The 142,394-nt window shown below is 41.8% G+C and overlaps 8 protein-coding genes across 9 annotated transcripts; 4 read left to right on the top strand and 4 right to left on the bottom strand.

Annotated features, from left to right (window-relative positions):
- Positions 1-5,986: 5,986 nt before the first annotated feature.
- Positions 5,987-23,745, top strand: adra1aa (adrenoceptor alpha 1Aa). Its single transcript, XM_080467919.1, has 3 exons — positions 5,987-6,178; positions 10,242-11,740; positions 22,344-23,745. The coding sequence occupies exons 2-3, from the start codon at positions 10,843-10,845 to the stop codon at positions 22,895-22,897; spliced, it is 1,452 nt and encodes a 483-aa protein (XP_080324045.1). The 5' UTR covers positions 5,987-6,178; positions 10,242-10,842; the 3' UTR covers positions 22,898-23,745.
- Positions 23,746-26,062: 2,317 nt separating this feature from the next.
- On the bottom strand, positions 26,063-39,853 carry dpysl2a (dihydropyrimidinase like 2a). Its single transcript, XM_080466466.1, has 14 exons — positions 39,497-39,853; positions 33,879-33,967; positions 33,279-33,463; positions 32,943-33,107; positions 32,665-32,726; positions 32,041-32,121; positions 31,889-31,957; positions 31,683-31,803; positions 31,437-31,593; positions 30,238-30,379; positions 29,952-30,122; positions 29,137-29,316; positions 27,932-28,124; positions 26,063-27,860 (listed from the first exon to the last, which is right to left on the bottom strand). The coding sequence occupies exons 1-14, from the start codon at positions 39,536-39,538 to the stop codon at positions 27,769-27,771; spliced, it is 1,749 nt and encodes a 582-aa protein (XP_080322592.1). The 5' UTR covers positions 39,539-39,853; the 3' UTR covers positions 26,063-27,768.
- Positions 39,854-42,560: 2,707 nt separating this feature from the next.
- Positions 42,561-48,660, bottom strand: bnip3la (BCL2 interacting protein 3 like a). The gene is made up of 6 exons (XM_080466743.1): positions 48,548-48,660; positions 47,194-47,464; positions 47,029-47,110; positions 46,846-46,946; positions 46,601-46,750; positions 42,561-45,064 (listed from the first exon to the last, which is right to left on the bottom strand). Exons 1-6 carry the CDS (start codon positions 48,597-48,599, stop codon positions 45,016-45,018), a joined length of 705 nt encoding a protein of 234 aa, XP_080322869.1. The 5' UTR covers positions 48,600-48,660; the 3' UTR covers positions 42,561-45,015.
- A 3,717-nt stretch (positions 48,661-52,377) lies between these two features.
- ppp2r2aa (protein phosphatase 2, regulatory subunit B, alpha a) lies at positions 52,378-63,570 on the bottom strand. The gene is made up of 10 exons (XM_080466672.1): positions 63,257-63,570; positions 62,593-62,670; positions 61,418-61,515; positions 59,339-59,504; positions 59,128-59,240; positions 57,621-57,798; positions 56,673-56,837; positions 55,165-55,334; positions 54,920-55,011; positions 52,378-54,617 (listed from the first exon to the last, which is right to left on the bottom strand). Exons 1-10 carry the CDS (start codon positions 63,261-63,263, stop codon positions 54,338-54,340), a joined length of 1,347 nt encoding a protein of 448 aa, XP_080322798.1. The 5' UTR covers positions 63,264-63,570; the 3' UTR covers positions 52,378-54,337.
- A 4,144-nt stretch (positions 63,571-67,714) lies between these two features.
- vps33a (VPS33A core subunit of CORVET and HOPS complexes) lies at positions 67,715-74,071 on the bottom strand. Its single transcript, XM_080468367.1, has 13 exons — positions 73,913-74,071; positions 73,508-73,573; positions 72,443-72,570; positions 72,136-72,322; positions 71,889-72,005; positions 71,635-71,809; positions 70,920-71,113; positions 70,133-70,259; positions 69,870-69,937; positions 69,632-69,769; positions 69,395-69,532; positions 69,050-69,218; positions 67,715-68,413 (listed from the first exon to the last, which is right to left on the bottom strand). The coding sequence occupies exons 1-13, from the start codon at positions 74,012-74,014 to the stop codon at positions 68,220-68,222; spliced, it is 1,803 nt and encodes a 600-aa protein (XP_080324493.1). The 5' UTR covers positions 74,015-74,071; the 3' UTR covers positions 67,715-68,219.
- A 1,185-nt stretch (positions 74,072-75,256) lies between these two features.
- Positions 75,257-95,593, top strand: LOC308112670 (rabphilin-3A-like). Its single transcript, XM_080468366.1, has 17 exons — positions 75,257-75,604; positions 86,299-86,388; positions 87,413-87,538; positions 87,687-87,816; positions 87,983-88,066; positions 88,154-88,316; positions 89,734-89,916; positions 90,030-90,212; positions 91,667-91,746; positions 91,890-91,964; positions 92,212-92,321; positions 92,431-92,557; positions 92,636-92,692; positions 92,809-92,963; positions 93,043-93,124; positions 93,201-93,297; positions 93,395-95,593. Exons 2-17 carry the CDS (start codon positions 86,315-86,317, stop codon positions 93,523-93,525), a joined length of 1,857 nt encoding a protein of 618 aa, XP_080324492.1. The 5' UTR covers positions 75,257-75,604; positions 86,299-86,314; the 3' UTR covers positions 93,526-95,593.
- A 360-nt stretch (positions 95,594-95,953) lies between these two features.
- On the top strand, positions 95,954-102,715 carry LOC308112667 (uncharacterized protein). Of its 2 annotated transcripts, XM_080468362.1 has the most exons (7): positions 95,954-96,564; positions 97,578-97,710; positions 98,427-98,561; positions 99,098-99,951; positions 100,601-100,730; positions 102,031-102,150; positions 102,301-102,708. In XM_080468362.1, exons 1-7 carry the CDS (start codon positions 96,087-96,089, stop codon positions 102,479-102,481), a joined length of 2,031 nt encoding a protein of 676 aa, XP_080324488.1. In that variant the 5' UTR covers positions 95,954-96,086; the 3' UTR covers positions 102,482-102,708. The 2 variants fall into 2 exon arrangements, with proteins under 2 accessions (XP_080324488.1, XP_080324489.1); XM_080468363.1 differs by lacking the exons at positions 100,601-100,730; positions 102,031-102,150 and having other exon boundaries at positions 95,996-96,564; positions 102,301-102,715.
- A 1,807-nt stretch (positions 102,716-104,522) lies between these two features.
- hectd4 (HECT domain E3 ubiquitin protein ligase 4) lies at positions 104,523-141,668 on the top strand. The gene is made up of 76 exons (XM_080468365.1): positions 104,523-104,876; positions 108,697-109,250; positions 111,452-111,541; positions 111,632-111,759; positions 112,385-112,493; positions 112,833-112,971; positions 113,223-113,393; positions 113,486-113,678; positions 113,795-113,956; positions 114,267-114,380; positions 114,481-114,621; positions 114,720-114,955; positions 115,050-115,192; positions 115,290-115,360; positions 115,474-115,579; positions 115,693-115,813; positions 115,919-116,047; positions 116,369-116,493; positions 116,888-117,041; positions 117,136-117,239; positions 117,405-117,603; positions 117,721-117,840; positions 117,934-118,038; positions 118,169-118,332; positions 118,490-118,735; positions 119,051-119,243; positions 119,455-119,559; positions 119,670-119,758; positions 119,836-120,008; positions 120,350-120,488; positions 120,590-120,734; positions 120,853-121,019; positions 121,135-121,281; positions 121,368-121,552; positions 121,731-121,884; positions 121,982-122,262; positions 122,402-122,588; positions 122,693-122,774; positions 122,883-123,085; positions 123,234-123,369; positions 123,573-123,755; positions 123,906-124,070; positions 124,176-124,345; positions 124,533-124,648; positions 124,745-124,848; positions 125,238-125,399; positions 125,535-125,683; positions 125,805-125,884; positions 126,151-126,314; positions 126,422-126,659; positions 126,748-126,884; positions 126,978-127,104; positions 127,655-127,792; positions 128,010-128,146; positions 128,545-128,705; positions 128,794-128,975; positions 129,056-129,261; positions 129,354-129,484; positions 129,604-129,809; positions 129,910-130,089; positions 130,473-131,860; positions 131,956-132,163; positions 132,245-132,468; positions 132,568-132,713; positions 133,400-133,503; positions 134,881-135,004; positions 136,016-136,206; positions 136,347-136,493; positions 136,590-136,709; positions 136,803-136,958; positions 137,060-137,163; positions 137,319-137,540; positions 137,619-137,785; positions 137,944-138,139; positions 138,331-138,553; positions 139,437-141,668. Exons 1-76 carry the CDS (start codon positions 104,730-104,732, stop codon positions 139,571-139,573), a joined length of 13,350 nt encoding a protein of 4,449 aa, XP_080324491.1. The 5' UTR covers positions 104,523-104,729; the 3' UTR covers positions 139,574-141,668.
- Positions 141,669-142,394: the final 726 nt, after the last annotated feature.

The following is a 142,394-nucleotide window of genomic DNA, read 5'->3' as shown; positions in this document are numbered from 1 at the left end:
TTCTATAGAGCTGCACGATCTACATTCAAGTATAAATGTCCACAAGTTCAAAATCGTGCCGCACTATTTTTACAAACAGTAATGACAAAGTGAATGCATCTTTGTATTAGATGTGCTTGTGGCATCAATAATATACTTTGATGTGTGATGTGTTGTCAGTGAATGAGTCGCCAGTGATCGTTGGCCCAGTAAGTGACCTTGACTGCGAGTTGTTTTTGTTACAGTTGCTCTCAGGAGGGATATTAGCCCTAAAACCATTCATCTCTGTCTCTGATTTATGCTGTATTTCACCGCACGCACCATGAATTATCATGCATCACAGCACAATGTATATGTGCTCTCTCCTTCTTTAGTTGGTATGCTTACTCACAGATAGCCAAGCATCTGCAAGAAGTAATCTCTATCAATCTAACCTTATGCGCACAACGTGATTGCATCTTTGTTTCAGGGGAATTAAGCAAATGCATTTCCTTTTTTTTATAGGCCACTTTAAAATGCATTGGGACTCCCAATTGGGGTGCACAAAAAGCAAAGTCATATTAAGTGGGCTTCCACTCCAGGGATAATTGATTGTGCAGACATTTTACAGGTTTGTGGTGCCATATTCACTGTACTTGTTAATGACAGTAACAGAGGTAAACTTTGCCCCCTTCCTTATTAACCATGTCAGTTTCCTGAATCAAATCTCGCTGCACTTGCATGTTAGCGCCAGTCATTAGCCGACACTAAGGCTGCGTCAGTGTTGCATCCGCCTTTGTACACCAAACAACTTTCCTCTTATCTGTTCTGTCTTCTCACTCGAACGTTCTATACCTACAATCAAGGTCACTGCACAAGCCTTCTTCCTGAGTCTGACTTTAGAGATGTGGCATTCAATTTCTCTACTCCACGGCCTTGATACGATCCACCCACTGGATAATTCTGAGATTATTGAACTTTTATAAATTCAAAATGAATGATCTTGGCTGAGATGACTGATGAAATAATCTCTGAGTAAGTGACCCCCCCCCAACCTTTTCTTTGTTTTCAGACATGACTTCATCTATCGTCAGGAAGTCTTTCTCTCTGATTTATGCGTGGGCTTCTGTAGTCTCAGTGACATTGTCCTCTAAAACACTCACACTGCACACTCCACAATACAATTGACAATAGTTTAAGTTTAGATGACATCTGGAGTTGTGATTAATTAATCAGATGATAGGCAACACTGTCACCAGTCGGGGGGAGTGGGGGGGGGGGGGGGGGGGGGGGGGGGCAGAGTGTGTTGTCATGTTAGATAATCCCTGCCACTGAACCAAGATGCCTGCATCAGAACAGCTGAGCACTGAGCCCTCGAGGTGTGTATGTGTATGTGCGTGTGTGTGTGTGTGTGTGTGTGTGTGTGTGTGTGTGTGTGTGTGTGTGTGTGTGTGTGTGTGTGTGTGTGTGTGTGTGTGTGTGCGCGCGCACGTGCACGTGTGTGCTCCCTTTGTACATTTGCATGTTAAAAAGACAGCCGCAGTCACCCCTCCATAACCCTGAAGTGTGACACTAAACAGTGAGGGAGCAGCATTTAGACCATAATGAGTGTCCTGCTCATTGCGAGGCTCTGTCTGCTGAGATAATTAGGTCTGTCTTCATTACAGCAATTGCAGATTGAACCACAACTGGAGTCCAATAAAAGCCCCGGCCATTACGCCACTTGAACATCATGCAATCTCCCTGTGGCTCAGCCTTTTTTCTTTAAAATCCAGCCAATTTCAGAAATGATCAACGGTGGCATGTGGCTGGTGCACAGGTGCTGCACAGCAACAAGCTTTCAGAATGCATAATAAACTTGCACCATCTAATATAATTGCTTTATTTTTAGACCCGCTGCGCCACATGCATGCATGGAGGGCAGAAAGGACTGAGCTGAGTTGTAGTTTTGTGCCGTGATTTTCTGTGTGTGTGTGTTGTTCGCTCGGATATAGGATGAACGGGAATACTTTAATGTGATCAGGTACGCCTCAGTGGATGGCACTGTCAGTGGGTCCAGACTGAACAACATTAAATTGATTACTAAAATTATTTACATGACTCTGCAGCCTAGTTCTTTCTCCATGGCCTCAGGGAGGTCAGGCTCTTGCCCTCTCATTAGGAACATTGACGGTTTTCAGGTAATTACAATTTTGTTTTTCAACTTTGTGAGCAATTATCTTGATGCACTTTAATCCTCATGTACACTCATGTGTGCGATTCCAGATAATAAAGAACATAATTGTACCTTCAGGTGTATAACGCTTTCTCACTGCAGCTGCTAATGGGTACATATCTGAACAAAAATCAAGCTACAAAGCTCACATTTTATCTTGTAGTCTATGTATTTTGGCTCTTGTTTACATGTTTAATATCACTGTCACAGGACTACTTCATACTGGTGAACAGAATTCACTTTTTCACCTTTCTGATCTAAAAACCACCTTTGAGCACAAGAGTTTCCACATCGGTACCTCAAACTTTAATTTGTTTTTTTGGTTTTTTTAAAGATTATGACCGTGTCAGCAGGTGCTCCAACAGCAAATCATTATAACTTGAGCTGTGGTCAAACCATAGCTCCTTGATGTCTCCATCCATTCATCTTCTATCCCACTCTATCCAACTTAGGCTCACAGGGAAGACTGCAGGAGAAACTCAGTGTGACAGGAGAAGACCTCTCTCACACACACACAAGAAGAACATGCACACGCTCCAAGCGCAGGCTTAAACCGCGGATATTAAATTGTACCTCAGATTTAAAAATGTAAATCTGAGAGTAAAAGAGGTCTCAAAGAAACACACACACACACACACACACACACACACACACACACACACACACACACATGTATATATATATATATATATATTATAACAAGTTCCTTTCACCCAATACTTAATCTTTGGTTAATGTCCTCTGAGAACAGGAGAGACTCTGCATATATTTACTTTTTCCTATTTTGGAAGAAATGAGTTTAATTTTAAATAGATGCAGTTATACTTACCTTTTGGTGTATTGAGTAACTTCAGAAAGTTAAAAGTTAAGAAACTGCTTGACATTCGTAACTGAAACCCTGCCACCGTGAGCCTATTTCTTTTAATATTGCTTATTTGTTATCGTGTCAGATGTGTAAAATGTCCTGAAAAAGGATACTGAAGTCATTTATAGGTCCTGCAGCCAGAGTTCACTGTCCCAGCAATAAACACACAACACTAATGTAATGAAATTGCTTTTTAATGACTGTCGCCTTTGCTCCATTGAACAGAAACACTCAGTGACATCGTCTGCTGTAAATAAATGATCATATCACAGTCTTGTGACTGATTGAGGTAAATTATACACGAGAGGATCTGACACCTCTTAATGAATCACACAATATAGTCGCTTGGCAGAGAGGCTCATGAAAAATGTATGGCTCACTGTAATGATGTGATGCATTAGGCTTTACTCACACCACCGCAGTGACTGGATGTCATGCAGGACCATCACAGCTGAGACGGAAGTATGTGTCTGCTCCTTCTGCCCGGTGCTTCTGATGAGTCAGGTGCTGTTTGCTCAGTAATCTGCATTTCAGGTGTGAGCCTAAGGTGAGCCTGCGAGTGGGTGGACAGCTGACTGCAGCCAGTCTATATGAGGAGCTTCAGCAATATGGTGAATCTATCGCATTCATTTCCTCATATCAACTCACTTCCCCCATTGGTTCTCTGCATTTAAATGGAAAATCTTTATATGAGCTGCGGCCCATGTCCATTTTTCTGCTCTGATGATTAAAATCTGTGCTTGTGTGTTTTCTCAAAGGCAGAACCAATTGAAAAGAAATCTCTTGATATGCAATTAAGGTGAATGTCACTGTAAATGCCAACATTAGTGTTGATGCCCAGCTCAGGTTTGTTTCCTCCATGATAGGAAATGTTTCTTCCAGTGCACAGATATTGATTTCAGTATCTTTCAAACTCAGCAGTCCGCCTCACTGCATGTACGGCTCAGACAGGTAATTACTTTTTCAACAGATAGCACGATGGATCCTAACTAGATGCAAATGCACCAAAAAAATCAACAGACACTGAAGAAACATAACACCACAATAATTTCCCTGCCTGGTTATCATATTTATTTTCAAGCATCATTGTTGCACTAACTTGTTTTTAACAAATAGCATAATACTCAATTATTGGTTCATTCAATAGGTTTGTGTGTGTCAGTGCTCGACATGCTCAGTAATGAAGAATAATATCTCTGAATTGAACAAATTTTAGCTTAAAGTGAGCTGAATTTCTTTTTTGCAGTTTTGAAATAAAAAACACCATGTGCAATCTATGTTTTTAAAGCACAATCAACTTGTTGTGCTCACAAGTAGAAATGTAGTGTTTTCCAGTGTATTTTGTGTACTTTCAGGGAGCTCAGAGGTGTGCGTGTGATTGAGTTTTTGATGTAACGCAGTAGACTCGTCCCCAGGATATAAGAATAGGTCACAAAGGAATTGTGTTGTGAGATAAAAGTGCACTCATTGACTGAGCTGATTAAGCTGAACTTAAAACGGTCAGATGTTGACTCCACAGACGGACTTAACAGCTCTTGCTGTAAGTGGGCATCAGCCTCAGGTAAAGCCCTCCGATCTGGACCCCGGCTTGAAAAACAAAGAGCACTCCAACCTGCTAAAGTGAGGATTTGTCCACAGTGGGGGGGGGGAGACCCCCCTCTTCTCCCAAAAAATCAATGCGTTGTGTTTACCCATGTGTGCTTGTTGGTGTATTTGTGTGATTGTTTCTGTTTCATCTCTTTGTTGTACCTTAATCGAAAAGAGAGAGAAAAGTACAAACATGGACACTGAATTATAAAGTCTTGTTTCAAGTTGCAATGCCAGACAGATTACAATTGACTCTCACACTTCACATTTTAACAAATGAGTATTGATTGAGTTGTGCAACAGATGGGCCACAGGGAGTCTGAGCTATAGGCTTTATATAGAAACCGCAGGCTTAACGTGAAGATAGGTACTCGCTCTGTTAATAGAATAAATGTGTAGTAACTCCACTATCTCGCAATTAGGTGCCACTCTCTTTACAATTTGGAAGTAAATTGTCATAATTGTATTGCTAAAGTTGTAATATTTTTATTGAGAAGGTATGAACTGACACCAACTACTATTAAAAGTTATGACATGACAAGTTTTGGAAAATTCTTATGATTGCAGTATTCCAGGATTGGTAAACAAAACTGTAGTGAATGAAGAGTGTAAGTACAACCATAACTGATGAAAAAAATATTGATATATTGTCATATTGAATACTTGACAAAGTTTCTCAAGCATCAGTCGGAGACTTCGTACAAAAGTGCAACTCTCCCATCGCTTTGTTTGTCCTTGAATGCTTTTGGCATTATGTAGATCAAGCATGCATGAGTAATGCTTTCTGTGGTGGTGACATGGACAGATGGTGCTATAATACCATCTACAATAAGCTTTTCAAATGTAGGTGTGTGGGCTGTAAAATAAAGCAGACCATTGTTTGTCGTTTTTTACAAAAGTACAGTGTTGTTTCCAGTTTCCAGTTAATTCTTACCCCTGTATCCAATGTGGCGTTTATGAGCTATAATAGGAAATTCAACAACAACAAAAAACAACTGTAAAATAGCAAAACTGTCATAGAAAAGGCCTTGAAATTTCAGTCAGTACATTTCAAAAGCTTGAATAGATAAAATGATGTCATACAGGCTGCAGTAAGGCACTTTAATAAAAGAATTGTTAAATGTTGTAAAATATTCATCCGGGATTTTGGGTCGTGCTCCCCAGCAATTTGACTACTTGACAAGGTGAATGACGCCCGTTAATGAAAGATTTCTGAATGAAAAGTCATCCGGTGGACAGTGAGTGGCGGCGATGACGCACGTGGAGTGATGCTGTACCGGGGAGAGGTGATGTGAGGATGGGGGGGGGGGGGGGGCGTTAAGGGGGTGGGTGAAGCAGGGGGGGGGGGAGTGGTGCGAGGAACCAGCAGTGGGTGATTTGCTCCTCCTTATCATCTCCGTTGAAGAGAACCGGGAGCACCTGGAGCTCGCGCGGACACGCGGACGGAGTGTCCACGATGAGCGCACTTTGCGCAGCGTCCGCCGCGACTCCGCAAACACAAACCGCGGCTCCGCCAAAAACCGTCGTGATGTGAAGAACACACTGAAAGTTGGGTGAGTCCCGGACATTTTTTTTTTCCACTTTCTGGGCAGATAAATGTCTTTATTTGATATTTGCAGTCTCGTCTAATTTATGCAGCTCTTCTTTTGTCATCCCCGCTGGCGCGCGCAGTCTTTGGCTCATTTTTATTGCTTTGACGTTCAGCTCAAATTTAATATGAAGTGATTTACCCGTATGAGTAGCAAAAATTCGATTATATTTTATTGTAATTCGATCTATAACCTAAGGTTATAATTAAAAGTGTTAAACATTTGATTTAGTCCATAAGTGTTATTTCAACCGGCAGAAATCTATCATAAGAAAACACTATTTCTTATTAGTTCTTTAAATAAAAATTTTAAAAAGCCAATTTAGTATTTAAGCACCCTTCTACTTGCTATTAAGAGATCATGAAGATAAATAGAAATCATCGTTGTGCGAAGTTTATTAGAAACTAATAATATGCTAAAGCAGAAGCTTCAAGTGGGTGTATATACCTGAGAAAATAATATGACATCTGTGGGGAATACAAGCCCACATCTCTGTCATTTTATGAAGGCAGGTGCCACTTTCTGTCAGGTACAGTCTGGCACAGTGGTTTCAGCTTATAGAGCTGGGAATTGCTCTGCACACAAGAGGTGGAGATTGCATCTGAGCCAGAAAGGCTGCTTACTCCTGACCAATTAAAATAACTGCAGACAGAGAGAAGCTACACGTCTAAAGCTGTCCTCACAATAATGTGGATTTCCATCTATGCCCTCTACAGTAGCTGCACATCAGCTTCTTTGACACATTGCTCTGTGTCTATCTGGACAACGGCCAAGAACACGGTGAAGAAACACAAGGACCTCTGGCTACAAAGAAATAATAATTGTAATAATAATAAGAAAAACAAGTGGCATGCCCATGAGCAAGGCATGTATCTTTCAGCTACTTAAATATAGAGCTGCTCACTGGTCACCCTTGGGTCACTCTGCAGCATGCCCGCTCTCTAGCTTGACGAGTTCCTACTGTGGATGTGTGTCGCTCCGTGTATGAATATTAAACAGATCCGAGCTGGTGCCTCACCAGTGGCTCAACAGGACATCCAATCCAAATGGAATCCCCTACTCCTCAGGCTCACAATGCAGCCTACTGAAATCAACAGGTTATTTCTTTTTTTCTACTACCAAAGCCCAGAGTATTCTCAGACAATTTGAATTTAGTTGTAACCATGAGTCGAGGTCTTGTGATGATAAAGTATGAGCTAGATGACTTAATTGAATTAGGTTCGTCATGCTCATTGAAAGTCAAAGTCTCAGCTCATTTTGCTCAATACAATCTAACCCTTATAAGTGTGAGGATTAGTTGCACACTCATTGATTAATCCCTTATAATTGATTGCAATATGAAAGCCACTGAGTCACTTTTCACTTGTTTAACTTGCACTGACACGAAGAGACAAAGAGCAAATCTTTGCTGCAGTGATACAATGGAGCTCGTTTGACAGTGAGTCCATCAATCTTATTTCCTCCATTGTAACACAGCACGCTCAAGATTACAGAAGCACGTTTTAATGAATTAGGACCAGTTGATATTTTAGGCTGAGGTAACCTAATCTTTACAGCAGTGCAAAATGATGGTGCTGTAATGAGCTCCTGTGGATAAACATGTAACTCTTACTTTCATAATTACGTTTATTGCCTGCCTCCTGCCTCTACTTGAGTGGGCGGGAGAAGCTCTGCCTGCTGTGCTATGATGGCTCCTGAATGCAGCCTCTGCGGCACGGTGCCAGCGCCGGGGTTAACCTGAGACATAAAAGTCAGTCAAACATGTAAAACACCCTGGCACGCAGCGTGGAGCTGAGATTTGTGGGGCGCACATGAAAAGGTCAGCCAGTGGTTAATAGGTGTGTTGAGGAGCAATAGAGGAGGAGGGGGGGTGAAAGACAAGAGGAGACTGCTTAATGCCCCCGTGCCACTGTAAGGGACAGAGTATTCCTGTTAAACATAATTGACCCTGGTACTACTGTAAAAAATAACGATAGATAGATAGATAGATAGATAGATAGATAGATAGATAGATAGATAGATAGACAGACAGACAGACAGACAGACAGACAGACAGACAGACAGACAGACAGACAGATAGATAGAAAAGAGGGCAACTCAGATGAACTTTTAATTTGTTCCCAAATAAAGCAGCTTAGCAAAATCCAACATGGCCACACTACTTTTAGTCTCATCTAATCTACATTTATTTAATCTGCGCAGACAAGATTAATTTCACATCTGTCAGAGCGGAGGGGTCTGCGTGGCACCAAAACATTGTTTTGGAGTACCAGAGACGGCACAGTCAAAGTGAAATAAATCCAGTACATCAATGTAGGAGTAGTCCAGCTCTGCAGGAGCTTCAACGCACCGTTTAGCTTATATATGAAAATAAATTCACAATGGCAAGATAAAGAGTTAGATATTTTGAGGGGAATTATATGTGTCTTGCTCTTTTCCAACAAGAGAATGACAAGATGGATGTTACCGTCATTCTGACAATAACAATGAGAAATTGTGTTGATTTAGCAAATTAGGTGAATAACTAACCCGAATCTGTCTAAAAGCGATCAATTATGTCTAAACATAGAGGGAAGTCTCAATTATCTTATATGTTCTGGTTCAGTCTTCATGTCATACTTTAATAGTGATCATTCATTCACTCCACTACATTGGTGACCTGGCATTTACCGAAGCCATTTCTCATTGTTTGGACTGAGTCAGAAGAGATTTTCTCTTACTGTCATGAAGTTAATCTAATCCCCCGCTGGATCTATCTCAGTGTTTTCCATATGGCTGTGAGATTGGTATCAATATGCTGTGAAATCCTGTAGGGATGACATATTTTATTGGCCACCTTGAACGTTGGCATACTTTTGTTTGCCTCCATAAAGGTCAGCGGTTGTTTTTGATGGATTTTTCCTGCATTGTTGCAGAAAATAAACTCTATGGCATTTTTTTTATGTTGTTTACAAAGATAATCCACACCACTGATCACTACTTTCACAGTTTTGTGTACATAAACATTTATATAGTTCAGGTTTACCCCAAAACTTTCAATTTAGACTTTCACTCTGTATATTCAACCAATTTCAATTTGATCTTCCTTACACAACTACTATTGGACAATACCAAACACTAATAAATCTACAAACAAGAAGATTTGAAATACAAGTGTCTAAAGGAGTGTAAGCATGACAACGCTATGAGGGAGAACCAGTGAGCATGAGTTTTAGTCTGCAGAAACTGTGTCAACCACATATTTTTAATGAATCCTATAAAAACCCAAATATTAAATATGCTGAGTCTAAGCCGATAGATGCAGATAGGTCGAAATTGTAACTTTTTTATTCTGCAGCACTTAAATATTTAAGAAGCAGGTTAATTCATGAACAAAAACGAAGTAAAACCCGAAATTACCCCTAAAATCAAATAAGACGGCGTTCTCTTCTGAATAGTGAAACAACTGTCTGATTAAAAGCGGCTCAATGCCACCCTTTAATGCACATCCATCAAAGTGTCAAACTGTAACAACGACTTGATCTCTGCCTGTAACGAGGTCACAATGGGATATTGATGCATTTAAATGAAGGGCTGAGAGTGAAATCGAGCTTATCTCGATGCACTGTAGGTTACTTGAAGATCAGGCCGCCACAAAACGGCTATAAAACACACATTAGGTCTGTTGATCGAGTCTGTTGTGTTGCTGACGCTGCAGCGATGTTGTGTTGGCTCAGTGCCGTCCAGTTTTAATTATGTCATGTTTCCCAGATCATTCAGGCAACTGGGCAGCCCCAGTGCAGGGTTTTTTTTCTTTCTTTTTTTTTTCACATTGTGTTCAATCGATACGCAAAATTAGACTGCAGTGGCATTGATCTGACAGTGGCTCAGAAATCTACCTCTACCCACAGTTTTAATACAACCAAGCAGCTGTAATACAGGAAATAAAAAATAATCCGAAAACAAAACAGGGATGGATGCGTTTGTGTTTTAGTATTTGACTCTTGTCATTTCTCTCACAGCTGACTCTTCTGACCCTCTTTTGCAGAGACGCTGGGTGCTGCTGCTGTCGTGCTGAAGCTGAATATGCTCCTGTGTTCAGCAGGAGCAACCTGGATGCTTACCGATGCCCAGCCACCTCCTCCCCCCTGAAAAGTGGCTCACCGTTCTAATTTTCATAAAACTTGAACGTCTGGGCCCAATCTACAGATTTCATTCTAGAGAACATGTGAAGACTCCCTAGAATTGCGTAAACCCATCTGTCTACTCCCTTTATAATGCATTTAGTGCTTTGTAGCAGCTGCATAATAATAACAGTTTTAACATCAGAAACATTTCCAAGATGGATTACCTGATTTCAGCACTGTAGGTTCCATCTGCATATATTATACTTCTTCCTCAGTGTTTCTTTATGTCTCTTGTTGTTTTAGTTTCCTTGATGCACTGCCAAAGTAATGGCTCATTTACAGAAGGCATCATCATTTAAATTATATTTTGGCAAGACCGACTTAATATGACCATTATTCTAATGGCTTATCTGAGAAAGCCCTGATGTCCTCTTTTCCACTGTAGCAGACTAAGACCGGCGTGTTTCAGTCGGTCTTTAGCTGCACGGGACCGTGTCGAGTCTCTGGGTGGTTTTGGTGCTGATGGTTCCTGTGCTGGACATGATGACCCCGGCCCCACTCACACAGAACTGCTCCAACTGCAGCCACGCTTTAGTCCCGGAGCTCAACGTGGTGAAGGCGGTGGTGCTGGGCCTGGTGCTCGGCGTCTTCATCGTGTTTGGAATTGTGGGGAACATCCTGGTAATCCTCTCAGTGGTCTGTCATCGACACCTGCGGACAGTCACACATTATTTCATAGTGAATTTGGCCGTGGCGGACTTGATGCTGAGCTCCACAGTGCTGCCCTTCTCTGCAATTTTGGAGATCCTGGATCGTTGGGTGTTTGGACGAGTCTTCTGTAATGTTTGGGCAGCTGTGGATGTGCTCTGCTGCACGGCCTCCATCATGAGCCTGTGTGTGATCTCCGTAGACCGCTACATCGGTGTCAGCTACCCTCTGCGATACCCGGCGATAATGACCAAACGAAGAGCTCTTTTGGCCGTGATGCTGCTGTGGGTGCTGTCCATCATCATTTCTATCGGACCTCTCTTCGGCTGGAAGGAGCCGGCGCCGGAGGACGAGTCCATCTGTAAGATCACAGAGGAGCCGGGCTACGCCATCTTCTCCGCGGTGGGCTCCTTTTATCTCCCTCTGGCCATCATACTGGTCATGTACTGTCGGGTTTACGTGGTGGCTCACAGAGAAAGCCAGGGCCTGAGAGAGGGCCACAAGACGGAGAAGTCAGACTCGGAGCGGGTGATACTCAGGATACACCGCGGCAACACGACCGTGTCAGAGGACGAGGCCCTCCGCAGCCGCACACACTTCGCCCTGCGACTGCTCAAGTTCTCGCGTGAGAAGAAGGCTGCTAAGACTTTGGGCATTGTGGTCGGCTGCTTTGTTTTGTGCTGGCTGCCGTTTTTCCTGGTCCTACCCATCGGTGAGTATCATCATGTTCATCTTCCATGTAATTACTAATCTCTTGTGTGAGTCACCGTGAAGTGTTCAGCGTTTGTCCATTGCACAGCAACAATCAATGCTATTTCAATCAGTACAGTTTGTTTCATAGGCGGTGATCCAGTGGGTGCTACGGAGCTCCAGCACCCACTCGGGGATAGCCCATCAAAAAAAAAGAAAAACGCATTTTTAAAATGAACTAAACATATTTTGAAGTATATTTCAAACCCTGAGCCTTCCAATTCTACCAGAGCCACCAAAGCCTATATATAAAATGGATTCTTTCAGGACTTTTAGGGTTTTATATAATGGATTATTAGAAAACAGAGAAATAAACCTTTGTAGAATTAGATATTCAGAAGCAACAAGAAGCCTTATATAGTCAGAATTATGTGATTTTTATATATTGGTAGGTTATTCATATCATTTGGACACGCGCGGACAAAAATTTAAATCGGCACCTATGATCTGTTTAATTGTTTGGTTTTAAAAACTTATTTTAACTGTTTTGGAAATTAAGAGTTAATTATCTACAGACTCATGGTAACAAGACGTAGCGAGTGATGACGATTGCCTGACAAAGACAATAATGAATAAAGATCAGTTAACATGCATCACAACTGCAGGTATGTGCATACACTTTATACAAGTTTAAAAGAAATGCCTAGTAACAACGTTACAATCAAAATAGGATCAGAAAGAAGAACAATATAAAAGAAAATAGATGAAAACAATAAGTTCAGCATCTGAAAACTGATTAAATTATTGAACGCATGCACACACACACTTACATATATTTGCATATTTACACAGGTATTTGGTCTTAATCCAAATAGGAATTAGTGTTAAACTTCCCATGTCTGTCTTGCATATTTCTGTATGCATTTGTATTTTTGCACTAATATTGAAAGACAGTTTCACAGACTCCCAGCGTGCGAGGCAAGTGAGAAATCATGAATATATAAATGTAGGATCCATTTCTAGTCTAGCAATCATCCCGTCGTCACATGTCAAGTAAAATGGAGCCCATGAAAGTAGTGCAGAAGCTGCTGGACAAGGACTCAGACTGAGTTGAGGACCAACAGATATGAGCAAAAGCTCATTTGTGGAAAATAAATTGAGAAATGTTGGAGACCTGCAACGACTCTGAGAAAGTTGTGTGACAGGCGTAGCAACGGACTACGACTCACTGTAACACCAACTTTAAGCTTAGTTCTACCACCACACATGTCTTCACCACAACTCCTGCAGCCTTATAATAAACCTCTGTAACAAGAGGTGGAAAGTACAGGAGTTAAGCACAACTAATTTCACAGGAAACTACAAAAAAAAAAAAAAGTACTATAGCTAATTGTTCTTTTAAAGATTATAGGGATCCAAGAATTCAGTTACTGGCTACAGAATTGCAGCTCAACAGGCTTGGATCTTCATTCAAATGACTTCACCAAGGTCATTCGTTCATCTTTTATATCGATTAATCCAAGCAGGTTACCAGTCCTCCACAGGGAAAACACAGACGTCTGTACACACTCAAGTTTCCACCTACAGAAAAATGCTTTGTGATTATGGGAATGAACCGGCGTAGTGCACGTATGCACACAGGGAGAATGTGCAAACTCTATTAACCTGGAATAATCTCACTGTGAGGGCGCAATGATAACCACCAGGCCACCAGGCAACCGCAACAAACTCAGATGGTTTCAATTATAATTAAAATGACATCATTGGAAAATAACACTTGTACAGGTGCGAGCCCCTTCAAAACCATGTATTGATAAGTCATTACTCCTACACCTGGCCGTAACTACTACTCTTTAAACCATTACCCTCACTCTGACCTCATCAAACAGTAGTCCGACATGCCTTCAACTGAAAATATAATGCTGTTGCTTGACGACTTGATTTTTATCCACACATGGACAACAATTCCTGATCATGTGACTGTGCACTCAGATTTCACAAGAGTAATAGATAGTTTCCCCTCACTCTGGATTAAAGAAGATGAGTGTTCCTCACTAGATGTTGCGTCTCAATTGTCAAAATTATAGGCGCATTGTTTTTTTGTTTTTTTTTAAGAAGTAGAAATTCTATCAAAACCAGGCTCATAAATATGTTTGATCACCAACAGTACAAACAAGTCCGCTCAGTTTTAGAGTGCCATTTATCGTCCACATTAATTAGTTTTACAGATATACCCATTGATTTATCCCGCTGTCGGGCTTTTGAGTGCCGGCAAATGTAATAGTTGGATAACGTTAATTTAATTGCTCCGCTGTGGGAGGGCCACGCTCAAGCATTTGACCCAGGCATGTGGCTTCTTGTGCGGCGTAGTAAATGCTTCGACTCGGCCAGGTAGACACTCTATAAATAGGCTCTATAAATCTTTCAGGTCGCTGACATCCTCCACTGCTCCCCTGTCTGTAAACAAAAGCACGGAGAGTCAGACCAGTGTTTGTGACTCACTTCATCACAATGCCGGTCCTTCAGCGGCAGATAAAGCCGTCGCATCGGTGTCAGACTGAGATGGTGTTCCCCTTCAAGAGCAGCCGGTTTGATGAAGACAAGTTTGAAAGGAAGTAATCACACAGCTTGCCAGCCTTGCATGCTCCATTTGTGCGGGTTGTCAATATTGTGAGAAAGAAATCTGACCCAAGTAGATATTAGATAAAGCAAAACCCTCACAAATCCTGCAGGGTTTTGGTTTATTCCATGCTCTCATGCTTGTAAATATAGCAGCTACCGACGGACTGAGTACTTTCCAGACTGGAAAACGAGGAGAAGCTTCGGCTTACCAATACTCCCCTACTAATACTGGCACCATTGTGCATACCGCTGCCATATAAGTCAGTTGGCGATGAGAGATGTAGCAGTCAACCACAAACCAACGGTCCAGTGTTGATATGAAGTACTGAATGACTTGAATCGTTGGTATAAATATTCTGTTTTTAGTGAAGAAACTGAAAATGAGGGACGACGTTTATTAAGGCCAATAATCTTTAAAGGTGAGACATTCAGGCTCTGTATATATTTGTGGATTGCCTCTCTCTCTCTCTTTGACATTTTAAGTGTCCTTCTCAAGGCTATAATGAAGTGTAAAGCAAGCCACTGCTAATTTAAAGAATAACTTCACAGGGTTCCCGCATGACACAAGATGTTAAGACACTGACCGCGAGCTGGAATGCCTCCAGTTAAGATTATCTGTGTTCATTGTAGTTCCATCAGCATCTTCTAATGTTTGGATGAGATTTTGTACGTCACCAGTGAAGTCTCAAGCACAGGGTTTGCTGGTTTCTTGTGGCTTAGAGGAGCATTAAGAGTTCATCTTCTTTCTGGAGCTGCATTATTTATCTATTCTTATCCAGACTGGCTTTGCAGGAGGATGAAGCCCAACCAAGCAGGGTGCACAATGAAAAGGGCAAATACTTCCAGCTCAGAGCCACCATGACCAAACAATCATATCTGGGTGGAAGCCTGAGCCCACACGAGCCCTTCACCAGGTGTCACTTGTAGTAATGAACTCACAGATAGACTTAGTGAGTTCCCCTGAGCTCCAGTGAAGTCGGTAATCAAATACAAGATCTCTGCTGGGGCTCCAAGCCCGACAACTTTACTTTTTAGTTCACTCACCTCTTGTTTTCAGCGATAGGCAGCTATTTGCACTCTGGACTGGGTGGAAACTAAAACATCAAGTGAAGTGAATATTTGACTTCATTTCAATAACTGGCCAGCAACACGACTTCCACTGCACGCTGTTGATGCTCCATGTCTGCATGTGACTTTTAAAAGTCAGATTTCCAGAAGTCAACTGATGCTGCTATGCAATTAGTTTTACAGACGTAGGTTAGAGGGAATATTTCGTTACAAGCATCTGCACTATTCCTCAATACCTTTTGTGAAAACTAACGTTGACCACACAGTTGCAAATACATTGTGTTTTAGCAATGGTGGTTAATTTGGCCCTTGTACTGATTTCTTCTGAGAACAGGGCTTCTTATAAGTATAGACCAAAGTTGTCAATCTCACTTTAGTTCAGGCCACATGCAAAATCACCCTAATCGATCTTGAGAAGGTTTGACTAGTATAATGATACATAATCGCCCATAAATACAGGCTATTACACGTTTCCTTTTGTTAGAGAGTGAAGAGGGCATTATGAAAAGTTGACAATTAATGTGATCTCTTTTATCAAATCCTGAACAAGATTAAATAAAATAATATATATAGTATTTTAACTGCATGTTCTTGACAATACTTGCATTAAAAATGCAACATATAAACCTTTAAATATTTTGTACTTCACTTCATATTTTATATCATACTGTGTCCTATATCCTTAATCCATATCATGAATATTAATCATTATAGACGTGATAATTCTATATTATCCATATATATCGCCAATATAGTTTTTGTTTTTGTAATTTCCTTGGTTTGAATTACAGTGTTATTTTATGCTACTATTACTAAATTAGGAGCAGCAGTTGATTTCATGAGAAAAATAAATAGTTCTTTCCTTTCTAACTTTTACCCTTTGCAAGGTTGTGTAGAGGACTGGATCGAACCCCGTTTGACACCCGTTCTCTACACCGTTTTGGATATCAAGAACATTTGAAAGTACCAGAAAATGGAGAAATAGAGATTTGCGTCTGTAGACTTGTCATTAGAGAAGCTGTCTGTTGAATCGCAGACAAAATTCACCAGTGCGTCGAATATTTATAAAGTGAGCTGAAATACAAGGAATTAAAAGTTGAAGTTGTCTTAGAAAAGTTATCAAATCTGTTTTTTTTGGGTTTGTTTTGTTTGACAATCAACGGCCATAAAATCAATAAATCCAGTCAATCTAGTTGTAAAAGTGTTATCATGAGCAGCTCAACAACAACAAGGCGTTGTGTACCAGCAGCAGTAGCTGATATTTTCATCCAAACAACAACAACATCTGTGTTTGATGCAAAACACTTTTAACCTTAGTAATGATGCTTTCACAGCTCTTAAAGTTTTATATGTTGTTTTGATATATGGACTTAACCTGTGTCTTATTTTGCATTTCTAAAGTTTCATTTACAATTTTGGATGGTAAACATTTCATTACATTTTCAGCTGTTTTTATATTAAAAAAGATTAAAGGGGTTTAAAAGCTTCTTTTTCTGGATTTCTTACATATTTCTGACATTTTAGCTGTTTTGATCATTTTGGTTCTTTTTTTTAAGCAGTTTTGTGTGTTTTTCAACCATTTTGAAGCTTTTTTTTCCCTTTTATAAATCAAAGATGGTTTATCAGTTTTTTCATCCCATTTCTTGTAGTTTTGGTCCCCTCCCCCCTTTTTTATTTATTTTTTTTTTTTTGTCTAAAAGTTTAATGTCCTTTTGAAAATTACTTTGTGTGCGTAAATGAAACAAAGTCAGGATCAAACATTTATTTAGCTATCATTTTATGTGAAAGCTTAATAGAGCCACGACAGAAGGACCAAAGAGCCACATGTGGCTCCTCTTTTAGCAGCTGTTTGATCTGATTGACCTGGCTGTATTTTAGCAGGATTATGTTTGTATCCAAGGTACTGGGACACACTGCCATGCACCTTCCCCTGGATATGTGATATGTGTTCTCTGACATGTTTACATGGTGCAAACAAATGGACAAAAAAGCTTTGGTAAAAATGCTACTTGATCAAGAATTGCAAAATGTAACATGAGGAATTATACATAAGTTGTGTGTGTCAGTATTTCCAACATGCCGATTCCATGTCATTTTAGATAAGTGATCATGGTGAGTTCAATAAATATTTCTTTTTATTTTATTATATGTTTAGGAAGTGGATTTTTCTTAATGAAAACATTGTGGTGAATTCAACCAGGACAAATTAAAAGCTATAAACAATGTAATGTAAAACTTTGAGTCTGAGAAAAAGAACTATATCAGGTAATAACACCAGCAAACTAGCAATTAAAGATTATTTTCCATTTGCACACAATAGGTGGTCAACCATTTCACCTGGAGAGCGTTCCTGATTATCGTTATTTCAACCCTGACACAACCATTTTTGATCAAAAATCATGAAGCTGGAATATAATCTCATGTTTATGTTTGTAGACCTTGAATCAGGATTGTTTTGTTTTTCAGTTTTTGAATCTATATTTTGAGTATTTTAACAAGTACATAAAACAGTCTTTGTTGCAAACTGACTGCATTTCCGTGGAGGGCTTTTAACAAACTGGGAGCCAGTGGAGGGAGAAGAGGACTGGGTGATGTGCTGATGTCTGCACGTGTTTAATAAAAGAAATGGGCTGCAGCATTTTGCACAATTTGGAGGTGACTGAGGGCTGACTGTTTATTCAATTTAAAACTGCCATCAAAAATCACTCGCAGATTCTTCTCAGACTGAATACACTTGGAGACATTATCACCACAAAAAATGTACTCTGTTTTATCCTCTTTGATATTTTTCCCCAGCCACAACTTGATGTTTGTGATACAGTTTGTTAGAGATTGAAGGGCGCCTCTTCTGTTTGGGAACACAGGAAAATACAGCTGCAAATCCTCAGTGTAGCAGTGAAATGCTAAATGCAATAATTGACCCCAGTGGCAACATATATAATGAAAACAGCACAGGGCCCAAGATAGAGCCCTGGGGCACTCCACTAAACAAAGACGCAATAGAGGACAGGCCGTCAATCATAAGTCCTGTTGGTTAGGTAAAACTCACACCACTTGAGGTCAGTATCACGGATACCAACGTAATTATTTCATCGAAACAGGAGGATTGAATGATCCACTGTATCAAATGTGGCTGTTAAGTCTATCAACACTAGGGTGACGTCGTTATCCACGTTATCTCAGCAGTGCAGACTCAGTGCTGTGTGAGTGAGTTGTTTTCCAACAACAATTGCATAAAAACAATTTTCTCAAGTGCCTTTGAGTTAAAAGGCAAGTTAGAAACAGGTCTAAAACGTTATCAAGTGGGGTCTCACAACAGCATGTTTAAAAGAATTGGGGACACATCCTGCCAAGTCTTCATTAAATCCAAGAGAGAAGGTCTAATGGTAGAAAACACCTCTTTCAGCAGTTTAGTGGGAAAAACATCCAAGGGGCAACTCGTTGTTCTCACAGGAGGTGGAGTTGCAGGGCCACTGATGCTTCATTGATTTTAGACAACAATACATCCATGCAACAGCTGCAACAGCCTCTATTTTCACTGTATCATCAGGCTCTATCAGGGCGGCTGAATACAATAGAATTGTTCTTTTTGCTGCAGCTGGGGATAAGGTGTATGAACTGTGCAGGCACAAAATAATTTGCTCTCCACCTCTTTTTTTCCTATTCATCCCAACATCATCATCCTATTTTTATCAAAGCCTACAGGTAACTGTGTGCCACAGCTTTGCCCAATAAAGCATTTTACCAGACAGCTTCTCTCGCTCCTCCTCTGCAAGTAGACGGTAGACAGATGTAGTGCAGCGACAGAGAAAGTCAGCCATTTAATTATATTAATGTTTTGCTGGCAGCCACTGAATATGTGACGAGTCGCCGACATTTACGGTGACAAACAGGCCCTGCATGTGATGTGCCTGTTAAGCCATTACCTTTTGAATCCTCATTTAATATCCCACTCACATCCTTCGCCCGGAACGTTTCATCTCATCAAAAAGCAGCGCAAACTACAACAGCAGCTGTAATACAATGCTTAGCCTTGAAAGCAAGTAGTATCACAAGGAAACTGCAGTAGTTTGATCTAAATAAGTGATTTCCTCCACAGTTACAAGGCAAGTGTTCGTATGAAAGCACATTGATGGAGAGGACACTTCGTGGAAATATATAGATTACTTGAGCCTCACAAAAACATTGCTCCAGGTCAGTTTGGATCTTCAGCCCAGACTGAAATATCTCAGCAACTGTTGGATGGACGCTCATAAATTTTATGCCCAGGGTCAATTGTGGTGATTGTTAAGATCCAGAGATTTCTTTTTCTCCACAGCCTGAAGCCACTCAACACCTCTACCCTATTCCCTCCAGTTTTGTTGTCAAGGCCACATAGAGATGAGACTTTAAGATCGAAGGCAGCGTGGCTTCAGATGAGACTAGAGCATGTCCCACACTATGTCACACCTTTGTGGAGAAAATGCTAATTATATAAATATAAATATATATAATATAAACCAAAAAACTCCTCAGTCTGACCTGGAAGAGCCACAAGTCTTCCAAAACGGAACAAGTCAAGGTCCAACAGAGGTGGGACGATGACGACTTCATCCAAAATATTTAATATCTTAAACCAGCATTCAACAGAGGTACATCAAGCGAATAGTGTCTTTTAAGTGTAGAAAGAAGGTTGACATAGCCTAGCTCGCTCAGTTGGTAGAGCATGAGACTCACAATCTCAAGGTAGTGGGTTCGTGTCCCATGCCGGGCGCCACCTTCCCGTGGGCTCACCACCTGCAGGAAAGGTTCTTAATCGGTGCAATGTGCTCTGGGTGACGTTGCTCAGACTGTCACCCCCGCGACCTGGAAACGGTTAAGCGGGAGAAAATGGATGGATGGATGGAAGAAGTTTGACATTGTCCCAGCCATCCATGTGTACATGTTGCTTTTGTGCAGAGTGCACATTGAACTGTGTGTATTTTCCTTGTGGCGCAGGTGGTAAAATCTTATTAAAAAAGATTTGATTGACATTTCCTCCCAGACAGCCACAGCTTCTTCACCCCGCTAACCTTTATGGAGTATTTCTGAAGTGATGCAGGGAGAGGCGGTGCACAGTTAATAAAACTAACAAAGAAAGGAGTGACGTTGTGAATTGTTTTCGTGTTTGTAAGAGGATTTTCAATCATGAATGAGACCATAGACAGGAAGTTTTGAAGGGTCAGTTGTGGTTTTTGAAACCAGCGAAAAGAAAAAACTTATATATTTAAAATGTGGATTACACAGAGGAGGGATATGTAGTACCGCAGTGAATTAGATTCACAGCAATATTTATATGGACATTAATGATCCCTAAAGGATGAATTCTGATTATAAACTTGTCACTATGATATGTTGCAGGTCTTGTCAGCTAATAAATGGAGAGTTGTGAAATTGGCTCAGGAATGATTCCGTTAAAGAAAAATGTGTTTTGGGTGCTCTTATAAGAAGTTCTCATCTCTGTATCTTAATTGTGCACTGCAAGTTACCGAGTTAGTAATTGATTACGGTCACTGGTTAGTTCTTTAAACAGTAGGAGCTGCTTTAATGACAAAGAAAGTACATTTCGACTACTGAATCATGTAATCCTCATGTTGGATGTGGCACACATTTTGCACCAGATATCCTTCCTGAATCTTAGGGATCAAGGGGTTGTTTGCTCAAGGAGCCATAGTAGTGACCCATCTCCATTGATATATGAACCAGCCAGTAAAGTGGAATTACTTTTATGACTGTACATAAAAATACACCATTTACTAGGAAAAACATTGCCTGGCTTAGTTTCAAGCATCCCTCTCTCAGACCTGTCCTAACATTGCTGTCTTATTTTAATGCTGTGATATATTAGCTGTGCTGATCAGTGTGTTGTCTGATTCAGTCAGAGGAAGATTCTTTAAAAAATATATTTATTTAGAAGCTAAACACAGTGAAAGTAAGACACGCAAACAGAACCGCAAGATTTTCTTAAACTTCACTAATGATTTTAGGGATGCCAATATATCGCAGGTAATGTGGATAAGTTCTCATGTTACTTAGAGTCAGACACCTTTTATGTTGCTGTCAGGAAGAGTGATGAAGTGCTGCTGCACAGTGAAATCAACTTCAATAGCAGAGCTACTTTGTCCTGGAAAGTGAAGAAAACCTGTGGTGATGCCCATTTAAAAAAAATATATATATATCTAACAGCAACCGAGAGACAGCAGCTCTGCTGCTCATAAGTAATGAAATGCAGTGACGGGCTGTGGATTTCACACCTCAGCCGTCAACAGTGTCCTGCCTGAATTTATCAACCTCATTATGACACCATGGCTATTGAAACCATCAATATAGAAACACTGTACAGGAGAGTGCCACATCACAAACATGAATCTCAAATGATGACAATGAATGCGATTACTAAAGTTAGAAACACAAGTAACACAATTTAACAAGTTTCCTTCGATTGCAGCCACAGCAGCACCATATTCACATTCAGCAAAAGCATCAATATTAACATGATGAAATGACAAAACTATTAAAGATATGAATGAAACGCATTTTACCCATCAAAGTCTTAATTGTTTGCACGTAAAAGTGGTCTTACTGGTAGTTACTTTCATCATAAAAGTGATCACCAGTAAGCCCACTTCATCTCGACTTCATCTTATTATGGCTGATATCATCATGTACACCACAGCAAATGGTAAAAGACCTGCTACCTGTGGCACTGGAAAATGTGATTTAAAAAAATAAAGTCTCAGAAATATGTTGAAACAGAGCACAGTGAGACAAACGGGACAAATAGAGATGAGTCCTACAAAAAACAAACTTGAACTCACAAGAATCCACCCTTCCATCACACTTAGTGTCTCAGCTTCACATTTAAATCTGTTTTCAGTTCATTTCTAACACGACGGGTGTGTTTAATTTCACCACAGGCTCCATGTTCCCTGCGTACAGACCCTCGGACACGGTCTTCAAGATCTCCTTCTGGCTGGGTTACTTCAACAGCTGCATCAACCCCATCATCTACCCGTGCTCCAACCAGGAGTTCAAGAAAGCCTTCCAGAGTTTACTGGGAGTTCACTGTCTGAGAAGGCCTCCCAGAGTCCACCACCATCACCTGAGCGCAGGTCAGAGTCAGACGCACGGTCACAGCTCGCCCCTCACGCTGGGCCTCGACAGCAGGGGGCCTCCCTGTCGACTCAGCCCGTCCTCCTCTGTCGCCCTGTCCAGGACTCCTTCCTCCAGGGACAGCAGGGAGTGGAAGGTGTTTTCTGGAGGCCCCACGGACGGATCTGGACCGGCCCAAACAAGTCGAGCTAAAGTGGCCAAGCTTTGCAATAAAAGCTTCCGCCGGACCTGTTGCTGCATCCTCGGCGCGGGGTCGCCCACCGTTGAGTCGAACGGTGCCCAGCTCCCTCCCGTCGGGAACCTTCCCACCATCAAAATCCACCAAATGTCTCTGTCGGAAAAAGGAGAGCCTGTATAACCTCCGTAATCCTACATCCATTAGTTATGACTCCTCTTCCAAGGTCACAGATGAGAATATGACTCCTTTATCTGGGATAATATCACATGCACTGTGTTGGAAATGTGGCTGCTTTTAAAATAGAAATTTCCAACATCTCTATGTTTTCCTTTTTTTTAGTTTTTTTTTTATGGATGTGAATTCATCAAAATGATGTCTCTTATATTTTAAGAAGAGGGCTTTCCAGGTTTCTAAACAGTAATTGCAGAATGCAGCTGTGTGGACATGAAAATATGTTTTTGGAGTACATGCTGAAGCACTCCCCCTAAAGTGGACCAAAAAAAGCTAATGATTTCCAAATGTTTACATATTTTATATTACAGAAGAACTGTATAAACGTACCAAACTGTAAATATCAGAGTTTTGTTTTTATATATATATTGCATGATGTCACCAATTGTTTAAAAAAAAAATTGCTGGTCAGTGGTGCTCCCTGTTATCTCAAAATATCTGCCTAATGCTGTTCCTATTGTGAAACTGTTGTTTGTGTACAGCTGTGTACACGCTGAACCCAACGGATCTCTGTGTCGCATACAATAAATTTGTATGAAAATGTTCCCAAAACAAGAAGGGATTCGCGAGGACATCGTGGTGCCGCTTATTTTTTTTGTTGGTGTGTATTTGCTTTGTTCCCTCCTTTGCTTTGCTTTGACTCACTAAATATACAGCCCCTCCAACTTCATCCGTCCACATTCCCACAATATCATGCACCTCTGAGCTGTGCCAGATGGATGTCTTAATATACTTCTGTGGAATTTTTGATGACCTTGTGGTTGCTGGCCTCAATCTTGACCGGCCCCCAAGCCTCTTAAAAAAAAAAAAAAAAAGAAGAAAAAGAAATCCACCAGATTTAGCGATGTCAAGATAAGTCATACAAAGTCTCTGACATTCTTCTCTCAGGCCGTGTACTCCTCGTGTGTCCTTTTTAGTCAGCATCCGCTCAGGAGGCGCACAGTCCCCGGCTTGGCCTCTGCGAGGGTCCTCACTGTGAGTGCAGCTCACCGTGGTGAGAAAAACCCGAGTGTTGTTTAGTGCGAGTTCGCGGCTGCAAAGTGTTTGTTTGTGCAGAGGCATCAAAGGGCAAGAGGACAACTCCTGCCAACCCTATTGATTTATGTCCCCCCCCCCCCCCCTCGCTTCTCTCTCTGTTGGATGTTCTCCCTTTCTGAGCCAAGGGAATAGGAGATGCAACATGCCTGGTTAAAGGAAATCTCACCCCCCCACCAACACCCTTTTTCTCTCTAAGTTCAGCCCAGAGTTCAGGTCCTGTGTCCGCGTTGTCATTGCCTGGCATGTCCGTGAACCTGTATATCACACCGTCTGCTCAGATGCCATTAGAACAAAAGCCACCAGCTCCCGCTATAACCTGCAGATGGTACAGATGACCTCATTCACCCCGCCATCTTTAATTTCTCTTTATAGAAAGCGGTGGGATTATGAACAAAACCTCAGCCAACAAATACCTTGATAAAGATATATCAGGTTCCAAATGCAGGAGCAATTATGAATACCATAATTAGATCTGCAGCCTTGTCGGAGTCAGATACAGGGCGAGAAACAGTGGGAAAAACCTCTCCTTTGTTTCTTCCTAGGCCCCTGCTTTCATCCAGAAGATTAGTTTGATGTATTCGTGGATAAATTGTCAGCGATTGTATAATCTACATGTATTCTCTGTGGTGTTTCACAGAGCATTTGTTCTGATAAATGTAAATTACTCAGGCCTGAGCCTGTTGATTCGAAAGAGGAATAAACTTAATGAACGAATGCTCACTGTCACTATTAAAGTGGAAGATAGTACGGCCATGACAGATCAATTCTACAAGGTATTGTGGTCTTATAATAGCAGAGCCTGTCCCTCACTGAATTGAAAGCCGAGCAAGTGCTGGTGGTGACTCATGTTTGCACATTTCTCCCAAGAGGGCTTAGCCTGGAAAACTCTTCCTGATGGTTTTCTCTCTCTCTCTCTCTCTCTCTCTCTCTCGCTCTCTCTAAAGCTCTCATCAGTTGGCTGAAGTTGTTGACATTATAGGATTCCCCCTCTCCGGTTTAATCAGTGCGCTCATCATGTTAAGCCCTAATTGGACAACTGTCAAACAGCTAGGGGGGCTTCACTCCAACTAATCACAGAAGTTTGTGTTGATGTGTGCATTCAGTGTGACGTCGCTCAATTCATTTTCACTGGAAGCACCCCTCCCCAGCCCTCACCCCCCACCCCCCCGTGGGCGAAGCCTCCACAGAGCTGGAACGTCAGAACGCTGCCCTGAGGCCGAGACCGAGCGCCACGACTCTGTGCCTCCACCTGGTGTCTCACCGCCTGTCTGCATTCACTCCATCTGTTGCAGGCATGTTGGTGTGACTCAACTGAACAGTAGATAAACAAGTTCTAGTTTCATTTTCAGACTGAAGTTAAACGACACAAATGCTGCTCTGTTCCTGTGAAAGTAACTGTATTTAGGAGGCTGGAGCCAATCTGAGCGTATATTGGGTGAACGGCAGGGTACACGGTGTGCAGGTCACCAGCTCATCTTCACACCGTGTCCATAACGGCGTGTTCATAGGAGCACCCAGAGAACCGCACACACTCCGGCACAACATGCAAACTCCACATAACATAAGAAATAAAGAGTCGCTGCCATTGGTTTCTTTTTCAATATTTTAATCCACTTAAGTCACCACAGATAGTGTCAAATGCTGACAGGACCAATGACCCCCCCCCCCCCCCTCCCTAAAAAAAAAAAAAATTAAATTAAACCCCTGGCATCCTACAAAACATACATGAGCAAGAGTATCACACCATATGTGGAGGAGGGGAAAACGACAGTGCTCGATATTACAACTCAATAACCATCACCAAGAAAGTTCGTCAAAAGTTAACCACTTCACGTTATAGCTCGGCATACAAAACCTACACTTTACAAGGCAATGAGGAAGAGACGATCCAGTGTGTTGGGGTACGGTTGCGTGGTGCTGATGATTAACAGCCTGCTTGTGGTTTGGCGACTACAGATACGACCTCAAGCGATCTGGTGCGGACCGTGTTGGGAAGATAGATGAAGGGAAGGGGAGGAAAAAAAAACTAATAAACTCCTATTTTTCTGGTAATTCAGTCACAACACGAACACCAATAACAGTGGACACATCTTTATCGTCATCAGCAGCGCACTGTGGGGGATCTCATATACATACAGAAGCTTTTTTTTTTTTTTTTTTTTAAATCAATCAGGTCTCAAAATGTTCACTTCTTTGAGGAGCCTTCATAGATACAGTGTGCTATCAATATCTTACAGAACAGGCAGGCAAGTAGTTCAACACATATTCCAAAAACATACAGACAAATCCAATACAAATCAGAAGTTGCAAGCTCACGTACACTTTTACCATTTGGATTGTTACAGGTGCAAAACAAATTTTGGTGAACTCTGGGGGGGGTTGGGGTTGGGGTGGTGGTGGTGGGTGGGTGGGGGGGGGGACTCTACCCTGGCTGCTGTTAGTGTGAAGGTAACGTGCCTGCTGAGTGGATGCAGACATCATCAATGCTTATGCAGCAATAATTATTTTGCACCAGGTGCAGAGAGGCTGTCGGAAAGCCTCGCGACAAGCTCTTAATGTAGTGTCCGCATCTCTGTCCTGAGTGTTACACACATTAGGCTTGTAATTGGAAGCTTGTTGCCTTGACAGCCTTTTGACAAGCGTGAGTAAGAAAACACAGTGGTGAAATGGGAGAGAAAGGCTCAACAAAAATGTGCCCCCCCCACCCCCCACCCCCGGCGTCACGGCGAAGATGAATGAATGCTTCAACTCTTAAAATACCCTTTTCTTTTCCTTTCAGTGCAGTCAGCGCTTTCCAAAGCAACTTAAACGATGTCAAATGGGAAAAAACATTGATCAAAAACAAAAAGTGCAACTAGAACACACAAAGGAAGACATAAGTGAAAAGTTCATCTGAATACCTAAAACCAAATTCAAATACTGCAAACCGGCGTTAAAAGAGTCAAGACTACTTCCTATCGTCTCAGCTTTTTATAAAGAGTCCCTTTATGTTATTGTGCCAACAATGCAGGAATATTTCTGTATTTAAAAAAAAACAGCAGTGACCGTTGGAGCACGGGCAATAGTGGCTTTACGTTCAGCTAACGGTGGAAGTCTAACGTGACCGCCGACACATTCTAACATCTGAGAAAATGAACAGCGCAGGAAGAACAACTACGCGACTGCTGGTATTCAAACCAGCGGTTTTCAAAGTGTGGGGCTCAATAAACCAGAAACGTAACGACAGCCATCTGGTTTACTAACCTCGGCCATGTTTACACAAGAAGGTTTGAACTTTTTCAGACCTAGAGTGGGTGAAAGACTTTGTCCGTATATCGAGGTGAAACACTCCACTTGGTCGACCAAAACAGAGGGAGATGGATCTTATCTCCCTTATCCAAAAAGAAAAACAGCAACTCGGTCTTATTCTCCAACACTTGAAAACCTCCGGCTTAAACTCTTGTTCATAAAACCCAACTGCTTCTGAACCACGACAGCAACGACAAAAAAATATTATACACAGAAATGTAAACAACTTAATGTCATCAATAAACAAACTGGGTGGAAAAACGGCAACAAATAAAAAAGCTGTTTTAATCCACTCAATCCTTCCTAAATGTGGAAATATGGCAGGAACAATGAAAACAGTAGTGCTTTTTAATATTTTTTTTTTTGTGAGATGAGGTGGTGTGGTGGTAGTGTGTGGGTACAAATAGATGGAGTGCAGGCGGAGGCCGAGGCGATGAGGAATGTGATGTGACGTTGGTTGGACTGGCCTCTGGCCCCGCGTCGCCCTGCAGAGATTAACCCAGGCTGGTGATGTTGGCCTTTCCACCAGGGGGCGCCACGATGCGTTGAGTGTTGCGACGGGGTATGTTGTCGTCGACTTGGGCACCTACGTAATGACATATTTCATCTTAACACCCAGTCGAGACACAAGGGAGTAAAAAGTGCACAGTCACTCACCGGACAGACTGAAGCCCGACTGGTGGAGGTTGCGAACCGGCTGCGGAGCGGCCTGCTGCTGCTGCTGCTGCTGCTGCTGCTTGGCGGGGGAAGTCTTCACCGAGGAGACCGTGGACATTACTTTAGGAGCCACAGTCACCTCACACACGGGCCCGTCGTAGTGGCCCCTTGGGACACCTCGCAGCTCGGTCAGCTGAACATACAAACCAGATCAGGAGAACACAAGCAGATGAAGCTCACCTGTTTGCATCAGGCTGCTCCAACTTCTAAAATACAAACAAACTCATAAGGGACCTCCCTTTGAGATATGCTTGAGCCAAGTTCAGTTCTGCTGAAGAACGGTAATTAGTTTTGACATAAAGAAACGCAGATTGTCAAAGTGAGTTTGTCCCATTACATAACAAGTCCAAGATGTTGATGGATTTGTACCAAAAGGCCTGTGAAGCCGTGACCCGGGGGTACGTGACTTCAATTAATCGCAGCTTTTGGAGGTTAGGCTTCAAGCCACTTCAAAGCCAAAGAGGCTTTTTCCAAATGTGACTGACATCTTCAATAGCCAGTCACGCAATGTGCGCTGCAACCTCCATGTCAGAAGCCGACTTTGTTCTTAGTAGAATGGAGACATCCCTGAAGCTGCAATTGGGTTTCTATTCAGTACAAAATTATTAAAAAGGCTTGAGAGCCGGATGAGTCAGACGTTTGACAAGGTGTTACAGGAAGAAGAAACCACTTAAATTAGATGTAAAGATATTCACATTCCAACACATTTTAATGATTACTTGGTGCTGATCAGGAGTGGAAATATAATTGAGCTCACTGACACACTATTGCAATGTTTTCTTTCATGTAATCTCTAAAGTTGTGGTTTATCAAACTTCATTTTTTTATCTAATGTACTATACAGTACAACACTGAAGTCATGCCAGACCAAAGAAAATATTTGTCTAAAATCACCTAATTCCAGTACTTCCGAGTATCCAGTGTACTTGTACAGCCATTTGTACAAACCAAATGTGTACCAGTGTGTAAAATCAATATGAAAAACATGAATCAATGAGTAGCATGAAGGCATATATTTTCACAATAGAACATAACAGGCTACAGTTTTCCATTTCCACAATGTACTTCTCAAGCCTTTGTCCCAATTGTTTGGACTAAAAAGTGAAAAAGAAAGCCGATAGGTTTCATGAAATGGTGAAACCTACCCTGCTGCGAGCCTTTATCCTCTTGTACACGTTGTCTGGGAACGGTTTGCGGCTGACGTAGCGGCCGCAGCCCTCTGTGGTGTGAAGGCTCCCCTCTTCCAGCACAATCTTTCCCTGGCTGATGACCACCAGGGGACCTCCACGCACTTCTGTTCCCTCAAAGATGTTGTACTCCACAGCCTGTGAGGAGAGGATGGATCAAATAAAGCATGAGAAAATGCAAGGTATACAACTGATTCCCAATAATCACTTATATATATATATATATATACACTTGGTATAATCACTTTATACCCCAAAATGAGGAAATCGAAGGTTTCAAGTGATTTCTGCCTGGCTATCATGCTGCGATACGCATTACAATCCATCAGACACACTCATCAGACCAGGTGTGTCAAACTCTTGAGTTTTAGAGCAAAGAAGATGAACACATTCTGAAAATGTACATGTAAAAATGTTCAACTGTTGTTGGTTTTTAAAGAGTGTTTTCCAGAAAAAAGAAGTACAACTTAAAAAGTTGAAAGAGTCTCAGTGCTGCCTCACGTTCCTCTCTTAGTTAAACACTACTGCCCCCAATGGCCAAACTTAGACCAACACTTACTTTTTTTTCTTCTTTTTTTTCTTAAATTGCTGTCAATGTGTTTTTTTGTCATTTTTTATTTTATTTGATTTACTTTTTGAAACCTGCGGGCCAGATTAAACTCTCCTGGAAGCTGGTTTTGTCCTGCGGGCCTAATGTTAGACACACCTACATTGGATACATAAATAAGAAAAGTGTGGCCTGGGAGTCATGGCAGACTGAGAAAGTCTCTGACCAGGTTGTGGCTCTTGGCTGAGATGATCTTGGTGATGTCTGGGTCCCACAACAGCAGGTCAGCATCAGAGCCCACTGCGATACGGCCCTTTCTGGGATACAGGTTGAAGATCTTGGCTGCGTTTGTGCTGGTCACCGACACAAACTGGTTTTCGTCCATCTTGCCAGTCACCTTTTGGAACAAGACAGCCAATCACTGACTGGCTAGTAAAGCTGGACTACGATTTGTAATTGTTTTTTTTTTTTAAGTCTTATTAATGTGAGTCAGTGGGTTAATTTAAACTCACCACACATTTGTCCCAGATCAGGGACATCCTCTCCTCGGTGCCGTTTGTGCCCTCTGGAATCATGGTGAAGTTATCTTTGCCGACCGCACGCTGGGAAGTCTGGAAAGTGCAGTGAGCACTACCAGTCACCTGCAGGTCTCCACTGGACAAGAAAGGAGGCAAGAGAAAAACAATAACTCTGATTTGTGACCTTTGGCAATGTAATGTGATTTAAAGCAACAACGCTGTAATATAACCTACTATTGTATGATGATAGAGTCAGAAAGATGATGTATTTTCATGTTCATTGTTGAGGTTGAAAGATCTGAAACATGTTCCTAATATTCTGAAAAAGTTCAAACCTCCCAGTGTGCACCTGTGTAGTTCAGTGTCACATCGTCATGACTACAATGACAGAAATTAATGTCATTTTCAGAGGGAAGAATAGTTACTGTCATTATGGAAGAATTGGAGTAAGTTCTGCTGCTAGAGTGTGTGGGAAAAGTGGGTTTTATTTTAGAAATGGAATGAAGTGCACAGATCAGAGGACATGTCAGGGTGAGGAATAAAAAAAACAAACAAACCCAGCAGCGAAAAAAGAAGCAAACATAAGAGTGGAGAAGGAAGAACTTCACTTTACTGGCCTCCTACAGGGATTACTGATCCCTGCTGCTTCAGTTTAATGCTACAGGACATTTAAATCTTTCTTTGGTTTTGATCAAAGTGTTTGAGATTGAGAAAAATCATTTCATTTGAACCACATTTTGTCACGTTTAATGTCCTGTAATGAAACGATTAATGAACATGAGCTTGAAATTGTGTTATTTGAGTTATTTTGAGTCAAATCCAATTTATAGTAATAGAAAGATCAATTTAACCAGCTCGCTCTATAAAAACCTAAATCATAAAACCAGGTCTTACGTCTACAAACTTTTCAATAAATCACCAAAGAAGATTGAGCCTGAAGTCTTTTTGAACTTTGGGCGAAAGCTGAAGTAAAAGTCACCAGAAAACATGACAATTACCTTTGAGGCAGAACTTCAGGCAGATGGTACCCAACAAAATGACCAGTGAAATGTAAAGGAGCTGGTGCGATTACATAAATGTTACCTTCCTTTGCAAGAGTTCTTTTGTGATAAATGCTGACAGAAAAGATGTAAAAATAAAATCCCAAATCAAAGAAGCAGCTGTCTTTAGGCGCGTGGCACCGAGTTACCTACCATGACAACAGAGAGTTGAGGTAGTCGGGGGTGGTGGGATCCGGACTGAGTGGTGGCGAGGTGACAAAGGTTGCTGCCTTCGCCCAATTCTTACTCCAGTAATGGGTACCGTCTGTGCCCAGGCTGGCAGATATGGGCTCTCCGTAAACCACCGCGCCTGCGGGAGAAGACAAGAGGATGTCAAACGGGACCGTATGAGCTTCCACTGCACGTTCAGCGAAGGTGTTTGAAAATGTCTTCTTTTACCTCGTTTCCTTGCGAGAGCGATGACATCAGCGGCACTCTTGCTCATGACTTTGGTGATGTAGAGTGGACAGTTGGTCTGATTGGCGATGGTGATGGAGCGGTTTACCGCCTCGGCCTCCACCTGCAGATGATGACAGGCAGGCAGAGACGTCAGTCAAAGCTCTTTGGTTCATACTGTATTCAGGTTTCATTTTTTATTTTATTACCTCCTCTGGGCGACTCAGGACGTGGCCTTCGGGGCCTGTGATCCCTAACTCCAGAATACGTCTTTGCTCCTGAAACATCCACACAAAAAAGAATATTATGATCCAAAATCTAAATACTTTCTTTAAACTGTCTTAATCAGCAGAACTGTTACCTCTGCAATAATGTCTCCATTCTCGGCGTGCACCTGTGCGATGGCACCAAGATCTCTGATGACACTAAACACCTCGTAGATCTATAACAAAACGCACACAATGTTCAGCCTGTGGAGCTTTTATCTGCTCTAAAAACATGTGCTGTGAACGGAGGCTGTCATATCCATATTTTATTGATTCACATGAGTTATTATTATTATTGTATTATTATTATTATTATAAAGCCACAAGATTTCTCTATTTGGCAGTGTATTCCATTGTTATGAATCTAAAGAATAAGCAACAGCCTTCATCATTTTAGGTGTAAATTGTAAAAAAAAAAAAAAAAGTAACTATAAAGCACACAGATGGAGTCAGAGAAAGCAAAGCAGAAATCTGATCATTACAGCCCCGCCTGTTGGCGTAGTGTGTAACTGCATTTCCAACAATCATAACTTTTTAGTGCATTTCTAACACTTTTTTTAAGAAACACAGACCCATGCATTACTTTCTTTTATTTTTTCTTATTTTTTTACATCGATTATCAATAGGTAATGTGTAATATTTCACACTCGGTCAATATAATCTCCAAAGAAGGCTGTGAGACGTCAAGAAAAGGTGCACTGACAGAAAGCCAAGCATACCTCCGCGTCGGAAAGCTGGAAAACATCCTTATAAGCGAGATAGACCAGGAAAGAGTTGACGCCTGAAGGGAGAAAACAGCCATAAAGGTGGAATAGAGAGAGCAAAAGAGGTGAAACCCCACAGCCAAGGAGAAACGGCAAATCAAAAGTTAGTGGGGGGTTTTCAAACTCATAGTTAAAAGACGTTGACCCCGATGCACAGAGGAAGTTATGAAGTGGAAATAAATGCTGGTGAGAGTGTGGGGAAAAGCCAGAGAGAGACTATGTGGACTGCATACCATGATCCTTCACCAGCGTCTCCATCTCTTCCTGAGTGCCCTTGTTCCACTCGGTGATATCCACGTGGAGGGAGTAGTCGCAGCAGGATTTGCCGTCTGCCCACTCCCTCCACTGCCTAAAGGCAGCGACCAGGCCCATGCCCGGCTCCGGCACCACATGGTCAACTACACAACACAAACAAAACAGGTCGGATCTCAGACGTGCAGGCAGGCAGTGCAATTAAATCACACGCATGATGGCTCGCACATGTGGCGCGCCGTAATCTGTGCAACAAGATAACTGTGTTTTCAAACAGGCTGGAAACACTCGAGGGAATCCGTCGACGCGTCACGTACTGATCATGGTCGTCCCGCCAGCCAGAGCCGCCCGGGTGCCTTGGTAGAAGTCGTCGGCTGAGATCATGCCTCGGTCGGGCATCTGGAACCGGGTGTGCACATCGATGCCGCCGGGCATCACCATTCTCCCATGAGCCTCGATGATCTTAACTCCTCCAGGAACGATCAGGTTGTCTCCAATTTGCCTGAATGAGGAAAAAATGTATTAATTAATGTATTGAATTAAAACCAGATGAAACTGATAGTCTAAATAAGAAAAATTACGGTCTGTGTGAAATTAAATGTTATTTGTAATGTAATACAAGCAAAACAACTTACAATAAGATAAAATGTTTCATGTCAAAGCAGGACCAATACACACAGGCTAATAAGTAAAGAAAAGATTAAATAAATAAGTGTGTGTGTGTGTGTGTTTATCTATTTCGACACATTATATGTACACATTATGGTCAATACATAGTGTACACATATAAGCAGTAGTAAAATAATGCATTACGTTAAGAGCTTTATAGATGAGTTCAGGCTGAGCCGAGCGTCGACACTACTGAATAGTCTGCCTGTTGCTTAAAGTGGAACAACTGATTTCGGAGCAGAACTTACTTGATGACTCCATCCTCCATGTAGATATCAGCCAAGAACGACTGATCATCGTTCACTATCTTCGCTCCCTTGACGAGGAGACGATCGCTCTGAAAGAATGAGAATAGCAGTTTACGTCACCCACAATCCATTAAAAATGATCGGAGGCTGAGGATCAAGCAAAACAATATCCAATTGATTAATGGTGTGTCATAAAACTATAAAATTGAGTAGTTTCAAAGAAAAATTTATTTTGCGGCGCAGAAATGGATCTTGGCCAAACTTTAGTGTGCTCTCATGTTCATTACTAAACCTCTCAGACTTTTTTTAAACTTTGAAAAGTGCTGCAGAAGTTTTGGAATGGATAATGGTCATTAAAAGGTGTAGCAGTTAACAGCTTCACAGCGAGGAGGTCCTAGCGCCCTCTGCCTGTGAGTTTGGTGACCTGCAGTACTGCAGTTTCAGTCCAAAAACATGCATTTTAGGCTACGTGGTCACTCTAACTCGCCGATAGCAGACAGACAAATGGTTTTAAGAAACCAACTGAAGAACAATGCATGTTTTTTCTGTTTGCCTAAATTCATCAAAAAATTATGGAGTCGGTCAAAATTTAACCAGTATGCAAGATTTTGAGTATTGGCCTGATTTTCTCTAGAATACATTTTAAATGGATCGTCTTTGCTGGAGAAGCAGAAACAGCAGATCAGAGAAGACGTTCTGCCTATAGAGAGGTCTAGGAACAGTGGGAGTTAAGGAAATATGCACTAATTATGTTAAACTCAATGATTGAAGTGTGTCTGTTTCCAACAAATCCATCAGAAATGGAGAAATCTCCTGGTATATTGAAATATATAATGAAATTAGAGAAAACTAAGACTCCAATGCTTTTTTGAAGAAAAGAAAACAAAAAACAGTTGACTGAAAAATTGTAAAGGTTTGAATTTTATGTCTTGATGATGCCTCAAGCTATTCAAATCTATAATATGTGGAAACTATATTGGGTATTTCTCTACATCAGGTCTCCAACACATCATGAATGATATAACACAAATTTGTCATGTTGTAAACTACCTCCTTCCAGGATAAAACAACTGATTGTCAATTAGCTGCCAATCAAACATTTGCTCTGTGCTGCAGGAGAACAGCATGCATATGCTGGTGATTTTGTTTGTTTGTGTTTTTAATCCATAAATGGTCCATTAACATTTTTTAAAGATTACATAAACAGAATGTTATGGTATTGTTCAATTTCACATCTGAAATACTTGCACACACTTGTTAATGTTATTAGATTTTCTTGATTAAGACATTGTTTTGGCACTTTTTGAAGTATTGAAACCTTATAAACTATATTTAGGATCATTTAAGTTGATAAAGATAATCTGTTCTGCATTTTTTTCTATCTGAAAACATGCCTATTTATTTTTATTAGCAATGTGAATAAACACGAGTCGCTCTTCTGCAATTTCAGAACGCTGCCCTCAGATATATAAAAAAAAGATTGGAGACCTGTGCTCGACATGATCGAGTCGCTCTTAAATGCATCGTATGAAGCGAGTGAGCCGCTGTTGATCAAAATGCTCGATTAAGAGCTCAGACACTCGAGCGGCACAATTAACTGCAGGAGATGAAAGGAGGACATCGAAGGCTGGCCTACTTCTCCTGCAGGCTTTCCGAGGTCTCCGAGGACAACAAGGAGGGCTCACGAAGACAAAAGTGGTTTACTGCCAACCTCCCAGCAGGAAACTCAGTTTTTCGTGTCCAGGTTGAGGGGAAGGCATTAGGTTGTGGCTTTTCCGACATCATCTCCAGGGTCATTACTCTCCTATAAGCGGGCTATATTACCTACGGTCAGCCCTTAATGTACTCCAGTGGTCAGCGGCTCCAAATGTGAAGTTGTTCCATACATTAACACTAAGTGTATTTCCTATGTGCAAAAACGACGGTAGTCCTTATCTCCCTAAAGCAATGAGTCACTTGGTGAAGGAAGGACTACACAGTCCGTTGCTGTATAAATGGGTGTGTGTGATTAATCCTGTAAGACATAAAACTGAACTGATTGCTAAGAACTGAGTGTGCTTAGCGAAGGGCCAGGTGTCAAGCAGTGCAGACTTTTCTAGAATTGAAAGCAGAGACTCTTATATACCCACACAGCCGCTCCTTTACTCGGTGCACCTGATTTAATGGAAGAAAACCGTCTTTGCATCCTCCTCCCATACATCCTGCTTCCTGCTATCTTGAGCGACCCCGTGGACTTGCTGTCCTGCATATTTTAGATGTCTTTCTGCTCCAACAACCCTGATCCAAACGAAAGGGTCACTTCTGTAGAGGTAATTATGGCCCATTTATAAGAAGCAGGGAGGCATTCAAAACAGACGGCCTGTTGGAGACGTGTCGATTTGGCTTCATGGTCTATATGAAGTGTAAAGTTTGTGGGTTTTCTTGATCAAAACAATAAACTTGAGATCGTTTGTGGCAACTCAATACTTGTCTCTATTGAAGTGTTGAAGAAAACGACAAGATTTCAAGCACAGCAAAATAAAATAAACAATTAAAGAAGGGAGGAAAAAAAGGCTTTAATTGGACGAATGCTAATGAAATAACAGGCTACACCTTGATAAGGTGGTACTAGATAACAAAGACACAGAGACGCAGATCCTGCTCATTATACTATGAACCAGAATTATTCAGAACCTAATCTTACTGCTTCAAACATATGCAGAATGAATCTAGACGCTTCATTTTAGACTGATAGTAGCTGGTGTGAGTGTGTGACTGCTGCAGAGTAACTGCTGTCCGCATGTTCACTTTAGTAAGTCCGAGCTGCACATTTAGAACCCTGGCAACATCTGTGAGAGAACTGAACAGCACTTCAAAGAGTGTTGGAACACAACCCAGCAAGGATATAAGCTTCTACTCTGCAGGCTTCAGCCTTCACTTACCACAGCTGTATGACGACAGCAAAGGGTTTGGAACGGTGCTGCTCATTGACCTACTTTATAGAACTGTATATCCTTAATACTGTGATTCCTGGTTGGAAAGACATGGGGGCAAGTGAGTTGAGCTTGTGGGTAAAATGAGCCACTCCCGAAAACTAGGTAACCATGGATGATAGCAATCATTTGACCCAAATCTAACCATTTTGTGATGAAGGCATCTGGACTGATTTTGATTTTATGGATGTGGAATTGTCAGGAAATGTTCAGTAAGTGGGTGTTCTTGCCCTCTTTTCTTATACGTCAATATCCTCCCTTCAATATTACTGTGTGCTTATGACTCTACTGAGATACAAATATGCGACACTCTGGTAGATTTATATGATCAGTGTTGTACTGCAGAAGACATTACCCACTAGGTATAGTCGTAGTTTTAGAATTTTCTAGATATCATAAATGCTTCAGGAAAAATGGTGATAAGATGAACACATGCCTGATCCTGTTCGCAGTAATAATACGATAGGAGTAAACGGCGGATGATCATTTCATCACATCACTTATCAATTGTTTGTTTTATTTAGAAAACAGAAGTCTTGTATGAAAACATGAAAATGGAACCAGATTATTTTTACAGAATTCTTTTGTCCAGCTTCAACATCGGCTTCACCCAAACTAGGATCATCATGCACTGATAAGATCCACAGAGCATCTGTCTGTCACGGGGTTGTGCGAGTCACCTGTTCCCTCACAGTCATGTCTTTGGATTGTAGGAGGAAGCCGCAGTAACCAAACTAAAGAAAACTCACATTAGCCAGCATGTTTGAAGCATTCTTGTTATGAGGTGTCGGGGTAAACAACTGCTGCTATATGAAACTGCTTTCATCAACTGTTTGAACTGACAGTTCAAAGTACAGTAAAAGATGCCAGTTGTAGATCGCATAAATGGAGTCACCTGATCTTCTACACATTAGATCAAAATATGTAGAATGCACGGAAATAAAGAAAACTGGAGCAAAATGGAGCTGCTAATGAATAGGGTTTTTTTTCTAGAGTAAAGACACACAAGAGCTGACAGTGAGTGGTATGACAGATAATCTCACTATGTGCAAGTCAAAATCAGTCATTTCATAAAAGATTGTTCATATAAATGTGGCTTCGGATGATTTCTTGAACATGGTCACGGAATAGTTGTTGATTGAATCAGTAATGAAATTCAAGAATATTTTTTAAATTGTTGAACATTAGGTAAAAGAAATTGCCTCAACCATTCACGATCCTCCTTCAGATGAGAGAACCACTAGAAGATGATCCTGAAAGACCCCACCCACTCAGCATGGACTGCTCCCACTTCTACCTTCAGGCTGAAGGTACAGATGTGGGAAAGGATTCCATTATTTCTTTCACACAGCCATCAGACTCCTACACTGCTCATGTAAATATGACAGCTGGTGTTGCACAGTACTTTGCACAAATATGCAAAGTTAATTTGCAGCTGTTTTAGTGATTATAAAACATAGTTTGCCTTCTATTGTTTTGTTGATCACCTGTTTGCTTATACTGTATTCAATAATACTGCATCATTTCTATACAATAACCTGTTATTGGGGTGCAGTGGTGGCCTGGATGTCAGGGAAACAAGCTTATAAGTAGATTATCACCCATAACCACCAACTATGTGCCAAGTAAAAGTATTTCACTCTTCTTACTGAATGGGAAGACATGTTTCTTTGCAGTGCATATGACAATTAACCTATTTTGACATTTATTTATTGGGCCAGCCTGACTGAACATAATAACTCTATGTTGTCTTTTATTCCCCGTGTGTACACAAAAACATGAGCTTATCGATCCATCTTCTCAGGGCAGGGGTGTCCAACCTCGGTCTTGAAGGGTCACTGTCCTGCATGTTTTACATGCCTACCCTGCTTCAGCACACCTGAATCTAACGATGCTGTGGTGCTCAGGCTTCCAAAAAAGAAAAAAGCTTGATGAGGAGCCCATCATTACAACTGGGAGAGACCTCAAGACCAGGGATGGACACCTCTGTGGGTGGGGGCCAAACCTAGCAGGATACACTCCAGAACCTCATGCTTTAGGACTATGGGAAGAAGTCAGAGTAACCTCCTGCAAAACACAGGGAGAACATGCAAACTCTACAGAACATACCCAAGCCTGACACAAACCAGGGAGCTCAGCAATCCACCACAGTTCAGCCCAGATTAACTCAATTTGCAGGATAATCACTAAGTGAAAAACCAGGCTCGTGTTAGCAAGGTCTCTCTTATACAGGCCATCATTTAAAAATTACTAATATCATGAATCCCAAAAGCAAAAAAAAACCGAAAGCAGGAGCGAGAGGTGTGGTAACAGGAGGCAGTTAGCTGCACCCTGCAGGATGCTGACAGGAGGAGAGGATTCATAATGGCAGCTGAAAGAGCAAAGAGCTGCTGTATGAGCCCAACACAGCTCAAACTCAACACTACATGAATCAAACAGGGAAGTGTTGGGGGGCTTGTTGCAGATCTTTTGTCTGATTCTCCTCCTCCGGCTGAAGCAGCTGACAGTAAATGAAAGGAGCAGCTAAACGCTGGCTAGCTTTCCCTCTAATCCTGACGCTGCCAGCACGTCGGGGGGGAAAAATAACAAAAAAAAAAAAAACACCACGGAAGGTGCAGGTGTAATACCACCAAGCAACATACTCACAGTAATCCGCGGGATGTTCTTCTTTCCTTGGTACCCGGACATTTTGAAGCCCCTCAGTCGCCGCTGCCCGCCGTCTCTCAGCTAACGCTCGCTAGCTCGGTAGAGGATGAATGGATGCTCCGCTAGTCGACGCCCCGAGTGAAGCTGCGCCCGTCCTACAAATCCCGACAAGTGGAGATGTGATTGCACCCCGCAGCCTTGCTAATACAATAATATATTGACTTAATTTGGGATTTTTATTTTTTGCTTTGGAGTCCTGCGTTCGGAGTTATTGCTGGAAGAGGGTCCCTAAAGACCAGAGGAGATCTAAAGAGAAGGGCCACAAAGAGGTACCGCGCATGCGCACTGCCCCGCCCTGCTCAGCTGTGGCACCATGCTTCATGTTTGATGTTTTGGGATGAAACTAGTAAAAACACAGCCTGTTCAATTAAACATGGACGGGTGCTCATATTTTAATGCAATGGAAAGATTCGATTATCACTAAAAGCTTTTGACATATCTGTAAGTGTATTGAACCTTCCTGCAGGAGTGTCCATCTTCCATTCGGTGTTTTTCAATTCAAGCTGGAGTCAATCCCACCTAAGGTTTATCACAGGGTAAACACATTCACACCAAGGGTAATTCAAAATCATCAATTTGCTTCAAATTACATATTTGTAGACTGTTGAAACTGGAGGAGCTTTGCACAGGGAGAATATGTAATCTGCAGTCCCAGACTCAAGCCTACATTGTTTTTATTATTGTAATTAGGAATGAAACCACTGTTATGAACTTTATATGCGTTTAAAGGAAGAAGGCACATTATTCAAAACATCTCTTGATATAATTCAGTCCACCCTAATGGCACTGCAAAATACAACCTTCACAATTAACTCTGTGAACTTTATAAAGGAAAGAGATCCCAATCAAACCCTGGTAGCATACTCTGGCACTGTTCTTAACTGGTTCACGTAAGGTTTATGTAAGCATGGATACTTGCTCCTCAAGAACCCTTAAAATCAAGCATGGGGTTCCCCAAGGTTCAATTTTAGGTCCAACACTTTTTAAATCTTTAAATGCAGCCGCTTGTTGGCGTCATCAGGAGACATGGCATCAGCTTTCACAGCTATGCTGATGATATGCAGCTTTACATTGCTTTGTCTCCTGATGACACAGGGCCATTGTATTTTAGATTTAAAGTCATAGATGGCAGACAACTTCCCCCAGCTCAACAAAGACAAAACTGAGGTTTTAGTTATCGGTCCTGAAGGCCAGAGAGAGAAGCTTTTATCTCCAGTCGCTTAGATTATTGCAATGCCCTACTCTCTGGTCTTCCCCAGAAAACTACCAGCAGCCTTCAGCTGCTCCACAATTCAGCAGCACGAGTGACAAAGACCAGAAGACGGGAGCACATTATACCTGTTTTAAAGTCACTGCCTTGGGTCCCCGTGCATTTCAGGATTGATTTTCAGATTTTATTATTAGTTTTTAAATGTCTTAATAGTCTTGGGCCTTATCTTTCTGAATTGCTTTTACAATATGAGCCCTCGCTGCCCCTGAGGTCCTCTGGCACCGGCCTGGTAAGGGTTCCTAGTGTCAGGACTAGGACTTATGGTGAGGCCTCGTTCTGTCACTATGGCCTACCTTTGTGGAACACTCTGCCGGGGGGCCTCAGGGCCGCAGAGACTCTTGGTGTTCTTAAAAGCAGGTTTATAACCCACTTTTTTAATTTAGCTTTTAATTGGTTTACTATTTCACTTATTTCTATTTATTGATTCATTTCATAAGCTCCTATTTATTTTACCCCAGTGTCTCCTCATGAGGGCCCTCTGTATCGGGAGCTGAGTCTGGTCTGCCTGTTGGGGGCGTCATCCTGGGGACCGCTCTGGCCACAGCGGTGGGAGCTCAGCACTGTGGTTCACTGACAGTGGTGACCTGCTGGGTTGGGGCCCCCCATAGCTATAGGCTGTGGCTCCTCTCGATGTGGCCGTCCCCCTTGGATGGTGTTTTCTCTCCTGGATCATCCGTTTTTTTATATTTTGATACGGGCAGTTGGGGTTGGTGGTGTGTGTGTGTGATGTGTGTGCGTTTTAATTCTTATTTTTATAGTATGTGAGGCACTTTGTGCAACAACCTTTTGCATGAAAAGTGCTATATAAATAAAGTTTGATTTGATTTGATTTGATATACATTTAAACATACACCAAGTACATTATAACTAGTTGAAAAGGTTTTTATAGAGTGAAAACCATTTTGACCTGCTGATCAAATTTAATCTGAATTACATAAATACTAGGTTAAAAAACATTTATGAAACCATGTCACCATTGCAGAAAATACTTTTTATACATGAATAAGGTCAACTTTCAATACACTGATGAAATTGAAGGCTGTGGGTGAATATCAGTGTTGATTAAGTGTTACAGTCAATAGTTCTCACTAACAATCCAGTTGCAATGTGAAAAAAAAGAGCAAAATTTGGTGTAAACATCTTTGACATCTCGTCACCATGGGAATGAACACAAAAACAAAGTGACATCCTTTAATAAGGTTTTGTGCTGACATTTCACCGTTTCAAGCGATTACATTTTGTTAAGTAGTCAAACAAACTTCTTTTCTATTTACTAATCTGTCAATTTGCAGTTCAGATTTATTCTGAAGCCTATTTTAAGTTGGATCTGCAAAGTTTGTGGTTCATTCATGTCTCTGGGCATCATGGCCTTGTGTCTGACAAGCAAGAGTCTTGTCCATGTCTGTACCCAGGGGGCCATTGTTTCAAAATGAATCCACTCTGTGATAAAGAATCAGACTGCCAGATTCTTGCACTGATGAAATAATGCCTGACTTTAACCAGACCTTGGCGTGCTTTGTAATAAACAATGCCAAGTCTAACAGTTTGAGAAATGTGACGTGATGGTGCACATCAGACCACACTTTAGTATGTGTGTGTGTGTGTGTGTGTGTGTGTGTGTGTGTGTGTGTGTGTGTGTGTGTGTGTCTGTGTGTGTGTGAAATGGATTAATAGTGAATAAAACTGCACTAACACATCTTCAACTGTTCAATGAACAAACAGCAACTTTTCGTTCAGTTTTTCACTTTTTATTGATTTTGTTACGTTACCACAGCTACTTGCCACACGAGTATTGTAACTTTATATGATTCATTGCATTTAAAACCCTTCTTAAAAATACCGAAATCACTCATTCTTCACTATTTTTGCCATGCCACTTCAGATGTTAATGAGATTTTGCCAGCAGACATCAACTTCACTCGGTTTCGGCTTCTGTAGTCAGTACGAACTGTTTAGCTTACACAGTGCTTACTGCGCAATATGTGCCTGAAGCGTCTAATTATGATGTAAATACTGTATTATGTTGAATGGAGCTCTCACTTCCCTCTTTGCGCTAATATATATTTATATATCAGTGACTGCCCACAATACAAACTTTATTGAAATCCCCAAAAATGTTCTGTATTGCACACAGATCAACTGTACACAAGTGTGCTCTGACATCGGGTACAGTTTTTGAGTTAGTACAAGTTTCATCGTGATTTAACAATCTGGGTTTTCAAAGTGTTAGTGAGTGTGTCTCCTCACACAAAGTTGGACATCTTTTGTCTCACGCCATATAGTAATCCAAGAATCAATGCTCTACTTTTGTTGAGATTTTTCATATTATAAGATACTACTGATAATAGCCGTTGCAGTACAAAGCATGTGCACTTGTAGTTTCATACAACAGCCCATTTAATATTATTAATTTGTCTCCAAGACACAACAAATGCTGTGTTTGTTGTACATTTGTCATGTCTTTATTTTTATTTCAATCCACCTCAAAAATAGCAAGTATTGGATATGCAGAAGAACAACACCCACTTGACCACCAGGGATGACCCACCCAACACTTTGAAAACCACCAAGTTAAATCCTTTATGCATGTTGAATGCTTCCAAAGCAGTTCTCCTAATACTGTATATTTCAAATCCTGGTCCTGGAGGACACATGTCCCGCATGGTGTCATGGTCTACCTGCTCCAGCACGCCTGTGTCTCACAGGCTTCATCAACAATCTCTCCAGAAAAGCTCAATAACAGTCTGTTCATTAAAATCAGGTGCAATCACATGTATTTCTGTATTCACCTGTGATTCCTCATAGGGGATAATGATGGCGTCCATTCACAAACATCACCGAGTCAGCCAATCAGCATCCATATACATATACATGCATTTTCTTCTATTCTTTCCAAATGGTTTTCCATAGACGCCGTAGGCTGTTTATTGAATCTTTCTTGTAAGAAAATATTGCAGTGGAATGAAAGTCAGGTAACACTCTGGACTGAGGCCCCACTGAACTCAAACAGCTCTCCTGTGGTGGTGGTGGTGGTTGTGGTAGTTTCTGCCACTGAAGCTTCAGCGTTCAAACAACAGCAATGACACAATAGTTACACAGCCACAATGCATAGGATATAATATGCATTAATACCAATGTATAAACAAAGTATACAATGTGGAGTAGGTGTCTCTTACATGGGGCAGATCACAGCTTAAATTATTTTTCACATCTCAATTTTTAAATACCTAAAACATGAGAATTTAAAAAAAAAAAAAAAAGGAAAAAAAACAAACAGTCAAAGATAATTCACCAATGTGCAGTGGTGAAAGATAGAAATTTGGCACTTCGCCGTTTCTGCTAAGTTATGTGTTAAAGACAAAGATATGTAGGCAAAATAATTAAATAGCATATGGCCTGGTATGATTCCTTCTGGCCTAGCGTTTCACTATCACTATAAACTCCAACACCCTCACTGTAAAACTCTGCGGCTACATACAAGGTACATTTTTAAACTTTTCCACCTTCAAAGCTTAAAAAAACAAACCCTCTGGGGTCAGCGTGATATAAATTCTACTTTAAAAAATATGCAGAGTTTACAAACAGTGCAGCATCATTAATTTGCTTAATTTGCTGCACCTTGGATGTTAAACTTGTCAAGTTAAGGCAATTAAAGTCAGTTCTGTTGCCAGAGCCAATTAAATTAGTCAATAGTGCAGATAAAGCACACATTACTCTTTAATACACTCTGTCTGCTTTGGAGCTGGAGGGGCAATGCAGCTCAGAAGAAATAAGACCACATTTCTTGTAACAGAACATCAAGAAAAAGAAAAGAAAAAAGAATCTTCAACCCTGAAGCCACTGTACATCAAATCCTTGTCACATCTTTTTGGAGCTCAATGGGATGACAAACATTTTCCAGCCTGAACACAGTTTGTTTTCTACTGGAGTCAACTTGGTAACAACTGTGTGCACATTGTTACCCTGTGTCGAGGTCTGATGGAGAGCAACCACATTACATCAGGTGTAGGACTACATCTACAATGTGACATAATTTAATGTTGACTGGAAAGGAAAGGTGGGCGTACAATAGATGCAGAGAGAGAGAGAGAGAAAGAGATGGGGGGGGGGGGGGGGGGGGGAGGACTACAGGAGGGTGGTCGAGGACTTGGGAGACAGGAGAACATCCAGGCACTGCTTCGTTTGCTATTCAGTAGGAGCTGGTGGCAGCTGCAGCAATTCTCTTCCCAATGTACACTCTGGAAAGAAAATGGAATTGAACCAGATCAAGAAGGGAATACAACTAAAAACTTGGGAAACCATGGAGAAATACTGAAAGTAGTCATCCGGTGTAGTGGGAATGTGGCATTAACATTTCAAAAAGTCAGAAAGAGTCAGACAATTATCACACAACTGGATTTTAAGTTACAATTTGTTGTCCGAGACGCCCCAAAATACAACCGCATATAGTTGCTTTCAGTGTCACCAACTCACATAACATATATGTCCTTCAGATTTTGAGAGGAAGCCAGGACAAAACGTACAGACTGCACACAGGGAAGATCCATGTGCGGATTCAAACCGGGGTCCTCGCACTGTGAGGTGAACGTGCTAACCACTATAGCAACTCTCCCAATCTTTATCAACTGTGATTGTAATTGTTGTGTAGCTGCCACTGACACCACAGGAAAATCTTGTCGCGATATCGCTTTTTGATCCTTCCACGTCGGCTCGTCCGATCATTGTGAAGCAGAATTCACCAAGCGGTGGCTTGTTCACCCAGGTTAGTTTTACCCTTCTGATGAGGTGTTGTTGCAATAGCAATCCTGCTGTGAGTAAAACTACACACACACACACACACATAATGATATGTGTATGTAAATTAACTTGTAGGATTTGCTGTTTACCTATAGATAAATACACACACCTCCTCCACATCTTCTCCCCCAGCGGCACTCTGTGTGTTTTTAATTGTTGTAACTAGGTTTATTGCTTGTTTTTCAACGTGTTCATTAGCTCCAACGACCTTGAGTGTTCTGAAAGGGGCTGATGAATAAAATGTGCTATTGTTATTATTACATACCAGAGCGAATACATTTATAGTATGACAGCAGAGAGAATGAACAAACCAAATACTTGAAGAGTCGGTATCTGTGCAGCTGCCGAGAGGTGTGGCGGTAAACAATCTCGCCTCAGAGCTGGGAATATGAGAGCTGTTATCCCAGTGTGTTCCCTCTTGATACTTTCTATTTAGGTTTAATCTGTGACTTTAAATTATGATTGCAAGTCTCTCCGTGTTTCTTCTGTCATGGATGCCTGACCTGTCCAGGGTGTATTCCGTGTTTGCTCAAGGTGTGTAACAATGTCATTGCTGCAAACAAACTTAACCTCACTTCAGAACCAGAGTGCAGACTATTTCTTTTGGCATGTCAGCATGAACATATGGAAAATAGCTCAAGTTACTTTTTTTGTTTTGGTGAAGTTATATTCCATGTAGAAAATGTGCCATGTCAGCAAACATTTGGAAACTGAGTTTGAGGTTAGCTCAGATTATTCTATTTCTTCATGTAATGCCAAAAATACCTTGAGATTCGGCTTCCGTTGGGGCCAAAAACAGTTGTGCATATTTGGAAATGAATTATTTACATGTCTTTCGCTGTTTCGCGAATGTCCCAGGTCATAGATCTGGGTTATGAAAATCACCTGGAAAACCAAAACCCTGCCGACCAAATGTATCAAACACACAGTATAACACTCCTGCACACTGAAAACGTGAACAGGAATACTGAACTTACCCGACACCAAGAGCCAGGATGTGTGAGATGAGCAAGGAAGGAATGAAAACTTTGAGGAACTCAGGAGAAAAGACGCCGCCTTTCTTCATGACTCCACTCTTTCTCATACTGAGCAACACTGAACGTCGGGGGTGCCTGAAGTGAAACTCCCTGAGCAGAGAAATCCACCACCAAAGTTATTGCAAAACTATTTCTGAACAAATGTGACATTCCAGAATGAACACAGACAGGACCTTCTTACTTACTTTGGTGGAATATTTTCTGGTCTGCTGGACCAATCAGCTACCCAATCTAATTCTTTGTTCATCAAGATGTCTTCATCTTTCTCTAGACCGTCTTCCTCCGACTGCAAATGGAAAGACAAACCCTTAAGACAATAGAAAGAATTGATGAAGGGCTCAACAATCTTGTGAGAGATGTGGTTTTACCTGACTACCTCTTGGGCTGGACATGTCTACGTCAAATGTTATTTGACCTTCGTCCTGTTCTGGACTTGGTGGCCTGTGAGGACTGAAAAAGCAAAATAAAAATAAGCTTATTTTGGGTTTTTTTAAGTGTAACATTAGACTGCAAATAGGAGGAATTATCCCTACCTGTCACAGGAGGAGTTACTTGGGCTGGATTCATGCTGTGCATCCAGGAGGATCTTCTCCATGTCTCCATTGTGGATAGAAGAGGACGAAGGCACATGCTCTAATCCTCCAATAAGGGTTTCATCACTTTCAGGCACCACTTCCAAAGTTTGCAGCATTTGACTCATGCTTGCATTTGCATTTATTTGGTCTGCAGCGGGAATCATTTGCAGGTCCGGCTGTCGGCCCCCAGCACGTGTATTTCCATTCAGCTCCAGCTCTACCCAGGAGCCTTGGAGACATTATGATCAAGAAGACAAAAACAAGGGAAATTAGATTGGTTTTCTTAAAAGTGCAACCCTGGACGTTACCACACAGAAACACACGATGACCTACATTGCAAACACTGCAGACACTTTGCATTCAAGTGGAATGCATGTGCAGAGCATGCATAATTGCATGAATGTCTTTGTGCCACTGCCCCACTAAATAGCTTTTTTTTTTCTTCCCAGACAGGCGGGACTTATGTAATCCTCCAAAACCTGCAAGCTTGGTGGAGCGCAGGACGGTACAGCCTTGTGACAGCACGGGAGGCCCATTTGTCTTTTGTTTTGTGCTCTTTTCAAAACGAAATGAGATGACGTGCCATGAGGACAGGGTGTATGCACAGCCGATTAAAGATTTATAGGTCATGTATGCTGCTCCGACGTGAGCTCTTGCATAACTGTGGAGAGCGCTGTCTGCCCAGACATGTCGCTGTTCCAGCTGCTATTGTGCTCACATATCAAGCCAAACACGTCTCGTCTCTCTACTTTAGAAAATGCGTCAACACATAAATAAACTGTTTATCAAATCGAAGATGAAAACACCTCTCCCAGTATCTTTAATGTCTTTTTTAAAGGCCATTTGTCTGCAGCCACTGGGGAAAACATCCCATCTTTGGCTTCAATTGATATCGATCTTTCCATAAAAAGGCTGAAACTTGTTATATAGTTATCAATCCACACGATAAGAGAGTGAAGCCATCGCCAAAAGAAAAAAAAACAAAACAAAAACAAATATATTAATTTCTTTTGTCCGAAACTTGTTTTCATTTCGGCTTGAGCCCGCCCCATGCCAACTTTGCGTGAGTGATTGGCTTAAGGCGCGTCGATCAAACTTTTACCGCGACGCTATTGGCTATGCCGCAGTGACGTCAACCAGCACCCCACCTCCCCCCACCAAGCCCAGAAGACGAGGAAATTCCATCTCCGTTATAACTTTTGCAATAAATCTGCCACTGCAGTAATTTCCCGGGGACCAAACCCGATAGTTAATAATAGACGAGGCAGACTCGGCGTGGGAGACGGCGGGGAGCGCTCGGGGTGGTACATACCGTGAAGCCCGGGGTCCTCGTTATTGTTTTGTTGAGCCGCAGCGGTGGACATGTTGACTACCCAGACGAAGCGTTCAGCATGACACGCAGACACAGCGCGAGCTGCGCATGCGCCAAACTGCCCCCCAGTCCAGAGTGGAGCCAGACTGCACAGAGATCAATGATGCCTCTTGTTTACACCAAAATACCCGAGTCTATGGGAAGCCGTTTGAGCATTTATTTGATCTCCTTGATATCAAGCAAAATGCAAAATGTCCACTAGTAGCACTAGTGAGCTACTAGTGAGGTGTTTGTCACCTCACTAGTAGCACTAGTGAGGCCCACAATGTCTACTCGTGCTACTAGTGGACATTTTGCACCTCACTAGTAGTACTAGTGGGCATCCTTGCCGTTACTAGTCATACTAGTAAGATAAAACACACCCTACTAGTACCACTAGTGGACACTCGTGCTACTAGTGGGCATTTTGGCACTACTAGTAGAGTCGAGGAGGCTACTAGTGAGTGACACATGGCTACTAGTTGGTACTAGTAGTGTTACTAGTGCAGCACAGTAGTTTACTAGTAAGGTTTGATTGCACACTAGTAGGCCAAAAGTATTGGCATTAGTAGTGGAAAAAACAATACTAGTAAGATGCACTCATCCTACTAGTGTGCCCTAGTAGTTCTACTGTGTGCAGAAAATGGTCTTACTAGTGAGGACAAAGAGCTTTACATGGACTTTAAGCTTGATATGAAAGATATCCAATAAATGCACAAACGGCTTTCCATAGGAGTCTCATTCAGAGGTTAGGAGCAGAGAACACCAAGATTACAGTCAGCCACTCAATGTTAGAAAAACATTTAAAAAAATCATCTAGTAGATATTTGCTTGGCTCCTTCTGAAATTAACGTTTTGAATATGCATTATGTTTTTACCATAGAAAAATATATTGCAATATTTGATCATGAAACAAATTAATACAGTGTAAGTTTTTCTTTTGTTAATGTTCTTTGCTTTGTTACCAATACTCCCAGTAGCTTGTGTAAAGAATAGTTTGTACTTTTACAGAAACCCTTTAACACCTGTAATTGCAAATTAGTACAATTCTATAAATGTAAGATAACTTTTTCTCCATGTTCTTCAGTTCCATTTTATCATAGGAACACACTGACAACTTAAACACACCCAATAGCAATCAAACACTAATCTTATGTAACTAAATAAAAATAAAAACATTTTGACAAATGCATGAAGACCTGCATTTTATATGATGAAAGAAAACAGTTTCCATTTCATTATGAATTCAGCTTTAAAATTCTTTATTACATTTCACCTAAACTGTTCTTTATTCCATTTGACACAAACATAGCTGTACAATTTGAAGTCTTTCCCCACAAACAGATTAACAAAACTGTTACAATCTTTATTCAAGAGCCCATTGAAAGAAACCCCCCAAAAAACATACAAATCAATGCAATTCACAAACATAAAAGTGCCCCTGTGATACATCAGACATTTATATCAAGCTGCTGTGAGTGAGCGTTAAAAAAAATTAACTCCAATTTAATCCGATTCGTTGAGATTCTGTCCGTGTGGAGTGAGATCAGCCAGCCCATTACCGGGGCAGGTTCAAAAGCCATCACAGAAACTTGAGTATTTAAAAAAACAAACTAAACCATGATCTTCCTGTAAATAAGGCAGTTTTTGCTTGCGTCCTGAAAAAGCTGCTTTCATGAAGGTTTTGATCACAGAGCAGCGGTAAAATCCCCCTGAGCAGTCTCCTGCCCGGTGCACCACAAACAAGAAACATACTTGATTATCTTATTTCTGTTTAACGCGATAAGAAAGGCAACAGGGTTCTTCTGAGCATCTTGGTTGTTTACAGCCTGGTAAAGTAGCTACTGTATGAAGACAATGGTTAAATCCTTTTTTTTTTAATTTTTTTTTTTTAACATGTTTTAATAACAAATAACCAACAAAGTAGTTATATAATTTAACATTGAGTAAGTAAATGTTTCTTTTGGCTGAATGGTAGAACAAGGATGTTTCTAAACCACTGTTTTGCATTAGTTATTAAAAGGAGATTGTTTTTAATGGACTGAGCCAAATTTAAAACACTGGAAGAACACAAGCCCTGAGGGACAGACGCTCAGAAGTAGTGAGACCACCGTATGGACAGGAGATATTTTGGTGGCGTCTTATCCAGAATCCATATATGATGAAAAGTTACAGGTGAGAAGAGTTACTATGAAATCTTCCCTGCACATTATTTTACATGTCAGTGTGAATGATTAGCCATAGAGGAGTAATAGCCAAATATTTGTAATCGTTAAATTATTTGTACTATTTTACAATGACTCAAAAAGATAGAAGACACTCAGGACACGCCAGGACCCCCTCAACACATAAATTAAAGCGATGAGCATTTCCCCATGTCTGCTCTCGATTTCAGAAAGCGTCCTATAATTTTTTCTTAAATATATTTTTTTAAGCCTGGAGAACCCGTCTGATCTCCAGGAGTTTTCACTGCTGTAATGCGGTCATAATTCTACCTCAGAAAATGTTGTTCGAAATAAGCACAATTATATGCAAGAAAAAAAATAATAACCTGAATTATGTGAAGCTGTCAAATATATTGTCCTATCATTGTGAAAGACTGGGGGCTTCCTGCAATGGCGGCAGCCTTTTTCATTTATAAAATAAGTAACCAGATATTCAGCCAAATTCTTTACCACCGACCTAAAAAAAAAAGTGTTTCTGACCCCAGGATGGGACCAAACACAAACCTTGTGCCAACAGAAACTTTAAATCTTCAAACTGGAGTTAAACGTCATTTGAAACTTAATTTATTGGTTTTGAAACACAATTATTGTAGAACGACATTTAATTAAGTTGTCTGTCAATCATTTTCACCTAATTTGATTTGGAAAGTCACTTAGAATTTATTATAAATTAAGAGCAACCAAATTCCAGTTCGATGATCATTTTTCCTTCATATAATAAAGTATGACCGAGTCTTAATGGGAATATGTGACTGTTGTCAGTTAATATTTTCTGTTTGGAAACAGTTGCGTTGACCTCATAAAGCAGTATAAATGGACACGGTGTAATCCTTTCCCAGATCTGTACAACTCATCATGACATTTCATTCACGATTATTAAATCTGCACTTGATCTTTCTCCTCTGGTGACCTGCATGTCCCGTCAGTAAAAAACGAGTTTGAACAATTCCAACAGGTTAAACTGAATTTTAAATGCTAGAATTTGACCGTAATTCAAATTGAATAATCATATTTCATAGGAGTATATTTTACTTCCAATGGTCTTAATTCAGGACCCGTGGTGACCTCGGGCCAAAGCGGTAAGTTGAATCTCATAGTTGATAAATCAGCGATCACAAAATTTAAAGATGAGAGGGTCATTCAGCACATCTGCCACAAGTCTTTGCGAAAATGAAAAAGGCCAACTGTAGTTCTGTAATTTTAACATGCATTTTTACCTTGAAATTGTCTCAGAAACTTGAGTAATTTTTTGTTCATTTTTATCTCAAATGTACTTAAAATGACCATCGTCCTTCAATTATCAATTATAAATAGTGACACTTTCAGGCTTTGAAAAAAAGAAAAGCCCATTGACAGAAAGTTTTTCCATCGTGTGTTATACGATCAATAACATCCGCTTCTATACAGCCAATCTTCTTTAAATAAGGAAAGTCTGCTTAGTTTTTTGTTTTGTTTTTAAAGAGCCAGGTCTGTACAGGAGAGCTACACCTGGATCACAAGAGAGGACGCTTCAAAACTCAAACTCACTCTGCCCAGACTGATGCTTCCACTCGTCTCAGGGAACTTGATTCAACAACTTTAATAGTATATGGTGGTTAAGATATCTGTCCAACATGGACAGATTCATTCACAGCCAACCAAAACAATATAAACATAAAATATGGCACAGAAACAGAACAGAAGTATCCTTAAGAAGTCAGACGTACTCCGATGTGTCAGAGTATGTTCGGCATGTCGTGTGTTACAGTCGGCCACATCAAAATGAAGAATACAGTTTCAGTGCTCATCTCCACAGAGGTACTGATACCTGAAAATACTTTTCTTTGGACAGCCCACATCAGAAATGATTTGCTGTCTCAATGTCAGAGAACCAAAAAAAAAAAAAAAACCTTTTGTCAACAGAAATACCTGCAAGAATGAAGAAACTGTCCCAAAGTCAGACGTTAACAAAAGGTTACCCGACACTCAAGAAACCCTGTGATCAGTCTGAGACAAACAGCTACAGAAACTACAGTGATCAGACTGTAATCCTATTGCCTTAATTTATACAAAAATAAATCAGCTATAGTGATCATTCTTCTTTTGTCATGTAAAGTATAAAACATCATATAGATATAAAAAAAAAAACCTACCAACAGAAAATAGATCCAAAGGGTAAAGCGATCGATTTGCAACAGTACAAGAGGCTTTGAGGGGAAGCGGCACGCCGAAGGAGAATCAGGCTGCAGCACGCCATCATTTCCTCTTTCATACATACGCTTTAATCCTGAGCTTCTTTTTGTTTTTAACTGTTGTCCGCACGAGTTCACCTGGTCTGCAAGACGGCTTTAAAATGCACATCCCATCAAGTGTTTAGGACTGGTTACTTTGGCATGATTACCCGCCACTCAACTCCAAATAACCACAAATGTGTGCACACCGGTGTTGTATCAACATTGAAAGGACTTAATTGGTGTTTTTTTATTGTCTTTGACCAGTAACTACAACTTACATGCACATTACTCCCTTCTTTTCCCCCTCAAATGTAGCTTTTTGAATACACCCGCCAAAAAAAAAAAACTGTTTAAAATTTGATTGGGGTAGAGGAATCAAAGATCTGAAACTTTTTGACAAAGCTGAGATCACAGATTGTTTTGAAAGCTAAAACCGTTGCACTTACAAGCCATCAATTCACAAATCAAACAAACTCAACAAATGTGAGCTTTATCAGTGTTATCATTTTATTTTACCCGTTTTTTTTTGTTTTTTTAAATTAAAAGGGCCAAAAATAAAATGTTAAAAAATAAAAACCTTAAAACTTTATAGTTTATATGTGAGGAGTGTCGAGAAAAAACAACAACAAAAAAAAACAACCTGTTCCAATAATATTGTTTTTGTTTTTGCTGCACCTATAGTGTGGATAAAAGTTAGCAGCAATGCAAGTTAACCCCGTGATTCCTTGTGAATGGGCGAATTCATAAGAGAACGTTAAACGAGCCCCGACAACCACAGAACCGCACTGAGCATGAGCAAAGAAGAGACGCTTGAAGCTGGCAGCCTGACGAATACTGGGCGAACATGGAGTGTGTATGTTTAGAGTGTCATGAAAAAGAACATAGCGACAGAACGATAGAAAAACAGTAAAAATAAATTCCTATTCCAACTAGTGAACTGCGGTTTCTACACAAGTCTAACAAATGGTAACTATGACATATGAGCGAACCATGTCGCGATGGCACAAAATAAAAATGAAGCCAAATATGTGTGTTGAACACATTTTCCCTTTGGTCTGGGATGTAGTGGAGCTTTAAATGCTCAGGTTAAAAAAAAAAAAAAAAAAAAAGGGAAACCATTGAGACTAAACTCAGATCTGAAAACCCTGAAATACAGACAGAAAATGATCTCATGGCTGTCTGTCTGGAGGTCCTGCGTGACAAAGCAGGTCTTGTTTTCCACGTGGAGAGATTTAGTTAAAAAAGACAGACAGCTTTTACGTCAGAGCAGACGGGCTCCAGCACAAACTGAGATCTGAGCGCGCCGACAAACTCTAGTTAAGATTTTCCTGGAATATGTACAGATTGTTGGTGGTGGCCACAGCAATGATGTTGTCCAGAGGGTGCCAGGCGGTATGGAGGATCTTCTTGTTAAAGTCCAAACTGTCTACACTGATCTCGTCCTTTTTGCGCTTCCCGCCCGTGCTTACTTTGCGAGGCTTCAGGACCGACCGCGGCTTACTGTTCTCCCGCGACGCCTCCAGCGTGACGTCCTGCCTGTAGCCCCGGTCGAACATCCTGAAGAAGTTGTTGTAGGAACCCGTCATCACGACGCTGCGGAGGGACGACACGTGAGCGAGTGAGTCCGGCAGCATCGACATCAACAGGAGCACAGTCAGGGAGAAACTTTCGACTCATATTGTTCCTTTTCATTAAACACTAAAAGGCTTATACAGAATCATGCCTCACTCAGCTGTGACATCTGACGGGAAAAAAATATATCTTTGGGTTCACAAATCTACTCAAAAAGTCTTTAAGCATGTGAAGGATGAATTTCAGAGTGTTGAATTGTGCACTGAATCTATTAAAACAACTCATCTCTCTTTTAATGTGAATGTGGTATAAGAAGTGCTCACCTGTCGTTCCCATTCCAGCAGCACTCAAACTTGTCGAAAATGCAGTCGTTCTCATAAAGCGAACACAATTTACTCCTGAGATATTCATGCACCTGTTACGAGAAAGTGACAAGGAAATCAGAATCAGCAGTCGGAGACCTTTATGATTTGAGGACGAGCTTCATGAATGAGCTCGCTCCTGTGGAGTGACAGAAGAAGAGCGTCAGCGGTTTTACTTCTCTCTTCCGGTGGGCGTCGTTACAGACCTGATATGTCTCAACTGGTCGAGTCTCCATGTTGAGATCCCAGATTTTGACGGACAGGTAGTCGCGGGTCATCATGTAGCGCCCGCTGTGGCTGAACTTCACGTCGGAAATGGATGAGATGATTTCGGAGAAGAATGAGCGATTGTTTGGATCCTCTGGCTCTTCAAACACTTGCGGAGAAAAAATAGATCAAAAAATACAAACACACCATTAGGTTACACTGCTGCAAATTCTTCCAAAAGTGCACAATTTATACAGCAGATAACCTCAGATTTAACCTCAAATTAATGCATTTCATTCTGTCACTTAAGCACTTAAACATCTGGTTATCTGCAAAGTACGGGCTGTTAACAGTGTTATGGAATCAAAAGGTCAACAAACTCTTTTATCTGGAGGATGTAAAGACGAGGAACTGCCAAACAAAGAAAATACATAGGCGAGGACAATCAACAGATAAAGAGATCCATGAATGCATCAGTCTTTTGTTGGCTCTTTATAGTACAACAGTTTCCGGTTATAACTGGAAACCAAGTCGACTCCACGAGGCTTGAGAAGCGCCGTCTCCACTTTGAAATGGTTCGATTGAAACACAAACAACTGGACTCTGATCGGCTCATGCACACGGTGAGTCAACACAACCAGATATAAGCACAATTACATTAGAAACAAATCCATACTGTGAAGGCTTTTTGGACACGATAACAGACGTGTGCTTCAAACATTGAAAGTCAATAACAACCAACATTGAGAGGATGTGGCATTGATGTTGAAGGAAGATGCGACCTGAGGTCCATCCTGAGCAATGTGTCTCTCTGTCAATGTAATGAAGTCAATAACACAACAACTTTCCAATAATGGAATAAAATACTAAAAGGCATAAGTCATAATTGAGCGCATCGAGTTGCAGTATCTTCAATGAATGACGGCTATCCCAGCCACTATACATGTTTTGATAAGCAGACTGCACACAAAGCTTTTATTTTAAGAGATGTAGTCCTATTCATGTGTCATTACTGGTGCAGTTATTACATTTCTGAATGTATGTCTTTAATTCTTCTTCCATCATGTAATATCTTGTCACACTCTTGGCGAATTATTGCATTACTGGCTTCATTATTGAAAAAGGCCAAAATTATTACATCATTGTGCCCGTCAAACTTTAAAGCTCTTCCTTCTAAATAGTCTTTATTCTACTGTCAAGGACTTCTCTTATGCACATATTGTTTATTACCATTAATCCTTCATTACATATACCGTATATATTCAATATTTCTATATACTGTCATTTACTACTTTGTGTGAAGCAACAAAAAGACTTTCTGTTCCGTTGATAACAAGATGAAACCACAATCTTGGGCAGCCCTGCAGCTTGTGGTGGAAGCAGTTTCTAACTTCCTACAATTCTTTATTCGGTTTCCATTTCAACATCCATGATGGTGCGACGTGCGTTTGGTCGGCAACCATGACCGTTGCGTTGTGCTCAGACAACAGGACTAAAATCGACTTACATTTGGCGTGCTGGTCGCACAGCGCCGACGCCCTCATGTCGCACAAACGGATGGTGCCCTTGCTGCTGCTGTACACAAAAGTGTTGCATTGGTTCGGGTGGAACTCTGATGCCGTTATCACTTCTGTCAACTCCTCCATATTAGCTGGTTTAATGTCAACGATATCTGGAGAGGTGAGGTTAAGGTCAAAATTGTACACATAAAATAAATACCTACATTTGTGATTTTGGTTTCAATGGTGATCACTCAATCAATAAATTAAAAGAAAGTGATTTGCTCAGATCAAAACATTCCTAACGTTTCATTCACATTAAACCTGAAGAGTACGCTCCTGCACAAATGGTTCGAACCAGCCACTGTCATGGACAAGCACACCTAATTCAAATGAATGGGTACTGACTCAACTCTAGTAAAAGCCCAACAATGACCCATTCATCTGAATTAGATGTGTAAAGTCGTCCACACAACCAGGGCTAAAGAAGGTGGAAGTGATACGTTTCCCGCTTTGCTGCCATCTGGTGGTGGTAGAAAAACTCTACATCCTGAAAGAGGGACAGACCAACTTATTTTGTCTGTATCCATGGTATTGTTACATGCCCACTGAAATTAATAGGAGTCAATAATTGTAATGAAACAGGTAATTTGGAAAGCAGCAGGTTGCACAGGCTGGTGTTCAATTCCTGTTTCTGAAAGAAAGATTATCGTTTAGGAGAACTGCTCACCAACCGAGGCACCACTCACACTTCTGATGCAGATTCCTAGTCTGAAATAAATTTGCAACACTTCTCTGGTTCACTTTGGGCTCACACTGACAATAAATAAATACTGAAGAGCTGTTGCCTATTCTTGCTACACTTCTCTTTCACAGGACAGATACTTAATAGCTCTGGAGAATAAATATGAGCAACGCACAAGCGCTGCTGTGTAAAGTTAAAGACGGAAGGATACTGAAGCTGCGGTCTGTGATCTCCAGATGCCAGAGGTTAACGCGCAGGTCATCTGCAGACAGGTACGTCTCGTGGTCACTGTTGACGGAGATGGAGTTGATGTGGTAGGTGTGAGCATTTGCAAACACGCGCCGGGGGCTGGCTTCCACCATCAAGTCCATGGGCATCAACACTGGTACCTAAAGGAGAAACAAAATCAAGTGTCAATTTTGTCTTCAAGGACAATAAAGACCTCAGACATGTGTCCACTTCATTTTGTTGAAGGCTTCAGGAGGTTAATGGTATAAATTGAGTTTGAATGTACCGTGTTGGGAAGCAAAAAGTTTAACCTCCAGAGTGCTTGTGGTTGAAGATTGTGATTAAAGAGCTCCGAAAACAATATTTATGGGAATATTCCCAAAATATACGGCTTGCTTTTGGTCTGTCCTAGATGAAAGTCGGGCAAGTGTAACGCGGCAGAAATAACTCCACCATCAAAGCAATATCTACAATCCAACAATAGTTTGCAGACTTTCAAGGAGGTTAAAGGCTGAAACCACATCCACAGATTCTTCCATGCTTCTACTATAACGGGTGAATTCTGAGTTAGCTACATCAGAGGTCTCCAACCTCGGTCCTCGAGAGCCCCTGTCCTGCAGGGCTTAGCTCTCTCCCAGTTGCAACACACCTGACTGCAATGAGAGGCTCGTTATTGGGGTTTTTCCCAACCTTGGTGATGACATCATCATTAGATTCAGGTAAACTGAAGCAGAGAGAGAACTAAAACATGCAGGACCGAGGTTGGAGACCTCTGATCTACATCGTTCCGTCTGGCATATAGTAAACGTACAAGACTGCTATAATTGCAGCCTGGAAGTGACTTCAAATAAAAAAACTCTTCATGCAGATGCGACAGCGCTCGATGTTGGCGGTACCTTAAGGACCGGCACGAAGAAACAAGAGAACGTGCTTTAAAGCAAGAAAGAAAAAAGGCTTCATCTCCAGTGCACAGCAGGCTTGTCTCTTAAAACGGAGTCTATAATTGGAAATGGGTCAAAATATATAGATCTACGTTTCCCAAACTGGAGGTGGCGATTAACCGGGAAGGGAAGTTAGTGGGGGAAACTGAAGCCGTATTAACTAATTTCAAATCATTCTGTGAAACTGAAGTAGAAATGATCATTATCAATATTATGAAGCAATCAACAACTTTTTTATCTTTCTTAGCTTAATTAAATCAGCGTCTGTTGGACGTGTACATGAATCAAAATGACTGGAAGGCAACAAGTTAAGAAAAAGGATCACACCAACTCTTATTAAACATCGTTTAAAGGCGATAAAAACTTAAGTTGTAAACTTGGCACATTTTAAGAGAAACACCTTCTGTCCCACGTTCCAGTTACTCACAACCAAATCTTAGAGAGTCGAGATTCAATTCATCATTTGCATTAAAAGTAAAAACAGACGTTTGGTTAACATACATATGGCAAAGATATTCATCGTGTTCTCAAAAAGGCTTTTACACTCACCCGTAATGACGTGACTGAATTTGGATCTCGGTATCGTCCATCCTCTTCTTTTAAATTATAACCTTCTGGTCTCTTGTCACGCTCGCTTATTTTCCATAACTTTATTGTTTTGTCTGTCAGTAAAACAATGAATGAATAACAGGTTGGGTTAAATTGATATTCAATCTGAAGAAAATGTTACTAATGCAGTTACAAAGAGCAGTTAACAAACCATTTGTAGACAGAAGGAAATGTGCTGCGTTCTTCTGAGGCAGCCATCGTATCTTGTTGATCTTCTCCTCGATCTCCAGACTTTTTAGGTAGTCAAACTCCGGCTCGTGACTCTGGAAGGTGCTGTAAACGTTGTACTCACCTCGGCACAGTGGCTGATTCTTACTCTACAAGAGAAAAGAAAAAAAGAGAGAGAGAGATCCCATTAAAGACTTTAAGTTTGTGTTGAACAAGTTTTTAGATTTGCTGCTCGATATACATTACAGAAGTTAAAGAGGACACAATAAGTCACTCAATGCAGAGCGGAGTTTAGAAGTAAGGCAGTTCTTTACGGCTTTAACACCCGAACTTAAAACGTCCTTGGAACAACAAAATCTAACCAATTTCACGAAGAGTCCACATATTATAGAGATTTGAAAAGCTGCACCTGCCTCTGCAGTAATCACATTGCCTCAAACTGTTTTACAAACTGATTAGATTTATTAGCCATCTGCCACTGCTTAATGAAGTTTAACTAAATCCTACTGCAGCAACTTTTAACCAAATAGTCAGGAGTAGGTATAGATAGATAGATAGATAGATAGATAGATAGATAGATAGATAGATAGATAGATAGATAGATAGATAGATAGATAGATAGATAGATAGATAGATAGATAGATAGATAGATAGATAGATAGATAGATAGATAGATAGATAGATAGATAGATAGATAGATAGATAGATAGATAGATAGATAGATAGAATTGTGTAACCCAATGGGTGTCAGACATTTGTCTTTGACGGGGCTCAAAATTGCCTAACACCTGCCTAGCCCCGTTTTCTTTTCTTTGTTGTCTTGGTTGGTGATGCGTGATTGTTTTATTTTCTGTTTGCTGGTGAGGAAGTTGTACCAAGATGTGATATGAAGGTGAGAATGGATTCTATGAGTGACCGGTAAACCATTGTTAGAATCTTATTACTGATGTTGAAGTGCCTCAGCTTCCTGGGAAGATGGAGACGCTGGAGCGCTTTACTGTAAATGGTGTCGGTGTGTGTTTGGAAGGACAGGCGGGAGTCTATCTGTGTCCCTAGATACTTAAAACAGTCCACCTGTTCAACCTGTACTCCCTGGATAATCAGAGGTATAAAAAGCTGAGGTGTAATTGCTGCTCAGTCCCTGTCCAGACAGCACAGCTCCTTTGTTTTTTGGATATTTAGATACAGGAATTTCTCCCTGATGGTTGTGGCCAGGTCATTGACTGCCAGTTGGTACTGGATGGGAGCCTCCATACTGTCTATATATTACTAATATACTATTACTATATATTATACTTGCAACATTTGTTTGCTGACCCATTTCAAGCTGGTAGCCTTTGACATGCTGCCATTATTTCCGTTTAAGCATCTATAGCAGACGTTTGACCAATTCAATATTGCACAACATCTGAAACTACAATTTCTTCTAAAACACTTATATGGTCACTTTAAAAAAAATAAAATAGAGAGATCAAACTGATGTGCCGTCTTATCTGCACCAAGAATACCATCTGATTCAGTCAGTTGACTGATCCTATAATAATTTGAGCTGTGACGCTGGCCATTTACAACATAAGGAGAAGATCCCATATGGAAGCCCGTCAGTATTGAAGCAAATAATCAGACTTGTTTTTTTGTTTAATAAACTAGAACACCAAAGAAAACACTCTCCTTGTTCAGGATGTGAACATTCTGATTGGGTCATAATCAGGGCTATAACCCCCCCACAGTCAGATAGAAGCGTTTGCATGATGCTATTTTAATTTGATGGTCATTTTAATTTGATGGTTATTTTAATTTGTTCACAAAATAGAAGCTAGTGACTAAAAACATTTTGCACCACTATTAAAAGGTCTGCATTTGAGTATTTCCAATATGCATCATGTGTTGTTTATGCATCTTGAATTCTTGTTAATGTAGATGTAGGACCCTATAAAGCACTTTTGTGACCCCCTCTGTGAGCAGTGCATCAGTGCATGAGGAAGTGCAGCAGCCAACTTCTCTACATTAAAAATAAAGTGTGCAAAGCACAGTATGTTAGCACATCGTCACACTGTCCTACCTCTGGCTCCTGCTGGAAGATCACAACACGACCTCCCTTGTCCCCGGTGGCCAGAAGCTCCCCAGAGTGATTGAATTCAACAGTAGATATGATGTCCGCTGCCAAAAGTAAGTAAAACACAGTCAAACCTTTTTAATAAAATGAAAACCTTTCTTTCTGCCTTACACATTCACCCCGATTTGTCCACCTGTGATGGATGGGAATCATTTCAACCATGGTGAAAACACAACAGAGTAGTGACGCACATCTATATACAGTAGACACACAAGCAAACACAGTGTTCCGACAGAAAAATCTGAATGCAGTGTGAACAAAACTGTTCCGTTTAGAGCTACAGAGCACTTTACAAAATACAAGCACTCTCAACAAATCCTACAACAACAATCAATACCCGTTTGCAGGCTGGCACTATTCTGAGTTGCTGCTGCAATCCTTAATATAGACAGTGGCCTTGTTCCACTCGTAACACAGCACACAAAGTGCCTGACACAACCTGACTCCGTGCAAACAATCGTATCAAATAATAATCAAAAAAAGGAAAAAAGAACGATTTAGAAGGCATCGAATTAGAACTTCGCAGCGCTGAACTTTCCCCATGTGGTGTCATGGTGTTGACTCAAGGAGAGGCTCTCATTTTGTTCTAAGGCTAAGCTTACTATAAACAACCATGTGGCCTTTTACAAATGTTGGTCCACAATGAACTGTACATTTGTTTTGAAGATCTACCTTTACATAAATTTCCCTTATGTTGTGTTATCTACAGGAAGGCAGCTCACAAAACTATAAAGAAGTACTTTGAGTAAAAAAACAACGAAAAAACCACCAATAGGAAGAGATAATTAAATAATAAAGGCTTTTAAAACAATGTGAAAATAGGTCCTATACTTTGCTTTGTACAAGCAAAGATTCAAAGTGATAAATGCATTAAAACCTTTTTCTTATACTAAATCCTTTTTTTCTGCAGAGGTGCACCTTATTGCACTTCAGCTCTGGTGTGCACCATTACACTCAAAAACGTGCACATATTATGCAACAGTCCATCGGATTGTAAATGTATTGTGTTGACATTTTGAAGTAATTATCCTCAAAATAGAAGTTGACTATTTTAGCAAGCGTACATGCATGAGATGCTCAGGGATCCCTCCAAGTTTTTTTGTGTTTTTTTTTTTTTTTACCTTCAGCGACGTCGTCGTCTATCGCCCCTTTGACTTGGGAGAAGCACCACTGCATGTCACCGCTCCCACCTCCGGACCCTGCACACACACACACACACACACACACACACACACACACACACACACACACACACACACACACACACACACACACACACACACACACACACACACACACACACACACACACACACACACACACACACACACACACACACACACACACACACACACACACACACACACACACACACACACACACACACACACACACACACACACACACACACACACACACACACAGAACTTTATGTATTTGACACCACCATTAAAAAAATCTACTTCACATGCGTTAGCTTTGCTGCTAACACGGCTAAAAGTTGTAAATATGTGAACAGGGCTGCGTAGAATTACACTGTAACTGCACGTTTCATCTGCTGGGACAAACGCCAAAGTGGAGGACACAGTTTGGAGCGCGGATGTTGATCAGAATTACGACTTTAATCACTGTCAACTGTCTCACTCCGGCATCTTGGAGGAGCCCTCGCCTGCTAGCTAGCCCGTGCTAGTTAACCACAACAGAGGAGAGGCGAGCGGAGCTGCGACTGTCAGATAAAAACGTGCATCTTTGGATCACCTAAAAGCACATTTGTCCCGCTGTTACCTGCCATGGTGAGCGGCTCAGACAGGGGTGTGTGTGGCGGGCTCGGGCCCGAGCTGGAGCGGGGCTGACCCGGGTCGGCTGGGAGGTTCGGGACCGAGGAACAGTGGAGGAATGAGGCGGGGGAGTGCTGCTCCAAACTCCGGGACACGGTGCGCCGAAGTCCTCTAGTCTGCGCTGACACAGACCCCGTGGGACAAGTTTTCAGGTGTAGTGAAGTCAGCTGCAGTCCCCCGGGCTGGTTTTGTAGACTTTGCACTCTACTTTGAGCTTTCCCTCGCCTCTCGCTGCCTCCTCTAGCCGTTCACTTTCAAAATGGCGCAACGCGGGCGGCGTTCAGCAGACACCGGATAGCGCCGAGGGCGCACCGCGAAATTATACCCCCGGACCAAGGAAAGGCGACGACGGTCTTTTTCTCCTTCTGGAAAACTGTACGATCGATCAGTTTAGTACGATTTTAACTTCCACCGAAAACTGACCCATACTTTTTGTATAAAAGTCTAAAATCCACAGACACCGCCCGTGTGCATTGTCTCGGTGAGGGAAATCGAACAACCCGCACACCCTGCGCGAATTCAGAGATTGACGCCAGAAAACCGATATAAAGGTCGATTCATACATTTCTATTTACTGTTAACTTCCGTGTTTATTTATCAAAACATTAACATTTAAACATAAAATTATTAAATATATTTGATGAATACAATATAAACACATTTTCAAGTCTATCATCTGTTGTTTTTTAAATGTCACTATGATTTAGGGTCAGCGTCATCATCATACCTTAGTCATCACTCAGCTTTATGACTTTTATTTTCTTTTATTGGTGAATAATCCCCCCCAAACAAAACGGTTTGGTGTGTGCTGAGCATATAATTCAAAGCCCCTGCTACTGTTCAGATAAACCTCTTACAAGATCTGTGAAATTAAAAGAAAGAGAGAAACTGAATAATGAAATAATCTTGCTACAAAGGCTTGATTCATCCAAACATGGACTCCAGTTAAAAATAGAATAGAATTTAATTGAATTGAAGTGAAATAATTTATCAATCCCTGGAAAAATTCTTGGAATTTTATTACATGTTTTAACAGACTTGTGGACTTGTTATAACAGGAGAGCAAAGATAAAATACGTATACAGAACAGTGGCTTAATTCCATAAATTACTGGGTACAAAGCTATAAAGCTGTGCCAAAACCTTGAAATGTGCTATTATGAGGTAACACCGTGGCAAATTCAAAAGGCCCACTTTGAAAAAGCCTCCATATTCTTCTTGTTTTTGTCAGCATTTCACACACATATACACAATTAAAATGCACTTTCTGTAATGGGTCACTGCAACCACTCAGGGATTAAATCTTGTATGTCATATTTAATTTTTTCCTTCGCCAACGAAAGTTGGGCAACCAACGAAGTTGGCCAAGACGGTTATGTTTCCGTCTGAGTGTATTTATTTATTTATTGGTTTGTATGCATGTATGTATGTATGTATGTATGTATGTATGTTCCCAACTTTTTACAAAAACTACTATTTTTTATCATCCAAGGACCAATCGATTACATTTTGGGACGTTAATGGCAAACCGTTTCCGAATAAATCCCCAAAAACTGTGAAAAAGTTTCCCACACAAAGCGGATGAGAGAAGCACCTCATGGAGGAGATCAATGGAGATCAGCTTCTGTTGCCATGGAGACGCTCCCCACTCAGTGTTTCACACAGTGATGTTGCTACCTCACTTACCTAGTTAGCATCGATATGAGCTCAATTCCGCAAACAAATGTGGCGTTGGTGAAAGTATGCACTCTACCGAGTGCCTGTTCTAGTTGATATCATGCTTTTAGTTGTTAATGGACACTGCCACAGCAGATAGGCGACAGGACATGGAAGAGATAAATGACAGACATCCCAGGCCAGATGCAGTATCAACCGGGAGCACTGGCCTCATACACCCTAAGTCACACAGGATAATCATAGTAATAAATCCAAATTAATCAAATATAAAGGTCACTGTATCACTATAAAGTGGAATCACAAAGGCCTCAAAACAATAAATTTATGATCCAAATCGTTTTGTTCTTTTTTTTTTGCTAGAGTTGCTGCCACAGTATTGAAAGCCATAGAGGCCTTTCTGAAATCACCGCACATTCATTCCCACAACATAAACCTTTATGATAATTTCGGCTCGTTATGAGCCTGGTGACCCCCAGGGTGCGATTCCAGCTTCGGCAGATTTCAACAGAGGAGAAAGCTTTGTTTAGAGAAAAACACTACAATAGAGAAACACTTCTCACTGGCATTACCATTGTGTGCATGACGTATGTTGGTATTTTGTCAAATTTTAAACACACAATAGGGAAAACACTTATAAAGCTTTTATCAGTTAAGATATACAGTGTCATTTTATGTTATGCCCACAAACATGATTCATAGATTTCTTGTGATTTCAAAGCACCGAATTCTAAATCAAACATTATTCACACAACTAGCAGACACACTGGATGCAAAGTGACTTGTCTAAAGGGATTCTCACTGTGGACTTGTCCTGAACTATTTGTTTCAAGGTGCCTTTGCACCTGCAAGGGCTGGAGCTCAACTAAAAAGAAAGATGAGAAACACAATAACTCCAGCTGTGGTTGTCGTTTTATAGGAACTGCATAGACCACACATCTCGATAAGCTTTGCCACAGTCAGCTCCAAGTCCAAGAGGTTTGTTCTTCGACGCCGATGTGAATGTCACTTCCCCACCATGAAGTAAGTGGTCCATCTGGCGAGGAGCAAAGCGCCGAACAGCACGGTGTAGCTGAAGAGAACAAATTTGAGGATTTCCTTGAATGTCCGGAGGAAGCGGATGAACAGCGGTTCGACATCAAAATACATCTGCTGTGTCTTCTGCCTGCGGCCCGGGTCAATCATGTTCTCACCTCGACCCATTCTACACACACACACACACACACACACACACACACACACACACACACACACACACACACACACACACACACACACACACACACACACACACACACACACACACACACACACACACACACACACACACACACACACACACACACACACACACACACACACACACACACACACACAGACCAAATAAAGGTCATATCAACAAAGATTTTGAAGGTTTACAATAAACTGGGGACATAAAAACAGTCCCTGAATGAAGTAAAATACACATCAATACATTTCCTGTCCAGCAGAAGCCGAAGGAACTGGGCTGAGAATGAACGACTGTTAATTGATCTGTAAATTGTGCTAAGTGGATCCAGTATCGATCTGCTTTGTTTGTGTACAGTCATAAACAATACGCTGAACATCTTCAGCTTTCACCGTGTCTCTTTCAAATATTTTATGGAGACGGTGTGAAACTGTCCAAAAATTAAACGGCTATTTACTGGGAAAAACCCTCAACTTCTTTTCATCAATGAAAACATTTCATATAACTGACATGGCTTATTTATAAACCATCTTATATAAAGTTATGCTCATTAAAAGGTGCTATTTTGTAGTATTATTGTAAAAGCAAATATAAAATGTACACACCGGAGAACTAAACATCCTCTTCTGGTTAACCGACTTCAACTATATTAAATTAGACACATTCAAACATGCATGAACCTTAAAACATACATATTGAAATAACAGAAGTAAAATAAGAAACACTCACACCTTGGTGTTGTTGCAGGACAGGAACAGATCAGAAGGAAGGCTCCTGTGCTTCCAGCCCTGTAGTCCAAGTTGGTGTGTGTTTTCTCTAGTGTCTCAAGCTCCTCGTGCAGAGGAGGAGCCAAAAAGCAAAAAGTGTTCACAAGGACCCGAATCCCCTGGGATTCAACTAATGGCAATCAAAGTCTCCAGTGTGCACCTGCTCCTCAAACAAAGGAACAGCGGTGGTGAGAAACCCCTCAAAATGTACACAACTTACTATTTTATGAATAATGTATGCAAAGTGGTTTTCAAGACTTCTCGCCAATCAAGGAGGAATTTAGCAAAGACCACACAAGAAAGAGTTCACCAAAAACATCCCCGTCCTGCCAGCAGATCTCCGTACGTCTATAGCGTCATGCACACAGAAGGTATTGACTGATCCTGAGATCAAACACCCTCCTGCAGCACAGTTATCGTCTACCGGAACATGGAGCAAATGGCCTCCTAATTCAATCAGCGTCCTGCACTGTCAAATCATAGGCTGAGCTCTCCAGACAGCGCAGGGCCATTATCGGCTGATCAGGGGCCTGTTACTGTGCTAATTGCTCCTTCAGAGAGCTGCGCCACTGCTGATGGATATACTCCTGTCCCTGCTTTTCATCTGCTTGCAATCAACATCCCTTGCCAAATATTGCCAGATGATCAGAAGCAAAATAGCCAAATAATGGAGGATCTTTAACCTCGCTGAAAGCAAAGAACCACAGAAATATGGGTTGGAAAAAAAACTTGAGGAAAACATGAAAATCAAAATGCATCTTTATTAGTTTTACACATGAACTCATACAAACATTCAAAAGATTTCGAATGTTAAGAAAAGAAACAATATACATACAGTAACTGCATACTACAGCAACAAGCTTAGTGATGCAAATCAATGCAGTAGCATTGGTCAGGGTTTATTTACACTGTGTTGTCCATGTGCAGGTCACAAGCTGAATAAAAAGTAAAGAAGGAATCAATGTAGATCTTCCACATGCACGAGATTCAAAGTCGCACAATATAAGTGCGAGGCCTAAAGAATACTCGTCTGTAACTTGAGATGACTTTATTTCCAGAAAGACTGGAACAGGATGCCTTTTAAAGAGTTTTGTTGATGCTGGGTTAAGCAGCTCAGACATCAATGAAGCACCTGCAGCACACTGATGCGGACGGGGGGGAAAAAAACCCAAAAAACAACCCACGGCTGAGGTTTTCTGATGGATGCAGCGTTTGATGTGGCCAGGTGTGCATGCAGGTGACTCAGGGTGTCTGGGACTCGGGCCGGTCCATGAGGGACTTGATCCATGTAGTACCGTTTAGGAGTTTTGTGGTGGCAATGATATACTCCATGCCGCTGTCTTCCATCTGTGAGAGGAAACGAAGAGCGGCTATTTCTGCGTACGTCACCCCGCCGAGGAAGAACACCAGAGTCGTCCGGTTCTCTCCCTGCTGGCCTGCATGACGATTAAGAGGAGGCATATGTCACACAGCAGAGAGCCGACTGAGATGTATGAGAATTCTACTATCAAATCCGCATTGAAAATACAACGAAATGTAAAACTGCCAACTCTCCTCTGGTCAACCACCATTTTCTTTCTGTGACGTTAAAACACTGATTTAGTGGTACACTCCCCCAAGATTACTGTTTTTCCATTCATTATCACATGTAAAAAGCAATCGAAGGCAGACATGTTGCAACAAGTCAACTGTCTAATACCCAAACTCACAATTCTAATTAGCACATTTCAAGCAGAGTGTATAATTAAATCCATCATTCACGTCAGTGGAACACCTACTTCTGCCAAAATGAAAAGATGGGAAATAAACTGATGAAAAGCATCGCATGTCACTCATAAATCAAAGTTGTTTTTTCTTTTTTTTTCGCCTCGTCTTTAAAACAAACACACCAGTGTGACAGTGGTTTTAACGGCATTGTCAGATTTCTGCCATCAATCTGCCGCTGCCCAAGGTTTGACTTGAAACAAAGCCCACTGCTTATCTCGGTGCAGCAGGCAGGGTGGGTTTTGTCGGGCGGCGAGCGGCAGAGTAAACAGCGCTCACACACACACACAGCTTGGGCTGGTTCTTACGTTTCTTGTGAAGCCCAGAGGGAAGCTGCTGTCTCTCCTCAAAGTGTGGGCCCGGAAGCATCTTCAGCACCTCTTCGATGCTTCGCCACCCGGGCCTCGCCAAGACCTGAGTCAGTCGGATGCTCAGGGGAGCATAGCCACTGTACACATACGAGATGTCATTGGGGTTCTGGGGAATATTAAAACAAAAACACACACACACACACACACACACACACACACACACACACACACACACACACACACACACACACACACACACACACACACATTAAGACCGCTGGTCAACCCTCAAAATGTTCAAACTGCCTCCATAGTTGTTCGTATTGGACACACTGCTGGTACCTGCTCATTGGCATCCTCCATCCACAGTTTGAGGGTTTTTCTGATAGTGGGGTAGTTATTCCTTGAGGCTGTCTGTGGCTTCAGGAGACCCGACTTCTCCAGGTTGTTCAACGTCAGTATGTGTTTATATCCATAGGTCTGCGCAAGACAGGAAGAAATTCATCACGTTCCGATGACAGGACAGTTTGGAATTTAGCCACAATACAACAAGGTCTCTATTTGAGGCTTTGGCGTCACCTGGAGAATCTCCCGTTTGTAGTAGTCGAACACCTTCTGCTTGAGGCCGTTGTTGCAGACTGACTGCATACAAACCAGTCGCAGAATCTTGATCAGTGGATCTTTCTGCGCGATGCAGTCCTCGATGTACGTGTTCACCTGCAAATTTAATACATTGAACAAATTTAGTAAGCTTTAAGTAAACAAGTCATGTAAAATCATGTGTTTATGTTTATATTGGAGAGTTATTGAACTCCACCTTATCTGTATCAACACCCGTCATGAACTCCTGCTCCACAGTTAGATTATCAAAGAACGCCTCCGACGCTGAAACAGAAGTTAGAGCTTTTTAAACTGTAACAAAAAACAAAACAAAACAATACTTAAAGAAACAATGATTTTCAGCAGCCTTACAAAAAGATACAATAAGTTATTTCACTGTGTCTTTTTTAATTTCACAAAAAAAAGGACGTGTGTAGATATTAAAGAGAGTTTCAGAGCAAAACAAGGTCATCTACGTACTGGTGATATCCTTGATCAGCTCAGCTATAGACGTGTGGTTTGCCAGTGAACTTCTTGCTGCCTGCATGTGAGGCAGCTGAGACACAAACTGCTTGATTTCCCCGACTGTTTTAGCATTATGGCGTTCCTGCAAGACAAATAAAAATCATCTTTTTACTTAAAGAGCCGTTTTTAGTCTTTAGAAACATAGTCTAATCTTAATACGGCGAAGATAATGAATACAATTTTCATATGTTATCAGCTCTTGGTCAGAAACGTTTGAATGATCTTTAATCTTTAAAACTTGTTATTCTAAGAAGTGTTTAACAGATCTTTTTAGGATTTTAGAATTAAAAAAAACTACTCGAACAAAAGTCTGAATAGACTTGCTTAATTTAATGTTCATTGAGAAACATTCCAAGTGGCAAAATACATAAAATAAATAAGTTTGCTGTGCTACATTTCTTGAATTACAGCGTATATAACTATCAGTATACCCGAGCGCTCTCATCTCATGACTATGTATGTTTGAGCTTATTATGAAACCTGCTTAAACAATTGGCATTCCATTTGATCTCCATCTTTTTCTTATCACTTCTCCAGCCTGATAAGATAAATTTCCGTTTTGACCTTTGCTGTAAAATGCCTCACAGATTACAATCAGATCAGAGCGGATGTCTGGAAGTGATCCTTTGTTGTTCACTGAAAGCACCAAACACCGTAATTTACATTTTTAATCTTTCCTGTAATGAGGAGAGCGTCGTCTTGTATAGCAGGAAAACTCGGGGAGACAATTTTTACTACAAACCTCAAATGCAGCGGATATAATTTTAGCCTTCTTGCTGAGAGCGGCTCCAACGGCATTGAAGTTTTTGTCCCGGATTTCTGCATAAAGTTCCTCCGCAGAGTTGAGCTGCAGCTTCTTGGGCTCTGTGGGTAAATCTTTACTTGCTTCACCTTGCTTCTTCTGCGCAAACTTCTCAGGAGGCAACTTGACATAACCTGTGAGACAGAAGGAGGTAGAAAACTGTTTGGAATGGAAGTTCAATGATTTGTTGTAGGGCCGGGCCACATGGCACACAGGCACTGATACCCATGACAAAAACATTTCTTTGAACTGCAGGATGAAGTTTTGAGTTAATAGAGAAAAACCATTACAAACACAGGGAGAATGTGCAAACTCTTCAGAGAAAGCACAGAAAGGCCCTGAACGCAGACTGGAACTGGGGTTTGCTGGGGTCAAGATTCCCCTGCCAGCTTTATTGCATCATCATGGACAGAGACGGGGCTAAGGAGGAAAATCAAATTACACCATTAAGCCCTGAAGAGATCATGGCGCTCTGCTCCTTTTAGAACAACCAGAGCGCATGCTAGATGCCACGACATCCAAGTCATTTGATTAATTGAAATGATGTCACATCCTTCTCTTAGGGGGAGGCAGATCATTCTCATAAACTGTGAAAATAACAGGCTTAATATTAAACTACATATTCTGAACAAACCCAAAAGGTATATTTTTTTACCATTACTGATTCCATAGATCTCATCAATGAGGCCCTCGTAGGTGAGCTGAGTGGCCAGAGGGGTGAGCAGGTCAACGTTACGGTCCAGTAGGAGAAGAGTATCAAACACCGGCAGAATCTGGTTTTGGCTGCCGGCAAACTCCCTCTTCATCCTCAACATCATGTTGGAAACATGCTGACAACCGATAGAGAATTTCTTTGTTAAATCATCAAACCTACATGATGACTAACAGACAAATTGATTCCCGACTCACCCGTGCACAATCTCCCTTTCCATATATCTGTGGAATCGTGCCGTACAGTGCTTGTAAAGTCATTAAACCTTTGGCTGTGTGGTACAAGCTGGTCTGGTCATTTTCTAGGTAACACTCCTGTGAGAGACAAAGAACATTAAAATGTGTATATATATTGAATTAGTGCAGATTCGAATACAAATGGAGCTTTAAAGTGGTTTATATATATATATATATATACATATAAGAGAGATGTAGAAGAACACACCCGGAAGGCACTCTCGTACTCCATGGATAGCAGGTCACCATCATAGGGAATCAGGTCCAGGATATACTCATCAATGTTGATGAAAGAGGCCAGCACGCCCTGCTCTTTCAGCCGCTGCTCGCACAGCATGCTCCGCCGAGGCACAAACAAGATGTGGAAGTCTCGGGGCGTGTGCATCTTATCCTCACTAGGAAAAGCACACCAGTGCAGGACATGAGTTATAGATTGTGTGAACAGAACAGCTTGAGAGACAAAGCAAAGTCAGAAATATAATGTCTTTAATACAAGATGAGTCACATAAACACACCTGAATACATTCTCGGCAATGATGTCCATGAGCTCCAGCCTGGGCCGGACGAAGAAGATGATATTTTTGACATCGGCAGAGGGGAGCCTGCCGCTCTTGAGGGTAAACATCTTTTCCACCTCATGTTCCTGGAAAACAAACAAACAAACAAAAAACTTACAACACCTGTTTACAAGCTACAAATAGATATTATGCTATATAATCTGCTGCTTGTAGTAAAATAATGAAGGTAAATGAAAATTTCAGCTCAATGCTCTTCAGCACTTCACAATTTCAGTCAGCCAATTCCATACACACATTAATAAAATCACAAATTGTCCTCTTCAGGGAAAAACATGAACTTTATTCTATTACCAACAGAAAGCTCACAAAGTTACAAAGATTCTGGACCCAGAACCAGAGCCACAGACTTGACGTCAAGCCAGACAGCACAACATGATGATTTGATTTAAACAAGTGTTTTCATTTTCTGATACTTGAGGGGCAGATGTATTAATCACATTTTTATTATGTTTCTATATACATCCGTATCACTGGACTGGGAATTTCTAAAGTAGCACTTTTAAATTTATTTGCATTGGAGTCAAATCGGTTCTGTACTGCATGTTTTACACACATATATTCCCCACCCTCCAGGCCACATCACCATAATTGACCACCTTCCTGAAAGCCTGGACATCAGACAGTAAATGTCTGTAATTTTACACCAGCTTCATCACCTGCTGGCAGCTGCTGTCACTCGAGCCATATAGAAAGTATCTGTGACAAGCTGGTGACACCTTGTACAGACCTGAGCATTCACAAACATGCAGTCACTTCTTTTATTTGACAATTGATAACATTGAACTGAATGCCAACCAAAATATAAAAAAAAATGGCAGAAGATTAACTATTAATTGTAGGGCATTTAAGGCAATGATAGTTGGATAAACTAATTATGTCAATATGAACAACCTCTGCTTGAATGGAAGAATATATAGATTAACAGACAAGAGTTCACAGTTTTCTTCAATCTTATAATCTCAGTGTTTGGATTATGTCAGTTGTGCAGGGTGATATACTTGCCTTTAACAAAGAGTACTGGGCTATCAGTCCAAAAGGCCCTGTTAGATATTCATCCCAAACTATTGCCTGCACAGAGAGAGAGAGAGAGAGAGAGAGAGAGAGAGAGAGAGAGAGCAGTTATAACATAATACCAGAAATGACCTCTTTGCGGAAATGTTCAGTGTTTGAGTTTATCTGATTCAATAATCTGATGAGCATGCAGACAGGCCAATAATGCCTGGAGATGTACCTTTGTGAATGTATATTCATGGGTACAAAACGACAAACATTATATACTTGTAATATCATGTTATCACAATTGAAAGCTCTAGTATGGGAACGTGACATATTTGATTTGATGACGTCAAAGAAAACTGGCGCCACCAATTCAGACACGTCCAAAGTGTTTCAACAGATTTTTATTACCTTGCTTCCTGCACATTTGTCCAGAAACTCTCGAAGCTCCTTTCGTGCCGCTTCTCGCAGTATGTTTAGGTTCACTCTGCCGTACGACAGGTGGGCAGCCATTTTTCTGGAGGAGAAAACAGAACGAGTCAGGTGACTTGACTAGGCAGGACCAGTCATGTGACCAAAGAGACGACATCGTCAAGATGATTCACCCCCACCATGAACAGAGAACAAAATCTTGCTTATAGCGTGAAATGAATCGGTATTTATTTTTCTATGGTATCAGCAGTGAAGTATGTTTATAAGCATTTTTCCCCTCACAGATACGTCATACATTAACGAACAACCTAACAAAATAACCTGCTTTTTCATTTTGGACCGCGCATGCGTGTTACACATTCCTTAAAGTAACTCCACGAGACGCTTTCAAAGCTTTCAAAAGGACTTTAAATGTTTTTAATGTGGCTATTATCAATGTTAACTTGTCTTTTAATGTGCACGCTTTGGCTGCTCTTCAGTACATGCAAAAAATGTTTTAAGTTAGTGTTTGACGAACAAGAAATAGCAAGACATGCACTATCTTGCTCCAATTTTTTGTCGTGTGAAGGTGTGGTGAGAATACACCACAAGAGCGAGGTAACTTATATACTAAACCCAGATTATTTGCTCAGTGAGAGTTAGTTTACATGTTTGTATTGACTGCACACCAGCTACAAGGATTGGAATGATGTAAGGCCAAAGATGCACCACATCCAGTCTTTGGTGCAATAAACACACGATCCAGTAGATGGCGCAGTGCCTCCACATACATACAGGATGGCATGTTGGAGGCTTTTTATTTTTATTTTTTTTATTGGTGATTAATTTGTTCATGACGGCAAATTTTAATTAACAGTCATTTGTCAAAAAGACAACAAGCCCCGCAGACAAGATGAGTGCATTCCAAAGTTTCTGGATCATTTTTTAATTTCAGAAATATGCAAAAACAAAGAATGTGACTCCACTCTAGAAACAGAATAAGAAAAACAGCACCAAATATAGATAATAGAAAGAAACAATTTGGACATATGTAAAACAACCTGAATGGTGTATATGAAAACTCAATATTTAGAATAATAGAATCCTGGACATGACACAGGAAAAAAATCTTATTAAAAGGAAAGAGTTGGAAAATGATGATGAATAAAATCTTTACCAGCGGAAAAACCACTGCAGACAATGATCATGAAGAAAAAAAAATGGCAGTGGCTGAGTGGATGACGAGACAAATGTAGACACTATGTTAGAGAGGCAATTGGATCAGGTGACGACTGCCCACTCCAGCATCAGTGTTACCACTTCACATCCAGGGGTTTCCTTCCCAGGGTACCAAGGGCTTTCCATCTTCCACGCAGGATAGGAGGCGAGTTCCCACGCATTGTGCTTCTTCCAGCAACTCTGCTTCTCCAGGCCCAAAGAAAAAAAAGAAAAAAAGAAAAGAAAAGAAATAAAAGACACAGGTTTTGGTGACAGGCACCATGCTCAGTGACTAACTGTGGTCGGATCAGAGCGCTGCACAGACATTTAGTCCGCATCATTCCCTGACAGCTCCCCGAGAGAGAGAGAGAGAGAGAGAGAGAGAGAGAGAGAGAGAGAGAGAGAGAGAGAGAGAGAGAGAGAGAGAGAGAGAGAGAGCGGAGGAGAGGAACACGGGCAGGACTGGATCCTCAGGTAAGCTGGACCATCTCCTTCGAAGGATTTCTTTAACATTATATCTTCACTCTGAAATCACTGTCAGGCTTTTTGGCGTCTATCCACCGGCTTAGTGCGTTATGATTTCTCATATGACAAGTTGAATGGATGCAGCATTTCATTCAGAAGAGAGAGGGAGAGAGAGACGACGTGGAAATGAGCGTGTTTCATTGCCTAAACCCATTAAGCCTGATACACCAAATGTAATCGTTTTGATGTATCTGTTACTTACTGGGGAAAGATTGTTGAATGTGTGCAGTGCTCAATATGCACAAGGATGCTGCTAATTAACCTATGTGAGGTATTAATTATCTAAATGACGGTGTGACTGATTTCTTTGTTTTGTGCAGCAATTGATCCATCTCATTTATGTAAGGTGTGTTAAACATCACCTTTTGGTTCAGATCAATTTACTACAGCATGCCTAGTTGTGTTATGATGCCTCAGCTAAGTTTACTCATGAATGGCTGATAAATATAAGTACTTGTGTAGCTCAGTGGGTTACATCTGTGGCTCCCTGCACTCATTTTACTGGAGTGCTTTCCTGTTGCAGCTCCGCTACAAGAAAACAGACCCGGTAAGTCATGTGGGAGATTGTGTGGTTGCAGTCCCTGGGCGTTGCTGCAGGATTTTCAGGAGCACACACACTTGGTGCTTGATGTGCCTGCGGACCGGGGAGGGAAAATATTAGTGATGCCACTAAATGCTGATGTGGGCAGGGCAAGCTCTCAACTCCAGCTGTGCAGCCGGACAGGTGATTCAGCTGCTTGTTGTTGTGTTATCATACCATGCACACCTCGGGGGTCAAAGGGTGTGTGTGCATGTGTGTGTGCTGTGAGGAGTGTCGTTGAATGAAGCCGGTTTATTGCTTCCAGCGGTGACATGGAAAGAAGACGGAGGAAAGAAGCTGCCTCCCAGTTCCACCATCTCCAACTCCTCCTACGGACCTGAAGCATGGGGATTAAATGGGGGAGGGGAGAAAAGACTGAATGAACAGTCTGAGAGATATCTGCAGCTGCCTCCTCACACATGAGCAACCACAGTAGTGATTGGACGACACCCATATGCTGGTGCCCCTCTGGCTATATTTTTCCATCTCTCTGCCAGCCTGTCATCGTATTGTGTTGAGAAGAAACATTGAACTGAGGGCGAGGGAGGCAAAGGAAAAGTGTAGAAGTGGGATTTGTTAAGTCTGGCCACATGAGAAGAGAAAATGAGCAATGGAGCGCACTCGGAAACATGGGTGTTTAGGGAAAAGGTGGAGGAAGATGGAGGAGAGGGAGTAAGAGCTTCGCACACTTACTGCATTATTTAAAGCTGAAGGATACAAGGCACCTCTACCCATAATCTGGTGTGTTCATCTTGTATTCCTCTCCAAGCATCTTGTGTTTTATGCGAGTCGCTGCAGAGACCTGTTCTGCATGTGCTTTGCTTTGAAATTTGGCACAGGTATAGTGAGTCTACTACAAACACAGACACACACACACACACGCACGCACGCACACACACACGCACACACGCACACACACACAAGCATACAGTACAGCATTTAATCACACTGATTCTCGTCTTCTGATCTTGCTGTTACCATGGCCACAGTTGGTAAAGGTGCATGACTCTATGTTCTTGTGTCCTTTTTCACACTCCCTGTGCAGAGCTCCAAACCAAAATCGCAGGGTACGATCTTAATGTGTAGGGTTTTTTTTTTGTGCGTCCTGTAGTAAAATATCTTCACGTTGCAGATACACTATTCAGCCGTTTTACGTCGGGAGTGGCTTCATCCTCAATCTCTCATCAGTGCGGTGGATGAGAATTGATCTGGGAGCCTTGCTGAAACTGATGATTAGACCTGCCTAAACGGTGTGGCATATTGGAAAAGACAGAGGTAATTAATGTGGCCTTTGCACAAAATTCCCCCCGGGAGAGCAAAGAGTTAAATATCAAAAGAATTGGGCTGTGCTGGAGTCTGTAAACACCATCTTGTCTCAAGGCAACTCTTTTCAACCACCCACTACAGTTTTCTTACCTCCTGCAGTCATATTTAGCTGATTTTAATCATCTCTGCGCTGCGCATCTGTTGTCACTGCAGTTATGGTTTTGTGCCACAGGTTAAGACAAAAGTAAACACACTTTGCATTTTAAGACACATGGCTGCGCTTTCCAACTGGGGTCGCTTTTTTTTTTTTTCCAGTGTCGCAGTGTGTCAGGACAGTTTGCCAACAGAGATCGGCTTAAAAGCACCCAGGGGTGTTGTACCTGCTAGTTTGCTGGAGAGGCCAGAGGGAGGGTCAGATATCCCGCAGCTGCACCGTGCCAGATCTACAAAGTAGTCCAATGGATAGGCAAAGGCATGTTTTATCTCGCTGAGGGATTTGTTTCTTGTTCGATTCATCCGAGCAGACAACCAGTCTTGGGTTACTTTTTGTTATTCGGGAACAAAAGACATTTACTGCACTAATTTAATGTCCCGGTCTGGTGGTACTTGCTTTTACCAGATAAGACGGGAGGAAATTGAAGGAGCATGACTGGTCAATGCATCAGCAGCCAGTTCTCAAAGTCCCACCTCTTGCCTCTGGGGAATAGACTGATGAATCACCATCAGCCTAGCAAATTTCAGACTCACTGCGGGCTCTTGTTAGAGTGCAGTTAATTGAGTGCTCTCTGTCCGAAAGCTGTTTACCGACTTAGACTCGCACAAAAGAAGTCTATGAATTACGCTGAAAAGTCTGACAAAATGTGGGTCAGCAGAGATTTTCTTTTATTGAACTTGAAGAATCACAAAGAGGCCGACTGGACAAGCTCAGCATGCGCCACCGTGTTTATTTCAGAATGAACACAAACACTGCTCGCCCCGTCTAGGTCTGCTGGACACGGTCGACACGAGTAGCAGGGTAACAGCACGGTAGCTTGTTGGACACTGAGGAGTCTTTCCTGTTTATTCTCCAGCGATGCGGGGCCTGGAGCCATGCCTGCCTCGAGGATGTAGCTGTGCGTATTGAGAACGTCACAACACTCTCACATTCAAGAGGTGAAGAGCCCTCACAGATGGTCCCACAGATGGTGGCCGTCAATGCCATTGTCTGAGTGAAAACATGGATAATTTGTCAATGCTGCAGACCTAAAAGACTAACATCCACATGGTTACCCAAAAACAGAGATTGTCAGTCTGTCTGACCCTCTGTGATCATTTTCTTTTTTTCTTCCCCTCCTGATCTGCTGTTCTGCATATGGAGTTTTATAAATGTCAGTCAGTACATGAAGTGTGCACTAATGCTTTAAAGATGGGACTTACACAGAGCAAGAAGGCAATGGGGGTGGGAGTTGTAAATAATTAAGAAATGCTGAGTGATGTGTTCGTCCTGCAGTGGAGGGCTTCGTGGTGCAGTGCTTTACAGTCTTGCCCGGGCCTCACTGTGTTGCTTTGTTGGCATCTCGCAGTCATATGGGGGATGGATGGAGTTGTGCCATGCAACTGGGAGTGGGTGGCTACCTCGTGTTTTTCTGGTGCTTCCTACCCTGTCTCCCCGCTTTCCCTGAGTGACTAATATGTGAGCGTTAGACATCGGGAACCGAATCAAGAGACTTATACTGGACAGCCAGTGGAGGGATTTGCACTGCAACAAGGAAATGTTAATCTATTTACAATTTATCGTGATTTAAAAGCTGCTAGAAGCTGTTGTAAAACAAGACATAACATGGAAGAGAACCGGAGTTTGTTTTGGATTAAAGGAGCGTGAATGTTCAGCTTGCTGTAAGCTTTACTTGGGTAACAACCTGATTGTACTGACATGGAGATGCTACACAGGAAGAAGATTTCCAAGTTTAGTGAACAAGCTGCTGTTTAGCAGCAAAGTGAATCGACTCTTTAGCAGGCAAGTTGAGTTAACATCCACATTTTTACCACGCTAATGATAATATGGTGCTGATAATCACAGAATCAAGATCATAAATGCAAAACAACACACAGGGTGCCAAGTAAATCCTGTTTTGTGTACATTTCTGCACAAGTTTAATAATTGTTGGAATCAGCAGTAGCAGCAACTAATTCAGTTTTTTCATCACATAATTATTAAAATACATATTTGTCTGTTTCTGAGTATTTCAATAACTGCCCAATAAAGAGTTATGGTGATATGAAAAGAATGTAGATATAGATGTAGATGCTAATCAGTCAACCTGATAGAGAACGTCCGTATGGACCTAATATCATGACCATTCATCCAATATCTGTCGAGACACTTGACTGAAAACCACAGATGTGAACCTCTCGGGCACTCAGGAGGAAAAGTTCAGAGCATAACTAAAGACGTTAGGATCGATTGGGAACACTGATTGTCTGTAAGAAATTGTGACAATCCTCTGGGACGATGTTGATGAATGTAATAATTTATAGCCAGGGTCTGATAATGGTTATTGAGATATTTTTTATGTCTGAAGTTGAGGAGTTCATTCCCATTAATAACCTTTTCAGTAGGCTATAACCCAATAATTTGTGGAATACTTCCTGTGTTTATATGGCCAGTTATGCGGTGGTGGTACTGCTAATAAGTCAGGACATTTTACTGTCTCAGTTCTTGAAATTGTACCAACCATTCACTCGAGTGTCACCACAGACTGTGAAGCTCGAGCATTCAGCCTACACTTAAGTCGTTAGTGTTTTAAATTTCACTGTAGGTCTGAGCATGACGCATTATTCAGGTATTACAATAGTTTTTACTTTAAAATATTAATTTCTGACTTTATGATATTAATCATTAGCCGTTAACTCTTAAGTATAAAATCTAGCATGACGTGATTTCAGAGACTAACAGCTTCCTCAACCACACATCTCATCTTTAAATACATTCATTTAGGTTTGGGACATTTCAGAGAAGAGAATAGCAATTAATAATAAAGAAAAAAGACATGATGTTCTCGATCTCTGCAGGACTTGAGTTGAAGCTGTAGATCAGCCAAGACTCTGCTGTCTGAGAATCTCAGGCTGTGTTCTGTTTCATAATACATAAAACAATCTGAGTTACTGCCAGGCCAAATGGCAGAGGGAGAAAAATTAGCATGAAATAAAATATGTTGTGTTCCTTCTTCTCTCAAACCCTGTTTTTGCAGTTATCAAAATGTGTGCATATATTTATCAATCTTCATCACAATTGTTATATTTTCTTCATTTTATGGCTTTTTAAATTTCTAATAAAGTTGCGACAAAGAGCAAAAGGACAAATGCAAAATATTTATTTTCACAAGAATTCTTTTTTTATTTTTTTTGTCTATCCTGCTTTCAAGTTCCTATGTTGGTTACACATCTAGTCAGAGATCTGTAATGTCTAAGCTGAAAACAGATGCTGGTGGAAAGCTCATTTCTGTTAGTGCTGTAAAAATGGGTGCTGGTTGCATGGTTATTGGACGTCAAATGGGAAAACCAGAACTATTATAGGTTATGAAACATTAATGTTCACAGAAACCTGAAAGGGTGTAGGTTGTTTCACCAGCAGTTATTAAGTCACGGGTGGAGTTGAGATGCTGTGTTGACATGACCATCAACTCTGTCATCTTCTTAGTATCAGCATCTCGGAAAATAGTTTGGAAGAAAGTGCTGATCTGAGCCCACGGGGACTTGGCGCTGGTCAGTTATGAGGGTTGTTGGCAAGTGATTGCATGGTAGCTCAAGCAGAGTTTTAAGGCAATATCCATTATTTGTGAGCAAGTTGTACATATTGGTGCCAACACACCACAACAACAGCGGCTTAATGGAAGACAGAATAATGTGAAACCAATTGTGGGGCCTCACATTGATCTCTGATTCTCATTAGCCCATTTTGAAAATGTCCTTCATGGAGCATGGCTTGGGAATTGTTGCCCTGGAATTCAAATGCAGCACCGCATAGTGTTTCACTTTCATTATATTCAATACATTTTTCAAGTAGGACACTAAGCAGGGTGTGGAAAAAAAGAAAACTGGAGCAGCTGTTGTAGAAGCCAGTTAAACCACACCCTTTTAACACCAGTGGACAAAGATTTTCATCTGACAGATATATAGATACATATACAGGTATACGTATGTGGTAACATAGGCTATAGGCATGAGAAGAAAACTTACTGCATACAAAACATTACATTTTGGGGTTAAAAGTACTGCAAATATTGGCAGCAGTCTAAAAAATATCTTCATGATATACAAAGTTTTGTCATGCACTTATCTGATATATAACAATAATTCATCTATCCACGCACGGCTTTATGCAACTCATGGTCACAAGATTGATTCGATTCCAGTTTGTGAGTGAAGTCAGAGTAAACCTCGAACAGGTCACCAATCCATCACAGGGCAAAGACAGAGAGCCGGACAACCACACACATAACATCACAGGTATTTTGGAATCAGCCATTTTGTCTTAAAGTTGTATTTGTGGACTGTAGGAGTACCCAAAGTAAACCCGCACACATGCTGGAGGAACATGCAGAATCCACATAGAAAGTCCCCCCAAGCCCAACCCTGAATCAAACCAGGGGCATCCTCATGATGAGGCAAGAGTGGTGTGCAGCCCTGCAGCATGCTTTAAAGCTCAATTTGTTTAGAATGGTCACACAGTGTCAGAAAAAAAAGTCATTATGTATCTTTTATGCATAGAATTTGAGTTTTAGTGAAAGTATGATTGATTCACAACCTTTTTTCTCCCTGGACGCCTTCTCCATCCTCAGATCTTCCAAAGCATTATAACGCATGGGATGCAGTACATGCTAGAGCTGTGAGGTTTGGAGACAGTGTCCAAAAGATAAGAGGTTGAGGGACAGGGCAGAGATGATGCTGCAGAGATTTTCATTGGGAGTGAGCAGGATGGTCAGGATTGAAACTGGACACGGCAGAGATACAGCTAAGATTGAGCGGTTAAGAAGATAAAGCCGGAGAGGCCAGTTTTAGATGGTTTGGACATGTGTTGATGACAGATACGGAGTTAAATTGGACAAAGGATGTTTAAGATGAATCTGCAGGCCACGAGGAGGAAGACCTCGGAAAAAAGACATGGATGTATTGAAGGATGAGAGCCCCTTAACAGAGCAGCTGAAAGGAAAAGCAGAACTAGTTTTTATCATTATTTTCCTTTAACTTTTTTAATATTTCTGCTTTTTCAAAATAGACCTGGTTAATAAATTAGTAAGAATGCATCATTGCCCATGTCTCCCTGGGTGACCGTGTCATTGGTCAAGACATCAAAACCCAATTTTCTCCCAATAATGGGCGAACATTTCCTGCCTCTAGTAGTGTGTGAGTGAATGCATTAATGCAGAAATAACAGCGTAAAAACCTTGCTTTTCTCATGTGGGTGTTTTTTGTTGTTGTCATTGTTGCTTTTGCTGATTTTTAGTACAAGGGAGATGACTTCCTTCTCTCCCCGTTCCCCTCTCAGCTCAATGGTGTATCTGTAATGATGCATGTTGTATCAATCCATCAATGCCCCACTGCCTCGCCGTCACTCCTCTGCCCTGCTGTCTCCCACCTCTTGCTACTACAAGTGAGTACCTAAATCCCAGGAAGATACATCAAGCTGTCACCATACCCAGGTGCATTTTCCCCACTCTATTTCTTTTCCAGTCATATGTTCTGCAGTAATGAGTCATACACCTACTATTGAAAAATCATACATCAACATTAATCTGTGGAAGTGCCTGAGAGGACTTAAAGCTGAGGTGCCCACACTCAGCCTTCACTTCAGGTATCCAAGGAGAATGGATGGTCGCGTTTCTATAAATGGACGAAGACTGTGTCGGGTGTGCTCCAGGAGTTGTGTATACGTAAAACCCCAGAGGACGCACGGATGCATATTTGTAGGCCTCGAGGAGGAGACACGGGTTTCTAAATTGGTCCTCTCCACCCCCATATGAAATCCTGTATAGAGAGAGATCCTGCAGCGTGGATGCCTTGTGGTGATGAGGCAGATGACTGAGTCCATCGCCTCCCCCTAGTATTTCCTTTTGTCATCTCACACATAAAGCGTTACGAGCTGCGCCTGGCGTGTTTGTAGATGCCGGACTGTATTGTGACTGCTAGAGATCACTTCACAAACCACCACTTTCTGAAAGTGTCATCACAGGAACTTCGTAGCATTTAAGAGTGTAGATGAATCACTAAACAACACACAGGAGAATATCTGCTCCTCCCATGATAAAAGGAATCATCGTTTGGGAGAGGAATGTACGTGTTGTTAAGACTGTTGCACCGAGTCACAAATGACGCAGAGTTGTTGCAATTATAACTTTAGCAGCATGGAGAAGGAGTGTTTGAGGGTCATATTGACGTCATAATTGCAGAATAACTAGGACCAGTGTGACATTTTGGGCAGGTCACTCTGTTTTGATTAGTACTGTTTTTCACACGTACATTAGAAAAGATGGAAATCCTCCCAGGATGCAGTGGTTAAAACTACTGTCTGAAGCATAGCAGCCCGTAGCTCTTTACGAGACAAATGTGCATGTGATCCTCCAGACTATCTCATGAATGCTAATTGGATTGTCACCTCAGCAAAGAGTCCACCTCTGTGACGTGGTAACGTCTCTTCCCAGCAGAAAGCCTGAACGCCACCGCCCATCTGTCTCTCTACCTCCACCTGTCCAGGGTGATGATAGACAAAAGTGATAGAGGGGCCATTTTAGAGAGCCTAGGTGTATATAACATGTACTTTACAGTCAGAGTATTGTCTGATCTGTCAGACTGCTGCTGAAAAAGTGAAAAACGGCAAATGCTCCCTGAAGACTATGTTGCTACTGTCGGCTGGATGCAGCGGCATCAGAGGGAGTAGCCCACACCCAGAGTGTCTATTGATAGCACAGCGAATTTGTTGTTTTTCTGTGAATCCCGCAGGCAGGCAGACAGACAGACAACAGATTAGACTTCAAAAGGTATGTAGCCTGACGTTACGCAGCATAATGTGAGCATCTGAATGAGGGAGACAGTGACGCACGCCGTCCTTTTGTTCCCACTTTCACTCTCCCTAAGCTTCCACAGTGCCTGATTTTATTGCTGTGAAAAGCTAAAGACAAGTGAAACGTATTGATTTTTTTCTTTCATCATTATCATCAGCAGCCATTCCTTACTTTATCTCTCTCTCTCCGTCTCTCTCTCTCTCTCTCTCTCTCTCTCTCGCTCACTCCTGCTTTTACTGTATCTGCACTCTCCCCATCCTGCACCATCACAAGTGTTAGTATTCAAAGCTCAAGAGAGGCTTTTAGTCCCTCTTGTTGCTCCTGTTTGGAGCCTGCTCATCTTCTCTGAATGCTGGTGCTTCCCCTCAGGACATACAGTGGCCTGTGGCTGCAGCCTCACTCTCAGCACTGTCTGGCAGGGACTTACTCGATTACACAGGGGTGCGCACACACACAGACACTCACACACATAGGCACACAAAGACTTGCCCATCGGCAATCGCCTCGATGATTTCTGTTGACATCTTTTGTAAATATGAGCTTCAATTTCATTTCTAGTGAGCACTCACTGTTTTTCCGCTGTCATCATTAGCTCTCGCTCACCGCCTGTCTTGTCTCATCGTTTTGCACCGTGTGCACAAACGGCCACAGAACTTCATCTCCTGTCATTTCACTTAAAACGCTGTGATGACAATGCCGTACTCAACCCCCAATTGTAAACAGACGGAAAACATTCAACGGATGCACCGTGAACGATCAGAAACGTTGGAGACAGACTCTTAGTCATAGTCACTGTATCATAGCATAATTGAGCCACTCCTGCTGTATGTAACCATCTGTTTCTTTGATAAGCGTAGATGCACAAACTGGAAGCGATTCTCGCAGTTTCACTTACAGCTGTTCAATTAATTGACCGCGCCACCCCCAATTTGCATAGCCTTATCTCCTCAGCCACGCAAATTGAAGGAGCATAAAAATTCAAAAAAACTGCTTTTTCTTTACTCTGGGTCGTAATGCACGGGAAGGCTCGCCTTTACATGAGCTTTGTTGTATTTGCTGTATGCAAACAAAGTAAAACGACTTCTGTGAGAATGGCTGCATGTCAGCTCTGGTGTTCAGAGGTTTGCATTATGTCTCTAATATATTTTCCTGCATCAGGTTGCTCGAATGTGACTGTGGAAAGAGTTTGTTGAAACTGGATTTATGGAAGAAGATGGCACTGTCCACCCGGCAAATTTGGCACCGGGATTGTTTATCCTCACATTGGACATCATTATGTATTTTCCACTACGGAGGAAATAGATGAAAGACAACAAAATCTTTTGTGATTGTTGTGAAATAACAATTTTTTGGGATTTTCATTGATTCTGCTGGTGGTTTATGTTTGATCGTCATATGTTATCTCATCTTATTTCATGTGTGCCTTGCTGATGTGTCGTCTTACTTGTTCCCTTTTTTAGGACAAACAATGTTTTTCTGTTTTGGATTCTGATTAGTATCAGAATATATCAAATATTTGACAGTCTAATAGTTTAACACAGTGTTACTGGTTAGTCTCCAGTCTACGGAACTGGCAAAAAAAAGAAATCACTGCGCCCCAAGCATAAGATACAGTGAAGGGTAAGGGGCAATTAAATGAGTGGGCTCATAATTCAAACCTTTGAAATAGAGACGGCATCTTTGTTCAGTTAAATCTTACTTGACGGATGCATGCTGAATCAGTGTCTGTCTTCTTTTCTGTGTCTGTCCACCTGCAGACTGCAATAGTGCGGCATGACCGACACAGTGATGAGCAGCAGCTCAGGTCGCTGGGTGTCCAACGACAGGCAGAGGACCATGCATGCGAGGTAAGCCTGATTATCAATGTGTTGTTGTTTTTCCGTGTTTTGTTTGTTAATTTCTGTGTTGACTTCAAATGACAGCTACAGCGCTTAACTGTGCCCTCCTTTGTTTCACCTGCATCGCTGTGACAGTGACAAAGAACAGTAAGTAAATAAAATCCTCTGTTATTCATGTTGTTTGTCATAGAGTGTATAGACAATTTTTGCAATGTAACTGTTCCAAAAGAAATGTACTGTGCTGATGGGCTTAATGCATGTTGATATATAGTGCTTGCTTTGGTTGTTGAAACACTAAATGTGCATGCAATTGTGTGTTTTGGTATGTGGTCACTTTGTTCACTTTGTTGTGCCCAAACACTTGGAGCATGCTATCCAAATTGCTGAATCCTGAACTTATTTAGGAATTATGTTGTGGTTTCAGGCTCAAGGATACAATTGGATTGACCTTTTATAGGGCACTTATGAAATACATACATTAGAAATTCCCCTCAAAAGGATTTTCCACCCTACAGTGTATTTCAAGCATAGTTTAAGACGACTTCACTTTTTCACTTCTGAGACTGAAATCAACATCCTCACATTCCACTTATATTTAATTCATATTCATTATTTCTTTGTATTTTCAAAGTTTAAAACAGAATCACACACATTTCGCCATGTCTAGCTGAGTAAAAATCCCCCAATGGAATAGATATATCACTGGAAATGTGTAAAATATTGTCTCCTTACCATTGAGTGCTGCTTTTCTCCAGTATAATATGGTATTCACAATTAAGTAGGCTGAATAAGTATACAGTCATATACAAGAATTTGCGAAATTCATGAATATGTTCACTTGCCCAACAAGAGTCCACGTTAAAGATACAGTTAGATATTTAGTCAGTTGGTAATGGAGGATAAGGGGGCTATTGAATGCAATATGACATTAGTAAAGCCCCTTTCCAAAAAAATCTAATTAAGTCTGTGTTTGTGTGCAAATGTGTTATAAGAGTTTTATAACCCTCAATGGCCGACTGTGTTTGGGTGACAGGGGAAACTGGACCATGCAGCCAGGCCCTGGTTCTGGTCCAGACCTCACCGATGAAGAGAAGGAGATTATAAACAGTGTGATCGCCCGGGCTGAGAAAATGGAGGCCATGGAGCAGGAAAGAATTGGGTGAGAGTTTGCAAAGCATCCACTGGTCTCACAAGTAGATGTAATCCAAGACAAAATCACCTGTTGAGACTGATGAAATGTGGACTTCAGGACCTGGGATAATTAACAGTGACATTTTGAAGCAGGTTTTCACTCTGTGCTGCTGCAGGCGCTTGATAAACCGCCTGGACGACATTAAGAAGACTGTGTGTGGGGATGGAGTGTCTCGCTGTTTACTGTGTGGGGAGCAGCTAGGATCACCGGGGGTCAGCTCAGTGGTGTGTGAGGACTGCAAAAAGGTAGGAAATGAGTCAGCGAAAAGGTACCAACAGGCCTCTGTTTGACTGCAAATCACATAGAGGTTGAGAAGACACCAAAGGTCATTGTCTATGAGCCATGCTGTTGTAATAGCACTATGAAGAGCAGCCAGCTAAAAAGAAATCTTCATTTTCTCCTTTTGTGTAGCACATGTGTACCAAGTGTGGCACACAGTGTGGCAGCCGACCACGTGCTGTGTGGCTGTGTAAGATCTGCAGAGAACAGCGAGAGGTGAGAACTTTACACAGAAGAATGAATACACAGTCTAAACCGCATGGGAAAGCCTGTAATAATAGATGTTTATTGTCGTTGTCTTAGGTATGGAAGAGGTCCGGTGCCTGGTTCTTTAAAGGTTTTCCTAAGCATTTCCTGCCGTCACCCATGCCATTGTCCAAAGCAAAAGAAACGGGAGCCCAGGGGGGAGCAGAGTCCCAGAGGCCAGCAGCCTCTGAGCCCCGAAAGTCCCAACCAAAACCAGCAGGTACATAATCAAGATGTGATCTGACAAAATCAGTTGACATATTAATCTAAAGAAACAATCAACAAATAACTCTACGTTCAAGGCCTTTATGCATGTATTTTTTATTTATTTATTTTATTTTTTTATGGATCTGTTAGATAGCCTTCACAAACATTATTGTCTCTCTTAGATGAGAATGACGCTCAGGCTCCTGCCTCTGAGCAGCAAACTTCAGGCAAGTTTTTTTAATCATCTTTTATAAGAACAAGATCTGCTAATATACCTGAACTGCTCGTGGTACTCATACTGTACCTTAACAGTACTGCCTGTTGTTCCTCAGAGTGACAGTAAAAGAATAGTTCTAAGTTAACAATTTTTGTCCACAAATAAACAAGAACAACATCTTTGCACGAGTTTTTAGTTTTAGTTTTTTAAGTCAAGATGCTTTCAAAAGGGGATTAAACCACTTTTGGAAATATTAAAGCATCTAAACTTGAAACATCTGGGTGAAGCGCTTTGTTACTAAGAATATTGCTGTTATTTTGATGCTCTGCCTTTGAATGCAATTCACCTTCTAGGGAAATGTTTATCTTTTTATTTGAACAGATGCTCTTATGTAGCACTTCCGGGATTGGAAGTCTGCATTCTGCATGCAAAGTTGAAAACCCATACTGTAACTTGCACCCTCCTATTTTAACATCTGCAGAGTCATTGTCAGTTTTTATGCATTCATGGGTTGAGTCTCTGTGGTGATAAATGAGCAAGCGTCTGACAGAGGAAATTTCTTTATAAATAATTTCTCTCTAGTATTTCTCTCCTTGATAAGTACAGTTTGCACTGTTTGCCAGTTTTCTTCTTTTTCTTTTTTCTTTTTTTTTACAAGTTGTTTTTCATTCCAACTTTAAATATTTCAAAACGCCACCATAGTTTGTGTAGACCAGCATTCCTGATCGGGCAACTCTGCCTCTCATTACTCTTTTCCCCACCATCGAATCTTTCATCTGCTTCCTAAATTTGTCAGTACCGCCCACTGTTACAAGGGGGAGAGGGCTGAAGAGCTCCATTAAGCTGTCGGAAGTTGCATGCTGTGACATGGAATGAGCCTCCAGGTGGTGCTGGCATGATGGGTCACAACAGCGTCGTTTGACACTTTCGGCGTGATTACCTGTGCAATGTAAATTACCCATGAGAAAGATGGGTTGTGCTCGCAAGCAAACTATATGGCTGCTGCATGTACGATCGTCGGCTGCCACAGCTTGTTGTAGTGTATGTAGGTCAATGCCTTTGCAACGAAAAAGCTGCAACATCAAAAGTATCCGGAGAGACTAGGGAGTATTACTGATTCCACTGCAGTAGGAGCCCGAAGTGGTGTGATTATGCTTTTCTCCTTTATGCATAGTGTGCGCCTCTGTGTTTACTGTATTATACGTACTTTTAGGAGCAGAATCACAGGCCCATGCTGGTTACCCACCTGTAGCCCCTAAACCAGTTTTGCGGATGGCCACGGGCGGGGCTGGACCTGCAGAGGCGGGTCAGGGCAGCCCAGTGGTGATGAAGAAGATGGTGTCTGTGCAGAGCTCCAGACCTCAGCCTGCTGCATCAGGCACTATGGCTCAGCAGGGTGAGAAATTATCTCACTTACTATTGTGACCTCATGTTGATCAGGCAAGAAAGGAAATGGATAGATCTCTCGATTAGCAACGCGTTGTAACAAATGACTGAATTTGGTTGTAGGTCCAGCAGCAGGAGATGGGGGAGCTTATCCTTCTGGTGCAGCTCCTCCCGAGCAAAGAGCGCCCCCTGCGGTAAGAGAGGAGAGGAGGCAAGCCGCTGCCCTCAGCACTCCTGCTACCCGGCAGCAACCTCCCCCAGCTGAGGAGGAGGAGGAGGCCAACGACTATGACTCCGATGAAGCCAGTGAGTACACCATCTGCTCTCTCTTGTCAGAGAATTAGGTGGACGATGTATCTGGTTTAATTTCACCATGTGCATATTTTGACACTCGCAATTTCTTCCCACTCGTTTCAGGTGAACAGCACCACGCCATACTGACATGTTTGTAATGAAGGAGACATATTTCCAATCAGCACACCATATTGAGCGTACATGTTCTTAATTTGGCAACATCGCTATTCCCCTCAAGGATTCTGAGTCATACAGTGTTGAGGCTTAATTTCTGCCTTCTTAGCTTGCTTGTAATTCATCCATTTGCCTTATAGTCGCAAACAAACGGCAAATAACATTCTGGCATTGTCTGTAAAATGACAAACGATAAGCTCCATATGTAATTGAAATATAGAAATCAGTATAAGAGGAGGTAATGCAGAGGAAGATATGGATAACAAAGTCAGTGGTGATGCCTGAGCAATGCAATCTGTTACCCCTTGGAATGATGAGAATGGTCCCGTGCCATTCACAATTAGAGCCTGCGGCGTTTATTCTGTCTCCAAGGAGTTATGCTTTAATTTATTTTATTGAGGTCCATGATGCTGGGACTGTGCAAATAATTTGCGATACAACAGGGCTAACAAGTTATAGATTCCCCCTTGTGTTGGACTGAGTCCCAGGTGGAAGGAGGGAACATGGCAGAAATAGCAGTCATTTTAATGTGCCTGGTCCCAGTAGACATGGTGACAACACTGAGGTCCTGTGGTGATGAATGGTTTTCAGTCGACCATCTGGTTACTACTTGCTCTGTGCTGTTAGTCTTCAACATCCTGTCCATAAGTAAATTCAGAAGCAAAAAAAGTAACATCTCTGCTCATCTTAATTCAATAAGTGTAACGGGCTGTACTTTCCTCAACGCGGCCTTGTGAATCCGCTCACATGGCTATAGGCTTCATTGCTTTTATTCAGAGGAACATTTTATCTTTTTTGAGAGGCGAACTGTTCTCTTGAGTTAATAATTGGACATGAGTGTAAGTATTAATTGTGAGAAACGATTGCAGAGGACATTTGATTAGTCTGCCCTCCTCGACAGTTATGTGAGGCAATGAAACTACTCCAACGAATATCTGTGTGGGCAGCATTTCAGTCTTCATTTTTTTCTGCCCAGAACTTGATTTTCTGAATGTCTTCCTTTGAGACTTGCATGTTTATTTGGTTTCTGTGATATTATATGTCCCCCTGCTTTGTAATAATGTTGTCCGGCTGTTGGCTTAAGGTAAATAGAAAGCCTGTGAATGGTTTATGAGTGATGGCTATTACTTCCTGTCCTTCCTCTCGGGCTTGTTCTCACTTTAATTCACAAGTTGAGCGTTGTTTAATTACAAGAGAAAAATGTCCCTCTATATTTATACTCTTAATTATTCAAGAGCTGACTTGCTGTTTCCCTGTAGTCTAATGTAATGACTTGTGTGCCTCTCTTTCAGCCACTCTGGGCTCTCTGGAGTTCAGTCTTTTCTATGAGCAGGAGAGCAACAGCCTCCACTGTAGCATCCTCAAAGCAAAGGTAGAGCTATTCTCCTTATTCTCCCACACAAAAGGACAATTACAATCAAGTGGTTTATGTTAGAAAGCTCCTGAATGGCACTTTAGCATAATTGGTCACCGCTTTTTGTGATGTGATGAACACCATGCCTCGTTGCTCCTCAGGGACTGAAGCCCATGGACTCAAATGGACTGGCAGATCCTTATGTCAAGCTTCATCTGCTGCCAGGGGCTAGTAAGGTAAAAGACATGCCTCTCCTACATTAAGCTTTTACATCTTTTAAAAGATTCATTACCCTAATTTCCTGCTATGCTACAAAAAAAAAAAGAAAAAAAAAAGAAGGGCTGTTGATTTTATACCCTGTTCACTTGATAAGACGCTGGCTGCTGGCTCAAGCCTGACATCTTGTGGTTTGAGTTTACAAATCCTAAAAAACTGTCAAGTGCTTGATCTCAAGGAGGTGTTTTTCTACCTTACGCCCAACAGTCGAACAAGCTGCGTACAAAGACTCTGAGAAACACACGCAACCCTGCGTGGAATGAAACACTCACCTACCATGGCCTCACCGATGAGGACATGCAGCGCAAGACCCTCAGGTGATTATTTTCGACTCTTTATTTGTGTGTCAAACATCATCTACTCTTATTTGACTCATTTGAATTTATATAGGTTGGTGTATTTACCTTGATGTTGTGGTTGCCGCAGGCTCTCTGTCTGTGATGAAGACAAGTTTGGGCATAATGAGTTTATTGGGGAAACCCGAGTGGCTCTGAAGAAACTGAAGATGAACCAGAAGAAAAACTTCAACGTGTGTTTAGAGAGAGTTGTGCCTGTGAGTAAAAATCAGAGAGCGACGCTTTGACTCCCTTCACCTCAATCTCACTTGACCTGCCGTGGTCTTTGTTCGCAGACAAAGAGAACTGCCACAGCTGGGGGAGCAAGAGGGATCTCTCTCTACGAGGATGAGGCAATGCTTCTATTTCTAAGCATGTTTAAACGTGATGGATTCTTCCATAAGTTCATGCAAATGTCACTACGAATCAAGTTGAATTGTTTTTTCCCCTCTTCTGCTGTGCGTGTCAGTCGGTGAAAGACGGGGCCGAGATAGAAGAGCGCGGTCGGATTCTGATCTCCCTCATGTACAGCACCCAGCAGAACCGGCTCCTCGTGGGCGTCGTCCGTTGCGTTCACCTGGCTGCTATGGACGCTAACGGCTACTCCGACCCATATGTCAAAATGTAGGTCTAAAGCAACGTCAGACGATGAAGTTATACGAATTGTAAGTTACAATTATTTGCATGAATGCACAATTCACAGATGTCTGAAACCTGACATGGGGAAGAAGGGCAAGTGTAAAACTCAAATCAAGAAGAGGACTCTCAATCCAGAGTTTAATGAGGTTTGTAGAAGCCTTCACAGCATTTGTATTGCAGGAATCGAAATGTTGACATCGACGTGTTTCAATCAAATTTCAGGAATTTGCCTATGACATCAAACACAGCGACCTGGCCAAGAAGTCGTTAGATATCTCCGTGTGGGATTACGACATTGGGAAGTCCAACGACTACATAGGCAAGTGTTTCATCAGTGTCGGTGCTTTCATGCAATGGAAATGAAATTCCCACTTGCTCACCAGCTGCGATTCACACCTTTGCCTGCTTCCTGACAGGTGGGTGTCAGCTGGGCATCACAGCCAAAGGAGAGAGGCTGAAACACTGGTACGAGTGTTTGAAGAACAAGGACAAGAAGATTGAGCGCTGGCACACTTTGCTGAATGAGAATCACATTGCGAGTGATTAACCACTTCCTCTGCCCTCCCTCTTCCATATGGCATGAGTTTATCCCCCCCGATTGGTTTGCGTTTATCTCCTCGAGCACCTTTTCCCTCATGTTGTCATTTTGATGTATTCTTTCACTACTTGACCAACAACCACGCAGGCATTGCTCACACTTGTCCACACTTGCCGAAGTTTTTCTCTTCTTATTAAAACTTTCTCTGCTCTGTGCTGATGCATCTATATCTGCCTCTGGCGCAAAACATGGCGTAAAAGAATGAGGTATTTTGTCAATGTAAACAAGACGTCTGTCAGTCATGTCACACGGTGTGCTGAACCCAAACATATTCTTTGCTTAAGAAAATGAATTGTGGCTGGCACCGGCACAGAACAAGAAAAAGCAATATGTTATGCCATTTGATAGCAAAATCACTGTTCATGCCTGAAATTCTTCAGACCTTCAGGGTATAACATTTACGTTCATATGGGATTAGATAATGCTGTAGTGTAACACTTGAACTGTATAAGCATGTCAAGCCACAAACATATGAAAAAAAAAAAACTTAGAGCTGCACCATCAGATACTTTTACTGTTGTGAACATATTGTAAATTTCCATGAAGAAATGTTTACATATTGATACATTGCTCAGGTTAGGATAGACATCAGACGCTACAGATAATTCATAGGTCTGTGGACCATGAGCTAGATGAATATTTATTAAGTTGCTGTTAATTTGTGATATTAAATGATAGCACACTTAGTTTAACAAGACTTTTGATGTATAATTACTCAAAACTGTGAATTTTAAGTTTGTGAGAAGTATTAACTATGTGTTTAAGGAGTCTAAAAAAAAAGTGAACCATGATGTTTATTTTTCACTTAATTTCTTAGTTGTGATGAGACTTGGCAGGAAAAAAAAAAAAAAGGAATCACATCCTGCTACCTCTACTCCTCTGAAGCTTGCGGTTCAATCTGAAACCTCAGAGGGTTTTTTTTTTTACTGCAGTGTTTACACTGAACGCACACAGTCAGGTTTCTTAACAAGTTCCCCGAACAAATTTGGCTGCTCCGTGTAACCTGGAGAGAAGGTGGAACCTTCAAAAGTATGTGCAGCTTTACTTGCATGCACTGTGCTCGTGACCCTTGTGTGCCTGGGGCAATCACAGCCCGCTTTTACCCCTGATCACACCCTTTGCACAAACGCAGGGCCACTTTCCCTCTGCCACACCCCAACCATTCAAGGCTTTAGTGTGTGTTTGTTCACCAATCACAAGCAAACTAAGGAAAGCACACCTTACAAAGTGGAATGACCTCAATTTATACTGCAAGTAATACCCATGTCGAAAACAAAGACGGAACAAAACAAAAAAAAAATCCTATGCATGAAATGTCTTGTGTTTCAGGATATCTATACTTTGTAAGAAATCAAAGCTATTGTAATTCCATCCATGTTTACACTTCTCTCCCATAACATTCCTGGGAATACTTTATATACGAGGCCATATTCTGCATGACTATGGTGGAATCTCAATAAACTGGTTTGTTAGTATCCACAGGATAGACTAATAATCAAGTGAGCACATGGACATAAGACCTTGCATATAACTTTATCAGTAGCCAACTTTGAGATTTATCTCAATCTTTGAAAGAGATGTCCTGTACAAACACACCCAGATAGTCCCTGTCTTGTTTTCTCTGTAAAGCCACTCTGCCCCCATGTGGCAGTGATTCAAACACCCACCAGTCTTACCTTGTGCCACCACAGCTACAGCTATCATCATCAGATGATTGCCAAATGTTTAAAAGTAAAATAACAAGAATTCTCTCTGAGCTACAACCTATAGCTGTCTTCTACTTGATTCTGCCAGTTCAGTGGAATGTTTCTTCTTTAATCTCTGTATTTGTAAATAGATAGTGCATGAAATGGAAAGATGTATGTTTGCAAATAACTTTGCATGTAAAGATTTTGCAGAGAGTTTACACAGATCAATAAAATCTAAGGAAATATGAATGCAGAGTCTCTTTCGTGTAAAGCTTTGCCACTGTCAAGCTTGGATGATTGAAGAGAACCAATGAAATCAGTGGAAAGGTCTATGTCTTTTTTTTATTATAACTCGCGGTACATATCGGTGATCAAGTAAACATGAGGAAACTGTAAGATTTGATGCTTTGTTTAACTGTGCACTGAACACATACAAAGTGCATTTTATCCATAAACCAGCAGGAAAATAACATAATTCACGTTTGAATGTGCAGCATTGTTGCATGCATGTTTGGTCGAGCTCATCCTCTGCACCCTTTGCCGTAAATCTGTGCAGACATAATTCATTTGGATCCGATTTGCGTCACTTTGTGAGGAGTGTGTCAAATTTCCACGTGTCTGCAGACCAATAAGAAGACCGTCTCATCTCTTAGCAGTCTCCCTGGAAGAGGCGCATGCCTTGTTTCAAAGACACACGCCTCTGAGCCCGCAGGTACAGAAATACTGATGTCACACTCCATATATTTACTGATCCTCTCACACACTGTTATAACACTTGAACGGGCCTCAAACGGGACTGACTAAACGCAACCGTACACTGAGATGAAAAGCAGACGTCTTCTTCAAGTTGCTTCGGTCTTATCGTCACTCGTTTTGACAAAAGCACAAGATGTGAGCGGCGGACCGGGTCTCTCCTGCGTCAGATGGAGTCCTGCAGGCGGACAGACGCGCATCTCGTTCGTGCGTAAAGACCGGACTGGCGCGCGCTCCTTGTTCCTCACCCAATGGTCCGAAGACGCGCGACTGGTCACCTGCGAAGTGCATTCCGACCCGCTTGTCACGGAAAGTTATACCAATCTCTGCGAGAAAAATGATACCTGGGGTCAAGGAGTCTTCTGGAAATTCAACTTAAGTGCTTTGCAGGCCCCCGACGGGCCCTGTGCGCCTGTTTCCCACTGTGCGCCAGAGGAAAGCGGTGGCACCGAGACTGAGCCAAAGAGTCGGAGGAAACGCGCCTTGACATTCCCGGGGACTTTGTGGTGCGGCAGTGGGAGCAAAGCCGGTGGATATGATCAGTTAGGTAAGCAGAGTTTCTAATTTATGTTGCTTTATTGGATTTTGGGGGTTTGATCAGACGAGACAGAGCAGAAATGGTTAATGGGAATATTTCCTCCGCGTTATGTAAGGTCGATGGTATGCGACCAGCCACCACAACCAGCCAATAGATGTGAGAACCAAATTTAAGTTAATTAAATCTGTGAAATCAACAAAAAAAAAAAAATCGAATTAGTGTATTTACACCCACACACCCACCCACACACACACACACACACACACACACACACACACACACACACACACACATATATTTATAGTATTGACGTCAAAAATATTTGTTCAAAGTACACGACACTGATTTGTTTTTATTAGGAACATGAATATAAAGTAACGTGAGCCAATCATTTTAAATTCATTAACACAACAAAAACGATATTGTTATCTTCTTTACTGTGTTTCATTCGGTATTTCAAAACACCAAATACTACAATACCGAGATAGAATGAAAATGAGTTCACTTTACTTGGATATTAATTTTCATGTAAAAAAAAAAAAAGAAAGAAAAGTAAGTCGTTGAAACAAAGAACTATCTTGCATGATAAACAGAAATTATTCAAATAAGTTTCATTATTATGTTCCTCTTACAGACATAGGCAACTTAAGACAAAATAATGCAAATAAACTATATGGGTGATGTGATGAAATAATAACAATTACAGATATTTATTTTAATGCAGAGAAAGTGAAGCTGCCATGCATTCAGTTTGTTTAAGCCCAGCCCCCACATATTAATCTATTTTACGCCTGGGAGTGTGGCAGTGGGATTCGAACCGGCAAACCTCAGAAAATAAGCTTGCTTGTCTCAGTGATAAGCCATCTTTGCAATCTATGTGAAAAATTTTGAAAGTAAAGCTGAATTTGCATGCAATTCATATTTTCTTTGTCGCTTACAGCTTTAAAAAAAAAAAAAGGAATCAGATAACATCTTTCCTTGACGAGGTGATTGAACATAAATCTCACTGCTGCTGTGCACAGGGATGTTCGAGAGTGCAGACAGATGCTGCCGTGAGCATGATCACTGCCTGCACATCATCCCGGCTTTCACGGTGAATTATGGCGTCTTCAACTCAAACCTTTACACCGTTTCACACTGCGAGTGTGACCAAAGGTAAGCTGCAGAATTCAGCCGCTGGCCATCTTATCCTCGGAGGAAATTCATTCCCGAGAGAATATTTGTTGCGTCAAGAAAAACTCCTGCAGACTGTAACTCACCTCTCACTCTGACCTGTCCTCATTTTGCTCTGGCTGGCTTAGACAGACAAGTAGGAACAGATTTTCTTTGAAGCCTTAATGTATAAACGTTAAGAGGTTTTCCTCTCCGAAGGAAACTCTGCTCCTCTCCTGGAATGCCGCTATCATATCATTTTGTTGCCATGTAATTAAATGCAAACCGATTTAAGATGATATTACGATTCATCCAGGAGTAATGAAAACATCACTGTAATCAACCTTGGTGATATACTGTAGTTGTCCTGTCTGAACATGTTTCTTGCTATTTATGTGTTTTGTGGGCATTCCATCCCACCCACACAAGCCAATATTCAATCCGATAGAGATATGTGTTTTGTTATCACTTCACGTGTTGATAAATGCAAATATAGCGCGTTTGCCCTCTAGTTCTGCGTGTTCATCAACAATTAGCTCATGGAGACACACATTTCTGACTCGCCTCTCGCCTCAAAGGTTACGCGTCCTCATAAACTATTTGGAGAAGTTGTAGGCAAAACAAGGCGGCAGTCATGGATTTTACTTCACTATCTGCTGTGTGTTTGCTGACTTGAGTGCATCTTGACTTCGACTTGCTCTTTTTTCACCTCTCACTAGGTTTCGAGAGTGCCTTCTGGGTGTTAACGATAGCATTTCTTCCATGGTGGGCTACAGCTTCTTCAACATCCTCCAGGTCCCCTGCTTTGAACTCCAACAGCAGAGGCGGTGCACTGAGATGTACTGGTTTGGAATGTAAGAGACACTCTGGCGTTGTTGCCTGCTTTGACTGTGCATTGTTGAATACAACAATTGGTTTGTTCAGTGGAAAGATCAGGTGCAATTGTAGGGTAAGTCAGGGTAGCAGATGTACTTTAGAAGCTTGTATTAACTTGTCTGACACTCTGCCAAACCTCAGAAAATTATGAAAACCACACCATCACTCTCTGAAACACAACTGTATCTGTCAGATTACTAGTGCAGGCTTACAAACAAGGAGTGATTAATGGTTAACCATTTTTTTCTTGTAAAAATGAATGTGCTGAACTGCTATAATACCCATTATTTAAATGTCTGATTACGTGAGTGATTCTTAATTTTCCCCACAGTTGCTGCAATTATCTTTCAGGGAAAGTCACAATTACTGATCATAGCCTAACAGCAATAAAAACGTAGTTATTACTAGTTCAACAAAACAAGAGGTCTACATAAATTGTAATTTATTCATATAGTCTGAGAAAAAGATTTGCTTTCTTTTTGTTGGTTCTAACAAGCATATTCATTTTCTTTAGGTGCAAAGTAGCCAGAGTGGCTCCATACGCTGTCTTTAGAAGCTCACTTCCTTACAACACCTCTGATGTTGCAAGCAAATTTCCAGACGTTGATAACAGCAATTTCATCAGTAGCAAGGAACAGCTGGTAACCAAAAGCCCCACAATCACCTTTCAAAGAAAGTCATCCAAAACCCAAGTTGGATGTGGCTCCAGAGACCCGCCCCGAGGAGACACTTTCCACCGCAGAAGAGCAAAAGGGAGAGGATGCAAACGACGCCAGAACCTCTCTAAAGCAGCACCTTTCCAGACGCCCCCTGCATCAAGGATACTCACCACTACTGCGATGATGAAGACGGATCGTTTGAATGCTTCTGAAAGCAGCTCATCAATGCCAAGTAAAAAAAGAGCTGGAAGAAGAAACAAGAGAATCAGAAAGAAGTCAGAGACTCCATCTACAAAAGCACCAAGCACCCTACCTGTGACACAGCAGCAGAACTCGCGTCTACACCCAGCAGCGGCTGTCGTATCATTGACTAGGAGCAATAACAAACGCAGAAAAGTCCCAAAGCACGAACAAGATACTTCATCCCACAAGACGACGGCTACGCAAGCAAAAACAAAACTGCCAACCCTGGAAAACTCGCATCTCAAAAAGAAAGCAGAAACACCCAAAAAGCATAGTTTGGTAATACTCTCAGATGCAGGTATTTCAGCAACACCTAGCACAACGAAATCGCCAGCATCTTGTGACAAAAAGATCAAGCGAGACGAGCAGTTGAACTCCAATCTGATGGAAAGGCTTCGTGACATAGCCCAGAGTACACATGCGCTGAGAAGCCTTCAGCAGAAAAATGCTCTTCCTAATAAAACAGGTGAGTGATTGAAGCTGCTGACCCAATCTCTTCTGCTGGGGCCATTTGAGGCATAAAAGCCCTCATGCTTACAACAGCAGGCATAATGAGAGTGATTATGTATGATTTACGACTTAACAAGCAAAATGTGCTCTAATGCTTAAGCTACAAATCCATCTTATTAGTAGAACTTCAGCAGAGCTATTGAACTTTGGCCAGTCATTAAGCACTGGCCACTGGTAAAATGAACGACCTGCCCTCTGACGAGAACCATTTTAACCCAATAATATTAAGCTAAACTAAAATGTATGTTATTTCATTTGTTGAGTAATTTATTGATTATAAGGGGAAAACAAAAAGGCTTTTTATGAGTGAGCATGTTTGAAATTGAAAAGTGTCAGGAATGAAAATTACCCTGATAATCATTTACCTATTATAGTTAATATTTCCACGGGGGCAGGATTAAAAAAGTGTGAACTTGGGAACAACCCCAATCCCACAAATACCAGAGGGATTCTTTTTAAAATGGTGGCCCAAGGCTTAATTCCTCTTTGTGAAGCTCATAGTGTGAGACTGTCGGGCTCCTAAAGGTGGTGCTACTTACTCACTATTACCAAGAGTATGTTGAGCTAGAATATTGGCTTACTTTGATTAATTTTCACTTTTACAGATCATAAACACGGCTGTGAAAGCCTCAAACCTCTGGATGAGTGTAAATTCAAAATCCTTCCTTGGGAGAAAAAATATGACCTGCAGAACTGGGAGTCAAAGACCGCCTACCACTGTGATTGCACCGACCGGTAACATGACAGCACCTATATCCATTTTGCAATATTTTCCACCGGCACTTTATTCAATTTGATCGACAGGTTCGTAAAGCTGCAACAACAACATTAAAAAGAACCCGACATAACCCCATTGAAACATTTGAAACTTCATTCAAACTTTATTCCAATGTCACATTATGATCACAATACTAGCTCATTATAAAAGTAATATTGCTTCTTCAAACAACTTAGAGACCCTGAGGGTATCAGAATATTATCTTTATACAGCTTTGGAACTAGTTCAGACAAAAAACGACTACTCCATTAATAAGATTTAGCTGTGATGTACTCCTGAGCGACTGCCAGCGTCCATCTGCAAGATGCAGTGTGATGAAATAACCTGTGTATTGGCAACATTTAACAAAACACTTGTGAAAAAGGTCTGTAAGGAGCACATATTTCTGTACAAGATTGAAAGAACAATGTTGGATTCTTATATGCATCCATGAAAATTATTGTCTCTGCTCTTGTTAAGCTGCGCAAACCATTTTCTACCCTCTCTGAAAAGAAGGGAAATACGCCGACTTCTAGTCTTATTAATGTTGTCCAACACAGAATGAGAGATTTTTCCCTTTAATAACCCGAATGTAGCTGTTGTCTGTCTGATCGAACAGCTCATCAAACAGATTTCATTTTCATGGCCATAGATTTCAAAGATATATAAATCTATTTTAAAACAACTGCTGCAGATGGAAGTAACAGTGATGACTATGCCTGCATTCCACTTGGGTTCACTTGTACTAGTGCCAATGTATACGCCTCATTTCATGACAGACATTTGACACATGTGATAACACAATACTTTCTTTCATAACTGTGACTGTGTAACAGTCCATTACATTTCAGCTTCACGTAATAATCTTGGTTATGTAAGATAATGTATTTTTATTGCAGTTTACAGTCTAAGCCATAGTATGAATACAGAACCAGTGGCAGATTCTACAGCTACAGTCCTGTGGGCTATGGATGGTTCCTCCCACCACTGTATGTAACACTCAGTGTCTATGCAGAGCATGCATGATGGGGCCACTTTTCCTCATTCCTATTTACAGTATGTTCAAACAATGAGAAAAGCCTACGCCTGCAGGCAGCTTTCTCTGTCTCTGCCAGTGCCTCTATAGTCAAACACAGAGAGACATATATCACACTATGTTCTTTCAGTTCTGAGAGCTTTATTCGAGCCCAATGTGTCTGACGCTATTCCTGCAACGTGAAGTTTCAACCTCACAAACAAGAATAAACTTGTCTTTTTTTTTCGGGATCAATTTTATAGCTTGGCATCGGCGCTAGAACGCTTCGAGCAACCCAGTATTGTACCCGGTCTTCTGGTGGATTTCGTCTCTCAACAGTGCTTTACACTGCCGAAGGAGAAGAAATGCCATCACCGGAAGAGGTTTTAAGCTCCGATATGCTTCTCCATGTTAATCTCAGACAGTGTTTAGAGGCAGCAAAACCTGCTCTCGCTTCATGTGTTAATTCAGTTTGCCCATATAACAGATTATTAGGTCGGATTCTCTCACTGACATTTCTATCTCTTTTCCAGCTGCTCTGGAGGCTTCAATAAAGTCTCTGACCTACATCAAGCACTTAAGAAGATAGAAGAAAAAGACACTACTGGGGAGCAAAATTCAAACAAGGCAAGAAAAAGAGGGATTCCTGTTCGCCTTTATAAGCGCTGCCTCAGGCTAAGGAAGGAAGCTGATTTAATGGCAGAGAACAGATGATTGTAGCCTAAGCTGCTATGTGCAGCAACGATACATTTTTATAAGCTTCTACGCAGCTTCTCGTGTTTCTATCTGATGGTATGAAATGGAAAAGACTAAAGTGTAAATGTGTCTCTATAAATGTGAATTATACATCATACATTTAAGTTATAAGAAATTGTGACACAAAGCTAAAATCCATCAGTGGATTGAACTTCTATTAAAATTTATATTTTGTTTGTCTGTTTGCAATTGATTTCAAATTGTGTTTCAAAGCATTTTTGCACACACATGGCCTCATTACTGCCACTTCAAAAGCATTTTGATTCAGAAAAATAGAAAAGAAGTAGATCAGATGCAAATCTTCCCAACATATAATCTGACAAATATTAAAAACTCACATAAAAATATAGATAAAGGCCAACATCATAGTCATAGTAAGGCAAACACACACACATGCATGACACAGCATAGCATTTTTGATACAAGTGAACATACATCATTCCATGGACATACATATTTATAGTGTACAGTTATTTCATAGGGGGACTAATATATTATTTGGTTGTTCATAGTTGTTAGAAAAAACCCATTAATCAATATATTTTTGAGATCCATTAAGTTGCTCTTGATTTTTCACTCATTGAAAGATCACTCCTGTTACCATGATATATAGTAAAATAAAATAAAATAATAAAAAATAGTATATATTTCTAAAAACCTTTTGTGCTTGGTATATGGAATTCCTAAAGTTTATTTATATACGTACAGCATTAGCACACTTATGTAGTCTAAATATTTCAAAGATGTCATGAGGGGTTTGATGTACTTTATTGTAAAAAGCAGGTAATTGTAACTTCTACTTCTAACCTCTACTTAACTGCAATAAACTGTGGTCATAGAAGGACCACTAAATAGACTTAATGCACCTTGGGGCCCAGAATGACTCAGAACAACCACGGGAACATCATCAATGATCACTAAGCACTATACGGTTACCACAAAACACACAAAACTACCACTAATAGACAAAACGTTTCAACAATGAAACAAAAGTCACCAGAAAACAAGAAATAGTGCAATTCCATCCATCCATCCATCCATCCATCCATCCATCCATCCATCCATCCATCCATCCATCCATCCATCCATCCATCCATCCATCCATCCATCCATCCATACATACATACATACATAGCATTAAATAAATACACGCAGATGAAATCATAACCTTCCCGGCAAACTTTGTTGGCGCAAAGGTAATGAAATTAATAAAATAAAATAAATTTAAAAAAAGATATACGTGTTGTGGCATCTGCTGTTGTGCGATCGGCCCTTCTGGGTCACCGTAGAAATGACAACAAAAGCACACAAGACAACTACAAAGAGGTCTAAAACAACCTAAAGAAATGCAACGCCACAATAGATAAACATTAGAAAGTTTTAGAAGACACAAAAAAATATACTATAAAGAGATGCAAAATGATTGAAAATGAACGTGAACTAGCAGACTAACAGACCCTACAGTTTCAGACGAAGAGGAAACAACCACAAAAAGCCAGAAAATAGCCAGAGTAGTTATGAAAGGACATTTCATATCTCCTGAGTGAGGGCCCCGGCCCCCGGTCCGCCCGATTGCCCCCACACGCCCCTGGCGGTGGTGTTGCTCACAAACATGCACTCATGAATTTTTGACATGGCCCGCAGTGCATGCTGGGAGCAGCTCGTTGGCCTTGGAAACATGGCGTCGCTCTGACAGCTTGGTGACTCTCATTATCTTACCCAGGCACTGGCACAGCGGCCGGGCCGCTAGCGGAGCTGTCTGCAGCCGGGTCCTAACCGTGAAATGAGATTACTACGGATCCAGTCCGCGTCATCGAAAGACTGTCGTTCAACCGGCGCGACGCAATAACGGCTTTAGCCGGGGTGTCACGCCCACCCTGCTCGGTTCTGGCGATACGGCGAGTTAGCCCCGCTACGGCTAACCGAGCCAGACGGCTAGCAGCCGCTGTTAGCACCGCGGGAGCCCCCATGTAATGTGAAGAAGGACCTGCCGCTGCTGCCCTTTCGCAGCTCCCGTGTCGCCCGTGAGACAAATTGTTCCGCTAGCCGACACCACCGACAGCTCGCGCCGCTGCAAACAACGGCTGCAAACAACGGTTTCTGTTATTGTAGCTCGCTAGCAAAGCTTAGCTAGGGCGTTTCTGTCATTCTGTCACTAAATTTTTAATGTTCGCCCCCTTTGGCATCCCTGTCGGAGGAGAGAGCGATGGGCTCCGGGGCTGTGGATTCGTCCCAGTGGCTTTCAGTAAAGGAGGAGACCATTTTCCTCCACGACGGGCTCATTCGGGTCACGGATCTGGCCGAACTGCCCAGTGAAATCGGAGTATCGGAGCAGGGGGACACCGAGCAAGAGGTGGGTGAAAAGCCGCGTCTCGCTCACACCAAGCCGGGCACAGATACACGTGTGGCTGGGGTGGTTGTTTTTTGTGTGTGTTTATTTGAAGACAATGTGCCTTCAGTATTAACGGCAGCGTTTGCAAGTTTCCTGCCCAGCTTATTATTGATTCACTGTCAAGAATCAGCCTTTATTGACCCACTTCATAACGGAGCTTTCAAAACAAGAGCAGCCATGGTCCAGCAGCCACAGCCTCACCAGAAGTGTGGTCAGAACTGAGTCATCCTCACATAAGGTCTGGCAGGATGAGCACACTGATTCCATAAAGCAAATCAATGAGTGAATCAGGAACTTTATCAAGCCTCTTATTCAGAGATCGTATGAGGGGTTCCAATAGTAATAACGTTTAGCAACAGGATTAGAATACATTTACTTACATGGCAACTTCATGCTTTTCCTGTGTAATTTCAAATTGTATTATGTACACAAGTTGCACATGTAAATGGTGTAACTGCAATACACAAAGGCATGTCAGCACTTCTCTTGGCTCTTTTGTTGCATGTGGAAATTTCACACTCCTTTGCCCATGTAAACAAATGCGTTCGTGTTGTTCTAAATTACAACCCGTTTGTTCAGATATGTTCCTATTCCATGTTTATCTGTCAATCTAACTTCTATGCCAACTTTAACACTGATATAAAACAGTGCAGTTCACCATCTTACACTTAACAATACTCTACGGAATCCTAAAATTTACTAATGACTTTCAGTTTTTAGTTTGTGACTGTGAAAATCTTTTAGTGTAAGCCCAGCTGTAGTGCTGGAGCCTGAGCCAGGGTTAAGTGAAAGGGAGCGCAGTACCAAGACATCAGAGGGGTGGGCATTCCTGGTCCTTGAGGGTTGCAGTCCTGCATGTTTTCAAAATTCTCCTGCTCCAATACACCTGGATTGAATGTATGTATCGTGATGAAGCTCAAGCAGGAAACTTGATAACACGGCAATCATTACTATCGTGTGTTGAAGTGATGGCACATTGAAACGGTGCAGGAATGCGGCCCTTGATGACCAGGAGGGCCCACCCCTGGGCCACGGACAAGATCACCAGTAAACATCTGCGTTTAATTTAGAGACATCGAATAATCCAATGAAGAGGTTTTTGGATTGTGAGAAGAAGCCAGATACGTGCTGGAAAACCATAAATTTAATATAATACTTCACTTTGAATTGTTGCATGTTTATTTAAGTGGTCTGAATCAATTGGGAGTTAAGTTATTACTTAAAGCAACAAGCAGCTGGACACCAACAATGTTTGATATGTTGACCATTTAAAGGATTTCTTTTATCTGTGTTTAGTGAATTGGTAGGCAATTACACTTGCATTGTCTGTGTCATAAAACAAGTGAATACCCTATGAAATAAATAATCCATTAAAATAAGTGTAAATGTATGTTTGAGGAGCCATCTTTTTGGATTATTATTGTTTTCCTATTTCTCAGTACAGTTGACTGCCATAAACCTCACAGAAGAGCACAACAACAAAAAGGAAGGGTTAGTTAGGCTAAGTAATATCAATACAGCAATTTGTGACAGAAAATGGCAAAAATTGTTTTACCAGAAGTTTTACAATACTCTAATTAATTAGACACTAATGTTACACTGCTATTTCTTGTCTATTCCTTTCAGCATCTTCAACTAAAGAAGTGTTTTTTTCAGCTGGAATGTTGTTTCAAATGGCTTACACTTTGAAAATATCTGTTCTATTTAGTTTTGGATGTCAACAAGTGAATTGTGTGTTTTGACTTGTGTGTTTAGAAGATCGGTACCTCAACATGTTTGTACAAAGTGCAGTGTTGAAACCTTTATTTGCTGTGATGTGATCAACAACTGTCAATAACATAAGTGGTCATGATCCTTGTCCATTTTTACTATACACAGACGCATGCATGATAACTAGTTGTTATGACCTGTACCTTTTCATGTGAATCATGTAGTATTTCACTTCTGTTAATCTCCACAGAGTTGGTGGGATCGCACAAGTTATTTTTAATCTGAGTATTTCAACAGTACCAGGTTGAGGATATTTCTGTCCACTATGGGGCTTTTATTTTGAAGTTAGACCTACATAACCGGATGTGTGTTTCACTGGATGAGGCAGACTTGGTGTTGATGCTGATGAAACTTCCAGTTAATAATGTACATGTATGAACCCATTTGATATTTCTGTCCCACCCTGATATAAGAGAGAACATCACATGCTGTTTAATGTCTGTTGATTGATATTAGACAGGAACAGGGGACAATGACTTGACAGCGAGGGTTTGATTTCTGACTGTCTCCACTTCAGTCATCACATACTGATTTGAGCCGCATTGATCACAAACTGTATCCTCTGCAGTCCCAGTGTTTTGTGTTCCCTGTGGATTGACAACTGATCCATTGCTCAGCCCTTCAAAGTCTTTTAAATGAGCTTGATGTTTGTTTTAATATCAGTAGAACAGCTGCATATTGGTTACATGTTAAGAGTCATCCCACATATCATATTCTCTCAACGTTTTTCATAAGATGAGAGCTGCAGAGTCTTTTACTATTCACTCGTCAGCATTTCACTGGACACATGCTGTTAAGTGCTCTATTGTTTAGTTCAGCAGGGATGGATTGGCGGCTGTTTTGTGCTTTTTCATCAGTTTAATGTTTGTAGGTAATATTCCTTTATAGTTCTTGTCACAGTGACGATCAGTGCCCTAGAATATAAGGCACACACATTTGTTTTCAAACTGTATGAAAAGACAGTTTAAGGTAAATAACTTCTTCAGCTTTAATACACAATGACTGTCGAGTTGTAATTTGACTTGAACTTCAATGATGATGGTGTGTACTGTATGGAGGCAAGACTCTTTTGGATAACTGATTAAAGCTTTAGGTGATTCCTTTTGATAATCCTAAATTAAAGTTGAGTGATCTATAGTCATGCTTGATGCCGTCAGGATCATTTGTACAATAAGTTACATTTTTTTCCAAAACATAGCTTTAAAAAAGCATCCTTGCGTCATTTGTAACTCGCCATTGGTTTTCTTCCTTATTCTTGTTGGTTCTCTGGTTCGCCACATTTCTGACCGTGCGTGCTTGGCTCTATAACCGACTGGGTCATACAGAGCTCTTTCCGTAGGTGTTGCGAAGCTGCCTATTTTTATCCACTTGCGGCAGTGTTTTGCAGAGCACAGAGAAGGTGGAGAAGGCCCAGCATCCCAGCTAAGGAGGGTTTCTGTAACATAAGTAGCATTTCTGAAATTGAATCAATACAAATTGGGCCTGCTAAATGGTGTAATGGATTTTTCTTTCCTAGTCCATGATTCGTAGGTCAGAGTGTAATCAATATCTGAAATGCTGCCTAAGTGCACATGAGGCACATTGTTTCACTTGTGATAGGATATATCAAATGTGCTCTGCTATCTCTGATTATTATTTCATAATCCAAGGAACTGTGGAGACAAGATTTTATTATGGCAGTTTACTTTGCTGTATTGCTGTATTGCTGATTTCTGATAGAACATAAGTATTATAAGCAATAACTATTTGAGTTCTGTATTTAAGTATTTGCTGCCTGTGTGCACTGTGAACCCATAATGCACCTTGTTCACAAACTGCAGAGCAGTTTTTTTTTTAACTTTGGACTTTTCTCATTTAGAGCAAGAAGACATTTGTAATTTCTTTCCTCCAAGTTGGACGATTCTAATAGTGCAATGTCATAAAAGTCTGCTTGAAAAAGTACTCATAAATCTGCGAGTTGTTAATGTAAAATGTTATTACATTAACTCTCTTTCTTCTATTTGTCCTTCAGATTCTCACATTTGAGACAAAGAACCCGGTCGAACTTGCCGAGCGTCTGCGAGCCGTTTGTGGAAATCAGAGCAATGCGTACGCACGTCTGCTGGAGTACCGGCTCAACGCTCTGCGTGGGCTGTGGGGAGCGCAGCGGCAACTGGCCCTGGAGGAGCAGCAGGAGCGGGAAGGGACCGGAGGAGCCGACGAGGAGACCCTGGCCCTGCTCAAAAGACAAGGTCTGCTCCAGCAACCCGAGCAGGCGCCCTTCACTTCCCGCGTCGGTCTGCTCTTGGTCTTCCCCCTTTTGCAGTCACAAACTCGCAGTGACCCGGCGCTGTGCGGAGTCACGGCGGAGGTACTGCTTGCTTGCCTCCGGGACTGCCAGCCACTCAGCCTCAGCAAAGAGCCCGCTGACTGCCTCAATGGGCTGGAGGGATTGCTTTGCTCCTGGCTGGAAGATGGTGCCCAGGAGTCAGGCCAGCCGCAAGGACAGGCCCAGACACAGATCCTCCACACACACAGACAGAGGGAAAATGCTGCTGCTGCACTTGTGGCTCTCGCCTGTGCCAGGTGAGGACACACATTCTCTTCTTGTTGCACATCGTACGCTAATCTTAAAAATCCTTAATTGAAATAATTAGTTCAACTGACTGTTTACAAGGACTTATCCGAGTAGCACTTTACAGAAAACCCATCACAGTTGGTTTATTAATGAGAACTCACTTAGACGGAAAGGAAATGGCTTGGGGAAGAACAAAAACAGAAAAGGGACACTTATTTTATTGGTAACTGCATTTACAAGTAAGTCAGTTACTCTTGGAATACACCTTGAAAATAAAGTTACCATGTGGTTAATTCCTGTTAATGTTTTATTTGAGAACGCAACGTGACAAAAACGTCTAATTTGTTGTCTAAAACCAGTGAAGACGCACTCACGCCAATATTAAGTAATCTGTTATATGGCAATATTCTCAAAGCAATGGGTATAAACAGTCTTCACTAGTCTTTGCGATCTGATTGTAGATCTGACTGTACTTGTCATAACCAGAGCTTCCTGTAGTTTTAACAACTTTCATGTTAGGCTAAGCGTTGAGTGATCTTTCAAAGTAATTCTTTCTTCAAACGCATTTGGTCTGATGTCAGATGTGTCTGGCCCGAGCGACAATCATGGCCCAAGGTCAGATTTTCTATGGTCCACGCCGTCTGTCCTCAATTGTTCTATTATTTGACCAGCAGCACAAACAAAATTAACAAATGCAACTTTCATATTCTGACCTTACTTGAATGATGTCCTGTGTGGACCAGACAGAAGCTGTAGTACATGTCTTCATTTGTCATGAAACTTAAGTAGGTAATGTATATCATGATTATTATAGTATTATATAATAAGAACTATACTAATAGATATGAAAACAGAACACTATGACAAAACAGAAAGATATCACTTTTGCGACACAAAAAAGTGAGGTTACACTGCATCCTGGCAGCAGTTGTTTACATAAATTAAATGAAGACATGACTACAGCAAGGTACAAAGTAACTGTCAAATTGTAAAGGTGGCAAACTTACCAAAGTCTACGAAAGATCGGAATTCATTTGTCCAGTAAAAGTGTCCGTTAACCATTGGATATCATCAGATATCAGTAAACTATATGTCCTTTGGCGATTTCACATGATCAAATTAGAAAGATGTTGACACCGCTGTAGGCGTCTGCCATTTGTGAGATCCATGGGTCAGACAGTAATGCACATTATTTGTATATAGAGTGCAGAATGTTTGATGAACTTTCATCTGCTTTGCTTTTGCAAGAAATTATAAATAAATCATCAGAGAATAACAAAAGATGCTATTTTGTTTAAAAAAAAAAGTTTGTATTTCACCATAGCAAAGTCCCTTTTTTGTATTTGAGCTTGAACTCTGGCTTCTGTTGGTGACAACAGATCTTGACTTGTCAAAACCAGAACCCTCCACTCTTTGTTCAGCCTCGTGTTGAGGCTGAGAGCTCTTTGTTGCGGGGAACCATCCAGCCCCAGAGCCTTTTCACCAACTGTGGCAGCTAATTAAAGGGCTATCAGCTTTACTCCCCCTCACCTCTGTTTGGTTAGCTTAGTCTATTGACAATGTGAGTGAGATTAGGTGAGCAAATGGACCGCTTTGTCATGTGCTTTATTATCAGCTGTTGATAGGATGTTTACACAGTAAGATGTCGCTGAAATCAGGCTGACACATTTCTGTTTTCTGTCACCCGTGTATCCATCCATCCCTGGCAGCAATTCCCTGGATTGAGACAGTCTTTTTGCTCTGTAAAGTGTTTGTTCCACCTGATATGACTGCCTTTTGTGCCCTGTTAAAACCTTTCTGAAGCTGTGACAAACCCCAGCTGCTGCACCTCGGGGAACAGCCAGAGTAGCTCTTCAGTAATTCTTAGTTTGCATAGGTATTCCATCAGAATACAGAATCACATGAATGTGTTGGGTTATGTCGGCTCAGTGTCGGATGAGACAAATCAGTAAACACAGCACAACGATAAGTAGGTTGCTGGTTACACCCTGCAGGGAGTTGGGGTGCAAATTAACTCAGTGTTGCATTCTGATGAAAAATATTTTTTCATTTTGAGTCATTGTTTTTACATTTTAATTACTGGAATAATGCATCAGATACCCTCTCAGTATTCAAGCCAAGTTGTTATTCTTCGTACTCTTCCACAAAAGTTCACGGATGAGCTTTCACAATGTCAAGTCTTGGGCTAATATCAGTAATTGTCTTGCAGGGGATCTCTGAAAACTTTCATCCACACGGTTCACCTGCTGCAGAAACAAACTGATTTGGGCCAGCTTCCGGTGTCAGACGTCCTCTACAGGTGCGGGGGAAACACTTTGATTTACCTGAAATGTAGTCAGCATTTAGTGTTTTAAATTATTCAACTAAATGAAAACGTGTCTCTCTTTAGACTTTTGCTCCTGGAAGGTGGCCCAGGCTCTCCATCCTGCCTCCTAGGAGGCAAACACAGTGTGTCCTGGGGTTTTGAGGACATGCTACCCACACCTGATAATTCTGCTGGAGGAGCAGAGAGTAAAGGTACCAAAAACAAAATGTGGATCTTTATTTTAGTGCGAAACATGAATAAATAATAGTCAACAGTAGATGCAACTTCATAATTACCAGGTTTTGAAAAAGATTGTGCTTGACATACTGGTAATTTGAATCTTGTGTTTAACTCTATTTACACCATGCGTCCCTGAACAAGACCCTCGGTCCCCACCTGCCCCACCCTGAGCGCTGCTCTGTGTGACTGCTACTGACGGGTCCTTCAGTCAAAATTGCCCCAAGTGGATTAATATAATGCTTCAATAAATAAATAATTTCATTACATAGACATGCACATTGTGATGAAGTGAATCCAAAAAAAAGCATCTGTGAATTGAAATGATTTTCTAGATAAAGCAGAGGATGGAAGTGGTATTTCGTCCTTATGCAGCTGATCAGCTGACCTCATCGAGAAGCAGAAAATCAATCAGCATAAACTGCATAAGACAAAGAAGAATTTTGGATGCATCCGTTTACACCCAATTTAATCAATAGCATTTTTGCTGTCCTGCTGTCCTTTTTTGATCTCTGCCCCAACATGTCATTCATTTGTCATTGGTGTTTCTCTCTCTGACCTCCACCTGAATGTTTTATTTTTTGGGTGTTTCTCTTGCAGACACTGACCTGGGGCGCTGTCTAGCCACAGATGGTCTATATCTGTATACCACCAACTCCTCTGGGAGAGGACTCAGCAAGCTGGGCTCTGGTTTACATGGGACACTGAGGTAATGTGACACCACTTCAAGTCTGTATCTCTTCATCTGCACCATTCAGAGAAACGCAGGAACTAAGAGTGAAGGAGCACTGAAAGACACTGAAAATAAGAAAGGGAACGATGCAGGCAAATTTCTTTCTATTTATTTATAAACTTCAAATTTGCACTATTGAGAAAAAGAAATCTTAACGTTCTTGTCTTCTTTAGTTTGTAAAAGTGGCAAAGGAGGCAACACGTTCCCCTAATTTCAAGCTAGTGTGAGAGAAAAACATTGTTAAACAAAGACATTTTTGATCATTCAAATGTATGCATTGGTTGCGTGTGTGTGTGTGTGTGTGTGTGTGTGTAGAGGTTTTGTGTATTGTCGAAATGAAGAACTGGAGCCTGGCTGGGTGGTATTTAGCAGCGGTCGCCTCCTTCACCGTCCTTCCTCTTTTGATGCCAAGCCCCATCAGCTGTGCCAGGTCATAGACCCCTTCACCCTCCAGGTAATGTCTACTTTTGTTTCCCTACTTTAAATTTGATTTCGGATCATTCTGTTTGTCATTCATTTCCAATCACAGCTCTTTTCTCAGCTTGTTTGGTTGGGACATTACAAAGTTTGCATTATTTCTCTGTGTGGGTTTTCTCTGGGTTTGTCAGTTTTCTTGAGTTCAGTTCAGTTCAGTTTTGTTCAAACGGATCTGTTGAAATGAATATTGTAGCAATTACCATCTAATAATTATTGTCTTTTCCTCAGGTGTGCCAGATTGTGCCCATGCCAGCCCATCATTTCCCTGTGGGCAGCAGCATGACCACACTGCACCTCTGCTCAGATGGAACCTATTTGTATTGGGTCTGGTCCCCAGCCAGTCTCAACGAGAAAACACAAAAAGGTCACTCTGTTTTCATGGATGTCTTTCAACTGTCGGTGAGTTCTATATGCTATTTCATATAGTGTCGACAGCTTTAGTCCTGCCCATGTCCCTCTTTGATGTTTTCATTGCCTTCATCTCTTTGCAGACACAGACAGGTTTGTGCGTTGCAGACATCTTCCAGGAGAGGGTTATACTCACTCGCAAAGAAGGCGAGTCTTCCAAGTGCTTGAATGAACTTCTCTTGAGTCGAATGTCTCGCTTCCGGGCCTCCCATTCTGCCACATTGGCTGCTCTTACAGGCTCTGCAATCACCAACACGGTCAAAGAGGAACAGACTGGTGAGGATTGAACCAATTTTAATCACAAAAAAGATCCTAAATTCCTTTCGTGTGCTTTTTTTTTTCTTTTTTCGAGAAGTGGAAGCTATGATAATGATCTCTTGTTTATTTTGTAGCTGTCAACACTAGCTGTGGTCTCCCTCTAAAAACCCTGAGAAAGACCCCGATGTATGTATGTGGAACCTATCTAGTAATGCTGGTCTCACCTCCCGGTGTATCTGGGAGTTCTGCCACACGCTCCCTGTTTGGAGGGACGAGCAGCCTGTCCTCGCTAAAAAGTAAGAGCACACACAAACACTGACGCATGCTCACTGTGTTGAGTTAATCCATCTTATCCACCACCAGGCACACTGCTGACTCTTTTTTTGGAACAATCAAAACTAGAAATTTATAAAGTGCTACCAATTACAACTAATCACACCCGCTTCACATTCTGTCTAAATGCATATTGCATTTCCAAATGGCAGCAAACCTTTTACAGCTTAATTGTCAGTAACATTTTAGTTTACAAGAAATGGGCTCTTGTTGCTTTCTACCTAAAGGTCAGATATGATTTAACTTTAAGTGACTGTTTATATTTGTGTTCAGTTTTAGCCTCAAGCTTGGTGTTTAACCTGGCTGATGGACAGTTCAGCAGCCGAGCAGACCTCATTGATGCTCCTGGCAGTTCTCTTGGCAGGGGCGCCCAGGTGGCAGGGCTAGGTAAGCACAACGTCTTTCAGATTTTATTGGTATACTTTTGAGCTCTTGAGTGGGTGCCACACATGACTGACATTTATTTCTGTGATTTTTGATTTCAAAGGCGCCTGTTATGATGCACTGAACAACTTGATATGGACTTGCTCCAGCGACTACATCGATCAGTGGTGCAACCCCGGCAACCAGGCTTTTCATCATGTTTGCCATAGGCTTGGTGTCAGCCATGTCATTAAAGAACCCAAAGGTAGGCACAAACCCACACTGAAATCATGGGGGAGTCTTTTCATTTTCATCTGGTGAGGTAAAAAAAAATTATAATCTACAAAACCTGTTCTCTTGCAGAGGAAACTGTCGCCACTGGAGAGGTGATCAACCAGCTACTTCATCATGTAGGTGCTATGTGTATCCACCAGCTCAACCTGCTGGCCGCAAGCAGCAACAGTTTGCCTCTCGGAGCCCTGTTGGGCAAACAGCACCCCATCGAGGCTCGCCACTTCAGCAGCATCTGTGACATTATGGAGAAGGCCATGGTCAATGGAGATACCTGCATCATCCGCTGCATCTTGGTGGTGTTTCAGGTTAGTTCCAGAATTATCCAGAGGACGTTTTCATCCGATGAGTTAGCCATTATATGATTTATTTAGTATTTTATTCATTGTTTTTCCTTTCCAGGTTGTTTTTAGGTTTTTTAATCCTCAGTCAGAGCAGAATAGGGAGAGTGTGCGTCGTTCAGGTTTGCTTCTATGGCAGCTGCTGATGGCTCCAGTGGATCAGATTGGTTCAGAGATTCAGAGAGAAGTCTGCTTGGCCATTAGGTAAATCAGAAACTTTGTTGAAAGCACTGTATAATCAATGCATGGCGTGATTACAATAATATACATTTGAGTCTTCATGTCTCCTCTGCTTTTGTAGCTCAGGCTTGAATACTTTATATCAAGGAGAGGCTGAACTCAGCAAACTGCTGAAGCTTGTTCTAACTGAAGGTTAGTGATGGAAATATATGTATATGTATGTATATAATTTAATAACAGTTATGTACTTCTGTTATTATTTGTTATGTAGCAGTTATGTATAGCAGCTGTTGTGTAATACTCAGGTGAGAGAAACAGTGGCCTATCTCAACTTCGAGATGTCATCCTCACCAACCTGGCAGACCAACTGCAGAAGAACAGATTTGGGAGTGAGGAAGATGATCACTACAGGTGCCTGGCAACTCTGTCTAACAATATCACATTTTAGTGAAACAAAACTGAATGATTAGCTTTTGTTCACATCAATTTAAAATGATTGATTTTTTATTTGTTTTTTTAAACAGGCTTAGTGATGAGCTGCTGCATTGCATCCTCAAGACCGTGGTCCGGGAATCCTGCTTACTCATCACCAAATGTCAGACTGTTGCTCGAGATGACTTTCAGAAGCTGCTCTCCACTGTGCCCGTATGAAAATCATCTCAGCGAAATTTAGATGCAGCCCTTAATGAACAAGATCGGGCACTTTGATTTGTTCCCAACAACCAAATGTGTTTTTTTTTCCTCCTGCAGGTGGTCTCACCTAGTCTCCGCTACCTCATGGCTGTTCAAAACCATCTCCTTAGCAATACCATACTTATTCGTCCAGATGATGGTGATGACAGTGATAGCTCCCTACAAGGGGAAACAATGAAGGTACAGGTAAACATCCCCTTTAAATACCCCTAACTCTGCATGTCGATTCTGCTTATGATGTCCTAAATTGAGTCATCAACCAAATAAATGCAGCATCTAGACATGAAAGTTTATCAAGGGTACTACTTTGTTCAGTATATGTCTCTAATCACGTTCAGTGGCAACATGTTAAAAATGTATTTGATTAATTTGTGTTGATGAATATATTTTCACACTGTTGCCATATGAATAATGCATGTTCACTATCAGCAATATGTGAATATAATCCTTTACAATTTTGGTGCTTGTGTTACGTAAGTGTGGGCCTATTCTGTGTGTGGTCCTCAGGAACTGCAAACCAGCATCCTTTCCCTCGCAACAAAAATCCTGGTGGGATGTGATGAAGTGCTGGAGACCCTGCAGCAGGTGACTACAGCTCTGATCAACAGCGACATCGCTGACAGAGAAACCAGGTGAGCCTTTGAGTTAACCTTTTTTAAACTATGTCTGCGCTCCACAGTAGTTGACCTTTATGTTATGTCTATATATTTATCTATCTATATAATGAATGCTAATTCATTATGTAATATTACATAAGCAATCCTTTGAGGCTAATCTGTGGTGTCAACTGCAGTATCAAGAAACCACAAACAGACATGATTTTTCTTCTAGTTGGCTCCCATTTGTTATTAAAACAATATTTAGTTTAACCTCAGTAAGTGAGGCCACATGCTCCATAACATAAATAATACCAAGTGTAATTGTATTTATGGAAATATGTTTTTTTTTTGTTTTCGTTTTTTTTCTATTGCCTTGTCATACCGCTGGTGACAATCACCTGAACCTTTAATGTTTTCCCTTCTTCAGATTGAAAGGTTTGGAACAGGTTACCAAGGCCACGATGCTCGGGCACCTCCTGCCAGTGTTGCTCACATCTCTAATGCATCCTAACCTGCAAACACTAACCCTGGCAGATGCACTCATGCCTCAGCTGGTACAACTGGTTCTCTACACCAGCCAGGTTCGAGACAAGAAAAACTTTACTCTATATCAAATATTATTCTTTTAAAAAGCCAAACCGGTATCCTTAAGGTGATTTTACTTTATATTTTCAGACTGCCCTCTTGTTAAAGACACAGTCACCACTCTTCACGGAAGAATCTCTACCTATCAGTGGTGCATTGGGGCAGGGACCGAAGGCATGTACGGCTGATGACAAGTAAGTTTTCCAGAAATCTACCACAAAGAATGGTGAAATTGTTTACTCCCTGAAATATAACTTTTATTACAATCGGAAAAAAAAAGCAAACCTTAATAAAAGGTATAGTGTTGGTATTACAACAACTTTGTATAACTGATGGTTCACTTGTGTCCCTGATGTTAGAATTCTGGATGAACGTGAGGAACCAGGTTTCCTGACCGGTCTGAAGATCCCTGCCCCCTGGGCTGCTGGGAAAACAGTGGAGACAGTGCACCCTGTGAGGGACAATTACAAGTTCAAAGAGACGGTGCACATCCCAGGAGCCCGCTGCCTGTACCTTCGCTTTGATACTCGCTGCTCCTCGCAGTATGACTATGACAAGGTAAAAGACAACTGTGTGCCCAATGGCTGTAATTCTTTGTAGGTTTCAAATAAATTACAAGCATAGAAATGTCATGCAGGTAGTTTTCTTCAACAAGTGTATTCCCTGATATTTTAGTTGGTTATCTACGCTGGTCCCAACACCAACAGTCGTAAAGTAACTGAATACGGAGGCAACACTCTCGGGTATGGAAGTCGCAGTGTTTTAGGCACTGGATGGCCTAAAGACCTGGTCAAGGTAAAGAGAGCTTTCTTGCACAGGCATATAAAGATGATTACATATTTCAGAGGCAGTTTTAAAGTGCTACAATTTTTTGATATTTTGTTTTAGGTTGAAGGAGACACAGTTACATTTTCTTTTGAGATGCGAAGTGGACGTGAGCACAACACTCCAGATAAAGCCATGTGGGGCTTTTCGTGCACTGTCAGAGCTCAGGTAAAAATGAGCACAAGCTCTGGAATCTATTAGACGTCTATATTTAGCATTGTCTGATCATGCTGACACTGTGGAGCAGGGCACAGAGATCAACAACTAATTGAAGATGCTGTTTGTTTCTTGCTTCCAGGAGTCCTCTGAGGATGTCTCTGGAGGCCTCCCCTTCCTGGCAGACCTTGCCCTGGGTCTGTCAGTGTTGGCCTGCTCAATGCTCCGCATTCTGTATAATGGGCCGGAGGTGACAAGAGAGGAAGAAGCATGCCATGATTTGCTATGCTCGAAGCTTCTGCAAAGGTGAAATGGCTAAAAGCAAACACCGCGTCATTTCTCCCAGTGATCAATCACCCTTTTAATACATGTAGCATAATGTATGAATAACAACATAGTATTTCATGCTGCCTCGTCTCCAGTGTGACAAACGTAACAGACCTTTTTTTTTTTTTTCTTTTAGATGCCAGTGGCAGGTGGAAGCAAACGGTGCTATTTCCCCTGCCCTCACTCCAAGCCCATCACCTCTTCCCCTCACCATCGAGGAAGATCGGGAGTTCACCTACCCCTCTGATGTGCTTATCCCGCCACAAGGCCTCATGTCAGGGTCTTACTTCGACTTGCCCCGTATCCGCCTTCCTCCAGGAATCATGGGTCGGCTACGAGAAGTGTCTGGACGGGCCCGACCACAGTTCCGTCCGAGCATCAAGTAAGTAGCACTTTCTGTCAGGTCAAAAGGAAGAATCCGTCATCTTCATACTTTGAAGTCCTAGTTTTTATTATTCAGCCATACCCTACTTTAAAAGTGAACCAAAACATATTGGTTTTCTAAGAAAGCTTCGTTTTTATAAATATGTATATATATTTATTCATCTTTCTGTAATAGCATCATCTATTCATAGCAACCATGATCGGTTAGTGAAATCGAAAAAGCTAGGAAATATTACTTGAAAACCGTCTGTTCACCTTTTATTCTAAACATTTTATTTATTTTTATTTTTATTTACCTCTGTTATATTTCAAGGGAGGTGATCAGGCCTGATGTTATGGAAGAGGTCATCGTATCTTGTGTGATAAAGCATTTAAGCCTGGTGGATGCCCTTCAGTCACTGGTGAACTACCAGTACCGTGAGGATCATGCAGAGGAGTATGACCTTGTCTGTAAGATCATGGCTGAGACCTTCAAGAAAATCAATGCAATGGAACGTCAGCTGCAGGTAAGCTCATGTTGCACGGTAAAGGGCTTTAACAGACGATTTGTGGTGAATTTGTACTCTCTGCATGTAGGACATTCACAGTTTCTAATTTTCTTGTTTACGTTTTCTTTTATCCGTTTATAAGTTTGATTTATTTGAGATAATTGCTTCTTTAAGCCATTGCAAACTTGGCACCAATTCTGTATTAAACTGTGTCTTGTTCTGCTTACAGAGTGTAGCTGAACTGGAACAGAAGTGGCAGAATGAGGTAGAGGAGGCCCAGCAAGGGAAACTGGAGAACAACTCTCCCTTCTTTCATGACTACCACTTCTTTGAGGTTCATTTATTCAAAGAAATCTTTTATTTTTTATTTTTTTTAATCTGAAAACATTATACCATATCGGCTACATTGTGCAGTCATCCTAATCATTATTTGTTTGGTTTCAGAACAAGATGAAGGAGCTGGAGTTACTCTGCTCCCTGAAGGAGGTCCCTCTTGATTTTAGTGACTTGGAAAATGTTGTCCTGGCATTGAGGCGAGTATTTAAATATAATCTCATTTACAATATCTCAAGTTAGTTGATGCCCTAACGTCACACATCTGCACCTACAGGGAGAAGTTCTTCCAGGAGGTGAATGTTGCACACATGAAAAGTAGCATCCCGCTCAACAAAACTAAAACACTGGTAAAAAGTCTGATGAATCGCACTGAGCTGCTGCTCCACGTCACCATCGCTCCACATTGCAGAAGCCTGACGACTACACCTGCAGGCACACCAGGCCCAGGTATACCAAAAATCCTACATGCAGAGTTTTGTCTTAACCCAAGTCCAAGCACAGGTTTTATCGCCTCTACTAACAGATGTTCAAGTCCCATATTGCCAAATCTATACACTGCTGAGGTCTCCCATAGCAAGTTTATATTAAATCTATGAATACATTGATGTAGCTCGTACAAGAGGTGGATGCTAATTAGTTTTAGTCAATGCACCATATGACAGCTGTATTTCTGTCAGTCAGTATTCTCATCAGTGATTTAATAATTCTTGCATAAAGATATGTTAATTACCAAGTAATGAACTCTCAGGAGTCAGAGTTTAACCCAGTTCTTCTCATTTTTGTGTCAGCCTCAGCCAAGTCAGTGTCAGATGCCAAGACCGTGATCCCCATGGTGAAGCAGCCAGTCTTCTTGCGCAGCATGTCTGCGCCTTCTGACTTGGAGATGATTGCAAACCAAGACCTTGAGTTTACGCATGCTCCCCAAAGGTATCCGTTTGTTTGTGGTTGGCATCATAAGGAATTAAGAATTATGGGAATAAATGACGGAAGTACAACTTTTTCCATAATTTTATTTTTTTTGCCTCCAGGAGGCGTCATCATCCTACGAGTCATCGCAGTAGCTCATTTACTCTCCTGCAATCGCTGGCCATAGAAGACAGCAGAGACAAGCCAACATACAGTGTGCTGCTGGGGCAGCTTTTTGCCTTTATTGGGACTACCCCTGATCAGGCTGTGAGTTTCTTACCCATGACTCTGACAGTTTTTCTTATGTTGCTTCTTCGTGTCACTGTATGAGTCCAATTTGGTGCACCCTGCCATGACATATTTTATATATGTGTTTCATCTGTAGGTGTCAAGCAGCAGCTTCCTTTCTGCTGCACAGACGCGATGGAGACGAGGTAGCACACGGAAACAGGCTCTTGTTCATATGAGGGAGTTGCTCACTGCGGCTGTCAGAGTGGGTGGGGTCACACATCTTGTGGGGCCTGTCACTATGGTACTTCAAGGTGGCCCCAGGTAGGAGGAGAGGAGCCAATAATGCACACCCACTCTGAATATATCAATTCAAATGTGAGAAACTTATGAAATTGTGGTTACTCAACACATCTGCGTTTGTGTGTCATCTGTGCAGGATTGAGGAGCTCACCTGTGGTGGAATGGTGGAACAGGTGCAGGAGGCCTTTGGGGAGACGATGACATCTGTAGTGTCGCTGTGTTCTCGCTATCCCATTGCGTGTGCCAACAGTATTGGCTTACTTTGCACAATTCCCTACACAAGGCAAGAGAAACCATTAGGAAAGTTGTTATTGTCATATTAATGAAACCTCCATTGATATCATACTTTTGTTATCATTGTTACTGCAGGAGTGAGGAGCAATGCCTTGTTCGAAGTGGGCTGGTTCAGCTTATGGACAGCTTGTGCAGTTTAAGTGGTCAGAGGGAATGCAGCTCAAATGAGAAGCAAACGAAAAAGCAGAAGGTGGCCACCATGGCTTGGGCTGCTTTCCAGGTGCTCGCCAACAGATGCATCGAGTGGGAGAAAGTGGAAGGTAAAGCAAATTTTCACTCGTGTGAACAATGATCAAGTTAGAAGGTTTTGCTTTTGGTGTGAAAAGGGTACTTACTATCAAACCAGATTAGAATTTTCAATGTGTTTCACAATAAGGTTTATAGGTTGTTATATGCTGTCTTCGCTAATTAGTAATCAATGACTTTTCCTCTGTGAAGGTGGCTCTACTGATGCAGTTCATTCAGGTCTGGCGCGGCAGGTGTCGAGCCTGCTGACCAATCATCTGGCCAGAGCAACAGAGTGCTGTGGGAACCAGGCAGCTGGCAACGATGCTTTACAAGACGTACTCAGCTTGCTCAATGATCTTTCCAGGTACACTTTATGTCTTGTATATCTATCAGGCATAACTTCCGATATGACTTCATGTGTATTAAAAAGGGCATATATGTCATTTTGATTTATATTCCAGGAGCCACATAGGAAAAGCTATTCTGAGCCAGCCAGCTTGTGTCTCTAAGCTCCTGTCACTGCTACTTGACCAGAGACCCTCTCCAAAGCTTGTGCTGATCATCCTGCAGCTGTGTCGAGCTGCTTTGCCTCTCATGAGTGTGGAGGACTGTGGTAATGTGGCTCTGCCCTCGTGGAGCTACTCTATTAACACACTCGATGCTGAGCAACAGGATGCCAGTGACCCAGCCTCACGTATTGCTGCCCTGCTGCTTGCTAAGCTGGCAGATTATGTAGTGCCAGGTTTGTCTCTCTTACCATGTTGTACTTGCCTTATATGAGTGTGTCCTCTTTTATATATTTATTTTTTTTACATTTTCAAACATGCTTTAAGGATAATAATAGAAGAATGTTAACATCTTTAATACTTTCCCTTTGCCAGGTTGTCAGACTCTTCTTTCTCCCAGCTCTTCTGAGCCAGACACTAGTCTGTCCCGTGCCAGTTCTAAAGGAGCTCTGAAAAATGAGGATGCTGGGGAGGAGGGAGAAGCAGTCGATGGCAAACTTTCCATTTTCATCCACAAGAGAGAAGACCAATCGTCTCATGAGGTTCTACAACCACTTCTCAGGTAAGATTTTCACCAGTATTACTGTTTTATTTTACACTGACAGGCTCAGTCTGAGTGTTTCTGACTTGATTTTTTTTGGTTTCAAATTTACTTTTGAAAAGTAGCAGCTCTGAGGGGCGTCCATTTCGACTTGGCACAGGAGCAAACATGGAAAAGGTGGTAAAGATGGACAGAGACATGACAAAGGTAAAGTTGTGATATGACAAATGATGCTTAAGTTCACACTAACAGTAGGAAAAGTCTGGTTTGTGTCTCTGTCATCTTTACCCCTTTATAATTTTATACTTGTCTTAGAGTGGAAGCTGTGAGGTAGTTACAGAAGAGGCATCTGCTGCCCTGAGGAAAGCCAACAAGTGGGCACAGTCTGGTCTGATCGTGAGTGTTGGTCCACCTGTGGAGACTTTGGCACAAGAGACTGCTGGAGGCATTACCACTGGTGACAAGAAGAAAACCGCTCAGACAGCTGTATGCAGAGACAGGAATTCTGAGTTGGCCAGGTACTGTTTTTTGATTAAGTAAACATTACAGTATTTCTATTTCTCTTCAGAATTCTGTTTGTAACAACTATTCCATATTTTGGTCAAATCTCAAAACACACTTTTGATTGTGGTTGTGAAGTCTGTTCTTTAAATCTGCCTCAAACAGGTCAGACCCAGTTCGGCCGTTTATCAGCGGCCATGTCGCCAACAGTATGGCTGCTGAGGTTATCGCTCTGCTGCACAGTCTGCTCACAGCTCCGGAGTCTAACACAGCTCAGATCTGGACGAGCACTGCTGAAAAGGTAAAGTGAATGCTTGTCTGTACACCGATAGTAGTTATACTCATATCTGTAACCGAGCTGTAAGTTTGTATGGAAACTCACTCGGTCATGAATCAATAAAAACCATGTCCAATCTCATCTCCAAATGATTCTTTTATGGCGATATGTGTTTGACATTTATAATACTTTTTGTCATAACCCTGATGGTTTTCCCGTTGTGCTAGGTGCTGTCTCGAGCTCTGATGTTTATCCCTCAGCTTGGAAAGTATGCTGAGAGTATTCTGGAGAATGGCAGCAGCAGTGGAAGGAAATTGGCCAAACTGCAGGCTATTGGCAGACAGGCTGTTGCTGCTCTCTGTGCCCTTGGAGGCTTCAAAGAAACCATTAAGATTGGTTCTGAAGTCCAGGTTAGTTCAAAGGGACAAAATGTATGCATACGTAAAATCATAGTATACATACAATACTCACAGGTTTATTTATTCATCAGACAAAACTTGTTGTTGAAAGCAATGAAATGTAAGCAGCTGTTTCATTGAGTGTGACTTCTCTGCTCTCAGGTGATAGGAAAAGGCGTGCTGGGGAGTGTGGGCATTGTTATGTCCATAAATGAACAGGAGGGTATTGCAACAGTCAAGTTTCCTTCTTGTGACTACAGAAAAGCTTGCAAAGCCTCAGACATTCTGACAGTACCAATATCACGCCTCTGCACTCCAAGATCCGAGGTAAAAATTCCACTAACATATCCAGGGCAATCGTTATTATGGTAGAAAATAGCAACCTGAGTCTCACTTGGGCCTCTCTTTTTTTGTTTGGCTCACTTGCTACAGGCTCTCCCACTCTACAAGCTCTCCATCACTGAAAAGGTGGTTCAAGCAGTCCAGTCCATGCTTTTGCCACAGGAGGGCAGTCTCTCCATCCACACGTCACTCCCTGCCACAGGAGACGGCTCCAGCCCTGTAATGGCAGCAGTCCGACTGCTGGCTGAAATCAGAACAAGGTTAGGATACTTTTATCTGATTTACTTTTTATCTCAGTGGAGATCCTTCACTATACTTAAATATCCTGTCTGAGCCTAAATGTATAGGGTGAAATAGTGCTGTTCTTAATCTTTCTATTCAAACAATGGTACCGAAAATGTATTGTATCACAGCAAAAATGGCAAGTTCTTGATTGTGGTTTTTCAGGGCGTGTTTGGTGATGGCTCAGCTCCTCGAGGATAGCTCCTTCTGTGAAGAGTTCATTCAGCAGTGTCCTGCAGCTGTCGAAGTTCTCAACTTGGTTGCACAGGAATGCAGTCCCGGTGAGGATGCTGGATTGTTCATGCAGCAAAAATGTCTCCGTACCAAATCAACTTGGCAGCTGTTTGAATGTGACAGATGTGTTTCATCTTGTGCAGGGGAGCGTCTTGGCATGGTTGAGGCTCAGTGTGAAAGAGTGAGGATGCTATACCGGGACTGTGCTCGGCCGCCACCTCCACCACTGCAGACAGACAGGCGGCAGGTACTTACTGTCTTTTTTTTAATCTCTTATATTTTTGCAGCAGCAAATGCAAGAAGTCTCTTGTTTAGACATGTGGAAGTTCATCAGGATGTATGACCTGGAGAAAGTGGGACACAATTGTTTTTCTTTGCATAGACTAAAATGTTATAAACTAAATCTCTGAAAATGAAGTATCACATAAATAAAAACGTTTGCTTTTCAAAGAATACTCATCAACCTTACAAATTATGAATTTTCTTGAGCATTTTTGTATGATCACTGAAGAGACTTATTCTATGAAAATCTCAGCTAATACTTCACTCAAGAACATTTTAAGTATGTTGCTATTTTTAACAGTTACGTCGACCCTCCCCACTAATTTCTAAAACATTTGATGTTTGTCTTGGCAGCCCAAGGAGATCACCTGGTGTCCATCTCGAGTCTTCCCTCCGGTCCGTGCGTGCATGTTCTCATCTCGCCTGACATCAGTCACCTTCTTGGCTGATCCGAGTGCAGGAGGAGGTCTTCCCAGAGGCACTTTTATCTATGCCACCTCTCCTGTCCCGATTCAGGTGGGCACTTCACATTCAAATGCTCCTCTTCGATAGTATCTGCTCATTCAAGTGTTGGGAAAGGTATTAGTGAGTAGTAATCTTTTACTGAGATCATGATCATAATCTTCAATTTGCTTCATTTTGACCTTGCAGGCGCCGTCTTTTTACTGGGAGATAGAAATCGTCTCCTATGGAGACTCTGAGGAGGACAGTGGTCCAATTGTGTCATTTGGTTTTGCAACAGAAGCAGAGAAGAGAGACGGAGCATGGACAAACCCTGTTGGCACTTGTCTGTTTCATAAGTATGTTGACTGAGATTTGAGATGTTACTGATCTTGTTCTGTCTGTGACTTGACTGTTGACTGTGTTCTGAAGCATCACTTATCTCTGTGTGTCTGTTTCTTGTCTGTCTGTGTGTGTTAGTAATGGTAGGGCAGTTCATTATAATGGCTCCAGTTTGCTGCAGTGGAAAAGTGTCAGGCTGGATGTCGCTCTACTTCCTGGTAAGATTGGAGATAAAATGTATTGAGAGTGAAGTCTTTCTTTGTTTTGTTTGAATGTCTTAGAAATACGTATATACAGCAACATATGTTATTGTTTTGGAATAAACTCATTAGATAAATTCTAAACAACTGGGTGCTATTTTCAAGAATACCGTATTTGCATTTCTGAAGCTGTTTCCTGCGTTAGTAAAGTTTTGATGTGAGCATAGTACATGTTCATATTGACACATTACACCAATAGTAATGCTGTATTTGCATAAACACAGGTGATGTGGCCGGAATCGGCTGGGAGCGCTCTGAAGGCACTCCTCCACCCCCAGGTCAGGCTCCTAAAGGCAGAGTGTACTTCACGTACTGTGGCCAGCGGCTCAGTCCCATTCTCGAGGATGTCGCTGGTGGAATGTGGCCCCTGGTACACATTCAGAAAAAGGTAAGCGTTCACTGGTTGAAATGTCACAAAAAAAAAAAGAAGTTATTTGGTTTAAATATTTAATTATTAATCTTCAAGTATTTGTGCTTTTACTTTTTGTTTTATAGAACTCAAAGATTCGTGCCAACTTTGGAAACCGGCCTTTTGCTTATGCAGAGGGACAAGCACACAGAAATGCTGCTGACTTGTGTGTGGACCTAGCAGAGGAAATAAGTGCAAATTTTGAAGCACTCCCCTTTGCTATGGCCTCAGACAGCGATAATGATGCAGGGGCAAGTGTCACCTCAGACTCTGGCTCACATGGACCTCCTTGTCGGATTGCAGCTGTTGCTGTTGCCCAGCAACGTATGTTTCTCACCATCTAACTTTGGATCTGAACTGTCATTTTAGCTGTGCATGTTTTTATTCAATCTAACTGATTGTATTGTTGCAGAATACAACAGTGACCTTTCGTGCCATTACAAGGTGGAGCTGAGTTATGAGAACTTAGTCACCTCCGGACCTGATCCTCATCCTCCGCCTATTGCAGATGACGAGAGTGATGATGAGGATGATGATGATGTCCCAAGAGTCAGTAACGTCTTCACTACTCCAAACTGGTTTAAAAATTAATCGTATGCTTTTATTTTTAACTATTCGTATATGTTTTGGGTGTGACTGTAGGAGGATCACTATGCCCTGCTGGTGAAGGCCTGGGAGACGAAAGTGTTTCCAACAATTCGTAGGCGGTTCCGAAATGAGGCAGAGAGGAAATCTGGCTTGGACCAAATCAAAGGAGCTCTGCAGCTTGGTAAAGAATGAACAAACATCAATGTCATGAAGCAAAGCACTCTAACTCAAGATTATTGTCTTCTACAACCATCACTTTTAGAAAAAAGAAGGCCAAAACACCAGAATCAAGTTGTTTTCAAAAGGATGAACGCATTGAGGGGAAAAATGAAAGTGTTTTTTTTTTTTTTTGTGTTCCCTCTAAAAGCTTCAGAAACTGTGACATAAATCAAAACCTTTTTTTGTAATAAGAAACTTGAACAGAATAGGAATGTGCAATGCTGAAAATACCACTGCCTTTTGCCTTCTCTCTGAAAGCAGTTTCAGCGCTTTCAGTTTTACTGGCGATAATTTAGGTGCACTCAGGCAACACTAATTTAATGATCCTCAAACAGATCAGAACAAGTAGAATAACTGAGGGCCACAATCAAATTTGAGATGAAATTAACTGACATTGCAGAGCTTATTTAATGTATTTTGTGTTAGACGTCAGTGTTGATTAAAGGACGGGTCTATTACTTTATGTGCCTCTACAACAACTGTGTTTAATGTTTTGTTTTCACTGGCAACAGGAATGGTTGACATTGCAAGACAAACGGTAGAGTTCCTTTATGAAGAAAATGGTGGGATTCCTCGTGACCTCTACCTCCCCACTATTGAAGACATCAAGGATGAGGCCAACAAATTCACAATCGACAAAGTCCGCAAAGGTATCAAAACAAATGATCTAACCTTCAGCAGATACTGAAAGTGCAGCATTAAAACTCTTAACTAGAACCTAAATGACATTTACATCAGAGGATTTACTGCTTTTGAATTTTGGTAACTTTCTCTTACATGCATCAAAAGCATTCAGTGTGTGCCAAGTAAATAAATGTAAGGTCATTTTTGATAACTGATGTTGATTATTCTGCCTTTTCAATGCAGGGTTGACTGTGGTCATTCGTTGCCCTGACAGCAACAATACAAACAGTACCACAGGCGGGACTGCCCTGCCAAAGTTTGCTATCCGGGGCATGTTAAAGACTTTTGGTCTTCATGGCGTGGTGCTGGATGTGGATTCTGTAAGTGCATTTGATAATTTGGCATTCTGACAGTAAACTAAATTCAATTTGACTTATTTTGTGACAAATACAACACAGTCATCGCAAAACACTTACGTGGAAACACCCAATGATTCACCGGTGGAAAGTAAAAACGCCCTTTAAACAGGAACATTTGCAGAACCAAGCTCAGAGATGGAGACTTTCTGCTGTTCCAACCTGAGGGAGGAATTCCTCATTTCAAGGGAGGAATGGAGGGGGAGGATAGACTCCAGGGGGGAGAAAGAGTGACAGCGTTAGTGACAAGCAATAGTGAAACATCACTGTATGTAAAGTTATTAATCTGGCATCCTCGCAGTGAAGGTAAAATTCATCTAATATATTTTTGTGTGTATGTGTTTGTTTGTTTTTTCCCCCAGGTGAATGAACTGGTGCAGGTGGAGACATATCTGCGCAGTGAGGGTGTTCTGGTGAGGTACTGGTATCCTATCGAGATGCTGGAACGTCCACCCGCTGGGTCTCGACGCACTGCAGCCAATGGCCTGGTCTCTCTGGACAGCAGCAACATTCAAATTCACAGGTAACATATATGAATCCAGCAGTAATGAACACGACCAGAGTAGTAACCTGCACATGTGCTAAAAGCTACTTCTGGTGTTTATCTTCAGGGAACTTCTTCGCTGTGAGAGTGCGCTGGCTCGATTGTACTGTCGCATGGCCTTGCTAAACATCTTTGCCCCCAAGAGTCCCCACACTTTCACACGTCTCTTCCACATACCTGCTATCCGTGACATCACCTTGGAACACCTGCAGCTTCTGTCCAATCAGCTGCTGGCTCCGCCCCTCCCTGGTAGGTCTAAATACATATTTTGAGTGATTGGTGTGTAAATCTTATGTTCTCTGTTGATTGTAATTATGTTTCTCCTGCAGATGGCACTATTAGTTCAAGTTCCATTCTGTTGGCTCAGTCAGTGCTGCACAATCTTGAGGGTCAAAGCTGCTCTCCCACAGACCTGTTTTACCAAGGCAATGCTCAGCCCATCCGGGAATGGCTGACGGTGGCCATCACTCGTGCCTTGCATCAAGGAGAGGAAAGCCTGCTGGAGCTTACAAAGCAGATCTGCTGCTTCCTACAGGTCAGTTCTTATTCTTCTTGTTTCCAAATTTGCCCTTGAATATAGACCAACAGGCTGCTTACTACTGGTTATATGTCTGTTCACTTTGACAGAATGCACCAGAGCAGTTCACATCCGAGGAGTTCCCCATTACAGAGTCAAAAGTTAGCATGGATGTCAGTTTCCCAGGTGCTGCGTTTGTCAATGTGTCCTGCAAAGAAAGCCAGCTTGGCTGCCGGAAAGAGTAGGTCACACTGCTATTTCAGTCATTCGTAATGATAACGGCAGATTTCAACGTTTCTTCAATCATTAATATCATCATATATACTCATATTAATCATATATACTTTCCACTCTTATTAGCTCAAGTCTGTACAAGGCACCTTGGGCTCGACTGATGGTGTATGGGCTGGGGCACAAAGTGCGGAGAAATGGCCAGCTGAATCTGATGGAGGCTGTGTGTTTTCCCTTGGATGCCTCACCGACCAACACAGGCCTTACTCCCCCTCCAACTACTAACCAGTACCCCTCTGTCATCATCCCTACGGATAAAGTTCACATTAAACTCGGTGGGTTTCCTATTTCTGTGAAAACCTTCATATGGGCAGTGTTAAAAGTGATCTTACTCAGTAAATGGGAAATTGACTATTCCATTGTCTTCCTTTGTAGGGGTATCACCTCCTCCTGGTGCTGTGCTGGTGCTGCACTCCCTCCCGCTGGAGTTTCCTCTGGCCATGGCATTTGCTGAGCAGCTGTTGACATGGAAACTGGGCGAGAGCACTGAGCGTTCAGAGGATGAGTTGGACACGGTGCCGTCATCTGTGCTGCTGCAGGTGGTCGAGCTGCTAGGTAGGATAAGTACCGATTATTGTGGAATTTAACGAATCCTAATTATTGACTTGGTTGTATGTGTTAGTAGTCGTCGTAATTTAGTGATGCGGACATTGTATAATTGATTTAGTGGTTTAATGTGTTGTGTTGCCCTTAAATATTTAATGGTGAGATTGTGAACTTTATGGTTTGAACTGACTTTTCAATCAGGATTTTATTAAAAACCTAAACAAAAAAAACCCTTGGTGATTACAACTCATTATACATTTTGCTTATATATTGTATGCTAGTTAAATCCCCATAATTCATCATTCTTGTTCACGCAGGCTTGTAAAACCAAAGTTACAGCCCAATAAAAAGAGATATTCCAGCATATAATATTTCTTTCTCCCTGTCCATAGGTGGTTTGCTGTGGACCACTGATCTGGCTCCCTCTATCAAAGAACTCATCTTTCACTTGTTAGCTGAGCTTTTGCGAAAGATCCACCACTTAGAGCAGCGCAAGAGCCCGGCTGGCCTTTCTAGTTCAATTGCTCTTCTGCTTAACCCCTGCCTGGCAGTGCTCATGGCTCTGCAGACAGAACTCCGAAAACTCTACGACCGCGAGACTCAGGGATGGTCTGCTGGAGGTGCTAGTGCCGGAGGATCCTCATCTGGAGGAATCGCACTGGCTCTGGGGGCAGAACAGAGTCGGTTTTCCACCTACTTCCACGCCTTGATGGAGGTGTGTCTCGCTGTGGCAGAGGTGACGCTTCCCCTCAACGTCAGCGGTTCTTCAGTGGGAACCCTGTCCTCTACCAGTGCTCCAAACCTCAGCGATTCATCTTCATCTTCATCGTCGTCCCCAGGCCAGACGCCACAGAGCCCCAGTCTACTATCTAAACGCAAGAAGGTTAAGATGAAGCGCGAGAGAGCAGCAGCCGCAGTGGCAGCAGCCGTTTCCGGGAAGCGGGGCAGTGGAGGTGCGAGGCTGTCGGAGAGTGACAGCGCCCTGCTGAACATGGCGGGAAGTAAACCCGAGGACATGCTGTGGTTCCACCGCTGTCTCACCCTCCTGATGATCTTACGACATCTGGCCAATAAGGACCCACAGGGCTTGAGCGTCACCAGTGATGCAGTGACAGATGCCTGTCAGGCCCTGGTGGGTCCCACTGCTCACAGCCGCCTGCTTGTGCTCTCAGGGATTCCCACGCACTTGGAAGAGGCTGTGGTCCGAAACGCTATTCGCCGGGCCTGCAATGCACATGGAGGCCTCTTCAAAGATGAGGTTTTCATCCCCCTGCAGGAAGAAGACCCCAAGAAGCCCAAAAGCGGAGCTGCAGTTTCAAGCCCTCAGGACAATAAAGTGGGTCCTGAAACTGATCGCCCCTTCCCCAACAGCGGAGGTCCTGAAAGTCCCGACAGCTCCAGCAGTGTGACTCCTGCGATGAGTGTGAGCGCTTCAGCCTCCACCAGCCAGACCTCCATCTGCAGCTCTTCTCAAGGGGTTTCTCGCACTGCCAGCGATCAGGAACTGTTAGCTGTTCCCCATCTGACCCCTGCTGCTGCAGCGTCTGCTGTACCATACCCCCAGCAGGGCCCTCAAGACCCTCACACAGTCTCCAGCCAGGAGAGTCTGGATACTTCACTGTGCAGTACAGGGAGCCTGGGAAGTCTGGGCAGCTTGGGGGAGCCTCTTGATAGCGCAGAAACGCCCTCAGCGTCTGACGGGGGCTCTATGCACACCGTCACATCACTAGAGAGTAATGCCGTCTCAGCCCGGCCCATCAAGGGCTACGCTGTTATTGAGGTGAGTTGATGCAAATCTGCATCACTTTTTAAAGTCACTCATTTTATCTGTAGGAAGTCAAATCAAAATGTGAGGGAACTTTTCTTTGACTGTAGGTTCGCTCTCGAGCCAAAGTGGAAAAGATCCGTGCCAGTCTATTCAACAGCAGTGACCTGATTGGTCTGTCCAGTCTGGAAGGTGAAGAGGAACTGATGGAGTTAACCAATGAGGAAATCCTCACAGCCTCCAGCGTCAACCAAAGCCTGTTTGACACACAGGGCAGCTCTGCCCTTGAAGACTACTTCCTGGACAAATCAGTCAAAGGTTTGTTTTCGTGGGATATTTCATGTTTTACTTGATATGTAGTAAATTCTGCTGAAGTCAAGTCTACTTCTATGTTTCAAGGTGACAAGCTTGTACCTGGTGCTCGAGATGTTCTCACGGATATCTTTAAGAGCTGTGTCCACTCGGAGCAGATGCTCAGTCTCACTCCAGCCAAGCCTGTTAAAGTGTCCGACATTTACCTCAGCAAGGAGCAAATCAACTCTCAGACACCTGGAAACTTACTGCATACTTTCTTCACCAATGTTCGACCTCCCAAGAAAGTACTTGAAGACCAACTTACTCAGGTAACAACACCACAGTGTGCTGTGCCGTGGTATGTGTGCTTTAAGATATTAGCTATGCAATGTTGACCACAAATACTTCAACTCTGCATATTGTTTTAGATCCTGAGGAAGTATGGAACCCCCAAGCCCAACAAGAACAAATACAGTAAGGCAGGAAAAGAGCAGCATCAAGGGAAGGTGGTGAGCACCAAGAGGCCCATCACTAAACCACCCACCAAGGAAAAGTCGGTGCTCAACAGTGTCAGGTGAGGCATTCCCCGCATGTTGATGAGCAAACCCATGTTGAGGTGCACGTAGCATGATCACTTCGTTACATTTGGTGACGCATCTTTTTGCCTACTTTATCAAATGACCTAATATTCTGCTGCATTCTGAAAATGGTAACAATTAGAAGACTTCGGGCCAAATAGGATCCAAGAAAGTGTTTTTATGTCGGTAAATCATTGTGCCTTCTTATATCACAACGTACAAAAAGGCCCTTTCAGCACTTAAAGTACTAAATGGTCTCAAGCCAGAATGCATTACATTTACTTATGTGTTGTGAAGCGCTGAGATCCCTCACGTCATCTGGAACTGGAATACCTGGTGTTCCCAGGATTAAAACCAACTCAGGCGAGGCAGCGTTTACTTTTTATGAAACAAACTTTCAAATGTTGCAGGTTTGTTGAAACCATCAGGGCATTTCAATTTGGATTTTTAAAAAAAAATGTTTACTCCTGCTATCCAGTGAAAGAGATGCATAACTTGTTTGGTTGTTATGATATATGTTATTGTTTTGATATTTATTGTCTTGCTTGTGTCTGTACGTTTTAGCACTTGTATAATTCCAAATGTTTCATGTTAACCATTAAAGCTCTTCAAACTGCCCCTCTGTCTGAATAGTGAGCGTATAAATAAACCTTCCTTCTTCCCTGGCTCTTGTTCCTGCTAGGACTGCACTGAGTGAGAAGAAAACCGTTCTGAAACCGAAATCTCCAGAGAAATCCAGACCAGAGGAGAAAGACGTGGAAAAGTCTCCTGCTAAGAAGGCTGAAGGTTGGCAGGAATTACACACATATTATTGAATACATCAGCTTAACATTTTGTTTGGAAAGGTTTTTTTTTTGCAAAGACCAATTTACTCAAGAATTAGACATTTCACTTCTCAGGAATTACTCTACGAAACCCAATTGCCTTTTGCTTTGAAATGGTTCAGTAAATTCTTTCACTGGATGAGGAAATGGTCAGAGCCAAATAAAACTACCACAGACAAGACAAGGTCTGCATTGAAAATCTCACTTAAACAGAGATAGAAGAGTACTCACATTCTTCACTTAATTATCCTACAAATATTTTGTTAAAAAAAAAATAAAAAAAAGGTTAAAATACATATTTTATAAACCCCAAAACATATTGATACAGAGCGTTTTCTAAGACATCTTGAACCCTGTATTCTTTTTTCATGTGCACATATGCACTTACATACATACTGTATGTAATTAAAAATTCACATATTATAATTTTTCCTGATTAATTACAGTCAGAGTTCAGAATAGTTTTTTTTCACACCCCAATTTTAAACACAAGATGTTTATATTTGAAACAAACACAAAGTCTTGGCATTCAGTCGTAACTGCTATAACTCCATCACTCTTCTGCCGTTCATTATGAATAACTGTATGAATAGCGTCGAACCTTCCATCTTGTAACTTTAAATCATTTTCAATTTAACCCTCAGAAACATAATGTACACATGTGTGTTCACTTGTAAACAGTAAAAGTAAAATGGCATAGAAAGGAATTCTCAAGTAAAGTGCAAACACCTGAAACTAATATTATTCACCGCTGCACTTAAGTAAATGATTAAAAAATAAGAATAAAACAAGCTAAAATATACAAGGATCAAAACTTTTCAGTTTGACTTTGTTGGTTGTTGAGTTTCTCTTCAAACGAAAGTGTTTAGAGGGGGAAACTACTCTTTAGTTACTTACTTTAGTTACTTTCTCTTTTGTCACTCTTCACATGAACAGCTTGTCGTCAAAAAATTTTTTTTTTTGAGTCATTTTGCATTTAGATTCTACATGCAGAGTGTCTCAGAGCTGAGCTGTATGGATCTTAACCACAAAATTATTTATTACTAGTTAAAATTGTCAAAGACTTGCTGTGGAGCAAAAACACAATGTTTCAAAGTGAATTGCCATCGGATGTATATGTGTGAAGTGGACTCCTGTAAATGAAACAGAAAGTGAAGAAGAAATTATCCACAACTGTACTTAAACTTACAAACCCGCGACTACTGAATATTGTCGTTTCATATTTGTTCATTATTGAAATTTATGGTATTTTCCTGTGTTTATTGCCATTATAGAAACAATTATTCCCCTCTCGACGCTGTGCTTTTCCTAACACACTGTACCACTTTGTTTTCTTTAGTCCCCGAGGAGAAGTACCTGACACTGGAAGGCTTCCATAAATTTGCAGTGGACCGTGCCAAGCAGGACATCCGCAGCGTCTGGAGGGCAATTTTGGCGTGCGGTTATGACCTTCACTTTGAAAGGTCAGACTGGTGAAAGTTACACTCTCATAACTCAGCACTCAGGCTACTGTAACTCAACACAGTCACACGCTTTCCAGAGAACGAGTTACTCCCCTTTCGACACAATTTCCTAAGCAGCGGCAATTATTGTCAGCAGTTTTCTTGTTTTTAGTTTTTAGTTTTGTCATCATGTTTCAATGCACCCTGACATCTGCTTTGATTTGATGTTCATAGTTTGTGTCATCAGGGGAAACATGTATCATAATGCTGGTTTAGCTGAAGCCTAGTGGCTGCGCTGTGCTTAAATGGTTCCTACTGTCACCTCACAGCAACAAGTGTACGTTTGAATCTGGGCCGAGATGTGTGCTACCTGCACCATTGATACTATGCAGGAACGAATCCTGCTTTGTTTATGCTGACCCCACCATCTGAATGTGGCAGCAGAAATCAAGACGCATCAAACATTTTTGCCATCTTCTATTGGATTTTGGTGACTCTGCAAACGGCAGCTTCAGTTTCCTGTTCTTAGCCGGCAGGAGTGACAGCCGGTGTGACAGCCGATCAGCTTTGAGGTTCGACCTGTTGCGTGTTTGGAGATGGCCTTCTGAATCGAGCCACTGTTGCCTTTCTATTGTCTGCAGCCAGTCTGGCTATTTCTCTCTGACATGTGCCATCAATAAGGCATTTTGGCTCCGACAACTGCCGCTCACTGAGTATTTTCTTTTGGGCACCATTCTTTATAAACCCCAGTGGTGATTGTGCAGGAAGATTCCAGTAGATCAGCACCAGACCAACAACCATGTCACTTTCAATGTCACTTAAATTGCTTGTCTTTTCCATTCTTATGTTTGATTTGTTGTAGCGCAGCTTATCTTGAACACATCTGCATAAATTCATCGAGCTGCTGCCATGCGACTGTCTCATTAGTGTACAGTGTGTGAGTAGTTGAACAGGTGTACCTAAGGAAGTGTGTATAACATGTTGTGATAGCTAAAGGTGTTTGTTAAAAGAGGAGATGTGTCTTTCCATTAGGTGTACGTGCATAGACACCCGTCACGCCCAGAAGGCCTGCAGAAAGTGGAGCTTGGAGATGGATGTTGCGTTGGTGCAGTACATCAACAGACTGTGTCGTCACCTGGCTATCACACCGGCCAGGCTGCATCCACACGAAGTGTACCTGGACCCCAGTGACGCCGCTGATCCCCGGGTGGCCTGCCTGCTCAGTAAGTAGATTCCTTCACGTCTTTTTGTATTGTGATTGTTTTAACTCACATTGGCGTCAATATAATTTGCACGGACTAAGATATTTCCTCATTTATTCTATCAGATTAGGTTTAGCATTATGTCCTCGTTGTCTTTTCAGACGTACCTGTGGAGAGCTTGCGCCTGCGCTTTGCTTTGCTGCAGTCCCTCAACAACACCCTGGAAAGTTTCTTCCTGCCACTGGTGGAGCTGAGACAGACACACACTTACCAGAACAGCATTGCAGCGCTGTTGAGTGAGGCCAAAGGTGAGCTGTGTATGTGTGTGGGTGCGTGTGTGGTACCCTATAGAGCAGTTTTGTTGAGTTGAAGACATGTCATCTCTCCGTCTCCTCTGGTTTCAGGTCTAATCTTCTACGACACGAAGGTCACTGTAATGAACCGAGTGCTGAATGCCACGGTGCAGAGAACAGCTGACCACGCTGCTCCCGAGATCACTCTGGACCCTCTCGAGATCGTCGGAGGTACACATTCCTTTACCGTGTTCACATGTTTTTCCAGATTCACATGACTTGTTACATAGGTAAGCACCAGTCTTTTTTTGTGTCGCCTTTCAGGGGAGATCAGATCATCGGAGAACACGTATTTCTGTCAGGCAGCGCGTCAGCTTTCCTGTGTGCCGTCATCACAGCTCTGCGTCAAACTGGCCAGCGGAGGAGACCCGACGTATGCCTTCAATATCCGCTTCACCGGAGAGGAAGTTCATGGCACAAGTTAGACCTTCTCCTCACGCCTCTTGACGGCCTTACCCCATGTTCTTTCGACATTCTTTCTTTTGAACCTAACTGTGGCTGTGACCAATGTCTTTATCCAGGCGGCTCTTTCAGACACTTCCTGTGGCAGATTTGTAAAGAGTTACAGAGTTCAGCACTTTCCCTGCTGCTGCCCTGCCCCAGTGCTGCAGCCAACCGCAATAAGGTAAAAAATGATTAAGAAGTATGAATTCTCTCTGAGAAGGCCCATTTCTACTGCACTAGACTCACCTACACTCTGAAGAATCAATTCTGTGTTACATCAGCGGCTGTAGCGTTTATCATAGTTTCTGTTCTGTTATTTTTCTTCATCGTCCTCAGGGAAAGTACATCCTGACGCCGTGTCCTATCAGCTATGCAGAGGAACAGCTGTTGCAATTCTTCGGTCAACTACTTGGCATAGCCATCCGCGCAGATGTGCCACTACCTTTAGACCTGCTGGGCTCCTTCTGGAAGGGGCTGGTGGGCGGGTCCCTGGACTCTGAGCAGGACCTGCAAGAGGCTGATGTGCTCACCTTCAACTATGTCAAGAAATTTGAAAATGTAAGGAGTTACCATTGCATCCCTCTGCTCCTCTTTACCGCATGGTGACACTAAAATGGTCCTGTGTTAATGCTGCAGGTGACTGATGAGGCAGAGTTGGAGGCCCTCTGTGCTGAAATCTCCTCCCAGCACCATTCAGGAGAAAGCCCCGACTCCCCGAGCCGGCCCTGCTGCACTTTTACCTACGTCACGATGACCGGTGAAGAGGTGGAGCTGTGTCAAGGAGGGCGGAGCCTCACTGTCAGGTACAGCTCTGCCGATAGTTTGTGGTTTTTGATCTTTTTAAACTTTGGTGAAACTCTTTAAACTATACTTTTGCCTCCAAGCTACAACACAAAACACTGCTGACACTGCCTTCATTCTGGATGTACTCTAATCTTCTTGGTGCGTTGCGCGTGTTAAGCTGGGAGAACAAAGACGTGTACGCACGGGCGGTGAGGAGCCTTCGTCTGAGGGAGCTGCAGAATGTGGAGTGCATGACGGCGGTGCGTGCAGGGCTTTCTTCCATCATTCCTCTGCAGCTGCTCACCATGCTGAGCCCTCTAGAGATCGAGCTGCGCACCTGTGGATTGCCTTACATTAACCTGGAGTTCCTCAAGGTAATGATGTTTGTGTGAAAATGCTCTGAGATGTTTTATTAAACTACTGAAAACATTTAAACCTCCCACACACCACAGATACATCTGAATTACTAACAATACAATTAAAACGGGAGCTTGCTCTTTTAAACCCGACCGTTCATACATCGCCGGGACGACGCTCAGCTTGATCCGCTCTCTGCCTTTTGTAGGCTCACACAATGTATCAAGTCGGTCTGATGGAGACCGACCAGCACATAGAGTTCTTCTGGACCGCCCTGGAGATGTTCACCCAAGAGGAGCTCTGCAAGTTCATCAAGTTTGCCTGCAACCAGGAGCGCATCCCCTTCACCTGCCCCTGCAAAGACGGGGGCCCCGACACGGCCCACGTGCCCCCATACCCCATGAAGATCGCTCCTCCTGACGGTGCTGCAGGTAATGGCTGACGAGGTTTCAACAGGACCCTGATTATACAGAATCACTGCTATCGCTGTGTGACACTCCTCTTAGTGCTGCTGCACAAACGACTGATAGCCATTATCAAAGCATCGCCGCTTGTCCTGCAAGACTTTGAACATGTTGTCAGTCACGGCGTGTGCAGGGTTTATTAGGTTTATGTAAAGATAATGAGCTTATTTACATGCACACTAAAAAATCTGATCAACTCGCAATTTCTAAAGTTATCAGATTAGTCCAGTGATCATGTAAATAGAATAATATGGTTTATCAGACAACAGCGGATATCTCGATACTGTCGATATACTCTGGCGTCTTCCTGTGTGTATTTTCTTTTCTTTGATATTTGTACAAGTGTTAAAAAAAAAAAACAACCTCATATTGAAGAAGACGAGTGAAGTGGTCACAACATGAGCCAGCCACTTCCAAGAGGAATTCATTTCAGATTAAATTAAAACCCTAATGCCAAGACCAAGAGAATTACCATGATCAACAAGACCAGTTGTTTTTAGAATAACAGGAAGTTTGAGTCTAATGTCCAACCCAGCTGTTTCATTCATCTGAACTTGTCCGATATGATTATTTGAATCCTTCAGTTACCACATTTTACTGGTCATGTGAAGGAGCTCAGTGGGGAGGCCACTTGTAAGACAGATTTGCAGATTTGGATGTGAAAACTTGCTTAGTGAAAACATAAAACCACAGCTGTAAACATAGGATCTGCTCAGTTTCACTACAGATAAGATAGCTTTGCACACTTACTCGTCGTTTATCCGAGCTTATCATCACTATCACTAAGCGCTCAGTCTTCAGGAATTCCAGGAATCGTTGCTCTGTCTCATTTCTCTCTTTTCCTCTCCAGGTCAGCCGGACTCCCGCTACATCCGAGTGGAAACTTGTATGTTCATGGTGAAACTGCCCCAGTACACGTCTCTGGACGTGATGCTGGAGAAACTGCGCTACGCCATCCACTATCGAGAGGACCCCCTCAGCGGCTGAGCAGACTCGACAGCCGAACCATCCGGAGCATATTATGTACCCAACACCTCATCCTTACTTTGAGCCTTTCCTCCCTCCGAGCCCTCTCTCCTGGACCTTCTTCTGAGACACAACAGTCCTTTGCGCTCTGCTGCACGAGCCACAAAGTTTCATTAATCTCCTTTTGAGCCGCATTTTTTTAGCTTATTTTGGGGGTCATCCCTGCTTTTTATTAAGTTTCGCCGGCGCTTCTTTTGTCGTTATGTTTGACATATTGTCTGTTTTGGGTGAATTCAGGGAAGAAAATCTGAATCCGCACTGATATTGTTGAAAAGTCTCTGTTCTGGTTGCACTGAATGGAAGAATGGCATTGAGGTGAAACAACTGTGAGACTTTTTTTCCTTTTTCTTTTTTTTTTTAAATCTCCTTCTTCCTTTTATTTATTTCACTCAAGTTCTGTGAATTTTCCAACTTAACAGGATATTTTTTTTTCCCAATCTGCACTTTAATGTTGCAAGTTTAATTCATGATCGCTGAACATTTTGAGCATCAAACGTGTAATCGGGGCACAATTGACTCGATTCTCGAGTCGCTGGCATCGACGACACAATGAAGGCAAACAGACAAGCTTCTGCTGTCGAGGTTCTGAACGATGCCTTTGCTGTAGGAGCCTCCCTCTCCCTCTCTCTCCCTCTTTCGAGGGCGACGCTTCTTACGCGTGAAGACGGAGGTACGATCTTTACCAGGAAACTCAAAATGTGTGACGCTGCCTATTTTTGACTATGTCAGCTGTGAGCAGTCAGAAGATGTGAACAAGTGCTGTACAGGATAATACGTAGTTTACTGCCTGTTTGAAAAAAAAAAAAGAAAAAGAAAAGAACTGCTAATGGACAAACTAACTTATGCCTATATAAACTGAGTACATTTTATTCAAGGCTCAGATGAGCGTATTTAAGTCATGTTAAAAAACAAACAAACTCATTGATCTATTAGTTTATGAAATTGCTTTCTTTCTTTTTTTTTTGACTTTCTTTGACATTGGAGCAGCGTGGTCGGTCGGGTTCGATGGGACGATAACCGAGGCCTGCCAGTTCCCAGATAAATACTTGCATTTCAGGTTTGCGAAGCCTGTGTTTGTGTGACAAAACGGGAGGGAGATTTCCTGAGCTGCTCTCCCAACATTGTGTGCTACTGCTACTGAATGTGCAACAAATCCCCTCCGCCCCCCTGACATACACAATCCACACACAAACATTGGGGGGGGGGGCGGATTATTTTAATTTCTGCCTTTTTCTTTTTTGGATAAATAGGATTTTCTGCTAGATTTTTATTTTTCCTGCATTGATTTCCCCCATAACAAATGTTTAGTTGTGTAAAAAGGAAAAAGAAAATATCTGTAAATAGTTTAAGTTTGGTGGCAGTTTCTATCAATTGCTAAATTCACTTCAACTTATATTTTTTAGGTTGTTTTTGGGTTTTTTTTTTGGTTTGCACTACTCTTCCAAGTAAAGATTCTAAAATGAGCAAACTCTGTGATGTCTGTTGGATATCCAGTTTGTTGTGTTGTTATTTTTTATGAATTTTTTGAAAAAAAAACCAAGAATCTTATCACACTTGTCTTGTACTCAGATGGATTCAACTTCTTCTACTCATGGTGAAACATGTTTTCTTGTGTGAGTAAAATTGCCATTTTACTTGGATAGAGCTAAAAAAAAACAAAAAAACAACCACACAACAGAATTGACATTTGATTGATTGGATTGTTGAATTGCTTGCAAGTTTTTTGGGTTTTTTGGGAGTGGGGGGGTGTTGGTTAATTTCTTTTAAAGATATACCGCTGCTAACAGGGACGCTCTCTCTCTTCTACGTTCTCCCCGGGGGGGCAGGCAAGGTTTTAAAAAGGACATATCCATACAAAGAGGTGTTGCGATAAAAATGTGTGCTGTACATTTACTTGATATTTATTACAATTATTTATGGTTGCATTAACTTAACTTTTACTGTCTTACCTCTGCACATCAGAAACTTAACATATCTAAAAATGGATTATACAGATGTAAAGATTCAGATGGCATTTGAGATTTCTGTGTCACAATAAAGAAATGTCTTCATGTATAAACACCGTACTCTAGTCTTTTTTATTTATTTTTTTACTTCCACTACACTATCACCGTGTTCATTTTGTTGCATTTGCCAGATAAATCTAGTTGTTTTTTTTTTTTTTATGAGGAAAAACAAGTTTTATAAGCAGTTGTTTTCCACTATAAAATGAGTCATTTGCATTCTTGGAGGCCATGCCTGTTACATGTCGGCTGGGACAATGAGCATTCATGACACTTGAATGATCCCCGTGAAGCATGTTTTGTCTCTGTGAGAACATGTTTTTTATGTAAGACCTCCACCACTGACTCTGGTTGCATCACCACCGCCTGTAAACCAGACACCTCTTCAAAGCGGTGAGTGCCGGGCCAGGCCAGTTCCAGCTGGATCTATAGCTCTGCTCGTCACTGGGGTACATGATGGTGTATGGGCGGGGGCAGGGAGGGAGAGGGGGGGGGGACCCTGTGCCAGTATGTACCTTCAACAACAAAGACGCAATGCGAAGGAAATCAATTTCGTGCATCTCTGAATAGTTCTCCCCCCTCATTGCTGAGTCACACTGCAGAGAAGCTGTGCACCATCTGCAACTTTTCCACTTGATAGGAACTTTTCTCATTTGGTGACCGGATCTAAAACGTTCCCCTGAAGGACTGCTGGGAATGTGTGCAGCATTGTTGAAGTGGTTGGGTCAAGAGAACCAATCACCTCTTCCTCCCACACAGCTGTCTCCTCTATTTCTGAC

The sequence above is a fragment of the Lipophrys pholis genome (assembly GCF_963383615.2).
Source record: "Lipophrys pholis genome assembly, chromosome: 7".
Taxonomy (NCBI): Eukaryota; Metazoa; Chordata; class Actinopteri; order Blenniiformes; family Blenniidae; genus Lipophrys; species Lipophrys pholis.
The sequence above is the reverse complement of the archived record's forward strand: the minus strand, read 5'-3'. Positions and strand labels throughout refer to the sequence as shown.

Excerpts from the sequence above, each read along its gene's own strand:
- vps33a (XM_080468367.1), bottom strand. The coding sequence starts at position 74,014 with ATGGCTGCCCACCTGTCGTACGGCAGAGTGAACCTAAACATACTGCGA. Across the intron at positions 69,770-69,869 it reads CGGGTGTTGATACAGATAAG|GTGAACACGTACATCGAGGA; the intron begins GTGGAGTTCAAT and ends TTAAATTTGCAG. Across the intron at positions 68,414-69,049 it reads CTCTGGGCTTCACAAGAAAC|GCCAGCAGGGAGAGAACCGG; the intron begins GTAAGAACCAGC and ends ATCGTCATGCAG.
- LOC308112667 (XM_080468362.1), top strand. The coding sequence starts at position 96,087 with ATGAAAAGCAGACGTCTTCTTCAAGTTGCTTCGGTCTTATCGTCACTC. Across the intron at positions 97,711-98,426 it reads CACTGCGAGTGTGACCAAAG|GTTTCGAGAGTGCCTTCTGG; the intron begins GTAAGCTGCAGA and ends ACCTCTCACTAG. Across the intron at positions 99,952-100,600 it reads TGCTCTTCCTAATAAAACAG|ATCATAAACACGGCTGTGAA; the intron begins GTGAGTGATTGA and ends TCACTTTTACAG.
- dpysl2a (XM_080466466.1), bottom strand. The coding sequence starts at position 39,538 with ATGTCCGGGTACCAAGGAAAGAAGAACATCCCGCGGATTACT. Across the intron at positions 33,968-39,496 it reads AGAACATCCCGCGGATTACT|AGCGATCGTCTCCTCGTCAA; the intron begins GTGAGTATGTTG and ends TCATTCTTTCAG. Across the intron at positions 32,727-32,942 it reads GACGCTGGTGAAGGATCATG|GCGTCAACTCTTTCCTGGTC; the intron begins GTATGCAGTCCA and ends TTCTCCCTTCAG.
- adra1aa (XM_080467919.1), top strand. The coding sequence starts at position 10,843 with ATGGTTCCTGTGCTGGACATGATGACCCCGGCCCCACTCACACAGAAC. Across the intron at positions 11,741-22,343 it reads TTTCCTGGTCCTACCCATCG|GCTCCATGTTCCCTGCGTAC; the intron begins GTGAGTATCATC and ends ATTTCACCACAG.
- hectd4 (XM_080468365.1), top strand. The coding sequence starts at position 104,730 with ATGGGCTCCGGGGCTGTGGATTCGTCCCAGTGGCTTTCAGTAAAGGAG. Across the intron at positions 114,622-114,719 it reads TGTCATTAAAGAACCCAAAG|AGGAAACTGTCGCCACTGGA; the intron begins GTAGGCACAAAC and ends GTTCTCTTGCAG. Across the intron at positions 129,485-129,603 it reads CAGCTTGGCTGCCGGAAAGA|CTCAAGTCTGTACAAGGCAC; the intron begins GTAGGTCACACT and ends CACTCTTATTAG.
- bnip3la (XM_080466743.1), bottom strand. The coding sequence starts at position 48,599 with ATGTCCACCGCTGCGGCTCAACAAAACAATAACGAGGACCCCGGGCTT. Across the intron at positions 46,751-46,845 it reads CCAGAAAATATTCCACCAAA|GGAGTTTCACTTCAGGCACC; the intron begins GTAAGTAAGAAG and ends TTCTCTGCTCAG. Across the intron at positions 45,065-46,600 it reads ATCCTGGCTCTTGGTGTCGG|AGTGTACATTGGGAAGAGAA; the intron begins GTAAGTTCAGTA and ends TTTTCTTTCCAG.
- ppp2r2aa (XM_080466672.1), bottom strand. Across the intron at positions 61,516-62,592 it reads AGACGACGACGTCGCTGAAG|CGGACATCATATCTACTGTT; the intron begins GTAAAAAAAAAA and ends TACTTTTGGCAG. Across the intron at positions 55,335-56,672 it reads GTGCGACCAGCACGCCAAAT|TGTTTGAAGAGCCAGAGGAT; the intron begins GTAAGTCGATTT and ends TTTCTCCGCAAG.
- LOC308112670 (XM_080468366.1), top strand. The coding sequence starts at position 86,315 with ATGACCGACACAGTGATGAGCAGCAGCTCAGGTCGCTGGGTGTCCAAC. Across the intron at positions 92,693-92,808 it reads TCTCTCTCTACGAGGATGAG|TCGGTGAAAGACGGGGCCGA; the intron begins GCAATGCTTCTA and ends TGTGCGTGTCAG. Across the intron at positions 92,964-93,042 it reads TCCGACCCATATGTCAAAAT|ATGTCTGAAACCTGACATGG; the intron begins GTAGGTCTAAAG and ends CACAATTCACAG.